This window comes from Eptatretus burgeri, chromosome 2 (genome assembly GCF_056783735.1).
Source record: "Eptatretus burgeri isolate ZD-2024b chromosome 2, Ebu_testis_v1, whole genome shotgun sequence".
Classification (NCBI taxonomy): domain Eukaryota; kingdom Metazoa; phylum Chordata; class Myxini; order Myxiniformes; family Myxinidae; genus Eptatretus; species Eptatretus burgeri.
Window position 1 is genome coordinate 157,576,323 of NC_140962.1, and position 144,179 is coordinate 157,720,501.

General features: G+C 43.6%; 2 protein-coding genes and 1 long non-coding RNA gene across 5 annotated transcripts in view; 2 read left to right on the forward strand and 1 right to left on the reverse strand.

The window, feature by feature from the left end:
• Window positions 1-23,880: 23,880 nt before the first annotated feature.
• LOC147033684 (receptor-interacting serine/threonine-protein kinase 4-like) lies at window positions 23,881-88,589 on the forward strand. Its single transcript, XM_085871775.1, has 11 exons — window positions 23,881-24,019; window positions 27,798-28,182; window positions 28,320-28,351; window positions 28,636-28,814; window positions 34,442-34,736; window positions 38,997-39,142; window positions 49,861-49,910; window positions 54,250-54,399; window positions 57,828-57,910; window positions 77,537-77,685; window positions 86,723-88,589. Exons 2-10 carry the CDS (start codon window positions 27,828-27,830, stop codon window positions 77,642-77,644), a joined length of 1,398 nt encoding a protein of 465 aa, XP_085727901.1. The 5' UTR covers window positions 23,881-24,019; window positions 27,798-27,827; the 3' UTR covers window positions 77,645-77,685; window positions 86,723-88,589.
• A 2,983-nt stretch (window positions 88,590-91,572) lies between these two features.
• LOC147033685 (uncharacterized) lies at window positions 91,573-99,060 on the reverse strand. The gene is made up of 2 exons (XR_015055601.1): window positions 97,524-99,060; window positions 91,573-92,878 (listed from the first exon to the last, which is right to left on the reverse strand). It is a non-coding gene; the product is annotated as an uncharacterized LOC147033685 (long non-coding RNA).
• Window positions 99,061-122,579: 23,519 nt separating this feature from the next.
• Window positions 122,580-144,179, forward strand: part of LOC147033686 (NACHT, LRR and PYD domains-containing protein 12-like) — a 143,868-nt gene continuing 122,268 nt past the window's right edge. For all 3 annotated transcript variants that reach the window (XM_085871805.1, XM_085871806.1, XM_085871807.1), the window contains exon 1: window positions 122,580-122,723. The gene's annotated coding sequence lies outside the window, so the exon portion shown is untranslated. The remainder of the gene's footprint in view (window positions 122,724-144,179) is intronic.

Genomic DNA, 144,179 nt, shown 5'->3' on the forward strand with positions numbered 1-144,179 from the left:
AACAGCTTTCAAGCCCTTGGGAAACAGCTCTTTCCCTTGGGAAAATTCAAACCTTGTGATTAATTAATAATTTGAACAATCAATTCAAACCTTGGGAAAAAACAGCTTTCAAACCTTGGTAAACACTTGGGAAACAGCTGAAACGGATGAAGAACGATATCAAACCTTGAAAAGGCACATACTCAGGTCCCCAGCGCAGATTGTGATGTCATAGCAAAAGAAGAAGAATTGTGATGTCAATCGTGCAAAAAAAAAAATTAAAAAAATGAAAAAAACATTTATTGTGACGTCATTCGTGATGTCATAGCAGCGTGTCTTGTCATTGCTTGACAGATAAATGGCTGTAACTGGGGAACCGCTCGTTCGATTAATATCAAACCTTGAAAAGGCACCTACTCAGGTCCCCAGCGTCTATTGTGACGTCATAGCAAATGAAGAAGAAGAATTGTAACGTCAATCGTGCAAAAATAAATAAATAAATAAACATTAATTGTGACGTCATTCGTGACATCAACTCGAAGAACGACATCAAACCTTGAAAAGGCACATACTCAGATCCCCAGCGTCAATTGTGACGTCATACCAAATGAAGAAGAAGAATTGTGACGTCAATCGTGCAAAAATAATAATAATAATTAATTGTGACATCATTCGTAATGTCATAGCACCGTGTCCTGTCATTGGTTGACAGACGTTATTGATCATTATTGATTGACAGACAATATATGTCGTTATTGTTTGAGACATTGGTCATTGTTTCACGTTATTATTTTTATTACTGCCAATTATTGTGCTATTATTGGCGTCTGGTGTTGGCGCAGTGGTTAAGGCAGCGGCTTGGGATCCAAAAGGTCCTGAGTTCAAGCCCCGTTGGGCCACTGAATTAATACACCAGGGGGTTGACTCAGCCTGTCATCCTTCCAAGGTTGGCGAAATGAGTACCAGTGTACAGGGCTGGTACACTGTTTCGCTGGTACACAGGGTAAAATAAGTTTCGGGTATGCTAAACATTACCTCGACGTGTTTCGACTTATGAGTAACTTACAATTAACGTGTGTCGACGTGTGTCAACGATCGCATAACGTGCCTACAACTTATTCCCAGCGAAGCGGAACGTGTGAGCCATACGGCGAGAATGTCATAAAATTTTCAGCATGCTTGAAATTTCATGACGGATTAGACGTAATACGACATATGACAGCGTACTTCATCGTTTTTCAGCGTGCTCTTCACGTAAACCAAACTTACCCATAACGTATTCGACTTGTGCCAGCGTTTTAGACACATTTTTCATAGGTCGGCATACGCTGGCTAAATCGTCAAGGTGTGACTGCGATGTTGACACTTCCAATTCTCAGGCGGTTATGATTTGAATCGACGAGCGGCAGCTTTTTAACAGGCTACGCCACGTGATCGTCAGTGATACGCTGCCGCGCATTATGTATAAGTTAGACTATAGTTGGGCATAGGTTGTGAACGCCGACAACACGCTCAGCATTCGTTGGTATAAGTTATCTATATGTGATTAAAACGTTCAGTGTACGTTACTAATACGTTATGCATACGTCCAACTCGTTATAAATACGTCCAAAACTTAAAAAAAACATCAAAATTTCAGCGTACGCCAACGTTTTACATACATTTTTATATGTTGCCATTGCTGGCTAAAACGTCAAGGTGTGACTGGGCCTTAAAACTGTTATGAACACAACATGAAAAAAATAAGTACAGTTCCACAGACCCTGACACAAATCTCGATAACAAAATACCCAAAACGCTTTAGGACTGGAAACTTAGCTTTGGAGGGCCTGAAAGGAGAGCTCGCCACCCAGTCATCCTCATGCGCCGATCCCTGAACAGGAAGTTCGGGAGTGATGTACAATCCGGATATAGCATGATATTTCAAAAATATGTTGGGCCAGATATGTCCAGGTTCATCCCCCACCACGTGGCGGAAGTGGGATATTGTTGTCACCTGGGTCGTCCGTCCGGCTGGCTGGGAGTCAACATTTATAGCTGTGAGTGCGATAACTCATAAACTGTTTGCCATATCGATTTGAAATTTGAGTCACACATATACCACCTGAAAAGGAAGAACCCTATTGATTTTGGGCGTGGCCGGATCCAAGATGGCTGACTGGAGCGGCCATCTTGAAAAATTTTTTTGTAATAAATGGAAAACCGCTTATCCGATTTCAATTATTTTTCAATGGCGGGGGATTCCCCATCTCTGCTGGTATATTTCAGTGTTGTCATATTCAATCATTTAAGTGTATGACATTGATTTTATCTCTTGCAAGCCATCCACAATTGAACAGGATCATAAAAATACATTTTGTTTGATGTATGTATGTATAAATAACTTTTGAATGTTTTTTACATGTACAATACTCAAGTTGTTATGAATAACAATCAAATTGTCCATAAAACGATAGTAATAAGCCATTGAGACAAAGTTCATGCTGTAAATTATATTCATTTCATCAGGTTACTGTCTTTAAATGACAGATATATTTTCAGACACTCAACACAACAGCCGAGAAAACATCATCAGGAACATTCTCTTTATTTTCTACCCTGTTAAAACACAGGGCCACAAAGCCAACATTTTTAGATGCAAACATTAGACATGACATTCTTTTGTGCATCAAATTAAAGAAGGCAAAACAATAAAAAAGGTAAACATTATAAGTTCCATGAAGCATGTATGTGGAAATGCATAATTAACAAGGACACTTGGTGGAGATCATACCTCCGCTCGGCTGATTAGTTTCCGTTTTTTATCCCACTGATAGGCTGGATCTGCACTCGGACTTAAACTAAAATTCAAGCAGCTTGTTCTTGCCACCTAACCAAATCATCCACCAAGTTTCATCCGAACTCGTCCACAATTTTTTGATATGTCCTGCTAAATGTAGTTTTAGCCCGATCACTCAATGGTGAAAAATCACTTTAAAAATTCTCTGATCTAGATCAAAATTCGGATCCTCACTAAAATGTACTCATTTTGCCCTTCTTACAGGCCGAAACTCTCCGCCAAATTTCGTCAAAATCCGTCCACAGCATTTTGAAATTTTTTGTTCACAAACAAACAAATTAACAAGAAGAAGATGTTGTGCAGAGCGTTGTGCAAACACTTGCAAAATCAAAAAAAACAAATCTGTCCTCGAAAATAATTGGTAGTTGAATTATATGACCAAATATAAAACTCTTCTTCAAATTTCAACTCAATGGGATGAAAATTGAAAATTTTAGAAATCTGGTATAGGTTGACCTTTTGGCCTATGTTGACCTCAAAAATAATTTGTGGTTGTATTCAGTGACCTGATCTGCAATTCTCTTCAAATTTCAAGTCAATGGGATGAAAATTGAGGATTTTAGAAATATCACCTGAGTTGATGACCTTGGGCCTGTGCTGATGTTTTGGTCTATGTGGCCTCAAAAATAATTTGCTGGTTAAATTAATTGAACTGAAATTTAAATCTTCAAATTCCAAGTCAATCGGATGAAAATTGAGGATTTTAGGAATCTCCCTACAGTTGTTGACCTATTCATTGTTGTTGACCTCAAAAATAATTGGCTAGTTGAATTCAGTGACCTGAAATATAAACCCTCTTCAAAAATGAGTCAATGGGATGAAAATTAAGGATTTTAGAAATCTCACCTAAGTTGTTGGTTCGGAGGAGATTGGGACCATACTCTGTGCAGAGCATTGGTGCTGCTTAAGTTGTTGACTTTGGGCCTATGTTGACCTTTTGGTCGATGTTGACCTCAAAATCAATTGTCTAGTTGAATTCAGTGACCCGAAATATAAATCCTCTTCAAATTTCAAGTCAATCGGATGAAAATTGGGGAATTTAGAAATGTCACTGAAGTTGTTGACCTTTGGCCCATGATGACCTTTTAACGTCAAAAACAACATTCTTCCTTATGACAAACTCTAGCATTTGCTGAAGTTTCGTGAAGATCGGTTTAAAATTGTGACCTGTAGGCGATAGTCAAACAGAATAACAAAATCGTCTGAGCAAATCTTCGATTTTGCAAGTAACAAACATGCAGAAAGGTGTGAAGACATCACCTCCATCCACCGGTAACAAACAAGGAGTGACTATTTTTGTGAATTAAAAGCTAGACAAGGTAAGCTGATAAGAGATACATGTTTATATTTTATCATCCAAGTACAGGATATCAGCTCTGTCTTCACCTCCCCTTGAAAACTCTGTTTCAGATGCTAAATTTTCATTGCTTACACGTGAACATATTTCACTATACGAGAAAAACAGCCTTAAAATTTGATAACAAAATCACATTTGTGTGCTGGATCAAAATATATCGTCTGAAAATATATTTCATTGCTCTGGCCTTGGTTTAGTTGCTTCTTTCGGGCTCTTTCAATCTTCGTTTTGTCGGTGGATCAAAAGTAACATTCACGATGATATCCGATCAATGCAGGAACTTCAGCCAGCACATCTTGCGCATTTACTCGCTGTAAATTGAATATTTCAAAAGCATTCTCTGCAATCTCTCTCACTTGTTCCAAGATCCTTCCACTGATGCACAATTCCTCAAAATATACTCCAGCTTGAGTCTGAATAAACAATTATTTTGTCTCTAGTTCTGTGTACCAAATGTATACAACCAAAATGTATGTGTTCAACAATGAATATGTAGCCGTGCATGCACTTCACCTATCAGTCCGGCATGGTGATTGGCTAATATCATGATGCTCCCGAGTACGGGAGTTAGGATTGGTCTATTAATGTTAGTTATTATGGCGTCATCATTCAGCACAATCGTCTGCTATTTTCAGGCTACTTTAGAATGTAATTGTAAAAAAAAAAACCCAAAAAACTCCATTTTGGGAGTTGGGAAGATTGATAGAATTCATGAGAAAACCTTCCAATTATCAAATATGTTCGAAAGAAGTACTTATCTTAACCACCATCTGAAGTCGGTAAAATCTGATGTTTCGAGTGTTGACCTTTCTTCCAGAGTAAAAGATGGGTGAATGTCTGAAACGGCAGTTTCTCTTTTCTTCTCCCCTAGGAGCATACATAACTCGATCAACCGTCAGGTGATCCCATCCATTTTGATTGCAATATCATTTCGATAAATAAATCAAATCTGTTCATTAATTTCCTTCATTCACACTTTTATGTTATCATTTTATTTTAACCCCTTCTCTTCCTTCGTCAGTGTTCGTGGTAATGATCCAAGCCTCGATGATCTCATAAACGAGTAAAAATGCATCAACCGCAGTGAGTGTGAAGGGAAGGGGTGGTGTATATTCTGTGTAATTTAAACAAGTTGAGTAAGGGATTTCTAACCTGGGAAATTAAAGTAGAGGGTCGAGAGTATGGGCAGGGAGAGATCGGGGTGTGGATGAAATAATTACCCTCGCCGAAGGAAAGGAGATTGAATTTGTTTTGTTTGCTTGTTTGGCCGCACAGAACTTTTATGTTTTTCTCCACAACTGCGTAACGGATTGAGAGAAAATTTTCACCACCGGTATGAATATTCATGCAGAATTCTTAATAATTATGACGTCATAGGTCAGGTGCTGTGGCAACCATGTTGGTAAAATGGAAAAACTGGACCTCTGTATCTCTGAAACCACACCAAGGAAAAAAATTGAAACTTGGCACATGGCAAGTACTCCCCATGTGGAATAAGTGATTTTTTTTATGATGTCATAGGTGCCTTCATTATGATGTCATAATTGCATATGTACAACGCTACATCTGATCAGTATGAAAATTTTTGAGGGTCATCTTGGGATAAAATGGTTCACAGAAGAAAAGAAAACAATGATGATGTCATCGGTCATGTGATGAGGCAGTCATATTTCTTTAAAAACAACTTCAAAAATCTTCTTCTCTGAAGTGACTGAACATATTGAGGCAAATATTTACACATATGACTGACTATCCATGAGGAACAAATGGTTCACACATACGACATCATATGTCACATGGTTTGGCAGCCATGTTAGATTTACCCTAAAAAAACGATAAACATCTTCTCCAGAACGGCTCGACAGATCGAGGGGAAACTTCACACAAATGTTCCCCAAGCTTTGGTTGTATGAGATGTTCAGGAATAAATGATAGGTCACAAGATTTGGCAGCCATATTGAATTGAAGAAAAATATTAAATGTTTTCTCAGGAACCACTTCATCAATCAATGTGAAACTTCACTATTATGATGTAATAGTGATGTGGAATAAAATTTTAAATTTCAACTTAATCAGGCACATGGTCTGGCAGCCAGAATTATTTAATTTTCATTGATGTGGGTTCTTTTTTATTTTTATTTTTTTATTTTTGAACAAAGCTCACTTGGCTGTTCTTGGATGGGTTTGAGGGTAGAGGAGTAAAATCTGAAATGTGAATCATATCCAGGTTCCTCCTGATGGGTTCATCTTTGCTTCTTACTTGTTCCAGTTCCTTCTGATGACTCCAATGCTGGTATCTACCTGTTTGGTCTTCCATTTGATTTTAATTTACGTTAATCCCATTCTAAATTCAATTCAATGATAATAAAAAAAAGCGTCATGGTTCAGGGTCAAGTGTCCAATCAAAGCAGAGTTGCATAAAAGTGGGACGTCTTTGTACCTGGTCATCACTACCAGAAGTTATAAAGTGGCAGTTCTAATTATGTCAATTATTAATTACATCACACACCAGTACACAAACACCACACAAAACGACCCAAACACCACACAAAACAAGTCCTGGCGAGGGTCCGCAATCTCAGATTGCTATTTTTTTAATGTTATTTTAAAAAAATTAATAATAAGAATAAGAATATTGTTGTGTTTGTAATTAATTAATTGTTTCAAATAAATAAAAAGTTTTGTTTTGGGGGAGGCATGTTTTTGTTAATTTATTTTATTGCATTTTTTAAACATAATAAATAATAATAATAATTTTGTTGTGTTTGTAGTTTCTTCATTGTTTGAAATAAATAAAATATTTTGTTTTGGGAGGAGAGATGCTTTTGTTGGGTTTTTAATGTTATTTTTTAAACATCACTAATAAGAATGATAATGTTGGTGTGTTTGTAATTTATTAATTGTTTGAAATACAAAAACTTTTGTTTTTGCAAAAACCATTGAATTGAAAGTGTTCACCATTTCCTTCTCGCATTCAGCATGGACATCTTGGGGGTTAAAACTGACAAAGGAACAAGATTCTTATTCATTTTAAAGGACATTGTGTTCATTTTTTATCCTTTGACTGTTTGGGATTATAACAGTTTGTTTCTACCGTACATTTAATTCCCCAATGATGTTTTGCATTGCTTTAACTTCAATGGCTGATACATGTTGGGGTGTATGTTGAGGATATCTGAAAAAGACACGTATAAAAGTTTGTATGCAGTTTGCAAAAAAGCATCTTAATGAAACTGCAGGTAAGTCGAGAAAAGTTTTGTAATCAGATGAGACCAAAGTTGAACTCTTTGGCCTAAATTCAAAGCATTACATCTGACGCAATCATAACACAGCACATCACCCAGTCAACACCATCCCTACTGTCAAGCATGGTGGTGGTGGCATCATGTTATGGGGCTGCTTTTCATCAGTTGGGACTGTCAAGCTTGTCAGGATACAAGGGTCAATGGACTGTGTAAAGTAGAGGAGCATCTTTGATGAAAACCTGCTTGAGTCAGCCATGAATCTGAAACAGGGAAGGAGTTTCACATTTGAGCAGGACAATAATCCGAAGCACAAAGCTAAAGCCACATTGTAGTGGCTGAATAAGAAGAAAATAAGTGTTATTCAGTGGCCCAGTCAAAGTTTGACTTGAACCCAATTGAACATTAAAGGTGAGACTTGAATATCGCAGTTCGTCAACGATCGCCATCAAACTTGTCAGAACTAGATCAATTTTCACGTGAAGAATGGGCAAAGATTTCACCATCTTACTCTTCAAAGCTGGAGGAAACCTCCCCAAAAATACTCATAGCAGTCATTTCTGTAAAAGGTGCTTCCACCAAGTACCGACTTAAGGGGCTGAATACTTCTACAACCAGTGAATTTTGATTTGTACATGCATTTTGCAGGTTTTCCTGACATTTAACCTCCTTCAACTATAACAATGTTTTGTTTGGTCTCTATTGTTGTGAATAAAAAGTTCATTTGGAAAAACACAATTCGTAATTCATCTCAATGTGGCATTATTGGTCGGGGGTGACTATATTTGTAGCTACGGAACCTCTATTCATTAAATAGATTGTGGATTATGCTGGTGCTTGACTGGAACAGATGCACAGGCAGCATGATCCATTAATGTGTGTGAGACCCTCTCCCCCTCCCCCTTCCTCCCCCCTCCCACCCCTCCCCACCTCATGTTGAAAATACATTCATATTCCAAAGTTGGTCTTCAAATCCGTTTTTAATTGTATTGACGTTTGAAGCTATGTACAAAATTCACGACTGTTGGACGATATATGCTGGACAGTCGAGATAAGCACTGTGTAACTGGATAGTTTCAGTCTCAGAGTAAAAACAATCGAAAAGTACAGTATTTATGGATGTGTGAGTCAGTGCACTACCTAAACTTGGGTTAACGTCGACATCCCTGCCTTGGCAGCTGAAACATGAAAATTTTTCGAAAGTCACTTTTGAGCTCCCCTGGGGGTCCAACCCACCCTCTCCTTGGTGTAGTACCGATTTTCTACCACCAGGTTCTCAGCGAGCAGTGGATGCAATTCAGGAGCTAATTGGCACAAAACTGGAACTTTCCACCAGGGGGCGATGTTTTTGTTTAATTTTTATGAGGTTACCGAAGGGGTTTCCCTGATTTTTGTATTGTTTCCCTTGCCAGAGGAGAGGGTATTACATTTGGGTCCGTTTGTTTTGCTGTTTGAACGCACAGAACGAGAGTATGTGTATTCATTGCATAAGACACTTTGGAACCCTCAAACTCTTTTAGACCATTAAGACAACAAAGACCCTTTGGACTATTAGCAACCATATGACCCATAAGACCCCAAAAACTCTTAAAGAACCCCAAGACCCTCGAGACCCCGAAGGCCCTTTAGAACCCTGTAGACTCTGACCCGATAGATCCCATTACATCCTTTAGAACCCCGAGACCTCAAAGACCCTTCAGATATTCTTCGACCCTTGAGACTCCCTTCTTTCCTTTCGACCTTTACACCTTTTGACTTATTTGACATTTAGACCCTTTTTCGACGTTTTAAGATCCTTTAGTCCCCTTTAGACAATTCTGACCCTTTAGAATTTTGATTCCACCCACTACATACAAAACTAAACTTGGGGTATCTTCTCTAAAAAAGTTGCTTCGACGACAAATGAGAGCCTGAATGGTCTGTTCAGGTGATTGTCTTGGCAGGAATCACTTTTCAGTACTCCAGACCATGGCAAAAGCAAAAAAAAAAATGAAAACACTGATATCAGTCAGAACCAGCAAATCTTCTGCTCGTTAATAATAATAATAATGACAACAATAATAATAATAATAATAATAATAAGTCTTTCGATGACGTGTTTCCAAGCTGCCTATCACAATGGCAATGACACTGGTACCATCCGACACAGTCTAACTTGGTGCAGCATCCTTTGCTATCGCAATTTTAATAGCTTGAAAAACTGCATTCCTTTGGAAAGGAACAGAAAGGTTCAGAGAGATGGGTGGGACTACGACTGTCAATCAGCCTGATGAGGTTGGGGCTGTTAGACACAATTGTCCTCAGGCCATTCAGACCAATATGGGTGTGGTTAATGGGGAAATATTATGAGGAAGTCGGTGACAGAAACGACCCACACACATTTCTATAAAGTACATACTATTTAGGATGTTAGTTCGTCTGCAAAGTACTGTATGTGCAGTAGGGAACCATTGTTCAAAGAAAGACGTAGGGATGGTTTCACATGATCATTTCTTGTGACCAAGTCTTCCCTGTTTACATACGTTTTGGAGTAACATCACCACATCCTTTTGCATGTAAAAAAAAAAAGAAGAAGAAGTTTTTATCCGTTATCTCATTGCATTTTATTTATGACAGCTACTACTCAAAGTATGCGGCAGCAAATGACATGCTGTCCCATTGACAATTATTATTGACCCACGAAACGTGGGATGATTCTCATTGGTTGACTGACATGACATACTCAGTGCAAAACATTCTACCAATGAGAACCACGCCTGTGCTGCATTAGTAGTACGTACCATACATGCACACATGTACACGATATCCTGAGCTGGATGGCCACACACATGTACACGATATCCCGAGCTGGATGGCCACAAACATGTACATTATATCCCGAGCTGGATGGCCACACACCTGCAGGCGATATCACCAACATGGTCAGAAAAGTCACTATGGATGTAAGAACCCAGCTGGGGAAAGGAAAAAAAAAAGGGAAAACGCATCCTCCTTCCAGGTCCTCCTCCTTGATCCTCTTTCCAGATCCTCCTCCATGATCCTCCCTCCTGATCCTCCTCCCAGATCCTCATCCTGATTCTCCTCCCTGATCCTCCTCCATGATTCTCCTCCCAGATCCTCCTCCATGATTCTCCTCCCAGATCCTCCTCCATGATTCTCCTCCCAGACATGCCTCCAACACCCTCCTCCTGGACCTTCTTCCCAGAACCTCCTCCCACCCCTCCTCCCATACCCTCCTCCCAGCTCTCCTTTCCAGATCCTCCTCCCACACCCTCCTCCCAGATCCTCCTCCCACACCCCCTCCCAGATCCTCCTCTCACACCCTCCTCCATCGCTGACTCCCCTCAGACATGCCTCCCAAAGCCTCCTCCCAGACCCTCCTCCCGATCACTTCACTCCGTTTTTATGTACTAGTGCGGGCCCGTAGGTTGACATGAGGTGCGTGCCAGTATGTGCAGCTTCGTCCCTTCGCTCTCGTAAATGACGACTGGATTGGGGCATTTTTTTCAATTAGATCGGACCAACCGTATCATAAATGGCAATAACTTGGGAAACATACTCAGGTCCCCAGCAACAATTGTGACATCATATCAAACGAAGAAGAAGAATTGTGATGCCGCCTCTCTCTCGCCCCCCCTCGTCTTGCCCCCTCTCTCACCCCTCCTCTCTCGAATTGTGACGCCCCCTCTCTCTCTCTCTCTCTCTCTCTCTCCCCCCCCTCGCTCTCCCCCCTAGTCTCGCCCCTCCTCTCTCGCCCCACTCTGTCGCCCACCTCTCTCCCCCCCAAGTCTCGCCCCTCCTCTCTCACCTCTCTCGTCCCCACTCTCACCATCCTCCTCTCCCCCCCTCCTCTCTCTGTAAATGTATTCACAAATGTCTACCAAGCACAACAATTAATTCAAACCTTGGGAAAAAACAGCTTTCAAACCCTTGGGAAACAGCTCTTTCCCTTGGGAAAATCCAAACCTTGGGATTAATTAATAATTTGAACAATTAATTCAAACCTTGAGAAAAAAACAGCTTTCAAACCTTGGGAAACACTTGGAAAACAGCTGAAACGGATGAAGAACAACATCAAACCTTGAAAAGGCACATACTCAGGTCCCCAGCGTCGATTGTGACATCATACCAAATGAAGAAGAAGAAGAATTGACATCAATCGTGCAAAAAAAACAAAAATAAATAAATAAACATCAATTGTGACGTCATAGCAGCGTGTCCTATCATTGGTTGACAGACATTATTGGTCATTATTGGTTGACAGACAATATATAGGTCGTTATTGGTTGACAGACATTGGTCATTGTATCACGTTATTCTATTTATTACTACCAATTCTTCTTCTTTCGGATACTCCCGTGAGGGGTTGCCACAGCGGATCATCCGTATGATCCGCATAGTGATTTGGCACATGTTTTATGCCGGATGCCCTTCCTGATGCAACCCTGGTCCCCTCTTTCGACACAGGGATCTGGTATACCTATTTTAACCAGGGTATACACCGGCCCAGTACACTGGTACTCATTTCGCCGACCTCGGAAGGATGACAGGCTGAGTCAACCCTCTGGTGTATTAATTCAGTGGCCCAACAGGGCTTGAACTCAGGACCTTTTGGATCCCAAGCCACTGCCCTAACCACTACGCCAACACCAGGCTTTATTACTGCCAATTATTGTGCTATGGTTATAATTATTAATATGCTGTTATCATTATTCGGAGATATCTTTGGGAAAAAATGGCACAAAGGTGGAACGACACTTCAGCTGCGATATATACACCTTTCCAACACTGAAAGAAGCAATAAAATGGCCGTAACTAGGGAACCGCTCGTCCGATTAACATCAAACCTTAAAAAGGCACATCCGCGGGTCCCCGGCAATATTCCAGGCAAGTTTCAATCAGATCGGACCGGCGGTCGCAGACACACTCACTTACACATTTCTGGAATTATAAATAGACTAGTGCATGCCCGTAGGTGCAAACAAAACAAAACAAAAAACTTTCAAACCGCATGCCAGAAACAACCACACAGGCCGTTCCTTCGCCTCTCGCGTGCCCGTACGTGCGAAAAAACAACTTTCAAACAAACACACAGGCCGTTCTTTTGCTGTCGTAAACGACGACTGGATTGGGGTATTGCGTTTAAGAAAATCGAAAAAGTACAGAAATCGAGAAAGAAAGAATACAGTGTCGATAAATTGAGAAAAAAAAAATCGGGAAAGAATCCAGTACTCGTCACTATCTGGAAGTCCGGAAGTTAAGTCCTCACTGTTTGGAATTTCGTATATCGCAGTTACGATTATTCGCAATTTAGTTTTAATGGCCAATTATTCAATTAGCGCCAACGTATTTTTCCTTTTTGCAAGGAAAAACACAAAGAGAATAGGGGAAAAAAAAACTTACTTTAAAAATATTTTTACTTCCTGCTTCGGAATATACCAGCTAACTCTGATGTTACTGAAATTTATACACCGTCTAATATGAAAACGATCATAACTTGGGGCATTGTGTTTATCTATACATGCGCATAAGTAATCGAGAAATTATTATAATACACAAAGTCATCATTATCCGGAAGTCCGTACGTTGTAACCCGTAATGGGGACCGCGGTTGAGGTTGTCTCTCCCCCCCATCAGCCACGCCGACGCAGCACCGTGTCCTGTCATTTTTTTTTTTTGTATACCTTGTTGAGGCTCGTATGAGAGCTTACAGTAACACACAATGCACAGCACGGGGCATGAGACAAGAGGGGCGGGAGTGGGAGGGACAAAACAGTGGGGAACAGACACATTAGGAGAACTGTGGAAGGGAGAGGGATGGGACGGGGAACATGTGGGATAGAAGATGGACATTACAGGGACTTTCAGGAAGGAAAGCAGGGAATTTGAAGGAAGTGGGCTTCGGTCGATTATTAGGGGTAGAAAAGATCGAGGATTTGGATAAGAGGTGGTGGTGAACAGCTGTTTTGAAAGCGTGGAGGGAAGAATGGGAAAGAATAGAGTGATGGAGTTTATTCCAAAGGCGGGAAAAAAAGAGGAATGAAAGAGTGAAGATGAGCAGTGATTCGTGATTTTGGTAGTTTTACCAGAAGGGGGTTGTTGGCGGACCTTGAGCGCCCTGTGGAAATGTGGTGGGGACAAATCACAGAGAGAGCAAGGGGGCAAGGGGGCAAGGCTGGAGAGGAGACGGTAGAAGACAGAAAGACCACTGACCAACCTGTGGTGATTGAGTGAGAGGCCCAAAGACTCAGCCTCATTGCAGGAGATGACGATGATCCTAAATGCCCTGGTTTCTACAGCGTGAAGCCGAGAAAGGTGGGAGGCAGGAGCACCAACCAAGAGGGGAGAGCAGTACTCCATAAGGCTACGGACAAAAGCTTTGTAAGTGGTCAGGAGCTCAGGAGGGCCGAGGAAGAACTTTGCATGAGGGAGGATTCCCAGTCGGCGACTGGCTTTGGAGGAGAGGTTTGAAATGTGGCTTTCCCAGGAAAGTTCATGGCAGATAGTGAGACCCAGAAGCTTGAAAGAAAGGACTTCTTCCCGAGGATTGTCGAGAAAGTGGATGGGGGGGGGGGCCTTCCAAACAGTCCTTTTGAAGAGACATCGTGAGAGTGTGAGATTTGTGCGGATTGAAAGACATGTTCCACGTGTTGGACCAGTTTGTGATTTTATCCAGATCTGCAGTGAGCAAAGAAGCTGCTGCTTGCCGGTCTGAGGGATGACCAATGGTACGGCAGAGGGTGGAGTCATCAGCAAAGAGATATAAAGGATTTTGCAAAGAGTCGGAGAGATCATTAATGAAAACCAGAAAAAGGACAGGGCCCAGAATGCTACCTTGAGGAACTCCAGCCTGGACAGGAAGAGGGGATGAAAGAACTCCATTTAGGGCCACACGTTGACGGCGACAGGAGAGGAAGTCTGTGAGCCATGAGTGGAGATGGCCTTGGATACCATGGGAAGAGAGTTTAGTGAGTAGGGCAGGTTGCCAGACTGTGTCAAAAGCAGGTGATATGTCCAGGGATATGGCTCGGATTTCCTGTCTGGCATTGAGGACCTCCAAAAACTGTTGGGAGAGCAGAAGCAGCATATCCAGGGTAGAGAGACTTGGTCTGAATCCAAATTGATGATCGGAAATCAAGCCATTGAAGAAGAGGAAGGATTTAATCTTTGAAGCGATGATGGATTCCATAACCTTGCTGGTGATTGGGAGAAGGCCGATTGGTCTGTAGTTGCAGGGATCTGTTTTTGTACCTTTTTTATGCAGGGCAGTGATGTTTGCAGATTTCCAAACAGAAGGCAGATGACCTTGAGCAAATGAGAGGGTGAATAGAACAGAGAGAGGGTGAGCAAGAACAGAAGAGCTGGCTTTGATGACACGTGGGCTGATGCCGCCTGGACCGGTTGCAGAATCTGAGTCGAGGTTTGACAGCAAGCTGTCCGCCTTGTCAGGAGAAAAGGACACAGAGTCCAAGGAAAGTTGGGTGCGACTGGGGAAGGTGGCTTGAGAAAGTGATGGGTTTTGGACACAAGATTTAGCTGCAAACACCGAGTTTAGGCATTCAGCTTTTTCACGTGTGGTATCAGTAGGGCGGCCATTTGACGTAAGGGAGGGGATGGAGGGGGAACATACACCAGAAACATATTTGATTAGACACCACCAGGATTTTGAGGAGGGAGAGAGAGCTTTAAGAGTTCAGACTTGAGATGAGAAAGATGTTATTTTCTGGCTCTCCTGAGGGTAGATACACACTTGTTCCGAGCTTTGTGGAAGGAACTGAGATTGCCCTCAGTTAGGTTTGCTTTCGATGAGGCAAAGGCAAGGTGTTTCAGGACAACTGCCTCGCCACAAGCTTCAGTAAACCAAGGGCGGGAGGAAGGGAAGGACAACTGAAGATGAGAGGGGATAAATCTGTGCATGAGGGAGAGCAAGTTTCTTTGAAAGAATTCCCAGGATGAGTTGATGTTTGAGAAAGTAGTGATAGGAGACCAGCCTGTAAGTTTGATGGCTGCTTGGAGACCCTGCCAGTCGGCTTGAGTGAAAAGCCAGACTCGACGGCGGTGAGGTGGTTCTCTGATAATAGCCAGAGAGATGTCCACTTTGACAAGGACGTGGTCAGAAGAACCGATTGGAGCAAAGGAAGAGCAGAAGATGTTTTCAGGGAAATTTGTCAAAATCAGATCCAGAAGAGATGGAGTACCATTGGTTGAGATCCGGGTCAGGACGTTGACCGATTGAGTCAGTCCCAATGAGTCGCAGAAAGCTTTTGCTGAGGTACCATGACAGGTGAGATTGGTACCCACACCGAGCCAACTGGCATGATGACAATTGAAGTCGCCACATATGAGGAAGAGAGAGTTTGGATGAGAAGATAGAAGATGGTCCATGTTTTCGGATAGTGAGGTGTAGATGGAGTCATCACTGTTTGGTGGACGCTACAGTACACATATAAACATGAGGTGGGAGTGGAGAGGAAGCCGTAGCCAGAGGTATTCCTGGGGGTGTGGGGGAGTGAGAGCAGTGCATGGAGATTGAGGAATAGAGTCTTTGATGAAGAGAGCAACCCCTCCACCAGAGCGAGGCTCAGGTCAGTCATACCGGAGGAGGGAGTAACCAGGGAGAGATACTTGGGAGTCAGACACGTCTTGGGGGAGGAAAGTTTCTGTTAGGCAGATTATGTCTGGTTTGTCAGTGGCAACCTGTATGGAAAGATCTGTGAGGTTTGAGCGAAGGCCCCGGATATTTGAGGTCCATACTTTTAATGAAGAGGTCGGGGAGGAGACTTTGGGTGCAGGGGGTGGGGGGAGGGGGAGGGTAGGACAAGGGACGAGGGGGGAGGTAAGGATGGTTGTTGAAAGTGTGGGGGATTGCAGAATAGCTCAGGGAGGGGCCGAATGAGGAGAAAAAGTCTGTGGTGCTGGGGGGGGGAGAGGAATAAGAGAGGGGGAAGAAGGCAGTTGAGGATTTGAGGAGGTGGAGTGAAGACATGGAGGTGAGAGGGCAGTGGAAGGAGGCAGCTTTGTGGATGAAAGGGGGTGGGGGACTTTGAGAAGGATGATTGAGGGGATGAAAGGTGGGAGAAAGGTGAGGGCAAATTTTTGAGAGAGATGAGAAGGAGGCTTGGAGGGAGAAGAGTGGGATGGTTGCTTTGAGAGTGAGAGTGAGAGTGAGGAGTGAGAGGGGTGAGTTTGCATTGAAGTTGGAAAAAAAAATGGTTGATGGAAAGTGAACATTCATAGCAAACTGGGTTTTTTAAGATTTAGGTCAGAGATGCGATTTAACACAATTCTTGATGGATGCAATAAAGGCAAATTCAGAGAATGGAGAGAAGAAACGCTGTAATAGTTGGATTTTTTAGGCAGGGAATGAAGGAGAGTCGAAATGAGAGCAGTCTGTTAAAATAGCAGAAGAGTAGTGCATTACGAAACAGTAAAGAGTACCACATGTGTGAGAGAGGAAGATGAAGCATTATAAGATATCATTTTTGTTAGTATTATTAATGTTTGAGAGAGTTTTCAACAGATTCGGTCATGGAAGTGTTGTTGAAAAAAATCGAGGAAGAAGAAGAAGCGATGAAGAAAAAGAAGAAGAAGAATTTGGAGAAGGATAGCGGTTTTTTTTTTGATTTAAGATAAGAAATAGAGAGATTAGTTGGGAGAAATAGGGGATGTTAGGAAAGAGGGGTCGATCGAAATTGAAGGTAATGGGGAGAAAATACAAATAAAACGATCTTTCACCGAGGGGAACCACTAACACTGAAGCCAAGGCCGCAAGCCGAGGCCTCAAACACCCAGTAAGACAACGTCGACAAAAACTCACAAAAATAGCACGATTTTTGAAACAAAACCGAACTCGGAACACACAGCAACATGTACATGAGAAAAATAAAGAGTTAAAACGGGACAAATAACGACCAGAAACTCACCTTTGAGATCGTCAGCAGAGAGCACCGAAGAACTCTCGACGTTCCAAACCCGGAACCGGAAGCCAATAAATGGTTGATAAATAAATCGCCAGAACTTCGGAAGCACTTCTCCGATTAATATCAAACCTTGAAAAGGCACATACTCAGGTCCCCAGCAATTTTCAATTAGATCGGACCAGTGGTTGTCCAGAAACAGCAGTCATACACAGACACACAGACACACAGACACACAGACACACAGACACACACAGTTGGAATTATAGATAGACGAGTGCATGCCCGTAGGTGCGTGCCTGTAGGTGCAAAGAAAACAAAACAAAAAACTTTCAAACCGCATGCCAGAAACAACCACACAGGCCATTCCTTCGCTCTCACGTGCCCGTACGTGCGTGGCCGTACATGCAAAAAAAAAAACTTTCAAACCGCGTGCCAGAAACAACAACCACACAGGCCGTTCCTCCGCTCTCGTCAACGACGACGGGATTGGGGCATTGTGTTTATCTATAAATGCGCATAAGAAATCGAGAAATTATTAGAATACAGTAAGTCATCATTATCCGGAAGTAGTGTGTGCCCATATGGAATGTTCACATGCAATCCACAAATTATCGCTTGCATTGAAGTAACAACTGCTGTGATATTTACACACACAGAGTTACTTAAAATGCAAATTAATATCAAGTTTACATCCCTGTCTTTGCAAGCCATGACATTCGCTGACATTGACCATTGCCACTCCTACGCCACGGTGAGGCGACAGGGTAGGATTTGTAGGAGACTTGAAAGTAGTGTCATGAGGTATTCCATGTTCAAATTGTTTTATTTTTAAAATAGTTTAAAAAAAAATAGTTTGCAAAGCATACCACCAAAATGAGATGTGTTTCCTTGGGATGCATGTTGAGTAGAGCTAAATTTCTTAACACTTCCAAAGGCCAAACCGTTTTGACACTTGGAAACAAAAAAAAGTTGTGCACTTTTTTGATAAATTACTTTTGGTACAATTTTTCTTCAATAAATAAATTACAATAAAAATTGTCTACATGTACACACCTTTATCGCGTTAGCACCTCTTCATAAACAACATTGCTGAGGAAACGGCCCTTCTTCCTTGTTTCCTCGTCCAGAGCAAGAATGCGGAGGCTGCTGGATCTGCCAACCCTACTGGCCGCCACGTAGAACTGACCATGGCTGAAGAAGTCTCTTGTGCAGAAGACCCCAACACGGTGTAGCGACTGCAATTGGGATTTATTCACAGTCATGGCAAAGCATGGTCATACTGGAAACTGCCGACGCCGCAGAGTGAACGGGAAGATATTGTCAGATGGACTCAATGTTATGCGTGGAATGAGCAATGTGTGTCCAGAATTGACACCAATCACAGATTTTGCAACCAACAGATTTGGAAGGATCTGATGGATGATGTACCTTGAGCCATTGCAGTGCCCACTCTGCTGGTCGAAGTTTCGTAGCAGCATGATCACCATACCCACCTTGAGAGTGATCCGATGTGGAGGCATACCAGATGGACAGAGGGTGTTCAGGAACTCAGGCGGATACAAATGATCACCCTCAGATTCTGCTGTGTCGACGCTACAGCAAACATGTTCCTCCCCTGGAAATATGGTTGTCATGTAGTCATTTACCTGATCGACTTCGGAATTGGTCGGACAGAGTATAACACGCTCGCATAGCCACTTGGGGTTTGTAATGTTGTTGTGCAAGTCCTCGTACACCCAAGTGACAATATCCTGAAGTTTTTTTACCTGGAAGAATGGGTGGTTCCCTGAGCTCAATAGCAAATTCACCCTCTTCTGGATTGACAGGAATCTTCCCGTCACCCAGATCCAGCAGGAATTTTGCAAAATCAGATTCGTCCTGTTGTTCTCCAGCACCCTGCATAATCCTCATGTTTACTGTGAGATGAAGTATCTGCACTTTTCTCCACAGGTATGAGCTCTTGAAACACCTTCCAACTCTGTCAATACGGCTACCGTGTGGCACAACGGTAAGGATCTGCCTCCAGTCACCACTGAAAACCATTGTGATGCCGCCAAATGGTTCATCTGAGCTGTTAGCGTTAGGGTTAGGAATGACGCGAGGAATGCGAGACTGGATATGAACTGGTTCAGGCTCAGGAAGGCCAAAGCTCTTACTGAGCGAAAAGCCGTGCCTCTCAATTTTGTCCCTCAGCTCCAGTAGCACTTCACTCACAATGCGTTCATTTGGCTCATTCACACCTGCTGCACGCATGAAGTCCTCGCACAGCGCATACTTGTGCCTTTCCCAGAACTGCACGTGGTTGCCTCTGAGGACGAATATGTGCATGTTGGCAAATACTTTGTGGACTGCAGGGCCAAATGCAATATTTGCATCCTCTTCCATAAGAGAATCCACCTCCTGGTCATTGTCAACGATGCCATATGCAATGCAGGCTGCCAGATAGGTCTCCATGACCCTAGCACCAACACGACGGAGATCCTGAAAGCATGTGGGGCCAGGCACGCGGTACACTAGCATGCGTAGATAGTACAACTCAGCATTATGTGAGTTGACGGAAATAATGGGGAGCCACCCAACCGTATCAGCCTTACGGTTATCCTGGAAACTCAGCCTTCTCTTCCGCAATTGAAACCTTTTCCTAAAGTAGGTGAAGTGTTGGAACACATCTGGATATAGAACATGACGCATGTGTGGATGGAGATTCATGGCTTCGAAAAAGGCGGTGAGCATTGTTGCAGGGGGTCCTGACTCCGCCACGTTCTGTACGGCACCTTCGTCATTGAATGTGATCACCTGCTCATCCTGTAGATGGATTGCCAGCATCTCGACAGGTGGGTACTTGCTTTGAATGGGGAAATCGTATATGCACCAGTATCCCTCAGATGCGGTGATGTAACGCCCTAGTTCGTATCGTGTCACTTCATCATGTCGTAATGCCTCTCGCATCCTCTCATGTGGCTCTAGTCTGACCAGGCACTGGTCCGGGCCCTTTTCAAGGTATTTGTACAGGTACTTCACACTGGTGACAGCACATACGATCTCAAGGTTGCTGTGAGCATCGTACCTGAGGACAATATATGGGTTGTAAGGCACAACCCATGCATTGTTAACCAATACGTTAGCACCGCCTCATATTGTCTTCATGATGGGATCACCAGGTGCTGCTTCTGCCCGTCTTCTGTACAGGGGATAGGAGTCATCAGAGAAGCTTGTCGTTTCTCGTAGGGCTTTGGGATCGTCTTTTGTGCACTTCCGGTCTGCCATGCAAGGGCTCGAGATGTTCCATTCCCCACATGGGCCGTGAATCATGTGTGATGTCACGATACGGTGTAGTTCCGGATTTGTGTGTTTGTCAGGAATCTCAGCAGAGACCACGCGATCGACATCTGCTGGTGTTCTGGGCTTGTCGCGAGGTACCACGGTCAGGAGCATGTGTATACGGGGAAGGTGACGCTTTTGCGTTTCCTTCACCATCACATAAGCGTCCACATGCCCCAAGATGTCATTCTTGAGGAGGTCTGCTTTGAGTGCTTTTACCTTCATATGAAACACCTGGGCGATGATATCAGGTCTTTCATTGGCTGACTGACCCTCAAAAAGTGGTTGTTTAATTTCTGGCCACTTTGGGTTGCAGGTGAATGTAAGGAAAAAGTCAGGTTTTCCCTTGACTCGGACCAAAGCCATTGCATCCTGAATTTCTTAGGCATACCAACGTGGTGACCCATAAATTGACGGCGGCAGAATGGTGAGGCGTCCAGTTAGCACCTCTGCATCACTGTTCAATGCATCAACGATGATCTTATACTTTTCTGCCTTAATTGACTTCTGGTTGCGGCGAATCCAATTGAGACGGTGCGACTCAATTTTTGCCATCATGTCGCATAGGTACTGCTATCAACTTTCCACCACGGAGTAGTAGATTGAAGTGATGAGAAGGTTCCCGTACTTGGAGATGGTAGCGGTAGAAAGATGTTGGTGTTATCCCTGCTAACTCAGTGTGGTACCCCTGGGAGCCACAGGGTAGCAGAAGTATGTATGATAGAGGGTCATACGCTGGATGCATGGCGTCTATTGTCTGTAAACCTCCTCCTCTGACGTGAACACCGACTGCCAGCCTTCCAAACTGCTCTGTTGTCATTGCCCCTGGAGCAACGACAGCCACATCGCTGTCTGGTAAAAAAAAAACGGTTGACGGTACCATGATGAAGGTCTCGGCGCTGTGTGCGACCTGTTAACACAATTTTCAGTTCATTGGCGCTATCATTATGAACCACATACTCAATGGCTGATTTGAATTGCTGGACGTATGGGTTGCATTCATGAATGGCCTGTTGTGCTCTTAGCAAAAAAATGCTCATTCAGGCTACTGTTCGAGGTGTGGGCACGACGATACTCCAGCTCATTGGCTGGATCGTGAAAGTACATCTGAGCAAAGCGTGGGGTACAACCCAGATCGGCAAGAGGAGCACGAATGTAATGGTAAACCTTACCTTGTATACGCATTCCAGGATTGAAGCCAGGCATACCTATCTCTCGGACACCGATACTTGCCATTGGCAGCGCGTTGTTATACTGTTCCGCATGCTTCACAAAGTCCTGGTTAAGGAAAAGGTTTTTAATAGCATCTGGAGGTTGTGATGGAATTGAACTTGGTTTTGGATTCGTAGGATCATGCTTGAGGTCGACCTTGCCATGGTTGCAGCAAAATACTCTTCTCTCCTCGGTCCACACAAAAGCATCGCAATGTGAGCATTTAGTGCATTGAAATAATGAGGTCCTGCTCAATGCATGCCTGTACTCAACATGAAGTTGCTCTCGGACGAAATCTGTATCATCGTATCGAGCAAGGTTGCGATTCTCACGGTGAGCCTGCTCTCGTCTCGCACGGTGTACATCCTGATGGCGCAGGGCATCCCTTACTTGCCGGTCTTCTCGCTGGTGAGGGATTTCTTCTGCACGATGCCTTGCCTCGCGTCCAGTGTTGTCTGCCAAGCGAGCAGCTCGTTCTTCATCCGTTTCTTCTGCACGACGCCTTGCCTCGCGTTCAGTGTTGTCTGCCAAGCAAGCAGTTAGTTCTTCATCCGTTTCAGCTGCACGATGCCTTGTCATGCGCGTTGCGTCGCATGTCAAGCGAGCAGCTCGTGCTTCGTTGGATTCCATTGCGCGTGCACGACGCGCAGCTTCGTTCCTTCACTGTCGTAAATGACGATTGGATTGGGGCATTGTGTTTAAGAAAGTACAGAAATCGAGAAAGAATGAATAGAGTAAGTCGATAAATCAAGAAGAAAATCGATAAAGAATACAGTAATCGTCACTGACTGGATTGGGGTATTGGGTTTAAGAAAATCGAGAAAGAAATCGAGAAAGTACAGAAATCGAGAAAGAAAGAATCGAGAAAGAATACAGTAATCTTCACTCTCCGGAAGTGAAGTCCTCACTCTCCGGAAGTTCACATATGGCAGTTACGATTATTCACAATTTAGTTTTAATGGCCAATTAATTGAATGGCCAATTATTAAATTAGCGCCAACGTATTTTGCCTTTTCCCAATGTCATCGCAAGGAAAAACAAAAACACAAGAGGAAAGAGGAGAAAAAAAAACGTACAAAAAATAATTTACTTCCTGCTTCGGAGCATACCAGCACTCTAATGTTACCCAAATTTATGCACCGTCTAAAATGAAAACGATCATAACTTGGGGCATTGTGTTTATCTATAAATGCGCAAAAGAAATCGAGAAATTATGAGAATACACGAAGTCATCACTCTCCGGAAGCCCGTACGTTGTAACCCGTAATGGGGAACGTGGCTGAGCTTCCCTTCCCCATCGGCCACGCCCACGCAACAACGTGTCTTGTCATTGGTTGGTAAATAAATGGCCATAACTTGGGAAGCACTTGTCCGATTAATATCAAACCTTGAAATGGCACATCCTCAGGGCCCCAGCAATATACCTGGCAAGTTTCAATTAGATCGGACCAGCGGTTGTCGAGCAACAGCGGTCACACACACACACATACACACACACACACACACACACAGACACACACACACACACACACACACACACACACACACACACACACACACACACACACACACACACACACACACATTGCTGGAATTATAGATAGATTATACATCCTTTCCATCCTCCCGCTTTTTCTTCCCTCAATGTTGGCAATTATGCTCAACAGTACGAACGCCACCAATTTCACCACTACCAACATCACAACCACCAGCATGACCAGCACCAAGACCAGCAGAAGTACCACAAGCACTATACCACAACTTCGACAACAAAATCACCACAACCACCACGAACACCTCAACACCACCATTACGAACACCCCATCACCAGTCGGTACAAGCAACACAAACCAGTCAAATTCGACAGCTCTGCTCGTTTCCATTAAACACAAAACAGATTGGACAGCCGGCTTTATAAAGTTCTGCGAAGGATAGCGTTATCCAAGATGCACCCCCCCTCCCCCCTCTCCGCTATAACTTCTCTCGAGGATTGGAACGAACACGAACACGAGATCACGTGACCTCGTGTCCGTGACGTCATGACGATTGACGTCACGACACCTCTCCAAAAAAGGCGTGAAAAGACTCGTCGAGGATCGCACTCGGGACGAGCAGAAGTCAAGTTAAAGGTTTGGAGCGATTATTCCAGGTGAGAAACGAATCAATCGATTATCGATGTGTGCTTATCTATAATCATTGTAACTATAACGCGGTTTTTTGATTATGTTCTCATCATGTGATCAAAATCTGATCATGAATTATGGAATAAAATGAGATTACCATTGTCGTTTCGTTATGACGTTGAACCACACGGAACATGTATTTGTTACACAAACTATCAGTTACAGTACAACATTGTTCTAAGTTTTCATCCTGAGTGACGTTGTGAAGTATAATAGTTATTAAAATGTGGGAATTTAATTCATCTCAATGTGTTTTTCCATAAGAAGCGAAAAATTTCCTTGAAGTTTCTTGGAACCTGTTTAGCACCGAGAGGAGAATGGAGGGGAAAGGGGGAGGGAGTGGGGGAGTTTACACCAGTGTCGGGATATGGAGGAGTGTGGAAGTTTACACCAGTGTGGGGTTGGGGGAGGAGTGGGGGAGTTTACACCAGTGTGGGGATATGGAGGAGTGGGGGAGTTTTCCCCAGTGTGGGGTTGGGGGAGTTTCCACAAGTATGGGGGTATGGAGGAGTGGGTGATTTTACCCCAGTGTGGTGGTTGGGGAGGAGTGGGGGAGTTTCCACAAGTATGGAGGAGTGGGGGAGTTTACCCCAGTGTGGGGTTGGGGGAGGAGTGGGGGAGTTTACACCAGTCTGGGGTTGATAGAGGAGTGGGGAAGTTTACACCAGTCTGGGGTTGGGAGAGGAGTGGGGGAGTTTACACCAGTGTGGGGTTGGGGGAGGAGTGGGGGAGTTTACACCAGTGTGGGGTTGGGGGAGGAGTGGGGGAGTTTACACCAGTCTGGGGTTGTGGGAGGAGTGGGGGAGTTTACACCAGTGTGGGGTTGGGGGAGGAGTGGGGGAGTTTATACCAGTGTGGTGGTTGGGGAGGAGTGGGTGATTTTACCCCATTGTGGTGGTTGGGGAGGAGTGGGGGAGTTTACCCCAGTGTGGGGTTGGGGGAGGAGGAATGCAGGTTCTACCCATCATAAATCACCTAAAGCAACACCAGGTAATTGAAATGCAGATTAAATAAATGAATAAATCATCGAAGGTCGTCGTCGCCCTTGCGAGGTGAATATGGATGCTGACCTGTGTTTTGTGACCCTCAAGGGGTATGTTCAGGTCCCAAACAGATCATTAGCTCTTGCCAAGCCACCCGTTCCTATTCAACAGTTTCAAATGAAGTGGTTGCTTTGTGATTAAAAATCCACAGAATCAGGAAATTTTATTTTATTTTTTTGATGTGATGATATTGTGTTTATGTAATAAACAGACCTGAATGTCGATTTTCTTTCGAATAATTTTTGAGGTGTTACAGTTAAAAAAGCAAACTCGTCCAGTGCAGCCCCTAAAAATTCCAGGTAAACTGCCATGACGTCATCGAGGGAAAATTGTCAACACGCAATGGATAATGTCTGCACAAGTCGCTTCAGACTCAAAAGAAAGTGAATTTGTTTATATTTGAGGAACTGTGACCCAGAAAATAACTAAGTGGTGTTACCTGATAACAGAGGGTTTCTTAGAATACCAGAGCAGTATGTTCAGGGTGCCGGTGATTCGTCAGTCCTTTCTTTATGAAACACATCATGGGATCCTAACGTCCACAAACGACCGACCAATGCTGGCAGGCTCAGGCTTATAGTCCATCGGAAGGACTGAGACCACATTGATGGGTCGCTCGGCACCTGAAACAACAGGATGGCAATTTCTCGCTGAGTCGGAATTCTAACCCAGGTGAGACAGCTTAGTGTGAATACCTTTGTATCGGCTATATCCTATCAGCCTTCTAAGACACCTGGGAAACAATTGATCTGCATTTGGTTGAAAAAAATGATTGATGTTTTTGATCTGGCAAGTTGCCCATGCCCACATACGATACCGTCAGGGTGGGGGTGTCAAAAATGAAAATGGCATCTTCTGTTATCGAGCCGGCAAGCTGGGAGGAACAATTGCCATTTATTGCCATTTCTGATGCAATTTAAATGGTCTAATGGCAGCGAGGTGCTCCACGTGAATCTGTTTGTTGGATATACAGTGACCTGCAAAAGTATTCACCCCCTACCACTAATGCCAAATTTATATGAATTATGAATAATGTGGAAAGTCTTTACAAAACTCAACACTGTTATAGTATAGTTAAAGGAAGTTGCATGTGAAGAATACCTGCGAAAAACATTTCCAAATCAAAATTCACTGGTTGTAAAAGTATTCAGCCCCGAGGTCAGGACTTGGTGGAAGCACCTTTTGCAGCAATGACTGCTCTGAGTAATTTTGTGTCAGTCTCTACCAGCTTTGTACAGTGAGATGGTGAAATATTTACCAATTCTTCACGTGAAAATTGCTCGAGTTCTGCCACGTTTGATGGGATCATCGATGGACTGCAATCTTCAAGTCTTGCCATAAATATTCAATTGTGTTCAAGTCAGGACTTTGACTGGGGCACTGAAGAACATTTATTTTCTTCTTATTCAGCAACTCCAGTGTGGCTTTCTCTTTGTGCTTCGGATTTTTGTCCTGATGAAATGTAAAACTCCTACCCAGTTTTAGATTCATGGCTGACTCGAGCGGGTTTTCATCAAGGATTCTCCTCTACTTTACACCGTCCACTTTCCCTTCTATCCTGACAAGCTTGCCGGTCCCTGATGATGAAAAGCAGCCCCACAACATGATGCTGCCACCACCATGCTTGACAACAGGAATGGTGTTGGTTTGGCTTGCACCAGATGTAACACTTTGAATTTAGACCAAAAAGTTCAATTTCAGTCTCATCTGACCACAAAACTTTTCTCCACTTGCCTGCAGTATAATTAAGATGCTGTTTTGCAAAGTTCATATGAGCTTTTAGATGTGTTTTTTTCAGTAATGGCTTCTTTCTTTTCACCTGAACATAGAGGGCAGTTTTGTGAAGTGAACGCAATATTGTTGATTGATGAACACTGATCCCAGTCTTGGACATCGAGCCTTGAAGACCATTCAAAGTCAATGATGGATTTTCACTAACATCCCAAACCAGTTTGCTGCTTGCCTTGCTGCTGAGTTTGGATGGGAGACCTGATCTGGGTCGAGTGTGGGTTTTATGATATGCCTTCCACTTCCTAATGATGTATTTCACCATACTCAAAGGGGTAATAAGTGACTTTAAAATCTTCTTATAACCCTCTCCTGAACGGTGATTCTCCACCACTTTATGTTTGACTTCTTTGGAATGCTCCTTGGTCTTCATGGTTGCCTTGTTGGTTGACAAAGTGAGTTGCACCTGAAAACTTCTCAGATAAGTGGAGAGCTTAATTTTTAAGTTAATCCACTGATTATATGCAGGTGAAACCTATTATACTTATTTTGTAACCTTTCAAACAAATAATTTGCTCCTGAATTGATTTTGGGTTAATTAGGCTGAGTTTGAATACTTATACAACTGAGAATCATTTGATTTTTCTCTGTTAATCCAAATTATTCAAATTTTATCTGCATTTTTTGTTAGTTTTATCATATTGGAGTAGTTTGTGAAGACTATATATTAAGTGTGATTTGAAAACACCATGAAATAAGCTCCGGTGTCATCGAAATGTGAAAACTTTGGCGGGGGCGAATACTTTTGCAGGTCACTGCGTGTAGCATTTGTTGCCTCAGGTCCATTATAAAAATTGGTATTTGTGTTAAAGCCAGTCACCAATTGAAAATCAATTGCAGGATTGTGATTGTTATTGTCGTCGTTGTTCTCGTTGTTGCTGTTGGAATAATTTACCTTTATTTCACACCACAGAATAATTCCACAATTGGTCTCAAAGTAAATATGGCTGCTGAAGATGAAACAAACAACGATATGAATGTGAACCTGTTGATGGTAAACAGAGCGAACATAATCGACGCATTGATGTACGATCCTTCCAAAGTTTTTGATGACGTGAGAGCAACAGGAGTTCTCAACAGACAAAATTACAGTGACATGAAAGGTGAGAAAACGAATGCAGACAAGGTCCGGATGTGCTTGGATATTGTGGATGGAAAAGGTGAAGAGAGTGCGACGAAGTTTCTGAAAATCCTTTACAAACATCGAAAATCATACCCTCGTTTGGGACTCTGGGTTGCGGGAGGTCCACCAAAGGTGGAAGTGGATGGTCCACAAAGGGAAGTGAAACCTGTTCAAGGTAAGTAACTTGAGTTTACATTTACAGGTGAAACGAAACATTTCAATCCCAGTCATAGCTCGACTTGCTGAACATCATGTGGGATTCTGTTCTGATAAAAAATTTAATTGGAGTTTATTATTTATTTCTCATTGCAGATGGAAAAAAAAATGAAGAACATCCAGACAAGGTGGGCTGTATAAGGTGTGTGTGTGTGTGTGTGTGTGTGTGTGTGTGTGCGTGCGTGCGCGCGCGCGCGCGCGCGCGCGTGCACAAAATCAATTTTGAAATGACTGATTTTTAAACCAATGTGCTATTTTGTAAGTGTTGATTCAATTAATTCACCTTTTTTTTTTTCCCAACAACATCTCATGCACATGAACAAAGCTTAGAATGATTCCTGGGCAGTGATAAGGCTCCTGACAAAGCCACGATGATTATCCCTGATAAAATCTTTTGTTTTATTGCTTCCAGGATTCCAATCCTAAGAATGCAGAAGCTGATGTGGTTGCAGAAAACTTGGGATTGCAGGAAGTGACAAAGGATGATTTGGTTAATTTAACATCTGTTGGAAGAGGTGGTTTTGGTGAAGTGTTCAAAGCGAAGCACAAGAAATGGCATAACATGGTTGCTGTAAAAAGGATGCAGGGAAGGTGAGATTTTGTGTCTGTCACTGTTTGTATATACCAGCAGGGTACCAGTTACTGACGGGCTCATCGATGTCTCACCTAAAATGAGTGTGTATTGGTAGAAAAGGGAATTCAGTGTGCAGATGTCACAGTAGGTGGAGCTGGTAATCTTGTCAAACTCGTTCCATTCCACCAGCAAAGATTTTCAATCCATGCCTGTTGTACCTCTGAAGTACAACATGCGAGTGAGGGTGATAAAATAAAACCTTGACTGGAAAACTAATTTCAGCACGCTTTGGGCCTACCGCCTGCTGTAAGATCAACAATGTTCTTTCCATGTCAACCGACCACCAACAGGCAACTATCCCTCTCCACATCGCTTCTTCATTCTCCAACTTGCCGCCTCTTTTTATATTCCCCATAGTTTTGTTTTCGGCAATTTCCATTCCGTATATCTCACAGCATTTCATTCTGGTTTACAATTTGAGGATCCAAAGATCAGTCATTTCAGTTTCACTTTTCTACATCAGTTTCACTTTGGGATACCAGTTGATTCGTCATCACAACTTGTGATGCAAAGCGAATGGTGCACGAAAAACGTCGTCAAAAATAATTTTCGGGGGAATCTTTTTCGATTTTTCTAAAGGGTGAAGAGTTGTCAAAAGAGGCTTCAGGGTCTTAAAAGGTCAAAAAGGGGTCAAAAGTGTTTCAACGGTCTAAGGGTTTTGAATGGGACTAAATGTCTAAAGGGGTCTAAGAGCAAAAGCAGTCTGAGGTGTCCAAAGGGTCTTAAAAGGTCCATGGGTCTGAAAAGTGCCGAAACGGTCGAAGAGGGGCTGTTGTTTCAAATGGGTCTAAATTGGTATTAAAGGGTCTAAGTGGTGTAAAGGGAATACTGGGGTCTACAGGCCATACAGGGTATAAAGGACTGAAGTTGTAGTAAAGAAATTACTTCATGTTGGTAAATAAATTAACTCGGGAGTGCAACATGGCAATAATGGACCAAATGACCTCATATCTGGTGTTGACCTCAAAACCTATAAAGTTTTGTGATGATTAACCTGAGAAGCTCAAATGAGTAGGGGTCACGAACAAAGAAACAAATGAAATTGGTCGTTGAGCAAGGAATTGCCGGAATAACTTTGCCATATCTCCATGATCTCTGTAAAAACAAAAACCTGGAAATCAATTTGGTTCTTCGAAGTCGATAGTGCTACTGTTTAATGAGTTATAGCACTTAGTTTGGTCATGATCATAACTTGGAAGTCAATTGGACTTGAAATGGCATTTTTATCGCAATTTGAAAGTTTTGACCCGACCCCCCCTGAGATTCGACCCCCGACCGCTAAGAAGGGTGTTAGTGTGACACCCCAATGAGACATATGGTTTGATGCAGAATTGGAAGATGCACATTTTGGATTTGGTTTAAAGTCGATACGACCACTTTAGCAGACATTATTGTGAAAATATGAATTTCGGTTTTTCGGTGACCTTGACCTTTGACCTAAATTCACCAAAAACGACAAGTGTCTAAGTTGGACCATAGCCGAGGTCTGTACCCAGTTTGGTCATGATCGCTGACACAGTGTGGCTGCTACAGTGTAAACAAACAGACAAACAGACAGAATGACACACAGAATGACACACACAACTGACCAACATAATTGCCGAAATCCGAAGGATTCTGGCAATTAACAAACATTTTCCTTCGATATATATATATATATATATATATATATATATATATATATATATATATATATATATATATATTTGCGGACCGGGGGTCAGGTGAGGAGACCACTTGGGGGGAAAGCTATCTCGGCTCCCACCGGACTCCCCGGAATTGTAGGCCGTCGCACACGGATAATTCAGTGATGCGGTGGGTCGCTTAACTGACCGTGGACACCAATAACTCAACCACGTGACTTAGGGTCCTCCGTCTAGCTAATCCGGTTACCTAAAAAAAATCACGTGATTTAATCACCGGGGAACAAGCCTTGTCCAAACCGGATCACTTAACCGGATCAGATGCTGCCGAGTGACACTGCCAAGGACTTACCGGCTAAAAGGAATGGATCATTCGGAATAAAGTCCCGGCTAATCTAGGATTCAGACCATGCTGGATAAATGAAGGAAAATACAAAAACGAGCAGGGAACATTTCTAATAAGTATTTATTTACAAGCAAGCGAGGAAATGTATGCGGTACAGGGAATAGGTTATTGGGGTGTGTTGTGCAGGGATAGGGAAGAAAGGTGTGGTGCAGCAATAAACAAGCAACTTATGAAAGCATATGCAGAGCAGATGTAACAGGAAAATAATAATAACAATAATAATGATAATCTTCTGCAGTCTTACTTGAAAAGACAGGTGCCAGGACGCACACACACAGACACAGAAAACCCGATGAAGAGGAATTGAAGCAAGACAGGAGAGCAGTTGAGGCTACCGTCTCTCCATACCTTTGTATAATTGATTGCCTGAATGCGCCACCAATACGTTTTGGGGAATGCTCCGTGGTGTGGTACCCCCCTTACAGCTGGCGCGTCGTCTCTTGCTTCAGGCAGCTCACGTAGAGACCGTCGGTGTGAAGGAGGGGCTTGAGTTTGGAGGATGGAGTGCAGAACGAGTGTACGGAGTGGTAGTTGGGACCAGGTGGGTGGGTGGACTCAGCGACGTGGTGGCGGAGTCCAGTGATGACGTATGGAGTCGAAGAACAGCGAGAGAGAGAGAGAGAGAGAGAGAGAGAGAGTGAGAGAGAGAGAGAGAGATAGAGAGAGAGAGAGAGAGATAGAGAGAGATAGAGAGAGAGAGATAGAGAGAGATAGAGAGAGATAGAGATCGAGTGCTCGGACCTTTTAGGCCCTGCGGCGCGGGGTGGGGGGGGCACCCTGAAATTCGGTGTTGTCACCCGAATTGGGCGCTCTGATTGCCCCGACCCCTGTGTGGCCCGGCAGCGATGGCCGGAAACGGAAACCGCAACCTTCCATTTCCGGCAAGGTAACCCTGCGGTGTGGACCTGTCTCGCTCTGACCCCACGACATGATATGAATTGCCCACGCCGAACTCTGCGCCATGAATCGCCTTGCACGAACCCCCGGGCCATGTCCTGACGACTGGCCGAGAGTGGTGTTGGTCTTGCATGCTTGCTCGGGTGCCCCGGTCAGCGCTGGTCAATCAATGTTCCTGCTATGTGTGCGCCACGTGGCCCGAGCTTTACAACATGCCTCTGCCCGATCGCAGCTTTGCTGGCCATCGAGGCGAGAAAACGTTCGCCATCCATGGGGAACATCCGTGGCCGCCAGGGAGGACCAAAGGTACGATGTTTTGACGAACCCATGCACAGACAGTAAGATGTTTCCAATGAGGTTTCACGAGCTAAGCGCTGGTCTTCCTTTGAGCACATTCCGTACAAGGAGCTTCAAGCACATTCCGTACAGTGTGCATAGATCCGCTACTACACACGCGGCCAGCGCTCGTGTTCGCCCAATTCTACTATCGTGCATGCGTGGCGAAACTCGATCGATATAATTAGTCCAGAAATGGGTTGAAAAGTACGTGCCGCCCATATCATGCACAATGTGGTGTGTTGTTGCTTTTCTATTATCAGCCTCGATTGAGGGATCGCTTGAGGACGGGAGCTCTGTGCTGTCGATGCTCATGTGGTGTTTGAGCGCCCCTTTCTTAGGTGCTATTTCTTCCTTCTCCTCGGTACGTGTTGCATGCAGCGTGGGCGTCGACCTGGGTGTGTTTCCTGTCCATTGGGTGGAAAGTACCACTGCGCGTGCGTTTGGCAGGCTGTGTTTTCTACGGAGGGGTGGGGGTGTCATGCCTGTTTATCCTTTGCTGAGGACCCATCTCACAGGGAAGGGGCCACGTGGCTCAGATTTACCTCAGGAATAACAGAAAAGAAGAGTAGGAATGAAGTTAGAAATGAAATGATGAAAGCAAACCAAGCTATGAGATCCTCGCAGCGCACGCTTCTGTTGCCCCACGAGACAAAAAGGAAGGGAGTATCTACTTGCATATTCATGGAATAACTGTCTTGGGACCACTTTATGTTGGATGCATGCTGTTCTGAGAACCACAACAATATATATATATATATATATATATATATATATATATATATATATATATATATATATATATATATATATATATATATATATATATATATATATATATATACATCATTCAATCCTTCTCTCACATTCGTTATTGTACTGAATTATTTTATGAACTCCTCTTTTCTCCTGGCAGGTTTCTCCATATTTATATTATTGTTCTTATGCATCTTTCGATTCCTGTTTTTTTTCACAACAGCGAGGCTCTTGGAAGAACAAGGTTAGATTGACAGTGAGGTAGCGGTAATAATTGGGCACAACCAGCAAGGGGTTAACGAGACAAAAAAAAAAGAAAAATAGTAGACTCAGCAAGTAAGAGAGTTGATTTCGGAAACGTTAATGGGGGTAATAAAGGTCACGGGTCAGGATTGGGGGTGACATGAGGTGGTGCATTGGTTCCTTGAAGTCCTGGAGAGAAGAATGAAACAGTGTATCTTCTGCAAGATAGTTCCATAAGGTGCATTATTGTTATTTTTATGCCTCTGCTGATGAAGTCGCCAGAGGCATTGTATTTTTGGGTGTCAGTCCATCCATTCATGATAGGTTTTCATTTCTGTGATAACTTAAGAACGGCTGCAGGGAACGAAGTAAAACTTGATACAAGTATGTATAATGATGTAAATAGAAACTGATTAGATTATGGGGTCAAAGATCAGAGGTCCCATTCAGTAAAAAAATTCTGTTACCGGATGAACTTGTGAACCAGTGATGGGATTTTGACCAAACCTGGTACAAGTATATATCATGAAAAAAGATGAACTAAATGGATTTTGGCATAAAGAGGTCAACGGTCAAAGGTAATATTGGGTAAAATCCTGTTACCATGATAACTTGTGGACTGGTGATGGGATTTTGACCAAACTTGTTTTTATCCCCCCGCCGCGTGGCGGATGGGGGATATTGTTGTTACCCAGGTCGTCAGGCTGTCCGTCCATCCGTCAACATTTATAGCTGTGAGTGCGATAACTCATAAACTGTTCGCCATATCGATTTGAAATTTGGGTCACACATGCACCACCTGAAAAGGAAGAACCCTATTGATTTTGGGCGTGGCCAGATCCAAGATGGCCGACTGGGGTGGCCATCTTGAAAAAAATGTTTTTTGTAATAAATGGAAAACCGCTTATCTGATTTCAATTATTTTTGGTTACAACGTTCCTCACCCTTGGGGAACTTTTTCGAGATGATGACCAAATGGTGTCTTGTTTCCAATTCACCTCCCTCATTATCTGGAATATGTATGACCTTTTTCATTCAATGGCGGGGGATTCCCCATCTCTGATGGTACATTTATAATGTTACAGTTCATCACCTTCACGTTTGGTGTCTTCCATTTGCCATTGTCACCATGTATAACTTTACTAGCTTGCACATCTGGTTTCTTATACATGTAACTCTTCAATGAGGTTAGAGTGAGTATACATAACAATAAATCCGTTTCTAGTCATTGTTCTGGTAACACTTTCAAAACCAATTCTTCCTTTGTGTATCAATAACTGTTTTTGATATGTTTGTATTGCAGTGACTGGAAAAAGGAAGTAAATAATCTGATGAAAGCTCAGTATATCTACACAGTTCAAATTTTGGGTTTGTATAAGGACTCCGGGACAATCTCGGGTCTCGTGCTGGAATGGATGTCTCGTGGCTCGGTGGAGGACTTCAATAAAAATGTCGATGCAGGCTGGGCATTGCGTCTGCGTTTGCTTCATGAAATTGCTCTGGGTATGAACTACCTGCACTCTATGGAGCCCAAGCTCTTGCTGCACCTTGACCTGAAGCCTGCAAATGTACTGCTGAATGAGCATCTCAACACCAAGGTGGGATCATCAGAGAAAGCTTCCCTCTGAAATGTAACATGTTGTGGTATTTTTGCCAGTAATTGGTTGTCTTAGGAAAGATCCATTTACAAGACTGAATGCAACACCAGCAAGTACATCTGCCCAGCAAGACGAGGCTCAGTTCACAGGCCTTGCCTGCTGGACAGCAAAACGAGTTTGTGTTGTCTTCATTTTTTAATGTATTCTTGTGATTGTCTCCTGCTTACAGATGTGTGAGTCGTTTACCAATTGGTGGACTTTTCTCCTCTTTCAGCCAAATTATTTTCTTTTAATTTTATCTGCTATATAAAGTGATTTAATGAAAAGGTAACAAACAAAGCAGGCATAGGGTGATGATGAGAGGAAGAGCAAACATTGAAAATGTTGAAACAATCACATCCACTTATGGAACCCCAAAACGATAGAACAATGGAAGTGGTGTAACATGAGGATCAATCGGCAGCAGCTACATGACCTTTAGCATTCTTGTACACTGGTCACCAATTAAACTGCTTTTGTAAAGGAAACGAGGTACATGCACAGGTTGGGAGTGAGGACTGAGGAAACCTTTGGTTTGTGGATGAAATTTAGTCTGAGATGAGGTCTGCTCTCTCCTTTGTGACGTAATGGAAGAAGGAAAATGGGGATTCTGAGACATGAATTTAAAATTGAAGTCAATGAGGAAGATATTTTATTGACATTTTCATGAAAATAAAAGGAGTAACCTATCTAGTCCCCCTTCTCCTTTTTCATTTTTATACAGAAAGTTTAAATCCAATCGACATGGAGGACTTTTTTCTTACCATGGTTGGGGGGGGGGGAGGGGAGGAGGTGTGAGAAAGTTAGCAAAGGTAAAGCAAGTTTTCCTCCTTAGTGCGATTAGCTTGGTTTATTTTCAAATTGGTGAGAACAGTGCACGAGACGAGAGAGAGACACCATGGTGCAATAAGTGATTAACGGATGGAGGTAGAGTGTGTGTTTGTGGGGTTGGGTGGGGGGGAGGGAGAGATAGAGTGTGGTATGTGAGGAGAGGTCGACATGTGTGGAGTGGGAAAGAGAGTGCGGTGTGTGTGTGTGTGTGTGGAGATATTGAGCATGCCTGTGAGGGGAGGACAAATAGAGTATGTGAGGTGGGAGGGGTGTGGGGGAGGGGTGTGGGGGAGGGGTGCGAAATAGAGCATGGGGGGAGGGAAGGGGGAGAGAGAGCCCATTAATGTTAGGGAGGAGAGAGAGAGAGCACATGTGTGATTAAGATAGAAATACAAGTGAGTATATTATTGGAAGAAATGAATATACACAACACTCAGACATATTCGAGGAAGAAAGGTTTAATAACCCGTTATCTAATGTTATTTGGATCAATTAGACCAGCTTAATTCATCAAATTGGTTGGTCTAATTGAACTAGTTTTTACGGTTGTGGAAAGCTTTCCGGTGGTGTTGAAGGGTACAAAGGCCTGTGTCAATGCTGCAAAGAAACGTATTCAGGAGTTCATGAAGGATGTGTCCATGGATGTTCCCTCTCTCAGATGGTGGAATGGGCCTGAACATGGCCCTGCCTACAGGCAGCAGGTGGCCAATAACCTGACTTGGCATGCATGGGGGTGGTCCCAGAGATCGCAAGGGTCATGGCCACAGCCTGTGTGGCAGTTGAGCCTTCACACAACGACATTAACATCTTGCTCTCTTTGCTTCACCCTCCGAGGAAGAGTGGTTCCTTTCCCATTGCCTCCCTCATCACCATTTCCTTAGGTCCATCTCTCCCTGAGCTGCACTTCATCTGTACAGCGTCGACCCATACAACCCGACCGTTGTGGCAGCCACAAGCCCTCACACTTCCCCATTATTCATCGTGTATGAGTATGCTATATGGCACTAAAGTGGGGGGGGGGGTGAAGCTTTATTTATTTCTTACGAGCAAATACCACTGGTCTCTTCATTGACAGAAATACTAAGGGCGAGAGAGGGGGTTTGGAGGGAGGGGTGAGCAAGAGAGGGGTATTCCCATCAGATTAATTAATTCCTCTCAGGTATAGACTTATTTCATTGGCAAAAGGGTCGGGGTGTTTCTGGCACACTTTTCTCTTCAGGAAGACTTTGCAGGGCAATGCGATCCTTGACAGAATGGCATGACTATTGTTGACCAATACTGAAAACCAAACACCTTCTCATGCGGGGTCACATTGGTCACAGTAGACAGGAAGGATCACACAGAGCAAATGACATCAGGACAGCTTCCCATTGTGCAGTAGAAAGGCTTCTGGACTTATGATCAAGGTCTACGGCCTTCCAGGCAAAGCCATTATATCGTTTGACCTGGCCATTCCCCAGCGAATTGTAGGCCATAGTTCAGCTGGTATATATTGTATATCGCATCCATGAAGAAATTCTTTGAGATCAATGGACATGAATGAAGAGCCATGATTGGAGTGCACATATGCCGACATGCCAAAGATTGAGAACATTCAGAAAAAAAGACTCGTTGATCATGAATTTGTTGATGTCGGGACAAGATAAAGGAAAATAAAACCTTGAGAACTCATAGACGATGGTAAACAGGTATTTGTTGGAGGTGTCTGATGGTGAAGACCCCTTAAAAACGATGTCTCTCAAAAGGCTGCAATGCTTTTATCAAGTCACCTGGTGGGGGTTTGTAGAATTGAGTCTTTAGTCAGCGCAGACAAGACATGTAACCCTCATCTTTTTGTGTCATCAGTGAGTATGGAAAGTTGCAATATCAAACAAAGTGTATCATTATCATAATATCTGGGTGGCATTGTGAGTGGTGGATCTCATAATAGTCACTATTAGCCACAGAGCAGTAGATACATTGTGTCTGCAGCAGCATTGTCCTTAGCTGGCTAATACATGATATGGCAGCTGTAGCATGAAAGTTCCATATGCCTCCTCATTGTCTTTTCATTCATTATTTTGCCACCTCTTTGTTGTTGAACATTAAGGCAAAAATATTTTTGTCTGTAATCAGCTGAAAATGATGCCCCAAAATATAGTGCCTCCATTTTCGCAAAGCTTTGACAATGGTGTATACTTCTTGCTCCACAACAGAGTGGCGTTGCTATGATTTTGAAAGAGTTCCAGAAAAAAGGGACAGGACGACCTAACTTATTGAATGTGGTTGAGCATTTTCTGCAGCATTTTTCAACGCAACCCACTCCAACGATACTTACGAGTTTACTGTATGTACAAACATAGTGTCTTAACTGGAATGGTGACTATGAACACATGTGCAACACAAACACTTGCTTGAAGGATCCTGTCAATAGGAGATATCCATCACACATCCACCATGTTTAAGTACCAATTTTGTGAGTGTTTTGTTGGAATTGTAACCAGGAAACTTTCAGGGTTTATTTATTTATTTATTTATACAATATACCAGACTTCGTGGTGTTGTTGTTATAGCATTTGCTCTGAGTTTGGGAGGTCACTGGTACAAAACCCAGCCAAGTCATACCAAAGACTTTAAAAAAATGATATGTGCTACTTCCTTGCTTGATGTTCAGCATTTAAAAGGTTAAGAGCATGGACAATCCCCCGAAGTGGGAATCCATCGGGAGGATGAAATTTCTCCTTCAGAAATGCCCTGCTGAGTTTTTTTAATTTTATTTTATCTTAATATTATCATTGAAATTCACCAGAAACAAGGCTGAGAGCCAGGACAGTAAGTGTGAAGGGCTACAGAGAAAAAACAAAAGCAAACATTCACCTTGTTCTGAAACAAGGAAACCTCTTCACAGGATCACTGTGCAGGAAGTGGTAACTCGGCAAGGCAAAAAAACAACAAATTTTCCCACCCCGATTGGGTGTTTTTGGGAGACACCATCTCCCCTACTGGATGGCCGTTGGCTCCCAAAGGGAGCTCATCCGCTCATTGTCAGATGTTGTTTACAGTCCTGGCAAAGTGTTACAGTCACCCTCTCCACTAGCAAAGCCAGTGAGGGGTGTCGGTTTAGTCACCGACAACCGGACCATGTGGCAAGTAGCACTGGGTTACATGTTACCAGTGGCAGTCCCAAAAGATTGACCTGATTACAAAAGACTGACTTATGTGTCGTGAGAATGTGGCACCATTGTTGTGATATCACCAGTACTCAGAGTACCCTCAATAAATTACGGAACTTCCCCCAAACTCAGTGACTGTGTTTGTCTTTTCTCTGTTGAAGGAACAAAAGTTTTGAGATGATCGCAGTAACCTATGAGCTTATGGTCGGTCCTGTTCTGCTTGTCATGCTGTTTGCAGATTGCTGACTTTGGTCTGTGTGAAGTACATCATACAACCGCTGCAGTTACCCTGGAGGAGAGTGACCCAATTGGAACTTTACCGTACATGGCACCAGAACGGCTTGACTTTAATGCAAAACAAAGCAGGAAGTGGGATGTATACAGGTCAGAATCTCCATCTTTTATGCCAAGTTGCTTCTTTAGGTGGTAATCCAGGTGTGAACAAGGACATGGTAATGAACAAGCAGTAACAAGAGAGGGAGAGGGAGAGGGAAGGAGTGAGAGGGAGAGAGAATGGGAGGAAATACAGAAACTTGTAGGTCATGGGTTGGGTTAAGGATGGATAATGGAGGTAAGGAATATAACAGATGGTCGTTGTTTCGAATACAGCTTGCGCCTGCTGGTTGCATCATTTTCTGGAAGGACGGCTGTGCTGCTGAGGAAGTGCCCTTGTTACCAGTAAGTTGGTGCTCATTTTGTCAACCTCAGAAGGACGACAGGCTGAGCCAACCCACCTGGTGTTATTTCAATGAAAAAAAAAAAAAACAGGGGCTCAAACTTAAGACCCTGAAATCTCAAGCCAACTACCTTAACCAAAAAGCCAACACCAGTCTTAAGATCGTAGGTATGGATGGGGGATGACATGGCATGGTATTGTACTGCCAATTTTAAGTCCCGAAGGAAAAAGGGGGATTGAACCACCTTGGGAAAGTAGAGGAGAAACAAAAGAGTGGAGGTGTATGATATGGCTGGATTTTGGGAATTTAACCAGGTGGGAGTGATTGGAAGAACAGTTACATCCCGGAGGAGTGGTGTCAGGGTTAGGCAGATATCTTGGAGGAGCGGTGGAACTGAGCAAGTCCTGTATCCTTCACATCTTGTGCATACGCTTTGCAATACATGATAGACTTCTTCTCCTCTGTACTCCAGCTCACTTATTTTAACTTCCATTCATCTGCAGCATTTTTTTCGGAGCATATTTCTGATAGGTGGCTCTTCCTCAGCCTTTTTCTTCATTGTGGAGCTCTGTCTCATCATAATGTTGATTTTTTTTTGCTTGATGAGAAGGTGCAGCCTATGTTCATAACTAGCAAAGATAATGCTGGGTCTTTCCTTCCACCCCTTCCTCTCCCTCATCCCACTCCTTGCCCTTCCTCCACCCACCCTCCCCTTCCCTCTGGAATCTCATCCCTTCCCCTCCCTCCTTCCACCCACCCCCTCTGTACTCCCACCAAACCCCTTCCTCTCTTCTCCCACCCCTTCCCCTCCAGACTCTCACCCCAACCCTACCCCTCCATCCTCCCACACCACCCCCTCCTTCACCCACCCTATCCCCTGCTCCTCTGACCACACACAACCTCCCTCCCTCCAGAGTCTCACACCACCACTGCCCCTCCCACTCCACCCACTCCCCTCCCTCATCCGACCCCTCCCCTGCCTCCTCTCACCCCACCCACTCCCTCTGGACTTTCACCCCTTCCCCTCAACAGGTGATGACTTGTGTGTTTATGAATTGTGAATTGTGAGATGACTGTTTTATAGAAAATCGAGTTATCCACTTCTACTCACCACTAACGGTTGATGTCTTTGGCTCGTCGGACCAGTGTCCCATAAACTGTCACACTTGAGTGTGGGTGAATACAATCACAGGTTCAATAAGAAGCAAGAAATGGCATATCACCAGTGGGACAATGCGGTGTCGTATCCACGAAATAATATGATTCACTCGATGACGTGGGTGTCATTAATGGCAGGTACCCGTGGGAATAAGCTGCTCCCCAAAATTGGTTCAATGTTCGATGTTCGATGTCCTGCGTTTGAAAGGAGTGAAAACCCACTGAAGATCGCGAGCCGTGACGGGGCAATTGGTACGAAGCTCAATGAGTCAAGAAAGGAATTCCTTCGCTGAAGATAAGGCTGTGAATGCGGTTTAACTCCAACCAAACTCCCGTGAACTCCAGTGAGTTCTTTCCACAATGGTGTTAAGAGTGAGCTGCCAGGCAGGAAAAGTGTTGTCACACTTCCATTCAAACCTTCCTCAATGCTCTCCATTGAAGTGAGTTGGGGGAAGGGGGTCCATGAGCCCAATATTAGTGTGGGGCAAGATGATTGGTCAGAAACCAGATTGAAAAACCATGCCTACACCACTGAGATTGAATGGACAAGTAAATGGAACAAAGTTGATGATGTAAAAGTACCAACACATTAGCACCGATGAAAAGTACACCATAGTTTAAAACCCCTGGTAAGGTGTATGGTGGGTAAAAATGTGATCTTGTGAATTTTCTTGGCGGTTAACTTTGGAAGCTCGGAGGATTAGCGTACAAACAAAAAACATGTTGTTCGCTGTAATAGAGAAGATAACCACTCCGAGCTAGCAATGAAATGAAATAACATCCTAAATGAAAGGAGATCACACAAAAAGGTGAAACAAGTCAAACCCAGGCGAGACAGCTCAGAGTGAGTGTGTATACCTATCAGCCATCTTGCCGTGGTGACGGGATTGGGGCAAAGCCTTCGCGACCTCCATGGCTTGATGATGGAAGGAAAAGCATGGGGTAAACACACCACCACAATCTGGATCAGATTGTGGTGGTGTGTGGTAGAGTGGCGCTGAGGGGTCATCCACCAGACAGCAGTTTCCTTGGGTTAACCTGAGGTGGTCCCTTTAAGTGGGTGAACAGAATGTCCTACTCCAAACAGAGGATGATCACCTGTCTCTGTTATCATCTGAGCTCATGCGTTTGGACATCAGCATTGCAGCACTCTCTGAGGTTCGGAGACCGGATTGTGGTGAGATCATGGCAGGTGGTTACACATACTATTGGTCTGATCGCTCTGATGGTTACCATGCCCAAGGATCTGCTGTAGCTGTGTCCAATAAGCTGATTATTGATAATTGAGGTAACACCGGTCAACGAGCATATTATGATATGAAGGATTCATCACTCCTTGGGTGTCATTTCCATGGTCTCTGTATTTGCTCTGACTGAGGCGAGTGATCCCACCGTGAAGGACGCATTCTATGCCAGGCTTGAGTCTGTGGTTGATCAGTGTTCCAGGCATGATAGTGTTCTAGTCTTGGGGAATTTCAATGCATCGACTGGCACTGATAGGGATGGTTATGTGACACGGGTTGGTCCCCATGGGTCTGGAACTGTGAACGAGAAGAGCACTAAGTTTCTTGACTTTGCAAGAAGTCGTGGACTTAGGGTGGCTGGATCATGGTTTCAGCACCCATAGGTTCTTCACTGGACTTGGTATTCCAATACCGGTGGTGTTGCAAAGGAGACTGACCATGTGCTCATTGATGGTCGCTGGAGGATGATCCAGAACTGCACGGTTTACTGGAGTGCTAAGTTCCTCAATACCGACCACAAGGTTGTTGGCGCAACTCTGAAGTTGCAGCTAAAATCTGGGAGAATTTTCCCAGCTGAGTCTGTATATTGGCAAGCGAAAGGATGAGAGGGTAGCTGAGCAGTTTGTGAACAGACTGAGTTGGGATTTGGGGGTCTGGGTGCTTTGGGAAATCCTGAAGAGTTGTGGAGTGCCTTCAAGATCACCATCCTTGATGTTGCCGGTGGATGTCATTGAACTCACCAAAGGGCGAAGAAGAATTTTGTGTCTCAAGGGATGCTGGATAAAATTGACCAGAGTTCCAGGGCCAGGCTTAATGGCAGAGATAAGTTGTTCAAGGAGTTGAGGCGTAAAACTGTACAAGTGATGAGGGTGGACAACGAGGCCATTGTGCGAGGATCTATTTTCGAATAATTCTTCATAGGGTTTGCCACCAGCTGCTTGAGCTCTCGTGCCCAGAGCAGACAGGGTTTACAGCAAAGAGGTCAACAATTGACCGTATCCTTGCTCTTTGGGTCTTCAGTCAACGCAGATGAGAGTTTTGGCAGGGGCTACTTGCAGCCTATGTTGATCTCCGTGAAGCATTTGATTCAGTGAATCGAGATGCCCACTGGAGGATTATTGGTCTTCGTGGGGTGCCACCAAAACTGATCAATCTGATGTCTGAACTATACGCTGATACTGAGAGTGCTGTGAGATGTGGTGATACAATCTGACTTATTTCCAGTTGTTACTGGAGTTTGACAGGTGTGTCTTGGCCCCACAATTTTCAGAACTTGTGTGGACTGCATTTTGGGTAGAATGTTGGAGAGAACCAGTTTCTGTGCATAGTTTTGAATGTCAAGATCTCTGACCTTGAATTCAAAGATGATGCAGTTATCTTTGCAGAGATTCTGGATATCCTTATGGGGGCCCTTGAGGTGCTGAACGAGGAGTCGAAGACACTGGGATTATGGGTTTCATTGGTCAAAACCATGATCCAGGCTTTCAATGACATCTTGGATGCTGATATCTTTTTTGTTTGTTGGATACATTGTCAAGGCTCGTATGAGAGCTAACACACAATGCACAGCAATGGGGGCATGAGAAAAGAGGGGCAGGAGAGGGAAGGACAAAACAGTGGGAAACAGAGACATTAGGAGATCTGTGGAAGGGAGAGGGTCGGGGCCGGGAACACGGGGTATACAAGATGGACCTATTACACGGACTTTCAGGAATGAAAGCAGGGAATTTGAAGGAGGTAGGTTTGGGGTGGATTAACAGGGGTAGAAAAGCTCGTGGTTTTTGGATGGGGTAAGATAAGAGGTGGTGGTGAATGGCTGTTTTGAAGGCCTTGAGGGAAGAATGGGATTGAAGAGAGTGTGGTAGTTTATTGCAATGGTGGGCAAAAAGAGGAATAAAAGAGTGAAGGTGATCAGTGATTCGTGATTTTGGGAATTTTACCAAAAGGGGATTGCTGGTGGACCTAGAGCGCCTGACATAAACATGGGAGGGGGGAAGGACATATCGCAGACAGAGCGGGGGGGGGGGCGAGACCGGAGAAGGGATGGTAGAAGACAGAAAGACTACCGACCTGCCTGCGGTGAGAGAGTGAGAGGCCCAAAGACTCAGCCTCACCGCGGGAGACACCAGTGATCCGAAAAGCCTTGGTTTCCACGGCGTGAAGCTGAGAAAGGTGAGAGGCATTGAAACCAGACCAGAGTGGAGAGCAGTACTCCATGAGGCTGTGGACGAAAGCTTTATATGTGGTCAGGAGCTCAGGTGGGCCGAGGAAGGACTTTGCACGATGGAGGATTCCCAGTCGGCGACTGACTTTGTAGGCCCGGTTGGAAATGTGGCTTTACCAGGAAAGATCATGGCAGAGAGTGAGACCCAGAAGCTTGAATGAAAGTACTTCTTCCAGCAGTTTGTTGAGAAAGTAGATGTGTGGGGGGATTCTAAATGGTCCTTTCTGAGAGACATAGTGAGAGTGTGAGATTTGTCAGGATTGAAAAACATTTCCATATGTTGGACCAGCTTGTGATTTTATCCAGATCTGGAGTGAGCGAAGAAGCTGCTGCTTGCCAGTCTGAGGGATGACAGATGGTACGGCAGAGGGTGGAGTTGTCAGCAAAGTGATAAAGAGGATTTTCTTGAGAGTCGGAGAGATCATTGATGAAAACCAGAAAAACCACAGGGCCCAGAATGCTGCCTTGAGGAACTCCAGCCTGGACAGGAACAGGGGATGAGAGAACTCCATTTAGGGCTGCATGTTTTCTGCGACCAGAGAGGAAGTCCATGAGCCATGAGTGGAGATGGCCTTGGATACCATCAGAAGAGGGTTTGGTGAGCAAGGCAGGGTGCCAGACCATGCCAAAAGCACGGGATATGTCGAGGGATATGGCTCTGATTTCATGTCTGGCATTGAGGACCTCCATCCATTGTTGGGAGAGCAGAAGCAACATGTCCAGGGTAGAGTGACCTGGTCTGAAACCAAATTGATGACAAGAAATCAATCCATTGGAGACGAGTAAGGATTTAATGTCTGAAGCGATGATGGATTCCATAACCTTGCTGGTGATTGGGAGAAGGATGATTGGTCTGTAGTTGCAGGGATCTGTTTTTGCACCTTTTTATGCAGGGCAGTAATGTTTGCTGATTTCCAAGCAGATGGCAGATGACCTTGAGCAAATGACGTGGTGAATCGAACAGAGAGAGGGGGTGAGCAAGATCAGAGGAGGTCTTTTTTAGGACATGTGGGCTGATAGCGTCTGGACCGGTTGTAGAATCTGAGTCGAGGTTTGACAGCAAGCTCTCCACTTTGTCAAAAGAAAAGGATACAGAGTCCAGGGACAGTTGGGTGTGACTGGGTAAGGTGGGTGGAGAAAGCAATGAGTTTCGGACACAAGATTCAGCTGCAAACACCGAGTTTAGGCATTCAGCCTTTTCACCTGTGGTATCAGCAGTGCAGCCATTTGAGGAAAGGGAGGGATTGAGAGGGAACATACACCAGAAACAGATTTGATTAGATGCCACCAGGATTAAAGGAGGTAGAGAGGTTTGAGAGTTCAGACTTGAGATGAGAAAGATGTTGTTTTCTGGCTCTCCTGAGGGTAGATACACACTTGTTCTGAGGTTTTTGTAAGAAACTGAGATTACCCTCAGTTGGGTTTGCTTTCCATGAAACAAAGGCAAGTTGTTTCAGGACAACTGCCTCGCCACAAGCCACAGTGAACAATGGGCAGGAGGAAGGGTAGGACAACTGAAGACTAGAGGGGATATGTCTGTGCATGAAAGAGAGAGCAAGTTTCTTTGAAAGAATTCCCAGGATGAGTTGATGTTGGAGAAAGTAGTTTTGGGATACCAGTCTAGAAGTTGATGGCTGCTTGAAGACCCTGCCAGTCGGCTTGAGTGAAATTCCAGACTCGACGGCACTGAGTTGGTTCTCTGATAACAGCCAGAGCGATGTCCACTTTGACCAGGACATGGTCAGAAGAACCGATTGGACCGGAGGAAGAACAGCAGATATTTTCAGGAAAATTTGTCAAAATCAGATCCAGAAGAGATGGAGGAGATGAAGAGATCTAAAGGAGATTGGGATGGGCCAGGCATCTGTCTGTACCTGTTTGTGGTGAGGATGTTGAGGTCATGGTGAGATTCCCTTACCTTGGCAGTGATATTTATTTCTTCGCTGGCTGTGAGCCAGAGGTCAAAAGACATCTGTGTCGGGCTTGGGGAGTCAGGGATTCACTGGATCATGGGATGTGGCACTGTCGGTACTTGTGCAGGACGACGAAAGTCCGAGTCTTCAGGTCCTTGTTGCTTCCAATCTTGCTGTGCGGATGTGAGACTTGGACTCTGACCACGGATTTGAGACAGAGACAATTACTTTGGTTCCAGGACTCTTCGCAGAATCCTTGGCTATCGCTGGGAGGCCTTTGTGTCCAACGAGCAGTTGTTGAGAGGGATTCAAATGAGATTTTTTTACCTGCATAGTCCGTTAGCATCAGCTGCGGCTGTATGGACATGTGCCTCATTTTCCTGATCCTGATCCTACTCACCAGATTCTCTTAGCAAGGGAGCCTCGTGAGTGGATGAGGCCAGTGGTCTGATCACTTGCCTCATGGTTGCAGCAGGTTGATCAGCATCTAAAGGAGATGAGGATGGGCCAGGCTTCTGCCTGGGAGATGGCCAAACAGAGGCCCCTGGAGTACCAGCAGAATGTGAATGCAGCGATGTACTGTTCCGGCACATGCTCCCATACCTGACCTGACCTGATCACAGAGAAACGATTTACGGTCACCATACGCACTGTTCAAGCTGTGGGAGCCTTCACCTGTTTAATTATTTTAGTTGCATTCAATGAAGTTATGCTTTTAGAAAAACTGTATATGAGCAGAACAGTCCAAAAAGTTAAGTTTTATGCTTTGGCAATTTCATATTTTCTTATGGAGAAGGATGGTCCATAGGCTTGCATCAAACTTATAAGATACAGTACATGCTGAGTTAAAATTATCACTGATTTCAAAAAAAATTCAGATTTCTCTCCAGATTTCTGCACTTATTTAGTCCACAAGATCCAATCCTCAAATCCAATATCATATTTTGATGATATACTTAAAGTAGTCTCTGAGAGTATATCGCTTTTCGAAGGTAATTCATATTTAGTCGGCTGAATCAAAATGGTGGCTAAGACCCTTGCTTGCTGAAGTTTGGCTGACCAAGGATAAGCCTTTCATGAAGGTATGCTGTGAATTGTATTCAAAAGGGATGTTTAAATTTACCCAAATACCAAGTTTTCAGTCATGCAGTCCTTTGGTATGCCTGGTGTTGGCTTCATGGTTGGGGTGTCGGGCTTTGGATCCAAGGGTCCTGAGTTGAAATCCCGCTCAGCTGTTGAATTAATACCAGGTGGGGTTAACTCAGCCTGCCATCCTTCCGAGGTCGACAAAATGAGTGCCAGCATGCTGGTATACTGCGTCGGAGTAGCGACCCCATCTAGGATTGTTCCCAATAGCTAAGGAGACTGCTTCAGCAGCTCCAACGCTCTGTTAAGAGTATGGTCCCAATGGATGGATCGATGGACTCCCTTGATCCCTTCGTGTGCATGCAAAGTTGGGAATTGCTAGGTTTCATGGTTTTACAGTTATGGAGGAGATTGACTGAATGACACACTGACACACTGACATTTATTATTACAGACGAGTATAAAAGCCTGTCAAAAATGATGGGTGAGAATAATTTCATTTGAAATATTCAAGGAGATTGGAAAATACTCTGTGATGTTTCAGAGCAACAAAAATAATTTTTTTTAATGCTGCATGTCCAAATGTGACCCTATTTTCTTTATCTTATGGGACGTTTCGTTTCGATGGTACAGCCTTGTTTGCATGCCAAAGTCTGAAGCCTCGGCCTAGTTTCAGGTGTGTTTTTATCTTCTTTATTTATTTGACATCCTATGGATGGAAATCAAACTCAGTTCTCTCTTCGCAAGTTGCTCATCATGTGCAGCAAATGTCACCGCCCTACACCTTGTATTTATTGTTATTTTGAAAAACGTTTCTGTACACCACGCTTGAGAGTTGGTTTTAAGGCACCGTTTACAATTCCAACAGAAGAGACATAAGTACTCTTTTATAAAAAATGTTTTTCGAGTTTTTTTATCCTGAAAATGGACCATAGTGAACACACAGTCGTGTTCAAAGATTGGCCTTTAAACCTCAACTCAAAACGTCCTTATGAAGGGGGCCAGACAAATACACACTGTGTTTTATATCGGTAGATAGTACACATTCTGGCTGCTCGGTGTTGTTGGCATACTTGGGTATCTCAGCCTCTGAGAGGCATTTGTCGATTACCCTTGCCAGAGGAGATGGCATTGCATTTGGGTTTGTTTGTTAGGCCTGTCACATTTGCTCTACGGCGAGGATACGGCGGCCGTACGCCCTCTGAATTGACAGAAACGTGCGGCGGCCGCAGAGTTTCTGAGGTGGCCTCAGGGTGGCCCTACGCTGTATGGCTATATTTTACAGACCGTAGGGTCGCTGTGGAATTATAGCACGGAGTTATAACTTTTTTTCATTTCTATGTTCGCCGTAGCAATTCGACAAGCCAAAACAAAAGAACTGGTTAAAAAAACCCTACTCGTTACCGTCCTTCTGGCCGCACATTCGCCTTAGGGCCCCCCTGCGGTCCCCCTGCGGTCGCCTTGCGGTTGGTTTGCAGGCACCTTGAGGCTACCTTGTGTCTGCCTTGAAAATTCTATGGCCGCCGCAAGGACGCCCTCAGGTCACCGTGCGACATCAAATCAAAGACCGTACAGCACCCCCACGTTTTCGGTCACCACAATTTATAAATACGCCGTGCGGCTCCCCGAAAAATAAAAACATATGTGACTACTACATTGTGTGACCGTGGAAATACTGCGACCGCCCTATAATTGCTAGTGGCCGTAGATTTTGGACACCCCACGGCCGTCGTGGCAAATGTGACCGAGGCCTTACTTGCAAAAATGAAGATTTTCAATTATGTTAGTTGGTCTGGTCTGTATGTCTGTATGTTTGTCTTTCTGTATGTCATTCGACAAAAGGTCGCAATTCTTAACCACCATAAAACTTAAGCACCTGTTAATGCTAGTCAAAAGCTTGAAGCCTATTGTTTTTGAAGTCAAAAGGGAAAGGGTCATGGTCACATAAAATCTTCCTTCATCTGATTAACTTGAAATTTTACAGGGTTTGCATTTTGGGTCCCTTTTTGGGTCCATTGCTTGATGTTACAAGGTCAAAGATCAAGATCACAAAATTGTCCTTTTCCATCCTATTGACTTGAAATGTGAACAAAATTTGCAATTTGGGTCACTGAATTGGTTCAAAAAAAATCAGAATGATCATTTTAGCCATTTTGTCAATGGTTTCCCAGATAATTTGCTCCCTCCTCCTCCATTATAATCAAATGAGACGATGTGGATTTATTATTACCATACTTAAATAATTTTTCAATATATCAAATTGAAACTTACATAGCATATTAATTTGTACGTATGTGTATTCTTTGTTTCTAAAATGTGGTCAAAAATTGTCACAGGTCATGACCATCTTAAGCAGGTAAAAAAAACCTATTATGCCACAATTAGAAAATTATCATCCAAATATGTTATGTATTGAGTAAAACACTTAATAGGTCAAGCCTTAGAAATTGCCAAATTGCTGTTTCCATAACAACTATTGTTTATTTGGATTTCACAAGTATCGTGCTATGCACACCATCTTTCTTGTTTGTCACTTGGTATGGAGAAATCTTTGATTTTGCCAAATATTTTGATTTGTTTGTGTGTTTGGCTGTCTGTCGGTCCACACAGAATGTGCGTATGTCTATTAATTATGGACTATTGAAATGTAATTATGTCTGTTAATTACATAGCATTGGAACTGAGTGCATCCACTCATTAAGTACTTTTGGAGTGTGAGTACGTTTATTAATTCCGTTATATTGGAACATGAGTACATCTTTTAATTACAAATATGTGTTTCTCCTGTGCGCTGATACAGCTATGCCATGGTGATATGGGCAGTTATGGCTCGTGCTGAACCGTATGAAGGTAAAAACATTATTTAATTTTGGATAAAAGTTTAAATTATAAGGATGCACGTCCTCATCAAGGACACAGCCACCAACCAAGTATATATAAATAATTCAAGGTGTTCTATCGGGTGTAGAGATGGTAAAGTGTATATAAATAAATAAAGAAATCGAAGTTGTGTGTTGGTCATGGGAATGGTAAAGTGCACACAAATATATATATATATATATATATATATATATATATATATATATATATATATATATATCAAGGTAACTTCACTTCTTGTTGGTTCATCAGTTCATGTGTTTAGGAGAGTCAACATCTCTATGATCAGCTTCAGCGAGTCTGGCATTTCACTCAAAAAGGCAGATTGGCAGAGACTACAAGCCACCATTTCATTTCAGGACTGGTCTCCAACATTTGCCACCCCTGATGTCAATTAATCCGAGTAATTCTTCCACAGATGCATGCTCTGTGTTACGCACACTCATCCGATCACATCTTCAGTCATCATACCCTTACTTCTGACCATGGTGCACTGAAACCTGTGATGAGGCAGTTGCCTTGAAACAACTTGCTTTCTCTTCATGGAAAGGAAATCAGAGACCAAAGGCAATCACAGTGCATTCCAGAAAGCCCAAAACAAGTGTGTCCACTTTTAGGAGAGCCAGAAAACAACATCTGACCAACGTCAAAGATGGAACTTTCACACTAGTCTCTCTCCTCTTGAACCTGGTGGCGTCTTGTTAAGTCTGTCCCTGGAATATGCTCCCTCTCTATCCCTTCCCTCACTTCAAAAGGAATGACAGCCGACTACTCATGAGAAGGCCAAATGCCTCAATTCTGTGTTTGCATCCTAATATTGTGCCCCCAAACCCTTGCTGTCTGTACCTTCCTTACCCAGTCACATCTTACTGCTCCTGGACTATGCATCTTTTGCACGTGAGACAGGGAAGAGGTTTGCAGCAACACTAGACTCTGATTCTGCAATGGAATCGGATGGCATCATCTCACATGTCCTAAAAACCTGCTCTGCTGGTCTTGCACATCCTTTCTCTGCCCTTTAAATCCTACATTTTGCCCTAAGTATTCTTCCTTTGGCTTGGAAAATAGCCAACATCACTCCACTACAAAAAAGGTGAAAAATCTGATAGCCAATAGGTCTGCAGTTATGGGTAACTTCCAATCATAAGCAAGGTTATGGAATCCATCAGAGCAGTCAACATCAAATCCTTATTTTTCTCCAATATCCTGACCTCAGAAATCAGTTCATATTCAATCTCAGTCACTCCACCTTGTGCATGCTGCTTCTGCTCTCGCAATGATGGAATGGAGGCTCTCAATGTCAGACATGATATCAGAGCAGTCTCTCCAGACATATTTTGAGCATGTGATACAATCCTGAACGTTGCCTTGCTCTCCAAACTCACTGCCTGTGGGCCTATGATATTGAAAGCCAATTCCATACATGGCTTTCTGAATCCCTTTACCACCATCGACATCGCATGGCTCTCAATAGGATCCTCTGATCTTCCCTCCATGTCATGGCTGGAATGCCCACAAAGCAGTGTTCTGGCCCAGTCCTATTCCTAATATTCATCAGCAATCTCTCTGATTCTCTGAAAAATCCTCTTCATCTAGTTTCTGATGACTCCACCCTCTGCCATAACATCCATCGTCCTTCAGATAGCCAGGCAGCAGCCTCTTCCTTTCTTGAGACCATGATATAATCATAATCTGGTCAAACACTTGGAATACTGTATACAGTGGCCTGCAAAACCATTCACATCCCTCCAAAGTTTTCACATTTTGATACCACCTAAGCTTTTTTCACGATGCTTTCACATCAAACTTAATATATTGACTCTTCAAAAACTACTACAAAGTGATAAAATGTGAATAAGTTACATTAACAGAGAAAATCAGATGATTCTCAGTTGTATAAGTATTCAAACCCTTTGCCTAATTAACCCAAAATCACTTCAGGAGCAAATTAATTGTTTGAAAGGTTACAACATCAGTGTAATAGGTTTCAGCTGCATATAATCAGTGGTTTAACTTAAAAACTTAAGCTCTCCACTTATCTATGGAGTTTGAAGGTGCAACTCACTTGGTTAACCAACAAGGCAAACATGAAGACCATGGAGCTTTCCAAAGAAGTCAAACATAAAATGGTGGAGAAGTACAATTCAGGAGAGGGTTACAAGAAGATTTCAAAGACACCCATTATCCCTTTGAGTACGGTGAAATCATTAAGAAGTGAAAGACATATCACACCACCCAGACTCGACCCAGATCAGGTTGCCCATCCAAACTCAACACCCGGGCAAGCAGGAAACTGGTTCGGGATATCACTGTGAATCCACCAATGAGATTGAAACATCTGCAAAGCTCTTAATTTAAGACGGGAGCCAGTGTTCTTCAATCAATGACCTCCCATTCTCCTCAAAATGCTGGCCTCTATGGACAGGTGGCAAAAAATAAGCCATTATTGAAAAAAAAAACACATCTAAAAGCTCATATGGAGTTTGCAAAAAAGCATCTTCATGATACTGCAGGCATGTGGAGAAACGTTTTGTGATCAGAAGAGACTGAAATTGAACTTTGTGGATTAAATTCAAAGCGTTACGTCTGGCACAATCCGAACACTGCACATCACCCAGTCAACACCATCTGTACGTTCAAGCATGGTGGTGGCAGTATCGTGTTATGGGGCTGCTTTTCATCATCAGGGACTGGCAAGCTTGTCATGAGAGAAGGGACAATGGACGGTGCAAAGTCAGGAGAATCCTTGACGAAAACCTGCTTGAGTCAGCCATAAATCTGAAACTGGGTAGGAGATTCACATTTCATCAGGACAATGATCCAAAGCACAAAGCTACAGCCACACTGGAGTTTCTGAATAATAAGAAAATAAATGTTCTTGAGTGGCCCAGTCAAAGTCCTGTCTTGAACACGTTTGAATATTTATGGCGAGACTTGAAGATTGCACTCCATCGAGGATCCCCATCAAACTTGGCAGAAAGAGAGCAATTTTCACATTAATAATGGGCAAATATTTTACCATCTCACTGTGCAAAGCTGGTAGAGACCAACACAAATTGGCTCATAGCAGTCATTGCTGCAAAAGGTGTTTCCACCAAGTACTGACCAAAGGGGCTGAATACTTTTACAACCAGTGAATTTTGATTTGTAAGTGTTTTTTGCAGGTATTCCTGAGATGTAACCTTCAACGACAACAATGTTGAGTGTTATCTCTGCAATTATGAATGAAAAAGTTCATTTGGAAAAATTGTTTCTGCATAAGTTTTTAATTCATCTAAATATGACATTGGTAGGGGGTGAATACTTTTGCAGGCCAGTGTGTCTTTCAAACCTGACAAATCTCACACTCTCTCTGAATGTGTGTGCCAAACCTTCTATATACATTCTCAACAATCCTCTTGAAGAGATTCAGTCACACTTTTGGGCCTCACCATCAGCCATGATCTTTCATGGCCAAACCACATTTCAAAGTCAGCCCCACCAAAGCCAATCGTGCAAAGTTCTTCTTTGGCACACCTGATCTCTTATTCACATACAAGGCCTTCATCCATACCTTAATGGAGTACTGCTCTCTCCTCTGGGCTGGTGCCCCAGCCTCACATCTTTCTCAGCGTGATGCCGTGAAAACCAAGGCCTTAAAGATCATTGCAATTTCCCATTGAGTCTACGTACCTATCACGTTGATATTGCAAACAGGTCATTGATTTCTCTGCCTTATATCTCCTCCTTTGAAGTCTTCGACTCTCTGTTCTTTCCATGCTTTGTCCGCCCCCCCTGCCCCCCTATTTCTGCAGTGCGCACACGGTGTACCATCAACACCTTTCTGGCGAAACCCCCAAAATCCCAAATCAAGACTCACCTCCACTCATTTTTTTCCTTTTTTTCCCCAACTGTGCAACCAACTTCCACGTTTTCTTCAATTTTGATCTCCCCTCGACGTCATCAAACCATCCATCATCTCCCATCGAAAACCATTATCTTCTCCCCATGATAACCCTCCCCCGAGCTCAACTGTTTCCAAGGTTCCAGTTAGTGCTGCACATTGTACTTCACAGATAATTTTGTTAAGTAATGAACTTGTAAAATGAATCCTGAGAGTGTCGAAGTGTACACATTGACGTATGGCGGAATTTTGATTTTTAACTTTACCTTCACAACGATTGATTTTTTTTTTAGCAATAAATTGGAGATCTTTTGAAGAAAAAAACAAACAGAAAAACGATATCTTTCTGGAATGTGTGAGGTGGTCAGGATGGTAACACGGGAATCTAAACAACTTCACATTGCTTTGGTATGTTCATTTTACAAGGTGTGGAAAGTTGGAGGATCAAGTTTTTGATCAAAGCGCCGAAACATCAGAGGCCAACGATTCCAAAGGAGGCAACACCTTATCCTGACCTCAGCGCACTCATGGAGGAATGCTGGGATAGAGATCCGGAAGTGAGACCATGTTTTGATGGTAAGTGATGCTTTACAGAATCATTATCAAGTCAAGTGTTTATCACTGCAAGTTTGATTGCTGTTAACATTTGTTCCAAGTTTCAAAACTAAAGTGAATGAAACGTACAACGGTTTGTTGCAGCATTTATAAGAGGATGAAATGAAACAGAACGTTTTCCCAGAAAGCATTTTTGGAAGAAGGTGAGGGGTGAGAAACCAAATTATTTCCAGTATCTGATACGAACAAGAACTTCGGTATAGTGGTGTTGTGATTGATCAATGTCACCAACTGAGGTCTTCACAAAGACCTCACCGATATATTCAAGAGTTTTTGTTATTCAGCCTTAGAAACTATCTTTGTAGGTATTCTTCACAGATGCATCAACCACAGCAAATCCAGGACAAATTGATGATCAACTGGAATATTTTTTTAAAGCTTAAAAAAATGCTCAATCAGCTTAAGATTTATTTTCCTTCACCACGTTGGGGCTCCTGGAGGAGTGAGGTGATGGAGGTCAAAAAGGCAATGAACTGAAAATAAGAAAATAGAGCAACAGACGGATGCTAAAGAAGGGACTAAACGAAGAGGAAAAGGAGAGAGAGAGAGACAGAGAGAGAGACAGAGAGACAGAGAGACAGAGAGACAGAGAGACAGAGACAGAGACAGAGACAGAGACAGAGACAGAGACAGAGACAGAGACAGAGACAGACATGGTAACTGGCAAGAGGGTTGTGTTAGGTGAGATTAATGAGGATAGAGAAGATAATTGGTGGTGATTGGGGATGACCTGAGATGGTGTACTGCTTGATTGAAGTCCTGGAGGAAATAGTGGGATTGAATAACCACAGCCAGCTGGTTCCCGAGACTCGATCAGCAAGGAAGAAAAGAGTTGAATTGTGCAGTCACCGTGCATTTCAGAATACTAACGAGGAGGGGCTTATTGGAAGAGCCCATTATCAAAGAACATATATATATATATATATATATATATATATATACATATATATATGTACACACACACACACACACACACACACACACACACACACACACACACACACATTTCCGCACGGTTGATCGGCCCAAGTTAACCCCCCCCCCGATACAAATTTGTCAGAGCCAGGCGGTTCACACCGACAGCTACCAGATGGCTGAGCGGTTCCTCATTAAAAGGAGGCAGACACAATGATCGATGGAGATTTTAACACGTGCTCATAGGGCATGGCGGGGGGTATGGAGTACGGCACAGGAGCAATGCACCAGGACAGCACAAGGAGGTTTATCCACGAACTCACCACAAATGGACAAATACAATATCTTCAAAATAAACACATATAATGAACATACATTTTTACAAAGACAATAGTTCAAAATGAAATCATAGAAATAATAAATAAATCCCACCGAATCCTCACAAACGGACTCAAACACAGATAAAGGGTGACCAAAATAACAAGAAAAACCCTCCTTTACAAGTATACTGGTACTCAACTTGGGCCAGAGCGGATCCCCATCGAACCCGGAATGGAGGCGCCTCCACCATCCAAGTCACAAGCGAGCAAAATGGCGCCATCACTCGTCACCAGGCAGGAGTATGCCAGGCAATCCACAAGCAGTGTTTCACACAAAGGCTGAAAAACGTGCCATCCTTACTCTTCCAAAGGTGCCACCTGCCTCGTGTGGTCCTCACACTGACCTCGTGTGTGTGCTCTGCCGAACTCCTGTCCTTTCCAGACAGAAGCCTGCCACAATCCACACATGCCTTGCGCCAGCCTCTCCCGATTGCTCCATCTCCTTATTCTCACTCTGTCTCCTCAACCTCCGAGGCATGGCCTGCTCACCACAAACCCGGGAAGGTGGGGCTCTCTGCCCGTTTGTTGTCGTTTCAGGGACGCTTTTCCCAGCTTTACTGCCTGACATGAAATATGAAAAACATGGAAAATCACAGAGGGAAATCATGTACTGGGGAACTTATTTATACTCACGAGGCTAATTTACACCACAACACCCCTTGAGTGGTGACCGTAACACTTAAGCTTACAGATTCCCTAACTTGGTTCCATAGAGATGCTCTCTACTCATCCACAGACCAAGCACCTCCACACAATGATACATTCCCCATTAAATCCTTCCATATACCCCCACAACTGTAACAGTATATATATATATATATATATATATATATATATATATATATATATATATATATATATATATATATATATATATATATATATATATATATATATATATATATATATATATATATATATATATATATATATATATATATATATATGAGACAGGGAAAAAAGAAAGACCCACTCACATCTCTCACCTGTGAATGGAAGGAATAGTCAACCAACTCTCACCTAATCAAGTAAACCCAGGTGGTTGGGATTATATAAATAATTGACCCCTCCCACACTCCTATAGCTAAGGAAGCTGCGTAAGCAACCCAAGATGACTGACACAATGCAAGTACGACGAAGTTTCAAACCCTTCCCAGAGTTCCTCAAGAACTATAAAGACGTTCACAATAGTGCACACATGAGAATCCAAATGCTATACACCCCTCAGCTACCAGACCAGTTTCGGCACTTTCGTCTGGGTAAAAGGCCAGAGAAAGGATGTTCAATGACAGTGGAGCAGGCTTTTTAAGACACACAAGCTGATCTCGCCCAGTGCAGTTGCAGAATCTGAGTCCAGGTTTGCTGGAATCTTCTCCACTTCTCAGGTACAAAAGACATAAATCCAGGAGCAGTTGGGTGCAGAGTGAGAGGAGTTGGGGACCCATCATTTTGAAGCAAACACCAAATTGAGCCAATCATCCTTTAAAATGAGCAGTCAGCTGTGGTGCCATTTGAAAAGATGGAAGGGATGGAGGGGGAGCATACACCAGGAAGAGCCATAACAAGGTACCACCAGGTTTTAGAGGAGGGAAAGAAGTTTGAAATTTTATTCTTGAGGTTGGACAAATGTTTTCTGGCTCTCCTGAAATGGACACGAACTTAGTGCGGGCTTTGAGGAATGATCTGAGATATCTTTCGGTCGAATTTGCTTTCTGGGAAGAGATGTTAAGTTGTTTCAGGGCAACTGCCTCACAACATGATTCAGTGTCACATTGGTTGGAAGAAGGTGAGGGAAACTGAAGACAAGATAGGATGGATATGTGCAGAAGAGAGAGAGCAGGTTTCTTTGGAAGATTTCCCATGCTGAGTTAATATCAGCTGTGATCCGAGAATCATAAAATGACATTTAAACCTGGGATCCCAACATCATGGGTTAAGCGTTCACAGGGGAACTCCATTCAGGCCAACTGAATTGTCCCCATCCCATTGTTGCCTGGATTCCCATTTCCCCCCTTACTGTGCTGCATCAGTCCAGCATGCTGTGTTAATGTCTGCATTTCGACACAATCACATTGAGTGTGCTGTGTCTTGTAGAGTGTGCAAAGAGGATGGAGATGATGCAGAAAGGAGAGGATGAAATTAAGCAAGATGTCGATAAGGCACTTTCAGACTTGCACGTGAGTCTCAGTTTACTGAACAATCGATGAATTTTGATTTATGTTTAAATCTCCTTTTGTTATAACATTTTGGATTTGCAATGCACACATGGTTGGTAAAACAAACTTCCCATGCGAGACTTCATCAAGTCTATATACACAATGGAACATAATGAAACAAAAGCAAAGCAGACATCCATTTGGCCCATATGCCCAAAGAGGCTTGTGCTATCCACAGAAGGTGAAAAACAATAGAAATGAAAACAAAACGTCTGAATACTCATTTTACAAAAACATGAATGGGTAAGGTCTCATATATGAAGCAGATCAGAGCTGGAGGATGGAAGGGTGACTTTTCCTTTCCTGGGAGACACCTGCACACCCTGATATGACAAGGAAACAGAAACTTTTCCATGGATAATCTGCACTCTTGTTGAACATTTAAGATATTTTTCAAAATCAACACATTTTAAATCTCTATAATCTGATTTTTATAATCTTTACACACAATTGATACATTTTAATCTCCATTAACTACTTTTTATTCGACACATTTAAAATCTCCATTAAAATTGATACAATTAAAATTTCTGTTATCTCATTTTTATAATCTTTATAAACTGGGTCAGGATGACAGTGGGAGTGAAGACGATGGATAGGAGGAGGGTGGATGAACTGAGGAGGGAAGTTTGTGTGCAGATGAGCTTGCCCGGGAGATTGTAAAAAAGCTGGCTGAAGTGGGCTGGACACTTGATGCGGCTGGAGGAAGAGAGAATGGAAAAGAGAGCGGTTAGGTTGAGGGAGCAAGGTAGGAGGAAAAGAGGTAGACTGTGGTTGAGAGGGTAAGATTGTGTGAGTAGATATATCAACAAGGTGTGGGTGGTTGGAGAGTGGAGAGAGTTGGCTGAGGACAGATAGAAGTAGAGGAGTATCGTGGTTGAGGAAGCTCAGAAGCTTGGTGCCGTTGGTCCTCACCCCTTGTAAAGGGAAGTGAAGGATAAGAAGATACAACATTGACACATATGAATCTCCATCAACTACTTTTCATTAACTTTATCGAAAATTGATGCATTTAAAATTTCTATAATCTACTTTTTATAATCTTTCCACAAAATTGATACATTCGAATCTCTTTACACTCCTTTTTATTATATCGATACAAAATCGATACATTTTAAATCTCTATTACACGATTTTTATATTGTTTACACAAAATCGATACATTTGAATCTCGATAAACTACTTTACATTATATTTATACAAAATCAGTCCATTTAAATCTCTATAATCTGCTTTTAATTAGCTTTTTCAAAATCTGTACATTAAAATATTTAGAAACTACTTTTTATGATGTTTATACAAAATCAATACATTTTAAATTTCTTCAATCTGCTTTTTATAAACTTTATACAAAATTTTTCTACTTTATGCCCTAACAGCTTGATTTTGCAGAGTCAGTGAGGTCATTGATGAAAATTAGGAATATAATGGGGCCGAGAACACTGCTTTGAGGTACTCCAGCCTCGACAGGGAGAGTCGAAGAAAGGGTTCCATTGAGAGCCACATCTGTTGACTACGAGAGGGGAGGAAGTTAGTAATCCATGAGTGGAGTTGGCCTTGGATTCCATAGGCAGATAGATTGGAGAGCAAGGCAGGATGCCATACTGTATCAAAACCTCGAGATATGTCCAGAGACGGCCCTGATCTCATGCCTGATATTGAGGGCCTCCATCCATTCTTTTCGAGAGAAGAAGCAGCACGTCCAAGGTAGAGTGATCACGTCTGAATCTGAAATGATGATCAGAGATGAGGCTGTTGGAGGAAAGCGATGATGTTATGTCAAATGCAATGATGGATTCCATGACCTTGCTGATGATAGAAAGTAAGGCAATTGGTCTGAAGTTAAGGGGGTCTGTTTTTGCACGTTTTTGACCTATGGTAAATGACAGGGTGAAAAGGGCAGACAGCGGAACTGCAAGAGCAATCAGAGCAGGTTTTTTTTAAACATGTGAGCTGATGCCGTCCAGTCCAGTTATATAATCAGAGTCGAGGGTTGCCAGAAACTTTTCCACCTTCTCAGGTGCAAAAGACCTTCTCAAATACCAACTCCAAAAACAAATTGCTGATGGTTTCTCTTTCCAGTTGGCTGTTATCTCCATTTGCAAATTTCAGGAGGTGGGAGGCCCAGAACTCAAAATCTCCACCTCCTATTTTTTTTTTTTAGCAAAGGATGATGATTCATGAACCAAACTGTGAAGTTTCGTTCTCAGAGCCTTGTTCCAAGGGCTCTCTCAGAATCTTCGTTGAACCTCCAACAGCCTCCACTTGTAACTCGTTTGGAGTGATATTCCCCAGAATGATTTTTATATATCCATTAAGAGTTTTCTTTATCATTCCTGTACCTCGTTCTCAGGTCAGGTCAGGCCAGATCAGATCTGTGAGTTGCTGCAGGTAACATGTAAATCTGTACTCACCTGTACCATGGTCGGGTTGTCTGCGAATAAACCATCTCCCCCCACCAGGTTTCCTGGTGAGGAGGGTGTTTGGATATGGACACCCAGCAGGATTAAAAACAAAACTTGTCAAATGGTGGAGGAGCTCCTTGTGAGCCAATTGCCATCCATATCTAGTACCCAACTGTGTCTTCAGATGTCCTCCTGCAGTTGGGTTACTTTTTCTTAGGATGTTGGTGGCAGGATTTGCACTCTGGCCACCATAAAACCATTAATTCCACAAAACATTCTCGAAGTATAAAAAAAATCTTAAAACCTACCCCGTGGTTGTACTTCCTGTGCAGTTTCCCTTTGCTGGGCAGCTCACCGGATGACGGGATTGAGGCAATGCCTTCAGGGCCCCCAATCTTTGATGATAGGAGGGAAACCACGGGGTAACATTTCCGGGTCAGATTCCAAGAGAGTGTGTCAGGGTGGTGCTGAGGTGAGTCCACCAGATGGCAGTCTCCTTGGGTTATTCTGAGGCGGTCTCTTCGGGTAGGTGCCTTGAATGTCCTATCCCCACGAGGATGATCACCTGTCTCTGTTATCATTTTATCTAAAGCGTGTGAACATCGGTATTGCAGCACTCTCTGATGTTCGGAGACAGGATTGCGGTGAGATCATGGCGGGAGGTTACACCTACCATTGATCTGGTCGCTCTGATGGTTACCATGCACAAGGAGTTTCTGTAGCTGTGTCCAACAAGCTGACTCCAATGATAATTGAGGTCACACCGGTCAACGAGCGTATTATGAGACGAAAGATTCATCACTCCTTGGGTGTCATTTCCCTGGTCTCTGTTTATGCTCTGACTGAGGCGAGTGACCTCACCGTGAAGGACACATTCTATGCCACGCTCGAGAATGTGGTTAATCAGTGCCCCAGGTGAGATACACTTCTCGTCTTGGGGGATTTCAATGCATCAACTGGAACTGAAAGGGATGGCTATGAGATGTGTGTTGGTCCCCATGGGTCTTTAACTGTGAACCTGAATCACAAAAAGTTCCTTGACTTTGCAAAAAGTCATGGACTTAGGGTGGCCGGTTCATGGTTTCAGCGCCCACAAGCTCATTACTGGACTTGGTATTCCAACGCTTGTGGTGTGGCAAAGGAGATTGAACATATGCTCGTTGATGGTCGCTGGAGGATGATCCAGAACTGCAGGGTCTACCGGAGTGCTCAGTTCCTCAATATTGACCACAGGCTTGTTTTAGCAACTCTTAAGTTGCACCTCAAATCCAGGAGAATGTTACCATCCCAGCCTAAGCTGGAAGTTGGCAAGCTCAACGATGAGAGGGTAGCTGAGGAGTTTGCAAACAGGCTAAGCAGAGATTTGGGGGTTCTGGGTGTTTTGGGAGATCCTGAAGAGTTGTGGAGTGCCTTCAAGACCACCGTCCTTGATGTTGCCAGAAGATGTCTTGGAACTCTTGGGTGAAGAAGAATTTTGTCTCTCAAGAGACACTGGATACCATTGACCAGAGTTGTAGGGCCAGGCTGAATGGCAGAACTGAGCTGTTCAGGGAGCTGAGGCATAAAACTGTGTGTGTGCTAAGGGTGGACAAGGAGGCCTATGTTCAAGGAATCTATGATGGGGTAGAGCATAACCTGTGGTCAAGTGATTCTCGTCCTGCTAACAGGGGAATTCACGCATGTGTTCGTCCAAGCCCATCCCTCGGTGTACTGCAGTTTTAGTAGAGGGTGGTCGGCTCTTGACAGAGGAGTCCGAAGTGAAATTCCGCTGGGCCGTTTACTTTGAGCGGTGCCAGGCTGATCCACCAGCTGTCAAGTTGGACATCAGGGGTGTTACAATCCCTGTTGCTGACCTTCCAATCAACTCTGGTACATCTTCATTTGTGGAAACGCAGGCTGCTGTGAACCGGTTGAAATGGGGTAAAGCTCCAGGGAGCTGTGGCATCCATGCTGAACTTCTCAAGGCTGGTGGAAATTCTGCACTCGTGTTGTTGCATGCAGTTGTGTGCTCTGCCTGGAACACAGGCATCATCCCAACTGACTGGAAGATGGGTCTTGTTGTCCCTCTCTGGAAAGGGAAGGGTGATCGCCAAGACTGCAACAACTACCGAAGGGTGACGCTGCTTTCAGTGCCAGGCAAGGTCTATGCTTGGATAATTAAATTCTTGATAGGGTTCGCCACCATCTGCTTGAGCACCAGCGTCCAGAGCAGTCAGGCTTTACACCAACGATTTCAATGATTGACCATATCCTTGCTCTTCGGGTCCTCATCGAACACAGACGAGAGTTTCATCAGGGGCTGCTTGCAGCCCATGTTGTTCTTTTTAAAGTGTTTGATTTAGTTAATCGGGATACCCTCTTGAGGATTATTGGTCTTCGTGGGGTGCCACCAAAATTGATCGATCTGATGTCTGAACTATACTCTGGTACTGAGAGTGCTGTGAAATGTGGTGGTACCATCTCTGACTTATTTCCAGTCGTTTTTGCAGTTCATCAGGTGTGTGTACTGGCCCCCACACTTTTCAGCACTTGTATGCACTGGATTCTGGGGAGGATGTTGGAGAGATCAAGCTGCAGTGCATCGTTTGGGAATGTCAAGTTCTCTGGCCTTTATTTCGCAGATGATGCAGTCATCTTTGCAGAGACTTTAGATATCCTTTTGGGGGCCCTCGAGGTGCTGAATGAGGAGTTGGATCCACTCAGATTATGGGTTTCCTGATTCAAAACTAAGATCCATGCTTTCAATGACATCTTGGATGCTGCTGTCCTGTCTGTGCCTGTTTGTGGTGAGGATGTTGAGGTCGTGGAAAGATTCACTTACCTTGGCAGTGATATTCATGTCTCTGCTATCTGTGAGCCAGAGGTCAACGGACGTCTGGGTCAGGCCTGGGGAGTCATGGATTCACTGGATAATGGAGGGTGGCGCTGCCGGTACCTGTGCAGGAGGACGAATGTCTGAGTCTTCAGGTCCTTGGTTTTTCCAATCTTACTCTACGGATGTAAGACTTGCACTCTGAGTAGGGATCTGAGATGGAGATTTAATTCCTTTGGTACCAGGTCTCTTCGGAGAATCCTTGGCTATCGCTGGTCGGACTTTGTGTCCAACGAGTGGTTGCTGAGAGAGACTCGGATGATATTTGTTACCTGCATAGTCCGTGAGCATCAGCTGCGGCTGTATGGACATGTGGCTCGTTTTCCTGACACCGATCCTGCTCACCAGATTCTCTTAGCGAGGGTGTCTCGTGAGTGGAGGAGGCCAATGGACCGACCACGTGCCTCGTGATTGCAGCAGGTTGATCGGCATCTCAAGGAGATGGGGGATGGGCCAGGCATCTTCCTGGGGGATGGCCAGACGGAGGCCCCTGGAGTACCGGCGGAAAGTGGACGCAGTGACGCGCTGCTCTGACGCATGCTCCCATACCTGACCTGACCTGTACCTCCAACTATCACTGGTATAATTTCAGCTTTCTTTAATTTCCGAATCCTCTTGATGTCATTTTTCAGATCCTGGTATTTGGTCATTTTCCTGGTTTCTGTTGCATTTAGTCTAAAGTCATTCGGAACTGAAACCTTGATCAACAAGGCTGACTTTTCCTTTTTGTGTTTGAGCACCATGTCCAGAAGCAATGCTTTGTTTGCATTGTCCACACTTGAGATAGTCTTGTCATGCGTGAGCATTACTTGTTCAGTTTCAAGGATCAGATTTGGTTTGTGTTTCCATGATTGTTCTGGGACTGGGATGTTGAAATGTTTACAGATGTGCCAGTGGATTACTCTGCAGATGCTGTCATGTATTTCTGTGTACAGCTGTTCCAACATGAGTTTTTTTTTTACTTCCCAAAAGGAGGTGACTGGTACTTTGTTTCTTCTCCACAAAACCAACATTTGTCCGATTGGCTCAATCCCACCATTTTCTTAAAGGCCTTGTTCAAATGTCCTTGTTGCTGTGCATTGTTGATGACTGACTCGTTCTCCATCCCAACTAATTTGACCTCGTATTATAGCCAATCCAGAGAGCCTTCCTGTCAATCCCTGTCCTATCAAGCTCTTTCATAAAAAAAAAATCTTCCTGCTCTTTTGTCATTCTCCCATTTGTCAGAGTATATCTGCTGATGTTTATTTTTTATAGTTTTCCTTTTTTTTTTCTTTACAATCATTGAGGCTGTGTTTGTTTATGTTTTGTTTTCCTGTGTTGTTTCCATCAATTGCACCTGTTTTTGGAAATTTGTTGCTAAATGGATTAAGGATCCATTTTCTGGTTTGTTGTTTTATTGCTCCTCAACAAATCTCATCCGATAGTCTGTTGAGTTTTTCACATACTCTGCGAGTCCAACACAGTGTTCTGTGCACTTGGTTAAGCTCCATCAAATCACCTCCTCCTCCTCGTCTCAGTCAGTACAACCTCGGTATACATTGGATTTTTGCAGAACATTTTGTGACTCGTTTGAAGTTTCCTCGTTTTGCTGTCTAGATTGTTGCTCTCCAATTTTGGCCAGTTTAAAATTGCACAGCTATATTGGAATACCGGCACTGCAAGTTGGTTTATAGCTTTGGTTTTGTTTGTTGAAGAGATAGACGACTTCAGAATTGGTGTTATTCTGTATAGGTACTCTTTGCTGATTATTTTACGTATTATTTTTGTGTTGTACCTGAGGGCCTTCTTCTATCCCGAGGTATTTGTGGGATGCTTCGTTTTCTCCTTCCTGTATTGTTGTACTTTGATCGATTGAGATGTTGTCTGTTATTTTTATTTTTCCTTGTACCAAGCCTGCATTTGTCACATTTGTCAAGACCAAACTCCATTCGGATGTCCTCTGTGTACTGCTTTACTCGTTTCAGTTGATCTGCCAATTTCTTATAAATTGGTGCGATGAGCTTTATATCATCCATGTACAGTCGGTGTGCCACCTTTCTTGTTTCTTTGATCATTTTTCTGTTGTATATCAGATTGTATCCATGTCCTGTTTTATTGATGAGGTTACTCAGTGAGTCCAGAGCCAGAAAAAACTGTTACCTTGGAAGACACCACATCGGATCTTTACTCCTAGGATTTCAATCTTCCCTTCCGGGGTTGTGGATGCACCATTTGGAGAGGTTCTGGTCTGAAATGATCGAAACCTCGATGAAAAGCGGTGCCCAGCTGATGATCTGGAAGGTTGGGAAATCATTCAATTGTCCATACGTTAAGGTTACAACTTAAGATAAAATAGTACTTTACTTTTGTAAGTACTTGACAGTACATTGTGTGTGTGTGTGTGTGTGAGTGTGTGTGTGTGTGTGTGTGTGTGTGTGTGTGTGTGGTGTGTTCATATATATTGAGACAAACAAACACGACATAATAGTGACCGAAGATTTTCGTGCTGTACTCTTCAGGGTAAAATTCGCAGCAAGTGAAGGAGGAAGTGAAGGCGTGTGCTTCATACACAGGTCTCAATAAGCTAGACGCTGATTTGTTCAACCGTACTGACGTCACGGTTAATTGGAATTATTGATTGGCTGATCGGATCAAACAACACGTCCCCTTGGCGATTCGAAGAAAGATTGTGAGGGTGAGAACACAACCAGCGCGAGCATGTAGAAATATCCAGCAACCACCGGCCACTGCACCTGCTTCATCTGTCATTGCACAGCACCTGGTTGCCAACCCTATCTGTGCAGACCGGTACAATGCAGATATGTTCAGGATATTGAGCCGAGGTCTGAGCTTGTTTCATTTACATATGTTGGAAGCGACCTTCATCCTTACTACCGATCCCATATTATGTCGTCAAAAGGAATTTGTACGATCTGTGTCTCTTTCAGTATGGAAAGATCAAGGGAAGTACGGTAACAAATGGTGAATGGACCTTCGGGGAAACCCATCCCCCCTCTCTCCAGGATGTGGTTGCAAACGTCAATCATCAACGAACTCTACTCCAGCCAATGGGAGCTCGAGGTGAAGATGATGAGCCGACCAATAGGCGTTTGGATTAAACATGACGTCATTACAGTTGAACCAATCAGCATCTACCTTATTGAGACCTGCGTATAAAGCACGCACCTTCACTTCCTTCTTCACTTGCTGTGATTTTTACCCTGAAGAGTGCAGCACGAAAAGCTTCGTTTACGATTATGTCGAGGCATGGTCAAGCATGACCCAGCCAAACAGTCAATGGCTCGTGGCGTGCTCCATCATGCGAGCAACTTCACCTGAGCATGAACATCAGACATGTGCAGCCTTCTTTACCATGTCGAGGGGAAGCCAGAAAAATGAGACCTCCATCTCCAAGCGCGTACCTCACAAAAACTCCCTTCACGTTCCTGTTTTTTCCCGACTGACCACCGATCCTGACTTAATCCTCCTCTCCTCCTTCTGAGGCCACCCCATCCATCATCGACCCCAGGGGCATGGTCTTGCTAGTTGTCATTCCTTGAGGTGGGGTTTTCGCCTGCTTGGAAAAGTCAGGCTCTGTTGTTGTTCTAAGTACGTGATTCCTTTTTACCGGCAGTCTTGAAATGCAAAAACTAAGGAAAATGTCACGGGGGCAATCACATACTGGGAGAAATTTGTCTTAATTCTGACCGAATTAACACAGCACCACCCCCCTGTGTGGTGACATGTAACACTTAAGCTGACTGTCTCCCTTCTTAAATTACATAGAAGAGTCTCCTACCCATCCACGGATCATGTTACCCTATGCAATATACATTACTACCTTTGCTATGAAATTCCTCCAGCTACCCCACAAACACAAGTATGTGTGTGTGTGTGTGTGTGTGTGTGTGTGTGTGTGTGTGTGTGTGTGTGTGTGTGTGTGTGTGTGTGTGTGTGTGTGTGTGTGTGTGTGTGTGTGTGTGTGTGTGTGTGTGTGTGTGTGTATATAGTTATGACTGGCTTTCTTCTTGGGACGACGGTGCAGTAATTGGTCTATATATTGATATTGTTGCGGATTCGCGCCCGCCGGCGTGCGGACGGCCACGTAACTCGAATCGCGGCACGTCGCCCACCGGACGGACAATCCAGTCGTGACCCTCTCGGACTAACGCCGGGAACCAGTCACGGGTGGACCTTTTGGTCTCACCACGATCGTGCCAATCGGCCCCCGCGTGGGATAGGGTTGCTCGCCAAATTCGACCTACCTAAGTACCCACACGGAGGGTAGACCGGGCGATCGCACCTCGCCGCAGGTCGACTTCGGACACGGGCCACTTTAAGCGACCCGTTCCGTACTATCGGGATAACCGAGCGGTGTTATTCGTCGGCCTCGACGGTTCGATTAATTATTGGGCGTTTTAGCCCACGACCAACCCTTTACGTGAAGCAAGATGGAGATTCAATGAAAGAAAAGACGAAGCGAAGCGGGAAAACAGTTCAACAATAAGCACATTTATTTCGCGATGAACGGAAAGCACACATATACAATTACACCAAAAGCACATGTAAAAGAAGAAGACAATGCAATATTACACAAAAAGCAAATGCAACAATGCAGATCTAACCGACTACCGGGCACACGGCAACACTTATACAATTTTACTTCACAGACGGCGCCGACAACACATATTCCCAAAGCAAAAGAAAAGAGAACCACCCTCCAGGATGAGGGGGTAGACGGGCCTGGGGCCGAGACTGGGTCGGGCCTACCCGTCTGATGAAGAGACGCGAAGTGGCGGTGGTGCCTCAACTCCGCGGGCCTCGCGGACAGTGTCTGGTAGGGGGTGGGAAAGGGGCCCCCTTTGTCGCACTATCTCAGCGCGGGGGGAAACAGGAGGGGGTTGCTGATGCTCGGGGGAAGGAGGATATCACCCTGTCTCGGGTCCCGCGGCGAGCGTCTCCTCCTCGACCTCGGTCGCGTTATTGGCCTCTCCCTGTGCAGCTCCCGGCACCGACGCGAGCACCCCCTCATCCGCCTTCGCCGCCGTCACCTCTCCACAGCTCCATCTACTCGCCCTCTCCGTCTCCTCTCTTGGCTCGTCCCAACTCTTCACTCTTGACTTCTCCCACTTCTTTCCAGCTCCACCGACGACTCTCTTGAACTCTGCACAACTGCCCTTTACTGACGAACGCAGCCGTTTATATAAGCCCCGTGGCTTCGCTCTTTCACCCTTGACCCTTTGCCTCCGACCCTTCACCTCTAACTGGCTCCCCATTGGACCGAGGAAAAGTGGGCGTGAATGCTTTTTGATCCATGAATTTGCATATCGCGACCTCACTTCAACGCCCTGGAGGCGGGGCCAAATCGCCCACGCTCTCCGATTGGACGGAACAAAAGTGGGCGTGAGTCGTTTTTGATCCGTTTTCTGCGGAAAGTCCGTGATGTTTTGGAATACGCTGCTCGGTGCGCGCCCTGCACGAGTCCAGTATCGGTGCCCACGAGTGGCGCGAGATGGTGTGGATGCGATGGTGGCGAGTTGTGATGGTAGAGGTCGTGGCGGTTGTGGTGAAGCGGCGTTGTGGTTGGTGGTTGTTGTTGTGAAGCGGCGTTGTGGTTGGTGGTTGTTGTTGTGAAGCGGCGTTATGGTTGGTGGTTGTTGTTGTGAAGCGGCGTTGTGGTTGGTGGTTGTTGTTGTGAAGCGGCGTTGTGGTTGGTGGTTGTTGTGTGATGGCTGTTGAGACGTGGTTGGTGGTGGTAATAATGGCGGCTGGTCCAAAATAAAGATAGTAAAAGAAAAACGGCTATCCTGAAGAGTCGCAGCCCGCATGAATGACATTTAATCCTCTAGACAACGGGTTTGGGCCTAACTACACATATACTTACCGAGATATCTCACCTAAGGGACCTGAATGGTGGTTTGTGAATTTCGTCAACCACAACACTACCCCCTCCCCTTTTTACAGACTCGTCCCGAGTCGTCAAATTTTCGTGTGCCATCATGTGTAGTTTTCCCCTAGTACATTTTACCTACGGATCCCTGAGTGCGACATTCATGGTATTCGTGTCCCCAAAATAAATAACCTAAGGGCTGAGTAACTACCTAAACAAACTCACTCACACGGACGACTTAAATAAAATTGCCGGCGCTAAGACAAACATGCCGGGGGCGCACTCATATTTACAGTACATCTTAACCTTAACTTACAAATTTTACACTAAACCATGGCCCAGGATCAATTAACTCTGCAAAAAGAAAGCAGTTAGCAGGGAGCCAGGCTGCTCGCATGCAGTCTCTGGCTCAAACAATGCAGGTGACAGGGAACGTGGCCGGCTGCTCACACGCAGTCCAAGGCCTTCCCTTTTGAACTGAACGCAGTGAACCACAACGGTGCATGGGCTGCACAAACGCAGTCTCCGTGCCAGCTCAAGTGGCACACGCAATGAACACAACAAATGGATGGATGAATGGATGGACGCAAACACGGTGCACAGGCCGCCACTGCAGGCCCGTGTTGTAGCTGCCAACAGGGCAGTTCTTGCAGCTTGCAAACTGTTGCCTTGCGGATCCTGGCGCACATGGAAATGAACAGGGAGGGGGGCAAAGCAAAATTGAACGGGGCTGGTGAACGTGGGCAGTGGGCATGGCATGGCAAAGGCAGCAGGCAGACACAGCCCGCAGAAGAAGGCCGCTGCAGGCAAACACAGCCGGCAGACGAACTGGCCGGCACAGGCCTTGAAGTACCACAGCTGCAGATGATCCGGCCGGCACAGGCCTTGCAGCAACACAACAGCTGCCGATGAAGTGGGCCGGCACAGGCCTTGAAGAAAAACAGCCAGCAGATGAAGCTGGCCAGCCTTTGCCGTTCAGTGGAGGTTGGTGGAGGGAGTGCGGTGGTGCTGGCCACTCGGAAGGCGGGCTCGGACCTACCCTACGGTCTCCCTCCCAACCTATCGCCTTTGCCTGTCACTGTACATACCCACTCCCTTAATTTGTCCAAAACCAATTTAGCCCCCACTTATTTTTTTTTTATTTTTACTTCCCCACTATAAATCGTCCCCTAACCCCCTTTACTGTCCTTGTTCGGCTAACCTATCGTCTACTAGCCTACTCCCAACCCCTACGTTCCTTTCCCAGAGGGAACAAGGGAGAGTTAGCGTCCTGTGTCGAGGCCCAATCTAAGCCTCAGGATGGCCTCCCCAGAGTTCAGCGATCTAACCCAAAGTGGGTCCAGCGGCCCACAACGAGAGCGAGGGGATGGATGGTGCGGAGGGGTACACTTCCTAATCTACCCTCACCATTTTACTGTTAAACTACCCCGGGGCTTTCAACAAGCGCCTCTCGCTTAAACTATTGGTTCTAACAACCCAGATTCCCGTCGCCTGTGTTGGTGTCCTCACAATTTCGGGCCTCGCCCCCCAATTTTCTCTCCGTGCCCTCACACGGTCTCATGGCTGGGACACGTGGCTCCCTTTGGCAGGCACGACCCTCTGCCGAATCTCCCGCTATGGCACCCCCGGGCACTACCCTGCCTCCGAGCCTACCAGCTCCCTAACACCGGGGAGTGCCCCCCATGGCACCTCCCCTGAAACGCACACGTGGCAGGCTGGCTTCCCGGGCCCCTTTCCGAGGGTCACCCGTGCCCACAACACTGCCCACGCGGCTAATGGCGCCCCGGGCACCTGCACCAAGCAGGCGCACCCGTGCCCACTACGCTATCCCGGCCCCCCCATGGGCCCTTGGCCTACCACGGCCGACTAGCCTGGTGCCCGGGGTACCCACTCAGCGATACTCACCTTTCGCAGCCACGCTCCCAGCCCGTCAACAGGGCTCCTGCACCCCTCCAAACGGGTTTCGAGCCTACTTCCCCACCAACAACAAAACGACCTCCATTTTGTAAATTTTACTAACCCCCTAACTCACTCTACACTGACCCCGGGGTCCCTTGGGCGGGAGTCACTCCTCCCCCCAATCACTCATCGCACCATGCAGTCCCCATTCGCTCCACTCACACAGACCCGCTGGCCTTACTCACTCACCAAGTCACAACACATGCTTCCACTTCACTCACCAACTCTCTTCAACACACTCACCGCTGAACTCTGCCATCCTTCTAACTACCTCCCCGAACTAACTCGTGCTCCCACGTCGTCCCTTATACTATAGCACGTTCCATTTAACACTACGTAGCTAAACTACGTCCCCTCTACACATTCACAAGTCTGTCACTGTCTCCAAAATAATCCCATAAATCCAGTTACCCAACCTAAATCTCGCTACAACCCCTCTAACTAATCCATTCCACGGGCCCCATGAGGACTTACCCCTGCCCCATGGAGCCGGTCTAACTAAGCTAACTCTTCCCCCTAACTAGTTTCCATCCTGTGCCCTTGGTCAAGGGGGTCTTCCACCCCTTGCCCAGGAATCCTGTGAGAAAGTGAGGCTTGCTTTTTTTTTTTTTTTTTTTTTTTTTTTTCCTTTACATGCGCAGCGCCAGCGCGGCAACTCACAGCTTGCGCACTTTGCACCTGCCCGTGACGTCATGCAGCTGCACGTGTTCCTCGTCCCTCCTTGGACGGTACTATCCGGCAGGGATACCCCTCCTGCCGGATTCCAACCCCACGTGCAGCCATGGCGTCACCGTGCGCATAAAAAAAACACAAGCCCCACGTCTCGAGGGGTTCCCCACGCGAACACATGTGCTTTGCCCGTTGGAGCTTAACACACACGATCGCGTGGAGAACCCGTCCGGTCCAAATCCGTAATCCTGCCTAAACTTTGTCCGTCCGTGGGATCGGCAAATCCACCGCTGGCGTTTCCGGACCGGGACTTCACTCTCGCAAGCGAGCACGTGGGGGCCTCGTGCGTTGCACAGCACGGACCTCGTGCTCACTGCTGGGTGAACCCGGCACGGTCCCCGAAACAACTACAGCCGCTACTCGGCTTTCTTTCTTCACATGTCGCCGTCGTCGCCTCCATTCCACAAACGCACTCCCGCGTGTTACGACGCTTACACTCCATTCCATTACATTCACACCGGGAGACGCGGCTGCGTGCTCCCTAATGCCAACCGACATCTCCCTCACATACCGCTCTATCACACACACGGTCTCCCTTGCATTCGGCCGTTCACCCACGCATGCCATTACCCTCACACAAACCACACCACTCACACACGCGGGGGCACTCACCTGCGGTGCCTCATCCACACACCGTCCCTCACTCACACACGCGGGGGCACTCACCCGCGGTTCCTCATCCACACTCCGTACCTCACTCACACACGCGGGGGAACTCACCCGCGGTGCCTCACTCATACACCGTGCCTCACTCACACACCGTGCCTCACTCACCCGCGGTTCCCCTTTTACACACGGCGTGCTGGGAAGCACGTACTCCGGCACAACCGCCACCACACCACTCACACACGGGGTCGCTTCCACATACGGGGACGCACTCACACCTTGCACCACACACACAGGAACAACCACACTGGGGATTCGTGTCCCCACAAGGGTCTCCGGGGCCTCTATACCCCCCAAGCTCGGCGTGCACCCGTTCGCAGCACTCCCCCCCTCAACCTCGCAAAGCACGACCGAACTCACCTGGTCGTGACTCGCCTCAAGGGGGCGTACTCCCTCCCCTCGTTCCTGGAGGAGGCTATCCCGCTGCTCGCACTGGGTCCCTGCACGGTCCGCCAGCTCACCCCCATTGTCCTCCACTACCTCCGTGTGTGTGTGTGTGCGTCACTTACCCCGTCTTCATCGTGCAGTCTTCCCTCTGTCATTCCCATCTCCCGTGTCTCTGCCCACTCAGTCACCTCTTCACCCTTTACCTCCCTTGTCTCTACTATTTTTATTTCCTTTGTCGTCACCTCGTGTCTCGTCTCGCACGTTTTGGTCTCCCCATTTAATTTTTCCCTTTTGGTCATCGTCACGACCCTCGCCCAACACGCCCCCCGAATTATTTTTTCGCCCGCCTCCACCGCGGGCCTGTCAGCCGTTGCACCCCCACCCAGCTCGTTCGTTCCTCCATGTGGAGTCGCCATTTTAAGCTCCCTGCTGACGGCCTTCATGCCCGCCTGCAGGCTTCGGCCCATGTTCTGCGTCTCACCCCGCAGCTTTTTCGTTTCTTCCTTCATGTTTGCTTCCATTCCGTTTATTTGCTTGTTCGTTTGCTGTGTATTCGCATCCATCGTCGTTTTCACTTTGTCCATTTGCTTGTTCATTCCTTTCATTTCGTTTTTCATTTCATTTGTATTTGTATCCATCTTTTCGTTTATTTGTTTGTTCATGCCTTTCATTTCGTTTTTCATTTCATTTGTCATTGCCGCCAGCATGGCGCATAGCTGGGCCATGTCGGGTGCGCTTGGGTGAGCCGTTTCGGCAAGGGTCGGGGGGTTTTGGTGGAGAGGGGGAGGGGAGGTGTCATACACCGCGGCCGCTGCCGCACCCATTTCGGGCTCTGGGTTCAGTTGGGCGAGTTCGTTTTCCTGTACAACCAACATTTCCTGCACGGGGATTTCATCCTGAGCCATGGATTCTACACATTCTACATCCATTTCTAATACCCCCGGCTCCCGCTCGCCTTGAGACGCCATCTTGCTTCTCTTAAAGGGTTAATTTAGCTCGCTCATAATTTGGAGGGAATCGGGGGTCGCTCCTCTCACCCCTGGACCGATTCCCGTGAATTTAATTGGAGACAGGAGAGCCCGTTTTCCCGTTCTCCGATACCAGTGCCGCGAGGAGGGCGATGAGTTTGTATCGCACAACCTGACACCAGTGTTGCGGATTCGCGCCCGCCGGCGTGCGGACGGCCACGTAACTCGAATCGCGGCACGTCGCCCACCGGACGGACAATCCAGTCGTGACCCTCTCGGACTAACGCCGGGAACCATTCACGGGTGGACCTTTCGGTCTCACCACGATCTTGCCAATCGGCCCCCGCGTGGGATAGGGTTGCTCGCCAAATTCGACCTACCTAAGTACCCACACGGAGGGTAGACCGGGCGATCGCACCTCGCCTCAGGTCGACTTCGGACACGGGCCACTTTAAGCGACCCGTTCCGTACTATCGGGATAACCGAGCGGTGTTATTCGTCGGCCTCGACGGTTCGATTAATTATTGGGCGTTTTAGCCCATGACCAACCCTTTACGTGAAGCAAGATGGAGATTCAATGAAAGAAAAGACGAAGCGAAGCGGGAAAACAGTTCAACAATAAGCACATTAATTTCGCGATGAACGGAAAGCACACATATACAATTACACCAAAAGCACATGTAAAAGAAGAAGACAATGCAATATTACACAAAAAGCAAATGCAACAATGCAGATCTAACCGACTACCGGGCACACGGCAACACTTATACAATTTTACTTCACAGACGGCGCCGACAACACATATTCCCAAAGCAAAAGAAAAGAGAACCACCCTCCAGGATGAGGGGGGTAGACGGGCCTGGGGCCGAGACCGGGTCGGGCCTACCCGACTGATGATGAGACGCGAAGTGGCGGTGTTGCCTCAACTCCGCGGGCCTCGCGGACAGTGTCTGGTAGGGGGTGGGAAAGGAGCCCCCTTTGTCGCACTATCTCAGCGCGGGGGGGGGGGGAAACAGGAGGGGGTTGCTGATGCTCGGGGGAAGGAGGATATCACCCTGTCTCGGGTCCCGCGGCGAGCGTCTCCTCCTCGACCTCGGTCGCGTTACTGGCCTCTCCCTGTGCAGCTCCCGGCACCGACGCGAGCACCCCCTCGTCCGCCTTCGCCGCCGTCACCTCTCCACAGCTCCGTCTACTCGCCCTCTCCGTCTCCTCTCTTGGCTCGTCCCAACTCTTCACTCTTGACTTCTCCCACTTCTTTCCAGCTCCACCGACAACTCTCTTGAACTCCGCACAACTGCCCTTTACTGACGAACGCAGCCGTTTATATAAGCCCCGTGGCTTCGTTCTTTCACCCTTGACCCTTTGCCTCCGACCCTTCACCTCTAACTGGCTCCCCATTGGACCGAGGAAAAGTGGGCGTGAATGCTTTTTGATCCATGAATTTGCATATCGCGACCTCACTCCAACGCCCTGGAGGCGGGGCCAAATCGCCCACGCTCTCCGATTGGACGGAACAAAAGTGGGCGTGAGTCGTTTTTGATCTGTTTTCTGCGGAAAGTCCGTGATGTTTTTGAATACGCTGCTCGGTGCACGCCCTGCACGAGTCCAGTATCGGTGCCCACGAATGGCGCGAGATGGTGTGGATGCGATGGTGGCGAGTTGTGACGGTAAAGGTTGTGGCGGTTGTGGTGAAGCGGAGTTGTGGTTGGTGGTTGTTGTGAAGCGGAGTTGTGGTTGGTAGTTGTTGTTGTGAAGCGGCGTTGTGGTTGGTGGTTGTTGTTGTGAAGCGGCGTTGAGGTTGGTGGTTGTTGTTGTGAAGCGGCGTTGTGGTTGGTGGTTGTTGTGTGATGGCTGTTGAGACGTGGTTGGTGGTGGTAATAATGGCGGCTGGTCCAAAATAAAGATAGTAAAAGAAAAACGGCTATCCTGAAGAGTCGCAGCCCGCATGAATGACATTAATTCCCTCTAGACAACGGGTTTGGGCCTAACTACACATATACTTACCGAGATATGTCACCTAAGGGACCTGAATGGTGGTTTGTGAATTTCGTCAACCACAACAATATACTTCCATGTGAAGTATAATCGGAGTTGTGTTCCAGAGCATCATTGCTTTTTCAATGAGTGTGATTATCTGGGGATCAATTTTATACACTTGCATGCATTTTATAATCCATGGATGTAGGACACTATTAAAGGCTTTTTTGTAATCTATTCAGGCTGTGGATACGTTAGTTTGTCAGAGCTTGCAGTTTTCGAGTTTGGTTTTATTTCACAATAAATGGTTTATTGTTCCATAGCATCCTCTCTTACATCCGTTTTGCTCTGCCTCTAAAGATCCTTGTTGAGTGAGGTGAGCGTAAACTGCATCGGTGGTTATACCTGTTAAAAGTTTGTATGTTGGCGGGAAGCATGTTATTGGTCCATATTTGTTGGGTTGATGGGTTTCTTCAGATTTCCGGATTTAAAGAGGGTTTCCTTCTGTGAACCATTCATCCATTGGCTGTTTCCCTCAGATGAGTTCGTTATATGCTCGAGATTAGCGAGGGTGGAGAACATGTAGTTGTTTTTGCCAGAAGTTCAGAATTCTATCCAGGCCTGGGAATTTGAAGTTCTGTGCTTTTGCGATCTGTTTTCTTATTTTTTTTCTTCGTCAATTGTCATTGGGTATATTTTCTGCAGCCGTTGCTTCTTATTTTCCAAGTGTCGTATCCAATCCAGCTTTTCAGCTATATGAACTCTCCTGGTGCAAGTTATTTGTAATACATTATCCTTTGTTTTAGCATATGAGCAGCCATCCTCAGGGCATCCATGCAGAATCATAATGTTAGTCGTTCTTGGTCCTTATTTGCTCCCTCCCTGTTGGTGTGAATCACAGCCGCATTCCTGACCTTGTTCACTTCTAGACAACAAACGTGGAGATGAGCAAGCTCACACTAAGTTTATGCTACATGTCGACTCGTTATTGCGAAATATATGTATTATAAGTATATATATATATATATATATAGATATTGCGAGTAAGGAAGTTTACAGATGTTCAAGGTTTGGTATCGTGTAAAGGTCTTCCTTCCAATAATCTCAAATCTGCATGTTGCACCTTATAAAGTTTTTATTGAATGGATGATGTCTTTCTCACATCATTTTTTTTTGCCAAATTCTTCTCCTTCCTCGTTGCCACTTCCCCTCCCAGCATCAAAGGTATTCAGAGAAAGAGGTTGTCGTAGAATTGTGTGGTTAACGTTTTAACCGACTCGATGTAAATCCTGTGACTCAAATGAAAGCAACAATTAATTCACTGTCCACAACGGAAAGTACATTACATCAGATAATTTTATTACGAACTTGGTACCAAGGAGTACAACCCACTGACATGGTAAACATCTCCAATGATTTGCACTAAACTAAGATTACGTTTTCTGGCATTTATAAACTTTGAAGGGAGTGGAGGGGGCTGATAAGCATATCGGCAAAATAATTCAAAATACAATACGTGTCTCCAAGGTGAAAAGCGAATGATGTAATCATGGCAAAAGTTGGTGTTATCAACCAGGTCACTTTGTTCCATAGCAAGACATTCCTTTTATCAACATTTAGGTCAAAAGACTCTTGGGTAAAGGAAAGCATTACTGACATCCAATTTGACTTGTAGCATAAAAATTAAATTTATAAAGCACCAGCAACAATTATAATTGAGAGTGCATTAATGTAATTATTTTCTCCCACAAGGTGAAGAAACCCATTCAGGAACAAGGGAGGAATGATGATCACGGTGTCGCTATTGCTACCCCTAAACCGAAACAAGAAATGGGGGGTAAAGAAACACCCGAGCAGTAAACCACTCCCTTGAAAACAAAACAAAACATCATCATCAGCAGGTGAGGATGAAGCATTTGCTGTGTTTGTCTATAATGAAACATTTTGAATTTATCAAACTCAGGAACTTTCACGAATAATACGGCTAAGAAGTTTCAAGTGACACTGTGTAGATTGTTTTCATTTCCATTAATGTTTTAAAAAATTAATTTGTAATAATTGCAACAAGTGATAAATATTGTTGAGTGTTCTGCAAACTTCTCTCAGACAGCCTGTAAATGAGAATGTGATGCAAGGATACTCATCCCATCGTTATAACAATGCATGTATTGTGTAAAGCGAGGTTAAGCAATTGGTTCACTTTGTCAGTCTGTCTACAGACATCAGTTTATGATCGAGAAATAACTTGATGTCATTCAGTATTATATTTTTGACATTGTAGAATGTAGAATATGAAAACTTTTATTTTATTTCAACTGAATTATACACTTGAACACGAGAACACAAATAACCCTCTTGCAACTTCCACAAACCTTCAGTATTGCAGTACTTGGCAAAATATTATGCCATGTTTCTCCATCTTGACCAATCAAATGTGCTGATCACGCTCTCAGCATTGAGGAATATCTAATTTTCGAGAAAATGTCGTCTTGTAGGAAATATAGATCATGCTTGAAAAGAGTTTAAAAGAACCTTCCCATGTCCTTTTTCTCAAGATTGCATGGGGAAACGTGTTCGATGAACTCTCCAGTTACATGTGCCACCGAAGGTGGACGGAAGTTATGTATTCACCACTCTTTGTTTGTGAGCAGCATATCTCAAAAAAGTAGTTACAGATTTGGACTAAGCTTGGTGAAGAGTTTGCGTGTGTGACAAGGACGAATTGATTCGATTTTGGTGAAGATACAGATAATGGACAGTTATTAGTGACTAGCAAATACCACCCATCGCTTCACTGATGGGAATACTAAGAGAGGTGGCAGAAAGAGAAATGGGGAGAATGGCGGGAGAGAGGAATGGAGGGAGAAAGACAAGGGGGGGGACAGAGAGGGATAGAGGGGAAAGGGAGGGGATAGAGAGGGAAAGGGAGGGAGCAGAGAGGAACAGGTGGGAAGAAAGAGAAAGAGAGACAGTGGGAGACAGCAAAGAAGACCAAGGTTTACCTTACCGTGAATAACCCGCCCCCCAGGGATCTTTGACTGATCGAGGGTTAAATATGGCCACCGATGCACCTCAACACAAAGCACCATTTACTGTGTGTTTCGTATTTTATGGCGATAGCCCCGCTTCACACAAGGGCGGCAAAGGTTTCATAGGCTTGAACCCTGTCCTGCTGAACTAGATAGTACGGACAACCGACTGAATTACAACACAATGACTGGGAGATCACAGGTATGGCAGGACAGAATGCAGTCCTTGTTGCTGTGTTTGCTTCTGATCTTGCTTAGCTATTGAGAAGTTTCAGTTGCTCTGGATTTTTTTTATTCCTTGTTTCTTATCATATTTGTGTCCTGCCTTTTTTCTTCTTGTATCTTTCTTCTTCTATCAGCCTCTCCTTCCTTTGTTGTCTTTTCATTATTCTTCTGTCTTCCTACTTCTTCTGCCTTCCCCCTTCTTCTGTGTTTCTCTTTCCCCTTTCTGCCCTTCTTCTTTCTCCACTTTCTGCCTTTCTTCTCCAGGATTGTTTCTTATTCTTCAGAACTGAGGATTCCACGTCACGTTTTATCACAGCGTTTGACTTTTTTTTGTATCCTTGTCGAGCTTCAGGATAGACAATGTTGCATGTTTTTCCATGTGGAGCCAAGATGAAAAGGTTTTTGCCATTGCCAACTCTGGAACAACAAATGTAGAGTTGGCCATGAGAAAAGCATGGGCTTTGCAGGTTGAGACCAACAACATGAGCGATTGTCCTTGTGCCGTGTTGATGCTCATGGCAAAACTGAGGCAGACAAGGAAATGGAGCCTTCTAAATTGAAATGGCAAGTCAGAGGAGATGATTGGAATGTGTGGAATGAAGACCTCCTGTCCTGCTGCATGGCCAGTCAAGATTGTGGCTTCAATGACATGTGGCATAAGCTTCTCGACAGCCAAATGTGTTCCATTGCAGGGTGTTGGTGGGTCCAGATTCCTGAGAAGCAAAATGGTTGCACCAATCTTGAGCTCTAAATTATGAGGAGGCACATCTGGAGGTTCCAGAGAGTTAAGAAATTCTGTGGGGTCGTGGACTGCTTCATTTATGTCTGGTACAGTGTCAACTGACTTGTACATTTGCATTGTGCCAGGTAACTGTGTAAGAAGGCCTCTGTTTGTGGAATTGGTGGCATCATTTTTGGTGCTAAGATGGCTCTTTGGCAGAGCCACTTGTGGTCATGGAAATTATGTGCAACATTTGAAAATACTGCATCTTGTAGTTGTTGAAGTGTTGCATCTGTTTTCCCAATGTTGTTCATTGAGATAGTTCCATCTTGATTTGCATTTGCCATGGCTCCATTTCCCAGTTTGAGCAGGCTTGCAGAAAACTCCACAACAGATGAATCACCTGTTAGGAGCACTCACATGTTGGTCATTAGGCTGAGTCGCTGAATGTTGTTCCAAATGGATGAGGCTTTGAGGCAGGCATGCAGTTCATCAGCTTTGGTTCCATGTGGAATGACGGAAGTGTCTGTCGAAAATCCCCAGCTAATACCAGTCACTCCACCAATTCTTCTCTCATTGTTTCGAAGATCTTGCGTGATGTGCTCAAGAGCCTCTGAGGCAGCCATTGCACACTCATCCCAGACAATGAGACGGCACTCCTGCATGAGCTTTGCTTTGCCAGTGCCCCTGCCAATCTTACAGGTTGGTTCCTCCATACTTGCCACATTTAAAGGTAACTTGAAGACTGAGTGAGCTATTCTTCCTCCTGTCAACAATGTGGCAGCAATGCCTGATGATGACACAACAAAGACAATCATATTTCTTTGCCGGATTTTGGCCAAAATAATATTGAGAAGAAAAGTTTTGCCATTTCCACCGGGAGCATCCAGAAAGAATGTGCCACCACTCCCATTGAAAACTGCTTGTGTAACCTTATTGAAGGCTTCTCTTTGGTCTGGAACCAGATATGGCTCATTCTCCTGAATGTATTCAGCAAGGTGTTCCATGTTGTAGTTGGTCTCTCTCAAAACTTCATTTGTGAGGTCATTGTCATTGTATCATTGAGGGTCAGGAAGGCCAAACGTTTTGAGGTCAGAGCCACCCAATGCCTTGATCTTGTCTACACTGATAATTATCAGTTCCAAATTTAACCCTCGTCGTCTTCTCATTATAATGAGAGCTTGATTGAAGATGGCATCACTGGAATCTAGTTCCAAGTTAGGATTTTGAATTTGTGGGTGATGCAAAATGTCCTCTGCCAGATTCTCCTTGTGGTTGTCCCATAGTTGTTGAGGATTTGTCATTGCACATGTCTACAACATGATGGTAAAAAGGTTTCGTAGCATCCATTGTGATTGAGTTGCAGCTGCCTCCTCCAATGTGCTGTTCCAGTGTGTATCATCCTCCAGGAGTCCTCTCAGCTGGCAAGGCTGTTTGTAAGTTTCACAGATTGTGGCATCCACTGTTCGCAAGTCTTCAAAAGATGTTGGACCTTTGACCTCATCCAGAAGCAGTCTCAGGAAAAGCATTCAAAATCATGAGAATGGATATGGACAGTGTAAGCACCGCCAAGTGCATCATTGGCTTTGATGTCTGGCTGGTCTGGTACAGTTTGTCCTGCTCTGTGGCGAGCTCACTTCTTGCTGCCAACATGCTACATGTAGTACTTGGGTATCTGATGATTCAACAGTGTCTGAGCAAGTTCATTATCCTGGCAGCAGAGATTGAAGAATGCAGTGAGAGTTGTATTTTGTGGGGACTTGGGTGTGCTCACATACATTCACCTCAGTGAAGTACACTCTCTGGCCATTCTTCATATGTTCCACTGAAATGAACCACAGTGTGATGTCGCTCATGAATCAGGAAGTTCAGGATCCTAGAGATGGCTTCATCGCTGCTGATGTATCTTCCCATTTCATATTGCCGAACCTCATCTTGCACAGTACCATCCATTGTCAGGCCAAACACAACCATATCAGTTCCTTTGTTGACATACTTGCCCACATCTGTACTTGATGGTTTTGATATTGTGGCAGTACTCAACATTGATGTGTGCATTGAATAGCCATGTGAGGAGTGGACAATGTGGAACAATCCACCTATTGTCAACTTCACCTCACAACCACGAACTCTGATGGTTGTTGTGAATCCACCATCTTTATGGTTTTCTCTGACGATACAGTGGGTATCTATATTGTCCAATCTGTGTCTCTTTCAGAAGATATCATGGGAACCTTTTTGTGCATTTGTTATCTTTCATGCATGGTGAGTTTGGATTGATGCTTCCACAGGGACTATGCACCTTCTGTGTTTTGACAGTGCTGAACAGAAGTGGATCAATTATTGGGTCTGCAAGTTCAGTACTGATGAAATCATCTATTCTGTGCACATGAAGTTCATCTTGAAGCCAAGTCAGAATGTGGGCATGTGGCAGGCCACACTTTTGCCACTCAGTTGTATACATGTTGCACATAATGGCTCAAAAAATCTTTCCATTGGTGATGACCGTCATCAATGCCTTCATTTTTTGTTGGAATACTCTTGCCAGCAAATAATGGCGATGCTGTGGTTTTTGCCCTGGCATCAGTTCATTGACCACTTCCTCCAAAGTTGGAGTGCAGGTGAAGGTGATGAAGAGATCACAATTGCCAGAGTTTCGCACATATGTCATGGCATCCTGAGTGCACTTATGCATGCAGCAGGGACCACCTGTGAAAATGGAATGCAACATGACCAATTGGCCAACATTGGCAGCATTTCCATTATTGTTCATGGCATCCCTGAGATGAATGGCATACATGTCCACAACAAATTGGTGGAAGAGATCTTTGCAATGCAAGATGTGATTGAAATTACCAGCTCTCAGAATAATCCTGTCGGCATAAAAGTCCGTGGCAGAAATGTTCTTCTTGGCAGTCCTGTTGCTGGGTCTGTTTGTTGCAGTTTAATATCGTATCCATCGTCCTCCTGCCAGAAAATTGTTGGATACTGAAGTGCATCATATGATGGGTGTGTTATAGCAATTCTCCGGAGGGAGTTGTTTCTGAGTTGCAGTAAAAACAATGTCTCGATCGTCATGTTGTTCACCAGCTAGGATGACAGCCACTTCTGATGTAGAGGATGCATTGAAGCACCGCTCATGCTCCCCAGCTGGATTTTCGTCTGAATCGATGACGATTTTGTACTCTGGTAGTCTGCTGTCATCTCCTTCCTGGCACACTTGAGACTCTGAACACTGTGGTTTTCCTTGTGGAGCATATCTTGCAACTGCAGCACAACTTCCAGCTTGGTTTGAATGACATTGTTGCAGTGCTGTTCAGCCTGCTTTGTATTGTCACCAATGAAGTCGATCTGCAGGAATTTTGGCTCTTCATTTGATCATGGATGTAGACTGCCAATCTGATGATAAACCTGTCCCTGCATTTTTAATCTGGGCATGTCGCCAGATTCTCTGATCTCTTGTTGTACCAAAATATGTCATGTAGAAGCACGAGTTGTATCTTCTGATGGTAATTGAGAAATGACTTGCATTTTGAGTGTGGACTGTCAATAATGAATGAAGAGGTTCAGGAGGATCATAAATTTGATTTAGACTAAACTTGCCAGTATTACAGCACATCCCTGGAGCTTCTCCTGTCCATTTCATCACATCATTGTGCCTGCAAGTACTTGACATTGAGCCAATAGCAAATATTGGATCAGAAGCATAATCCAAGGCTGGATTGTAGGAGAATGTAGACTTTTCCTTTACCCTCCAGGGCTGTTTCCTGGATGTAGCCATTCTTGTTGCATTTGCCTCTCGTCGTCTTTCTTGCTCTTGAGGAGTTAGGGCTGCTCTGGATGCAGCTTTTGTAGTGGTATTTTCCTTTCGTTTTCTTTCTTTCTGTTGAGTTTTAGCTGCTCTCGATGCAGCTTTCGCAAGTTGTTTTTTGTCAAGTTTGCTTCTTGTACATTTTCTTCTTTTGGTGGGAGCCATCTTTTTTCAAAATAAAGGAGGGAGACAGAGGGAAGGGGAAAGCGAGGAAGTGGGGAGAAGAGCGACGCCTTACCACACGTTGCAATACACTCCGGGAGGGAGGGGGTGTGAGGGGGTGGAGAGAGAGAGAGAGATTGAGAGAGATTGAGAGAGATTGAGAGAGATTGAGAGAGATAGAGAGAGATAGAGAGAGAGAGATAGAGAGAGATAGAGAGAGATAGAGAGAGATAGAGAGAGATAGAGAGAGATAGAGATATATATATATATATATATATATATATATATATATATATATATATATATATATATATATATATATATATATATATATATATATATATATATATATATATGACATCGCTTCATGTCCTTGTTATTTTTGTAATTTGATCAAGTTTTTTTATTTAAATTTGCTTGTACTCCTGACAAACAAATTTGAGTAAGCTCCTTCATGAATGATAAACTTCATGTTTTTAAAATTAGGGTGTGTGGGACACTTCCCATTGTCTTCATTTGAAAACTTCTCCATTCAATAAAATGGACACAGGCCAACTGGAATGACATCTTCTCAATGGGTGGTGTGCTCCGTAATGCAACGCCACTTGCTGGCATGGCACCATACCTGATCAGCGGTTTTTGATTTGCATTGGACCTCATAATTGATCATGTGGATTGTTTCAGAGGGGAACTCAACACCAACAATGGTGGCCCATCACCCTACACACACACACACACACACACACACACACACACACACACACACACACGCACACACACACATACACACACACACACACACACACACACACACACACACACACACACACACACACACACACACACACACACACACACACACACACACTCTTTCCATTGTGCTTAATATCTGAATTCTGTCATAATTGGTTCCAATATTGCGAGACTTGTGTTTACAAGTGACCTTTGAACTCACCCATGATCATGTTACATTGCAGGATAAATATCAACTCGCAATCCACATGGCAAGGGCTCCACATGTCTCATCATTGTTCCAACACAGTGACGTCATTCAGTCACGTGTCTCGGCTGGCTCATTGTCCTGTCACTCGGTCACATGACTTTCCGGCTCGTCTCACAGCAACAATCGAATGCACTGATGGAGTCTGATCACAAAGTATGGCTTCATGTGGAATGCCGTTAAGCTGGGTGTCCTGTCTGCTAGTATGAGCATGTGGATGTGGACGATCCAATTAAATAGTGTGTCGAGTGGAGAAGGTGAATTATTCCTGTTACCCTGAACCAACGAGAAAATCCTGCCCGAATCAACTTCATTCGTCGGTGACAGTCAAGACAACCATGTTCCTCTCATTGGTGCTACTGTTTCCAGAAGAGGTGTTTAAGATCCGACAATTTTAATGTTGGTGTTTTTATCCTCCTATTTTGATCTTTCCTGGTCTGGATTCAAACCTGGAAATATCATGCACTGACCATGAGACACGTGCAATGTCCACACCTGTTGCACCCACCTCACCTCCTACTCCAGGTATGCCATGCATTTTGTGTCGATCATTGGTCGGTGATCTGTATTCCGATGACTCACCATTTCCCATCCAAAAGGTCTCGATTTCTGGCCCTGTCAAAGAGCAATGAAATTGTCCCTGTGGATGAGACTTCTAAACACCACAGATTGGACCATATTCTCTCCATTCCTCATTGGGATTTGACACCACATTCGAGGACAGGCCGAACAAGGAATGGTGTGAAAGGTTGATAAATGTTCATGGAGATCATGATGAACCCACTTGGTACCATGAACACCACTCTATCCTATAGAGATCATGATGAACCCACTTGGTACCACGAACACCACTCTACCCTACTGTGGGAACGTACATCGTGGGGGATTATGTCCTTTCCTTTAACTTTTCTGGTCTTGGGTTGGATTCCTGACTGCGACAAATGTAACCAAACCCTTCTGTGAAGACAGGGAGCTGCTCATAGAAGGATCGGCAATAAGCTGGATATCCTGCACACGAGCACGTCGGTTTTTTTTTATAGAAAATGGGGAATCATTCCCATTTGATCATTTGTCCCAACCACGAGGTGAAATGCAGAAAAATCAAATTAAATATGAATGTGATGAAGACCTGAAGTGAGTTAACTACATCTATAAATCATGTGAAATGGACAAACAGAATAAAAGTATGAAATTAAATATATTAATGAGGAAGGACATGCACCATTAAAGGGACAACTGGAGGTATGATGGACCATTTAGTACTAGCTTTTGGGGGTCTTTGATTCGCTGTTAAGCATCACATGATCATTTACCATCACCCTGAGGGCTCCAAGCGAAGCGAGCGAGACCTACCGGAGTCCACGAGTCGTGCCCGCTTGGACATCTTGGGAAACCTGCAGTTGCTATGGAGTGTGAGATCAAAACTAGACCTCATTGGGGCTTTCAGTTAACACTGAGCTTCTGCTGCAAGAGTTTGTAATGAAACATTCTTCTTTTTATCCAATCACGAGGATCTAAGAGACGTTTCTGGAAAACTCAAGATTTGTCCTCCATGATATTTATTCCATTTTTGTTTCACCTTCATTTGCATGTTTACCTGTCCCTGCAGTGTTTCTTTCCCTCTGATGACCTCAACCTCAGGACACATTGAGCCTTTATAATATATTTCAGACACGTTGATGTACAAAATGGAAATATGGACCCCTGTTACCCTTCCTCCATAAGTTACCCTTCCTTCCTCACTATTTGGTCTTCAACCTCCTTTCCTAACCTCTTATTTTGCCACTTTATGTGGTTCTTCTCAACGAAGATGCCGCACACACTTTGTGTACATACTTTGTAGATGAAACACTTTTAAGTAGATTTATCTGCTGGAAAAGTTCACTGTCACTTTCACTCCTGTTTGCACGAAATGAAAACTCATTCCCACATCATGTGACTTGAATGTTTTCCACAAAAATGTTCTTGAACACTATTTATTCGGTTGCAGAACTTTGTGGGGATCACAATGGGGGAAATCGATGCATCCACTGCATCGTCCATCCATCGCCCCCTCAAACACAACATCCATTCATCGACCTTTCCATCACATCCTCCATCCATGGCCCGTTCCGCCAGATCATCCGTCCATCAACCGCATCATCCGTCCACTGAACCGTGCAATGCATACCGAACCTTCCACCACATCTTCCATCCACTGACTTGTCTGTGGCATCACCTGTTCACCACATGATCCCTCCACTGCCCCGTCCATAACATCAGTGGCCGGCCAGTTTACCACACCATTGTCCACTGTATCATCCATCCATCTGTCCATCGACTCCTTCACTTGACCATCAACTCCTCCATGGGATCGTAAGTCCATACACTGGATAAGTGACACATCCACCGGACGATTGACCCACTCATCAGATGAGCGACCCACCCACAATATCGTCGACACATTCACCAAATTGTTGACTCATCCACTATCATTGCCCCATCCACCGTGTGATCAGCCTGTGCCATCAATCAATGGATCTTGTATGTAACAAACTTTGGGAGTTGTTTTTCGAGAGAAAAAAAACTTCACAGTTCTGTGACGTGCCACTCCCTGTCACTGATGGAGGGTCTCCTCCTTCTCCTCGGCCATGCTGGTTATGGTGCAGATTTGGTTATTCTGCATCCTAGGGGACCATTGAGTACTCATGGAACTCTTCACTCTCATTTCCGCCCTCCATACTCTTCTTTTGCCTTGTTCATTCCTCATTTCCCTCTCATCGTTTTCTCTAGTCTTCTCACCATCCAGATTAAGTGGTTGTTACACCACATGCAAATCGAAAAGCAGGGTTTATTAACATAATGCAAATTGGAACACGAACCTGCAGTTTAGCAGTACTCTGGCTCTGAATTTGGAAAATTTATGGAATCTCGGTCCGAATGTGCATAGAGAAGAGATAACTTTGTTTTTTTTTTTACTATCTCCTTGTCTGGCAGCCAAACAAAATTGAAAATCATTCCAAACAGGAAATATTGTTTTTAAGGATGCAATAAAGGACACAAACAGGCACAAATAACCAATTTCACATCTTAAATTAGGTGGTGTAAAAGACGGTGCATCAATGATGGTAAAACTTCCCAAAAAAATTTTCTCCAACCATTAAAACTTTAATTATTTTGTTGGAATTTAATTACTGTATATACCTGAACATAAATCGCCTTCATGGCACTTTCAAAAACCTTCCATTTACCAGTACTTGGACAAAATATGCACAAGAAAAAAAATGATGCCATTTTACGTCGTCTTGACCAATCAAATTTACCGCTTCACTCTACGTGTTGGGGAATATCGAGATTCAGACAAAATGGTGGCTCGTAGGAATGTAGATAGTGCTCGGAAACACAATAAGCATGGGTTGAAAAGACACTTCCCACGTCCTTTTTTTCTAAAAACTGCTCGGGTTAAGGTGTTCTATGAACTCTCTCGTGAGTTTAATATTTCTTTTCCCTTTTCATGATTTTGTTTATGTTTATAATTTCCTTTTTTTCTGCTCATAAATCTCAGCACCTTTTATAATAATTTGGTTATTTTGCTGTTCGGGTCTACGATATATATATATATATATATATATATATATATATATATATATATATATATATATATATATATATATATATATATGAACAAATAATTAAACTTTCATCCCATGAAACCAATAAACAAAACATCACACAAAGATATACAGAGATAATGCCTCTCCAATAATGATAAAGATAGAAATCCATGTTATGAAAATGGTATTTTTGTGTTTATGAATTCTTTTCCCCAATTATTTCTTTTAAAGATTCTCATTTTGAATAAAAAGTTAAGACTGAAACATTTTGGATTTTTTTTTGTCATGATTATCACATTGAGTTCAGCACATTGTCCTCCAGAGACAGATTGGGAACTCAGAATGACCCTGGAACATGTTCTGTAACTGTCCCATGTCACCCATCCAATAATTTTAATCTACCCTCATAATACGCTTGTTCGTTCGTCCGTGCATTAGTGCATCCTGGCTGTGTGGAACAGAATGTTCCACACATTTGTTGGACAGTTCACCTGACACCACTCGCAAGATCCACTTGGGAAAAATAAAATAATCTTAGGGTCAGCATGTTGGTGCTTGCTGCTATGCAAAGTCAAAGACATCTTCGGGGATGTCACATTCACAATCGCCATGCCCTCCATATAAGTTTTACCTTCATTATAAAATGGCGAAAGTGGCAGTCAACAGGAATTTGAACCGATAGGCATCACAGGCATTGTGACAATCGACCTTAGCAATCACGACAGCGGTATGTCATCTATACACTGCCCAAATAACTGTCACATTCTCCCAAGCAGGGCTTTTACCGTGGTGGTTACATAAGAAAACTACTTGAATTTTTTGCTACAATCTTTACATTCTTTATTTTGGTTCAATCTATTGATATGCTTGAACACTGGAGAATACAATTCGCCTTATTGACACTTCTTTATACATGGTCAAGGCTCGTGTAAGAGCTGGGATACAGAACAGATCAAAACACAACATAACAAAGGGAACAGCAGGAGAAAGGGGAAATGCCAACAGCAGGGCAGAGGGAGAAAGTAGAAAGAGATGGACAAACAAGGGATGCAGGGGAGAACACAAGGGGTGGACAATATGGGAGGGGTGGACATAAGCAATATTTTGAGAGTGGTGGAGGGTGGTATAATGGGTGCAGAAAATATTTTGGTTTGGGATGGGGGATGACTTGAGATGGTGGTGAACAGCTTTCTTGACGACCTGGAGGGAATCATTTCATTGAAGAGATTGTGGAAGGTTGTTCCACGGGTGGGAAAAAGAGGAATATATGAGTGGAGGTGACTAGTGGTTCTGGATTTAGGCAGCTTTACGAGGAGGGGTTTGCTGGTGGACCATGTTCGGCCTGAAGATAGCTGAGGGGAGAGTGGGTGGGGAGGGGGACAAAGCATGGAGATGGCAGAGCGTGCAAGACCAGAAATGAGGTGGAAGAAGACAGAGACCACCAAACTGTTGGCAATGGCAAAGTGATAGGCCCATAGGCTCAGCTTCATTGTGAGTGATTCCAATGATCTTGAAAGCCTTGGTTTCCAAGGAGTTAAGCTGAGCAAGGTGTGGTGCAGGGGTGTCAGCTGAGAGGGGAGAGCAGTACTTCATAAAGCTACAGATGAAAGCCTTGTTGGTAAAGAAGAGCTCAGCTGTGCCAAGGAAGGACTTGGTACAATACAGGATGCTTATTCAGCATCTGGCATTGGAGACCAACTTTGAGGCTTGCCCAAGAGAGATCATGGCTGAGAGTGAGACCCAATACTTTGAGTGATTGAACCTCTTCGACGGGGTTGTTGAGAAAGTAGATGGGAGGTTTGTGGTAAGATCCTTTTGAAGAGAGTGAGTGTGTGGGATTTATCAGGAATGAAATACATGTTCCAAGTGTTTGACAAGTTCGGGATTTTGTTTTGATCTGAGGAGAGAGAAGAGGCTGCTGTCCATCTTTTGGAAGGATGAGTGATGTGTAAGAGAATGGAGTCATCAACAAAGAGAGAAAGTCAGTGAGATCATTGCTGAAGATTAGGAATAAGACGAGGTCTCAAACACTGCCTTGGGGGTACTCCAGCCTTGACATGGTGAGGAGAAGAAAGAGATCTGTTGAGAGCCAAACGTGGGCTATGAGAGTGGAGGAAGTCAGTAATGTAAGAGTGGAGTTGGCTTTGGATTCCATAGGCAGATAGTTTGGAGTGTAATGCAGAAAGCCAGACTATCAAAAGCTCAAGATATGTCCAGTGAGATGGCCCTGATCTCAACCTTGATATAAAGGGCCCACATCCATTGTTGGGAGAGGAGATTCAGCATGTCAAATGTAGAGTGACCAGGTCTGAACCCGAATTGGTAATCTGAGATGAGGCTGTTGTGACAGCCAGTTTGATCCATTTGTCCAGTGTTGATATTATGAGACTAAACGCAACAATATTGTCACAACTGAGTCTCACAAACGTGTTATGCTTCAGCATTGAAGGTCTTATGAATGCTTCTGTTGATTTATGAAACTGTTTTATGTGCAGTACTGTGTTCAGTTATTTTAACTTTTGGTTATGGTTCCCTGAGCGTCTTCAATAAAGACCGAGTCACATGACAGATTGAGCACAAGAGGCAACAAACAGGCAGGAAGATGTCGGTTTAATTGAAATATTTTTTTTAACACTAGTGCATGCCCATACGTGCGTTCCCGTATGTGTGTGGCTGTACGTGCGTGGCCGTACATGCCCAAAAAAAAAATTCAAACTGCGTGCCAGAAACAACCACACAAGCCGTTCCTTCGCTCTCGCGTGCCCGTTTGCGCCAACATATTTTGCCTTTTCGCAATGTCATCGCAAGGAAAAACACAAAGAGAAGAGAAGAGAGAAAAAAAAAACGTAGTGGAAAAAAAAAAACACTTTCAACAACCATACAGGCCGTTCCTTCGCTCTCGTAAACAATATGTGACGCCATTTTCTGGGTGGAGGGGGGGGGGTACCAAAACAGCAACAAAAAACATCTAAAGGTACCAAAAAATACCTGTTTAAATTTTGTCTCCTACTTGCTTATTTTCGATCATAAGTTATCGCGTGTTTGAAATTTACTTCCTTTTTCGGAGCATACCAGCTCACTCTGATGTTACCTGTCGTGTTCAAGAACCAGGCCGACACAGGAGCCAGAAGCAACTCTGCTTTATTGCGCAGCACGAGCGTACAAGACGAACTGCCTAGCGGACGGGACATAATATATGTGATGAAGACCCTCACTAATCCTGGCCAAGAATTGAGAGGAGTCAACAGAAGATTCTCGAATATGCGGTTTATTGAAGTTGCACAGCACTTGCAAGCAGAGGTGGCACAGGGACCAACTACAGCAGTCAGACCCTGTACCACACTAAAGGTTACACTCCAAAAGTTTCATATATAAAACCTATTCCTAGGTGGAGAAAGCAAGCAAAGAAAGAAACAAAGATGCAAGTGGGCTTTTTCCCCCCTCCCTGCAGCCCTCGGGGAGAATTAGCAGTAAACAACTTCTTTCTCACGCTTCAAACAGCGAGAGAGTGCTGGCACATATTCATAAACAAGGAGCAAATCCTTTGTAGTTCTCCAAGATTGTTGACACTCCACTGAAATTCATAACAGCCGACAGAAGCAAGGCTGGCACGGACACAGGCTGGCTTGTTGGTAATACGTCGTGTAAAACGAAGACAAAGGCTTGGAAACACAATTTGAAGCAGCCAGGACAAGGGTTTGAATCCAGACACCTGATTAATGCAATTGATGAATGTTTAAATAAGTCAAATGTACAAATATAAGCCAATGGGGCCATCATCTAATATGTCATAACAGTTTTCCCTCCTTGGCCACATTTTGACATCAAATGACAATTTAAATATTCTTGAGCAAGGGAAAAACATCTCTGACAGCCAATTCGATTTTACAGTCAACAATTAAATTTATAAAACCCCAAATGATTATATTAACCATGATCACCATACCCTGTTCCTAGAGGAGAAAGATATGCATTGCACCAGTCCAATTAACAATGGCAGTGAACGCTCAGAAAATACAGTCAAGGCACACCCGTTGACCTGAGGGGAAGGTAGATTGTGGCAGGCAAGAACTTGGGCTCGTTGCTGGGTTGAAGGTGATGAAAAGGATCAGAGAGGTGACCCAGAGTCCCAGCCGAGTTCGGCCCCTTGTCAAAAGAGCTGTGCATGTTGGATGCAGTCATGGTGGCTGCACGAGCCCCCAGCCGCACCACTGAACACATGTTTCAGGGGACTCACCGAGTGGCTGTCAGGGCCTTCGTTGTGCATTGAGGCAGCCACAGCAAGTGCACGATGTATTTGCAGAGCAGCAATCCGTGGTTCCACACTTGCCTGCTTGGCCTGGTGACGCAGGACTTGCCCAACCTTCTCCTCAGTGCGTTTTCTTTCTCACATGTTCATCTTATCTCCTCAGGAAGGGGGTAGTTTCATGATCACGTGTTGAATGCCCAATCACCCAAATCTGGGTTCTCCCCATCGTCCAATCTTTCGGTTGAAGTTCTCTCAAAGCTCCACTCGACGAAATCGTACAGTGCATCAAAGACTGCTTTCAACACTCCAAAACAAATAACACATCAATTAAACACCAATCAACAAACTTCGTGGGTATTTCCACAAGACTGAGAAAAATATTTCTTGTATTTCCACAAGACTGAGAAAGGTTCTTACAAAATGCATTCAACTTGCATTATTTGTCATATCAATATTTTATCCCTTTCCTTGTTATTTTTCTTTCCCTTTCCAAAACATGCTAAAATATACAGAAATCTCAGTTGTACGTATACTCAAAACATTAATCTCATTTGCTATGTCCATGTAAAAGCAAAGACTCTTTATCAGGGTTCCAATTTGCAATCAATAATTCTTTTCACCAAAAAATATTCCATTATCTGTACAAAAATATGAAAGTTAGCTACTTCTTTCAAGTACCGAATCCAACGTGATTCGATTTTTCACAGTTACCATTTTAACATTTGCAATCATTATCTGCTAAACAATCCACAGTTTCATTCACAAGCAGTTCTAGAGCAACTGCCATTATTTATTTATTTTTCCAGTTAACTTGGCAATTTTGTGCTGATGAAAGATGGTCAAGTCAGTGTTAGAAATACCTCAACTTACTTATGTAAACGTACAAGAAGTACAACTTAATAAAAATCATGTACTTGTCAAATTAATCAGAAGACAGATAACATAGGTAATATTTAAATTGGCTTGTAGGATCATTGCACTCTTTTCAATAATATAATTCTTTTATTTTGACCGATTTAAAATTTATTTCATGGTCATGTTTTCTGTACTCCGCACAATTCTCGTTTATTCTTTTGTTTGTCTTTTCACAAATTGTAGAGTCATTTTATTTAAATTACAGTCAGGTCAGTTGCAGCTCCTAATCAGTGAGAGCAATACAGTTACAATACATGGGACAATTTATAATTCCATTTCATTGATTTCATGATTGCTGTTGGTCTCGCCATTCTTTCAGTCATTCTGCATTATGGTTATGTAAATACCATGTTTTTTCTTATAAATTGATTTCTAATATGTAGTGTTGACCAATTTGTCGATCATTTTAATACCAGAGACCCTTTTTCAATATTATGTAAGTACCTTAACTTAATATATTATTATCTTGATTCAATTCTCAGTAACTTTTTCCTATTCTCAATTAACAGATTATCAAAGTCCTTAGGTAAAGGATTCTCAATTTGTAATCTCAAAACATATCAAAGTCCTTCGGTAAAGCATTCTCAATTTGCAATCTCAAAACAAAAGTTCATATTAATTATGACCAAAAGAAATATCATGGTTCGTTCCCAATGAGTTCTTTTCCCCCAATTTTCCTATTTTATGAGCTTAGTCTGAAAGTAGCTAACTCGGTTTCCATTCACTATCTCCATTTTTTATGGATTTGACAACCAATCTGGTAAAAGGTGTGTGAAAATCACTTTTCTGATTAATATCACATACAAACATTATCATGAGTATCACTTGTTGGTCCCATTGATCCTAAGATTATCCCCATCACCACCATTACAGGTCAAAACACACAGGCATACCATGTCTAGGTATGTGCAAAACATTGTGCAGAACACACTTGTGTGTTCGGTTATCATAATTCACAAAATAGATTCCCAAATAATTCAAAGATAAGTTATTCACAGGAGTAATTAAAGATGAGTAATTCACAGCAATATCATTGTCGTCACAGAGTGATTCCATCCATCCATCAAACCCTTTCTGCTGTCCATCTTTTAAAAAAAAAGTCTTTGCACTTGCCACAGCAAAACGCTGCACATTCCATCCAATTTACTCTGACTATCTCGGCATTTGCGTAAATCCACTTTAAATACAAATCAATTCCTTTCTCAAAACAAACAAAGCATTTAAATCCCCCTTAACATCCAATCTTACTTAAACAGCCCCACGGTCTACCATTCTGACAATAAATAAAATTATCCGATTAAATCTAATGAATTTACCCTGACAGGTAGAGGCCCATATAAACACAACAGACATGTTTTTTTTTTCTGTCCGTTTCCCGCACAGAAAGCTATGCAATGAATCTCAACGTATGAGGATGCAATTAGGCCCATCAATCCTGTGTAATCATGGCCTGTGGTGTAAGTCCTTCTCTATGCTTCATTAGGTCACGCTATCTGGCGGCTTGTTTCACCTCCACCGCTGCTCCTTCCTTCCCGATCCATAAGTTGGTTGTCATCAGAGTGTGTTTGGCGGTGTAATCTCCATGCGCCTTGGCCACGTATTCATAATCCTGCCCTGTTTCATCATAGTAGACAGTACAGTGCAAAGCCAATTCCATTCCTTCCAGATCGATGTCGTTGCTAAGCAACCATTCCTCTACATCCCATAATCCTCCGCGCCTCGGTCTCGCGTCGCTCACCATCCAAAACTGTTGGACAAATCCATCCCCCATCTCATCCCCGAGCTAAACCAAGACCCAAACACACTCAGTGGAATCCTCCACCTCCACGCTCGGAATGCATTAACATGACCACAAAACCTCCCAACAGCAACCAACACCAGGAGCTTCACAACCAATACCCCTCCAGTTCGCCAACCAGCATGGCGACCGAAGCAAAACCACTCCACATTCAACCGTGTTATTTTAAAACACCTTCCATAAAACTCCCTTCTGTGCATCCCTCCTTCAGTCAGGTATGTAAATCCACTGGGGGCAAGAACGAACAACCCCACGAATTACACGGTTCTCTTGGCACAGCCCAGACGTTACACATGTGAAAACAGCAGACACTTTGAAACACCCACCAAACAACAACAGACCGCTCCACTCCGGCGCCAACCGGCACACGAAGCACCCACCAAACACAGGCCGGCAAGTCATCGCTGTATAGATTTTGAGAAGCTCAATGTTTGGCCAGGCCGGAAGTGACGTTTCTTTTCCCCGGTACCAACCAACAACAACAACCGCGCAAAACATTTATTACCGCCTTGTGTTAAAGGATTGTCGTTCTCTATGTCCGAGAACGCGTGCCCTCGTTCCCGAATGATAAAAATTGAGCAAACCATTGGTTTCAATATTTTCATCATATATTTCTTATAATCAATCTCATATCCTGAATGTAATTCGATTCGGCCGCGTGATGACGTCATCACGCACTCACACGGGCATCGCGTCTCAATACGAATACAAATATTTTTACATGTTAAAACGTTCGTTTTTTATGGGAATTTTTTACACAACCCTATAAAGGGCGTCCCCAAACCGTGTAAAATGTGCTAATTCATCTCGTAAACCCTCACAATAAGCTGTCCTTCGACGGGACAATTCCGTGCTTTCGTCGCACCTGTTAAATCCTACGGCACGTCACGTGACTAGCGAAAACCCCATAAATCTCAGTTTTTTCCCCCTCCAGATTTACGAAAATCAAGCATTGAACATGCTTAATGACCACAAAAAAATGAAAACAGAATTGAAACTGACTTTAAAACGAACCCGTAACGTCAATCAGCCTTATGAAACATGCAAGGTGGAAACAGAACTGAATTTGAATTTAAAAATCAAAATGATGCTCTGAAGAAACCATCCATTTATCACGTATGCGACGTACAGTGTTCAAAGCCAAAACAACATACAGGGTTTCTCGAACAATGAGAAAACCCGAGCCTTGGTCCATTTGACTCCCACAGCTTAACCACAGCACGAGTACTGTAGGGAATTCTCGCACATAATCTCCAAACTGTCTGCTGAAGTGGTTAATTCACACACACACACACACACACACACACACACACACACACACACACACACACACACACACACACACACGCACACACACACACACACACACACACACACACCTCAGTAAAACGCTCTCAAATGACATTCACCCATCACTATGAATTAGCAGCACGTGCAGAATCGGTTATCATCATCCTTCCTCCGGATTTGGTGTGCGCAATTCACCTCGTCCAAAGTCTTCACATTTAAGATGACGACCAATCATTATCTCTATACAAACATACAAGTTGTTCCACACATACAAGTTCCAGGTTGGAACACTCAACTTATGTCGAACACAAACTCACCCTTCCCACTCACATTGTATTCGCCTCCTCGCTCGTTTACCTTGTGTTTTCCTGTCTCAGCTTGTGACCCCGTTAGCCAAGCTGCTAACGCCCTCCAGGGTGTTTCATTCTGTCTCGAGCATCCCACTCTGCCCTCCGTCAACACAGAGCTGACAGTGTGTAATATCCTTGGATCTAAGGATCCGGTCAGCGAGAAGGGATCCTGTCTTCCCGCTGTCCATGTTATTCAGCCCTGTACTCCCTTACAACATGTTCCTTTGGGTAACTCTATGTTCTTTGGAGAGTTATTCCCCATTGTATGTTCTTAACTTGTCACTAGCCTAAAGCTTTAGTCTTTTCTCGTTTTATAGTGCAGGCTCAAAGACCCGCTCTTCTCGATTACCTTAAAGCTTTTCTCTCCTCTGAGGGACTCTGGACCCTCCCAACTATTACCCCAGGACTCTCACCTGCGATCACAGGACTCGAACCTACACACCCTGTTTCATTCGGACGTTCCTTGTCCTCTGACCCAAATCCAGTCACCTGAATCTGGCCTAATAGCCCCTATGCTCCTCCAACAAACCGGATTCGACTTTCCTCGTTTACCGTTACCAGTTCGAAACCCGCGCAGACCCCGAGGCTGCGCTCACCGGAGATCCCTCCAGATCGCGGCGTCAGCTGCGCTCAACAGAGATCCCTCCAGATCGCGGCGTTCAGGACCTGAAAGTGTCCCATCTGGGGTGCCAGCTGTGATGAAGACCCTCACCAATCCTGGCCAAGAATTGAGGGGAGTCAACAGAAGATTCTCGAATATACGGTTTATTGAAGTTGCACAGCACTTGCAAGCGGAGGTGGCACAAGGACCAACCACAGCAGTCAGACCCTGTACCACACTAAAGGTTACACTCCAAAAGTTTCATATATAAAACCTATTCCAAGGCGGAGAAAGCAAGCAAATAAAGAAACAAAGATGCAAGTGGGCTTCCCCCCCCCTCCCTGCAGCCCTCGGGGCGAATTAACAGTAAACAGCTTCTTTCTCACGCTTCAAACAGCGAGAGAGTGCTGGCACATATTCATAAACACGAGCAAATCCTTTGTGGTTCTCCAAGATTTTTGACACCACTGAAATTCATAACAGCCGACAGAAGCAAGGCTGGCACGGACACAGGCTGGCTTGTTGGTAATACATCGTGTAAAACGAAGACAAAGGCTTGGAAACACAATTTGAAGCAGCCAGGACAAGGGTTTGAATCCAGACACCTGGTTAATGCAATTGATGAATGTTTAAATAAGTCAAATGTACAAATATGGGCCAACGGGGCCATCACCTAATATGTCATAACAGTATTAACCCCAATCACATGACCACAAGCATCCAATCTACATACAGCACATTTCCTCCCCCTCTAAATGGCAGAGATTAACAGACAAAATCCTCCAAATACCGTCCAGGACGGACGGGCAGCGAGGTGACACAGGCTCAGATTGCTCCCGACTCGGTAGGGGTGACGTACCAGTAGGACTCGTCCCGTTATTAACATCAAGAGCACCAGGTAGACAAGCTTGTTCGTTTTCCTTGGGCAGGACTGATTCAGGTAAACACCAGTCGGTACCGGCATGTCTGACATTGGCGATTCAACAGAAATCAGAGGTGGGGGTCCCACTTGTCCTGCCCCCATGGCACTCGGTATGGGTGGTGATGCTGAACAGCGATCATGAATTTGGTTGGCGTGCCATTTCCACACTTTCCCATCATCAGTTTTAGCCATGCAGTTGGCTGGCCCGAGTATCACGGAGACCACTGCCGGCACCTATTTCCAATCGTGGCAATAATCACGTACAATTACACACTGCCCTACTTCAAAAGTGCGCACTCGCGTTGGACACGATACCGCCCCAGGCACCGACCTCCAGGCCTCAGCAAATCCAGTCTAGATCTCAATACACGCCCATACAGACGTATAGCAGGTGTATCACTGGTGGTTGGATGAACAGCATTTCTATAATGCAACAAAAACACATCAACCAACGCTTGCATAGATGACCCCTCCCCTCTCCGCAATGCACGCTTCAACATATTAACAAACGATTCAGCCTGGCCATTCGTTGCCGGGTGGTATGGTGCTGACTTTAGATGCTTGACACCATTCCGAACCATTAAACTATTAAAAACACCAGAAACAAATTGCGGATCTTTATCAGAAACCAACACTTCGGGTATCGCTTTGTTTGCAGAGATTGATCGTAGCTTTTCAACCGTGATTTCCGCCGTCGTGCATTGCATGACCACAACCTCCGGCCATTTGGAGAACGCATCAACAACAACCAAAAACATCTTGCCCTTAAAAGGACCAGCAAAATCTCCATGAATTCTTTGCCATGGTCTGTCTGGGATAGGCCATAAGCATGACACCCACCGTGGATTGTCGGCGTCTGACTGGCATGTAGTGCAATGCTTAATCCTCTGCTCAATGTCCTTGTCCAGACCCGGCCACCACAAGAGACTACGGGCTTAACTTTTGGTTTTAACGATGCCGAGGTGACTGGCATGCAGCTCCTCAAGACAACGTTGCCTGAACTTTGGGGGAATCACCGCTCTCATACCCCACATAAGAAAACTTTGAGTTAAAGACAGCTCTGTTGATTTAGACGCAAACGGTTGATATTCAGGTGTCGAAGGCAGGTCGTTCCAATTTCCAGTGGAGATCGCCTGTATGACACAGGCGAGTGCAGGATCATGGGCCGATTCAACAGCCACCTGCTTAGCCGTGATCGGCCCACACTTGATTTGGCTCAGTGTAAACACATCGACATGATCGGATGATTCAGACGAAGGTGGGTCCCCCTTGCAAGGCAAGCGAGAGAGACCATCGCAGTTGGCATGCTTCTCCATGCTCCAGAACTGGATATCATAGCTCCAGGCGGCAAGGAACAAACACCATCGTTGTATTCGCGCTGCCGCCGCCACTGGGACACCTCGCTTTGGTTCCAAGATGAATTGGAGTGGTTTGTGATCAGTCTGCAAGGTGAAATGATGACAAAGCAGGTGTTGATGAAACTTCCGCACTCCCCAGACGAGGCTGAGAGCCTCCCGCTCGATTTGGGCATATTTCTGCTCTGCTGCCGACAGGGTGTGAGATGTAAAACAAACAGGTCGCTCAGACCCATCGTCCATCTTGTGTGATAGCACTGCTCCGATGCCGTAGGCGGAGCTGTCACATGCTAACAAGAGCGGACGTGTAGGCTCGTAGTGCGCGAGAACCGTATCCTCTGTGAGTAGCAGCTTGACACGATCAAAAGCTGCCTGGTGGTCGGATCTCTATGCCCAGCGTTCCTCCTTCCTGAGCAGTCGTGTTAACAGGGCCAACTCAGAGCTCAGATTGCTCACGAATCTCTGGTAGTACTGTGCCATACCAATAAATGAGCGAAGCTGAGTCTTGTCCCGTGGTAGTGGCATGTGCTGGATCGCCTCTACCTTCCGTGGGCCTTTCAACAGCCCCTCCGGTGTGATGACGTGCCCAAGGTATTCCAACCATTGTTTGAAGAACGCAAACTTGTCCCTGTTCAAGCGTAGCCCACAAGCCTCCAACTTCGTCAGCACTTTGTCAATGTTGTTGAGGTGCTCTTCAGCCGTTTTTCCTGCAATGAGTACGTCATCCAGGTAGGTTTGAGCGGGCAGGCCCACACAAACCTGATCCATCACTTTCTGCCACAGGGCGGGGGCCGAAGCAATCCCAAAACAGAGCCGGGTGTATCGATAGAGTCCTTGACATGTGTTGATCGTCAGAAGGTCACTACTCCCGGGGTCCATTTCCAGATGAAAATATGCATCTCGCAGATCGAGTTTCGTAAAGAATTTACTCCCTGCCAACTGTGCATATATCTCATCGATTGATGGAAGTGGGTACTGCTTGATACTAAGACCTGGGATGACCGTGGCCTTGAAGTCCCTGCATAATCGAACATCACCATTCCGTTTCAGCACCGTGATGACTGGAGTGCCCCAGTCCGAGTATGGCACCTGTTTGATAACTCCACAGGCCTCAAGTCTGTCCAACTCAACTCTCACCTTGACCCGCAGGGCATATGGAACTGGCCTTGGCTTACAAAACGGTGGCGCCATGCCGTCCTTCATGAAAAGCTTGGCTTGCGTGCCCTTGAGTGTCCCAAGCTCTTTGAAAAACAGGCCTTGATGCCTTTGAAGAATCTCCTCTAACTGCTTCTCCAATCGGCTTGGTATGGTTTGTACAAGGTGAATGGCTGCCCAATCTAGCCTGATGCGGGTCAGCCAGTCCCGACCGAGGAGAGATGGCCCCCTTCCTCGAACCACATACAACTTGAGAGCGGCGTCCTGGCCTTGATAGGCCACAGACACGTCTGCCATTCCAATCGGCTTTATCTTCTCGCTGGTGTAGGTGTACAGCATGAGGTCTGACCTGATAAGCTTCAGACCGTTCAGCTTACGCGCGGTCTGCTCGCTTATGATGGAAACCGCCGCCCCCATATCAACTTGGAATGTGATCGGCATCCTGTTAACCTCCACTTCCACCATCATCGGTCGTGTTCTCGCAGGACCAACCGAATAAAGACTCATTATTGGTTGCAGGTCTTGCCCTGGGTCGTCGGGGTCATCCCGTACATCACCGTCCATGACTTGAACGGTGGTCGATGCTGCTCGACACACGCGTTTCAGGTGGCCCACCTTGTTACAATGCAAACACATGCTGTTCTTATAAGGACACACACGACGGAGGTGTCGACCCCCACACCCCCAACATGCCTGCGTGTTTACTTCGCCACCCGATCGGACATGCTGCGAAGGCCGGCCGCGGTTCGTACCAAAGGTTGCTCGTGGGGTCCGAGGTGAACGGGACATCTCGTTGATCCCCAAGTCACCTCCCATGGTCTGACCGGCGATGGCTCGTACATCCCTGAGGGTCTGTTCGACAGCCGACGCAGTTTTGACCGCACTGACAAACGTGATGTCCTCGAACTCCGTGCGCAGTATCGCCCAAACCATCTTTTGGTCTTGTAAACCGGCAACAAATCGATCTTTGAGCCAGGCTGAGCTTCATCCGGCGTGAATTTGCAGGCAACGGACAGATGTTTTAATCTTGCTACGAAAGCCGCGACGCACTCTCCAGGGCTCCTCGCCAGATGATCGAATTCATACCGCGATAGTTGTGGCGATTTTTCCGGCTTCGTGTGTTCTTTCATCTTCCGAACGATCGCGCGAAATGTCAGCATGTCGTCTTTCGGCTTGGCAGGTGCGACCAAGTCACATAACAGCCGGTAGTTGTCCGACGACAGCGAAGAAAGAAGGATAGCTTTCTTCGTGACTTCCTCGGCCATGCCATTCGCGATGAAATAAAACTCCAATTGATCCGCAAATGGTTCAAATTCGTCGCCAGTGAATACCGGAACTTTGCCGTGAACACTGACTCGATTGCCATCAATCCCATCCATCGTCGCCAAACTCTAGTGTTCACGAAGCAGGCGGACATAGGAGCCAGAAGCAACTCTGCTTTATCGCGCGGCATGAGCGTACAAGACGAACCGCCTAGCAGACGGGACATAATATAAACCCCAATCACGTGAGTACAAGCATCCAATCTACATACAGCATATTACCTAAATTTATGCACCGTCTAATATGAAAACGATCATAACTTGGTGCATTGTGTTCATCTATAAATGCGCATAAGAAATCGAGAAATTATTAGAATACATGAAGTCATAACTATCCGGAAGTCCATACGTTGTAACCCGTAATGGGGAACGTGGCTGAGGTTCTCTTCCCCATAGGCCACGCCTACGCAGCAACATGTCCTGTCATTGTTTGGTAAATAAATGGCCATAACTTGGGAAGCACTTGTCCGATTAATATCAAACCTTGAAAAGGAACGTCCACAGGTCCCCAGCAATATAACTGGCAAGTTTCAATTAGATCGGACCAGTGGTTGTCGAGAAACAGCGGTCACAGACACACACACAGACACACACATTGCTGGAATTATAGATAATAAAAAAGTAAAAGGAAGAGTGCAGACAAGACATTATCATAAATGGTATGGACCAAGCAATCAACAGACATCGACAGGAATGAAGGAGCACGCAAACTTATGCACAATGAACAATATAAACACCCCACTAAGGTGCCAACAATACCAATTCACACGAAAAAATAGGGGCAAGCAAGGTCTTGGATGGCACTAAGCTAATTGTATGTGCAGGACGCTGCCACACAGGCAAAGATCTGCTCGGTACAAGCAGTATCAGAGGAAGATGCGGTGGAGGACAGCAGAAAAATTAAATGTGGTGGAAGACTAGAAGAGAAATGATGGCAGCCAAGCAGAGGTAAGGCGAGGGATGCTTATTGTTTTAGGATTCAGCTCCAACTCTGTGTGCATGTGCAGCTCCAGCCCCCGTGACTCTCCATACATCGTCTAGCCTTGGAGATTCTCTGCCACCCCAGGTCTGCTGGCCTGCACTTTTACAATGAAACCACTGTTTAACTCCTGCCGGTCCTATGATTGGCCATGCACTCCTTGAGGGAGCAACTTATCGCCATTGTAACACCCAGTATGCTGCCTTTCCTTTCATTTCCCTCCCACTCCCTTTTCCTTCCCTCATGCTGCCTTCCTCTCCCCTTATGTTACCTTCCCTTCCCCTTCCCTCATGCTAACCTCCTGCCAAACTCTCTCCACCAACATACAACTCTCCAGAGGTCGAGAAGAGGAATAACATGACAAACTAGAAGGGCAATCGGAAAAGCGCATTCCGCCGCCACGCAATGCCTGATCCAATAGAACATGTCAGGCCCAATAAACATATCATTTTAAACTCCATCTATCAATAGTGAATAATCACTTTAAATTAAACAAATCTCGTATCTGGATCCGGATTCAGATCTTCACCAAAATCGAATCAATTCATCCTTGCCACACACCTAACCTATTCAAGTTTCCTCCGAATCGGTCCACAACATTTTGAGATATTGTGCTATATATCGGTTTAGCCCTTTTCCTCAATGGTGAAGAATCAAAAAAATTATCAGATCCGGATACGGATTCGGATGGTCACCAAAATTGAATCATGTGTCATGGTCACAAACCCAATATAAGTTTCGTCCGAATCCGTCCACAACTTTTTGAGATATCGTGCGAAAGACATTTTTAGCCCAATATCTCAATGGTGAAGAATCACTTTTAAAATTCTAGGAGTCGGATCCGGATCTTCACCCAAATGGAAACAATTTGTTGTTGTCACACACTCAACCTGCCCACCAAGTTTCATCTGAATCCGTCCACAACTTTTTTGAAATGTCATGCTAAATATAGTTTTTGGCTCTGTCTCTCAATTCTGAAGAATCAGTAAAAAAGAAAATTTAATTTTCGATTCCAGATCCAGATCTTCACCATAATGGAATCATTTTGTCCTTGTCACAACTGAATCTGTCCACCAAAGTTTGCCCCAATCCGTCCATAACTTTTTGAGATATCGTGCTCACAAACAAACATACAGATACCAAAACAAGCCAACAGGGGTGAAAACATAAACAACCTTCACCCTCATCGTGGGGCAGATAACCAATTTTTGAGAGGAATCGTGCAAATGATGATTCAAGCATCAAATTTGGCACATTTGTTCTCCAGGGGATTCTAATCAAATCTGCCTGATTGGCCATTTGAAAATCCAAATTTTGAAAAATTTGAAGAAAAAAAAAAACTTCAAAAAAGTCAAGATCACGAATCAATGTTGGATGCTGTCTGAGATTGGTGAATGTTTCAGAAACATCATCAAAAGACGTTCCAAGTCCGCCGTGCAGTTTTCTTCCCTTTACCTTGGAGGGCAGACACGACGTCACATGCAGTGAACGCATGGAAGTATGGGATCCCTCGAGCTTTCTCAGGCCCTATTGCAGAAACTACCTCATGGACTGGAATCCATCGTGCCTTAGCTCCTTGGCCAAAGGCAATCTACATGTTCTCAAGACCTAGTTCCTGTAAGGATGGCAGTACAGACATTGCTATGACTAGTACGTCCATATCATGAGCCTTGATGATAATGGACTTGCTACCATCCGTCGTTGCATCCCTGGCGTGTACAAATATTCGAGTGTCAGTTTCTTCATGACAACTTGGAGACACAGCATCCAGTGACTTCCTTGTGTTGCTAATGGCATCTTCTCCTTTTGTGACAATGACTGTGCTTGTCGTCTGTGATTCACACATCTTTTCCGCAAGGAAGTGAAACAGCTCAAACAGAAAGCTTCTCCAGTTACTTGGGGTCTTACTGGTTCCTGTCACTCTTCTTCTGATTCCTTGCCACCTTTTCGACCTTGCCTCGGACTTCAGACTTAACTTCTTGTACACATCAAACACTACGTCCACCCTCTCGTACCTGGCACCATAGGATTCCACCTTTGGGATGATGTCTTCTTTAGCACAGTCATCAAATATCTTTGAAGTGCGTGGAGGTAGGGCATTGATAAGTGCTGAGCCATCAATGATGACTGCATCTCCCCTTGGTTCTCTGTCTGGGATGTTCACTTGCGCTCCAAGAATTTCAGCCAGCTGTGACTTCAAATTTTTTTGAAGTTTTTTTTTTTTTCAAATTTTTCAAAATTTGGATTTTCAAATGGCCAATCGGGCAGATTTGATCAGAAAGCCCTGCAGAACAGAAATGCCAAATTTGATGCTTGTATCATAATTTGCACGATTTTTCTACTATCTACTACACGACAGTGGTCCTTCACCCTTTCACCCCTTCACCTAATTATGTTTAAAAAGCATAGTTCCACACTTATACCCAAAAGTGTCTCTACATGTTTCTTTTTTCTAAAAATCCGACTGGTCTGCACTTGACGATCACAAGGGATCATGTTGATGGAACGACCGACCTCCTGAAATGCGGATAAAATTGTACAAGAAAAACACATTCTTGATTGTGTAAAAACTGGTGTTATACCGGAGGTGTTGTAAACAGGAAGTATTTCCTGATATAGAGAAAGTAAGAACACTAAACCTATTTATAAACTTCTACAATGTCATGGTTTATATCTAAACAAATGATGAGAGATATCAAATCCGTGCAAACACATCAACTTGTGGTGTGGGTGGGCAGCTGCATGGGAGGTACTCCCATGGAGTGGGTTTTGAATTTTCCTTGCGCTTTTCTTGTGTTTTGCGGAAAGAAGGGTTTTATTGTGCCCGGAGTGCAAATCCTGCCAACAACCTCCTAAAAAACAAAAGTTACCCAACTGCAGGAGGACATCCCCAGACACAGTTGGACGCTGGATATGGATGGCCGTTGGCTCTCAAGGAGCTCCTCCGCTCTATGACAGGTTTTGTTCTTAATCCTGCTGGGTGTCCATATCATACACCCTCCTCACCAGGAAACCTGATGGGGAAGACGGTTTAGTCACCAACAACCCGACCATGAAATAGGATGGTACAGGTTTACATAGTACCTGTAGCAAGTCACATATCTAATCTGGCCTGACATGACAATAAAGTTCGTTCATTCATCTGTGGGAAGGTGAGAAAAGGATGGATTGTTGGAACATTGGGAACAATCTTTTATCATAGCTTCAGTCCCGATATTAACGCTGAGGGTGAACCACAAGATCAATTAAAAACAAATAATTATTTGTACAGTGATTGTGTCTGCAAAACAAGATGATGGACATGATAATATTAATGATGGACACTTACTGTGCCGTGTGTCCCCAGATAACAATAATTATAATGAAGTACCTTTACTGAAAGTACCTGTCCTTGCTCGATTGTACAATACAGTATATCACCTGATGGTAATTCTACAGTTGAAGACAGCAAACTGGTTTCTGCAAACCGCATCCACAATGCCTTGAAACAAAGAGTACCAGAAACTTGATGCTGTCTGTTTTTTTTTTAAAATGAGGCACAAAATGGACAATTTTACAAACTGCACTTGGTTGGATAATGATAATAAGTCTTGTATGGGATACGTAGATTGTATGGATAAATTATCAGTGGAATGTGCCCAACAAACTCGAGGAGTTGATTTACCCAAAAACTTCACAACAGTTCCATGAACCGCATCGCTTGGAGACTTGTGGTGTGGGTGGATTTGCATGTCACGTGATTCAAGCCCTCAAAGATATAACAATACCGTTTGGAATGTTGTCGAGCGACCCTGGGGTGGAGATCTTTTGGATTTTTTCCCCTCTTTTATTCACCATTCTCAGCACATTTCAGTATTAAATGTTTGTTTTATGTTGATCGACCATATGCTTGGTGTGGGCTTCATGAATAGAGTGGTGGCCTTGGGATCCCAGGGTCCTGAGTTCAAATCTTGCTTGGCTGTTCAATTAATACCAGGTGGGGTTGATTCAGCCTGTCATCCTTCTAAGGTTGGCGAAATGAGTACCATCTTGCTGGTATTCTGTGTTGGAGTGGTGACCTGTACAGGGTCGTTCCTAATAGCCAAGGAGACTGCTTCGGCAGCACCAACGCTCTGCACAGAGTATGGTCCTGATGGATGGATTGATTATGTCTTAATCTCTGGAAAAACCAATAAATAAATAAATGAAGAAAATAAACACTTTCACTTTCATCCCACAAGGATAGACAGAGATAATGACTACTTCCCCACATTAATAAAATGGTATTTTAGTGTTTTTGATTGTATTCCCGAATAACATGTTTTAATAAGACTAGTAGAGCCCGTAGGGTCGGGCCCGTAGGTGCGTAAACGATGACTGGATTGGGGCATTATTTCAATTAGATCGGACCAACCGTATCATAAATGGCCATAACTTGGGAAACACCTGGGAAACATATTCAGGTCTCCAGCGTCAATTGTGACGTCATATCAAATGAAGAAGAATTGTGACGCCCATCTCTCTCGCCCACCTCGCTCCCCCTAGTCTCGCCCCTCCTCTCTCCCCCCTACTCTCTCGCCCCCTCCTCTCTCCCCCTCTCTTGAATTGTGATGCCCCTCTTTCTCACCCCCTCTTTCCCCCCTCTCTCCCTCCCCTCTCTCACCCCCCACTCTTTCCCCCTCTCTCTCCCCCTCTCTCCCCTCTCTCTCACCCTCTCTCCCCCTCTCTCACCCCTAGTCTCACCCCTCCTCTATTCCTCCTCTCTCTCCCCCTCTTTCTCTCCCCCTCTCTCTCCCCCTCTCTCACCCCTAGTCTCGCCCCTCCTCTCTCCCTCCTCCTCTCTCGCCCCTCTCTCTCGCCCTTCTCCCTCGCCCCTCTCTCTCGCCCCACTCCCACCCCCTCTCTCACACCCCCTTACACCCCCTCTCCCGTCCCCCTCTCTCGCTCTCTCTCTCTCTCGTCCCCACTCCCACCCCCTCTCTCTCCCCCTAGTCTCGCAATTCCTCTCTCCCCCTCCTCTCTCGCCCCTCTCTCTCGCCCCCACTCTCATTCCCCCCTCTCCCGCCCCCCTCTCTCGCAGATATTGGTCGACAGAAAAATGGCTGTAACTTGGAAACTGCTCGTCTGATTAATATCAAACCTCGAAAAGGCACATCCGCGGGTCCCCAGCAATATTCCTGGCAAGTTTCAATCAGATCGGACCGTCAATCGTGCAAAAAAAAATATATTAAATACATAAATAAACATTAATTGTGACGTCATTCGTGACGTCATAGCACCGTGTCTTGTCATTGGTCGACAGATAAATGGCCGTAACTTGGGAACTGCTTATCCAATTAATATCAAATCTTGAAAAGGCACACCCACGGGTCCCCAGCAATATTCCTGGCAAGTTTCAATCAGATCGGACCGTTAATCGTGCAAAAAAATGTAATAAATAATAAATAAATAAATAAATAAATGAATAAACATTAATTGTGACGTCATTACTGATTCATAGCAACGTGTCCTGTCATTGGTCGACAGATAAATGGCCATAACTTGGGAACCACTTGTCCGATCGATATCAAACCTCGAAAAGGCACATCCGCGGGTCCCCGGTAATATTCCTGGCAAGTTTCAATCCCATCGGACCGGTGGTCGTCCGGTTATTAATAATTTGGGAAAAAAATTGGCATGCTAAGGTGAGAAGGTGGAACGACATCGTCAGCTGCAATATATACACCTTTTCAACACTGAAAAAGCAGTAAAATGGCCGTAACTTGGGAACTGCTCGTCCAATCGATATCAAACCTCGAGAAGGCACATCCGCGGGTCTCCGGCAATATTCCTGGCAAGTTTCAATGAGATCGGACCAGCGGTCGTCGAGAAACGGTGGTCACAGACAGACAGACAGACAGACACACAGAGATTGCTGGAATTATAGATAGATGATTCTCATTTTGAATAAAAAGCTGATTCCAACTGAAACATTTTCGTTTTTTTTTTCCTCATGATAATAACATCAAGTTCATCACATCATCCTCTGTGGACCACAGATGTGGAGAGTTCTTCAGTGAGAGCTGCCATGTTGAAGTATTTGAGGGATAAGTTGGATGAGATGTTTCTGGATTTTACAGGTGTTAGAAAAAGGGTCTAAAGGTGTACAGAATGGTCGGACCTGGTCATGATGATCATCGTTGGTTTGGTGGATGAACGTGGGTGACCCGGTGGTTCTGGAGATCGAGGGGAACATCACTCATGATTTGATACAAAGATCAATGAAATGATAAATATTTGTAGATCCAGGGACAACCACCCATGGAGTTGGTGCAACAATCACGTGGTAGTGTAAAATGATCCATCAGCTGGAATATCTATCAGCATTATATATTCTGTGATAAAAGAAAAATAAAAAACACAAAACAATGTCGAACAATACCATGAACAACAGGATGACACATCAATGCTTGATCATGATAATAAGTCTTGTAAGGGATAATGAGATTGTACATGTAGATTGTCAGTATCTCAGTGAAACAAATGATGAATTGTTTTTCCCAAAAACTTCAAAACATTTCTGCGAACCATGTGGCCTGGGGACTTTTGGTGTGGTTGGATCTGGATGGTATATGATTGCAACCCTCCGATGTGTCAACATTCGGTTTGGAATGTTGTCAAACTACCCTGGGGTGGAGATCCTTTGGATCTTTTCTTCTTTCAATCACTATTATAAGCACGTTGACATGAAATGTTTATTTATGCTCATCGACTTTGAGCCTTTGCTTATGTGCTAACCAATAAATAAACAAAAGATATGTCATGCATTGGACGATACTTGTGAAATACATGAAACAAATTTGACCTCAAAAATAATTGGTGGTGGAATTCAATGACCAAACGTACAACTCCTTTTCAAATCCCAAGTCAATCTAATGAAAATTGACAATTTTAGAAATTCGGCCTATGTTGACCTCAAAAATAATTGGTGGTTGAATTCAGTGACCTGTAATAAATATCTTCTTCAAATTTCAAATCATTCGGATGAAAATTGAGGGTTTTAGAAATCTCAACCAAGTTTATGATCTTTGGCCTATGTTGACCTTTAAAATAACAGGTAGTTTAATTAAATAACCAAATAGAAATCCTCAAATTTCAAGTCAATCGGATAAAAATTGACAATTTTCGGAATTCGGCCTACGTTGACCCGTTGGCCGAGGTTGACCTCAAAAACAATTCGCTGTTTGAATTCAGTGACATGAAATATAAATCTTCTTCTACTTTCAAGTCAATCAGATGAAATTTGAGGATTTTAGAAATACCACCGAAGTTGTTGACCTTGGGCCAATTTTGACATTTTGGTCGATGTTGACCTCAGAAAAGCACGCTTCTTCCTAATTACAAACTCTACCACGCGGTGAATTTTCGTGAATATCGGTTTAAAATTGTGACCTATCGGCGACAAACAGACAGACAAACAGACAGAATAACAAAATCGACTGACTAATATACGTGAAAAATCTTAGATTTTACAAGTACCAAACAGACAGAGTAACACACACAACCAACCAATATACTTGAAAACTCTTGAATTTTCGTAAGTAATAATTTCACTTTTATCCCACAAATCATCACAGAAATAGACACAAATAATGACTAATTAGCGATATTAATAAAATGGAATTTTTGTGTTTATAATTCTATTCCTGAATAATATCTTTTCATCAGATGATTCTCATTTGAAGAAAAAATTACAACATTTTAGTTTTTTCTCGTGATAATAACATCGAGTTCAGTACATCCTCCTTTGTGTTCCGCAACCAGATGTGGGGAGATCTTCGGTGAGAGCTGCGTTGTTTAAATATTTGAGGGATAAATTGGATGAGATGGACACAGATTTTACAGGTGTTAGAAAAAGGGTCTAAAAGGTGTACAGAATGGTCGGACCTGGTCATGATGATCATCGTTGGTTTGGAGGATTAACGTTGGTGACTTGGTGATTCTGGAGATTGAGGGGAACATCACTAAGGATTTGATACAAAGATCGATGAAATGGCAAAAATATCTTTGTAGATCCAGGGACAACCATCCATGGGGTTGGTGCAGCAATTGTGTGGTTTTGCATAATGAACAATCAGTTCGATCATGGCCACAAAATATTTGGTTTTTCTTTGTTTCACACAAAATTTATATTGTTTCTTTTGTTTCACACAAAATTAAATTATTTATTTATTTTAAAATAAAAAATTAAATGCAAGATTGAACAACACCATGAACCACACTTGGTACATCAATGCTTGATCATGATAAGTCTTGTCTGGGATAATTAGATTGTACACGATTGTGGAATGCTTGTGTGAAAGAAACTTCAGGAATTGTTTTTCTCAAAAACTTCACAACAGTACCATGAATTGCCTGGCCTTATGACATGTGTGGATGGGTGTGGAGGCGAGTGACCCTGGGGCGTCAATCTTTTGGATCTTTTCCCTCTTATGCTCGCCATTTTCGGCACGTTTTATATGAAATGTTAATTTCTGCTGATCACCTTTGAATTTTAATCTCTGTAAAAACAGATAATAAATAAAAGTAAATAAATAATTTAATTTTCATCACACATCGAGAACGGCATTTTTTTTTTTGGAGTACATAAGGCCAGGCTGAACAGTTGACGTTTTGTATCTCACTGAAATGCCAGATCTAAATTCCTTGCTCTTGTCATCGAACCAACTCATCCACCTAGTTTTGTAATAATCTGTCCACAACTTTTTTTAAGAAAGCATGCTATTTGTAGTTTTCAGTCGTCTCAATTATAGAAATTAGGCCTGTGTTGACCTTTTGACCTCATAAACATTGGGCTACTTACTTATGACAAACTCTACCATGTGAAGCAGTTTTATGAAGATTGGTTTAAAATTGTGACCTATAGGCGATTGACAAACAAACAGACAGAATAACCAAATCGACTGACCAATATATTTGAAAAATCTTCGATTTTGCAAGTGACGAACAAGAAAGATGTTTGGACAACACGAACATCCGTCGCTTCACTCCACCCACCATTGGCACCCAGACAAAATATGGCCACCATCTTGGTTTTCTGGTGGGCAAAACACATTGGGCCTTTTGGTTTGTTGCATCAGATTTCCATTGGATTTGTTTGAGTTGAGTGTTATTCACGATGAGGGACCGCAAAAAATATAATTATATGTCGAATAATAGGCTTAGTCATTCCATCAGAATGGTACATCAGAATGCATGGCAAGTCATGGTCATTACTTTATGTAAATTACTGAAAAAATAACGTTAAGTCGTTTTTGAACGGCCTCATATTGGGGTTAAATAATCAGTGACTGTGTGACTCATCGGCTCGTTCTGATATAACCGTGGAGGAGGTTGTCATGGATTAGAGTTGTTGAGTTCATCTTGTCATGGCGCAGTAAATTTGTGTTTCACAATCGAGCTCTTCATCTTTTAAGAGTGTTTTAAATGCTCATTTCCCAATCGGCCCGTAACCGGATTTTGTTGCAGGTTGTGACAACAGTGCGATCATTCTTGTTTTAGTCATGAACGGAGATTCGTTCTGCAGATAACATGTCGAGGAACATGTATATGTGAGACAAAGACCCCAAATAAATTCCAAAATGACAACAAAATTATGAACAATATGATCTAACTCTGAACTCCACAGTGTTTGGAAATCGTGTTGCCTAATCATGTCACCATCACAATGACATCATCCTGCAACATCGTCAAGTACCATCAGGTCAGATGTTCGAGAGATTCCGTGGCCACAGAGCCGATGACTACCGGATTGACAGTGACAATGACGGGGTTGGCAATGATGTCAATCAGCAAAGAACAAATGATAATCTCCATAGAAGACAACCATTTTCTCATGATCATGGAGGATGGATTCATCAGAAATGATAATGGCAATTGGGTGGCTCCATTACCCTTCGGAGACGATGTACAACTTAAAGACAATCGACCTCTTGCAATCAACTGCTTAATGTCCTTTTGCAAGCTTCTGGATAAGAAACCAGCCCTTAAACAGCAGTACGTGGACTTCATGGCTAAACTCTTTTCCAAAGGACATGCTGAGCCTCTTTAATCAGGAACAGGGGGCAAAACAACGATTGTATCATCCTCATTTTGCTATATAACGTCCATGCAAACCGGAAAATATTTGTGTGGTGTTCGGTTATATAAACAGTGAATATCATCTGTTCTATGTTGTTGTGGCCAACTGTGTTGAAAGGATCCATAAAAGTACATCACCCTCTCAACAACAGGCACGGAGAACGAATGTAAGTATGCAACGTTAATTGTCTCAATGTTATGACATGGTAAATGACATTAACCCGACAGACCTGGACACTCGCTCCATAAAAGGCTATGACCTGTAGGAGTCATTATGGCTGTCTGGGCCAAGATTTCTCTGGGATTCTGAACTACCCCTTTAACCCACCTTGTGTGCTGTAGAGTTGGTAAACAATCCAGAGTTTTGTTCCATTGCCATATTAGCTACCAAGCATGAACCTTCACTGGGAATACAATGTTTCAAACCTTTCTTGAAGTGGAAGTTCAAACTCCACATGCATCTCATATGGTTGGTGTGAGAGCGAATGATCAGTGTCTGTCGTAGAATCCGAGACGCAAGTTTCTCTTACTCAAGAACTCCTTACTACGTTCCTGGTGGAGGTGTGCACTATTGTCAATGCTCGTCCCCTTGTCCCGGTATCTGCAGATCCAGACGTGCCAGAAATCTTCCACACCAGCGGCACTACTTTCCATAAAGATAACACCTCTTCATGCACCACTAGGCGATTTTGGTCATCCTCCAGACATCTTCAGCTATCAGTGGCGACGTGTACAGCATTTGGGAAATAGCTTCTGGATACGATGGTACAAAGAATTTCTCCCAACCCTGCAACCCCATATGTGGTGGCAAGTCACGAAACGCAACCATTGATTGTGTCGGTTACATCATTCTGCTGAAGGTGGATGCACACAGGAATGACTGGCCCTATGGACGTGTGATTTAAACATTGCCCATCGCAGATGGTCGGGTTTGAAAAGTGCGAATCCACACCGTGTAGGATGGCAAACCCCATATCTGCCTGTGACCCGTAACTGAGGTCGTCCTGCTTTATACCAGCGGGAGAAGAGTGAATTCCTTCATTGTGTTCTACTGATTGTGAAATTCATATTCTCGTGTTATTTTCCACAATGTCCATTTCCATTACCAATAGTCTGGTCGATGAATTTAGTGACTGTATATGATGTATTCCAGATCGTTTGGCCTGTTGTTGGCTTGGTGGTTCATTAAGGTGGCTTGTTTGTGATTTTTGAGTCCTGAGTTTGATCCCTTGTTTACTGTTGAATTAACACCAGGTGGGTTGACTCAGTCTGTCACCTTTCTGAGGTCTGGAAAATGAGCCTCAGTGTACTGGGATAATAACCATTTGGGGTAACCTGCGTCAGAGTGGTGACCTGTCCACGACCGCACTCTTGGCCAATGAAACTGTCTCAGCAGTCCTATGTGCCTTTATGGCACAAAAGGAATGGTATTATATGATGTACTGTGTCGTCAGTTTATTTCATTTTTGACAAATGTTCAACATTTTGATAATGTTCAATAACAATTTGACAATGTTGCGGGCTAAGGTAAGCCAGATTTTGCTCTCACACCTCGCACCCTGGTTCTCGTTTCCCATAATTCTCTTTTCTCAATCAATTGCTGGTGTGGTTTATGTAAAAACCAGGTGAGGAGTGCGATGTAACCATGCTTGAATGTAAAAAGTATATTTTTGCTCCGCCCATGTGTTGCATCATCTTCGCTGGGAGGGGGCAAGGGCGGCTCTTCCCCATCTGGTGAAATTGTTATTTTTCTGGAGAAAGTACAGTTTTTACCGTCTCACTTGGAGTGATTTTAAATAAAGTAAAAGTGATTTAAAACTCTAAGTGTTGGTAAGCTGCCTGGAACATTCTTTATTCAAAGAATAGGGGCACGTAGGCCATTCCAGGATACTGCCTACTCCTCTATCCTCTCCCAGCATCTTGGCACCATTTGTTTCCCTCTGGTATCGTACTGCTTCAGACTTATCTTTCTTCTCTGTATCTGCCTTATGAGAGCTTCAACTTTCATCACAAGTAACCACCTGTAGGTCCACATAATGCATCTGATATGCAACCATTTAGAGCCTTGCTTGTTGCTCCTTTGCTCCCGATGGAGCTCTCCAGTCCCAGTATAATAAAAGTATAAAAGAAAAGAAAAGCAAGAATTATAAAGAATAAAGATAACTGTGAAAAGGTAGAAAGAAGTGTGAAGGGAACAAAGAACAATGATGTCAGGAAGAACCCGGATAGAGAGATTTCATGAGTTACTCCCCTGGCTCAAACACAGCAACAGGTACAAGCTACCAGAGGTCTTTCAGCAGAGAAGCACAGTGCTTACTTACTTTAGGAGTTAACAAAGCTGATGTCGCACAATTTCTGTCAAAGGAAGTTCTCGTAAAAAGAAAAAAACTTCGACCTGAAAAAAGACAGAAGCTGGTGGTCTCAGATAAGGCCCCTCTCCACATAAACAGGAGCAGTTCCACGCCTGACATGCAATCATGAAGAGACAGATACCAGATTCATCCAACATTGTAAGGATGATATTGAAGAACGGGCCACACACCTCATTGTTCACTTCTGTCGCACTTTTTTGGCAATAGCATGAATGCAGAAATCTTAATGATGAGTGGTGTATCCTGTACATATGTACAAAGGTGTGTCCTGCATGTACAATAACCCAAGGCCGACCAGTTATGGTTTTGCAAAACATCTTGGGAGTCCATGTGTCAATTTGCCATTAGTGGGAAATACAGCTTCATTATATGATATATTTTCGTTTTCTTTGTACTACAACTGGTAATGTTAAATTTAATCATCAACTGGTATCGTGATTTATTTCTGATGCAATGATCAACTGGCCGTACAGTACAGTGTTCTTGGCAAGGACCGCATTACAACTCATTAAGTTTGTGTACATACGTAATCAGGAAAGAGTGATGTCTATTTCCGCTGATTTGTGTCAATATACTTCGGTTTGAACACCCTGTTACCACAAGATGTGTTTCTTAAGACCAGAGTCGTGCATTGAAATACCTTCTAATGTACATGTCTAATGTAAGGAGACTGCTTAAGCAGCACCAACGCTCTGCAAAGAGTATGGTCCCAATTTCCTCCTCTCCTCCTAATGTACATGTGTGATGATTTGGACCATGTTTAAAGTAGGTCTAAGCAGTTTTTATTAATTTGCCAAACGTCTTTGAATGGAAGAACAGTCGCGTAATCTAATCATGGCAACTCCTCTTTAGAGCCCAACAGGAAGAGGAAACAAGGTATTTCTTCATTATAAGTCATTGCATACGTATGTCGGGCATCCATGGAACAAAGTATTATGTGGTTTCAAATGTCTTTTTTAATGTCAAGCTTTCATCTTATTTAGTTTCGGTTCTCTCTTCAACGCTCATGTTTCTGGGCCCAAGCCATGTGTTTTTGAGTTCATGTGTCATCCTATGTCTCTGTGAATAGGAAAGTTGAACTATTGAGGTATATCAGATAAAGTGACATTGTTCTAACTGTTGATATTTTGTTTGTACTGTAATAGATTATACGGTGTCAGTGGGAATTCGCAACTTCATTATGGTGTGCAAGCGCTGCACTGGAAGAAGAATAAACTTCAAGACACCTGTATTGAGATCTTTGCTCGTGATTATGCTGAGGCATCCACACCATGCTCTTACCAGTAGTGATACCACTTCCTCGTTTGCTGGGCAGAGGAAAAAAAAACCTGTTGGAAATTATTCATGCAATATACACAATTACTGTCCCACCTCAATGTTTCAATCAACATGTCTGACATCGAGAAGTTGGTGTGCCTGCTCTATGGTGCACCAAATCCAATAGGAGTTAATATGGCATAGTATAACCTTTATGGGAAAGGAATAATGTGCTTAATTACCTCCTACTTACAATGGATGCATTAGAATTGCATAGTGAAGGAGTAAACTTTCAAGCTTCCATATCATCACAAGCACTGCACAGAGACAACTCAAGAAACACACCATTGGAAACTGGGGGCTGGAGCAAAAACTGCAATGCCCTTGAAATAGTGTGTAAGAGGCTTGCACCGGTTCCAGAGTCATGTGTAGAGGTCGTTACATGCGGTTGTAAAACCAAGTGCAGGTGCACACATTTTAAATGTGTCAAACTGAAACAAAGGTGTGTATCTGCTTGTGGATGTGATGATGAAGATTTCGGCAATCCTGCAGGACAACAGTCAGCACACTTTTGATGTTGGGATGTACAAGCAAAGTAAGGATACCGATCGTACACATTTACTCGCATATGTTGAAATAGGCTTTGTAATAATTTGTTTTTCTCTTTTTAGAAAGAAAAATAAGAATTTTTTTCCTGAATTTACCACTGTACTTATTTACATCTGTAATTTACATTTACCACTGTGAAAACATCCAACTTATTGCAAATCTTAAATGTTGCTGATAGTGCGATGAAATGTGAAATGTAATGTTTGCATAACGTTCATCCATTCATTTTCTGTTCTCTAAATTTGTTCATTCACATTTTCTATTCTTATATAGTTTAACATTTACACATTGTTTGTGTATATTAATAATTGTTCCAATCATAATGTCTCTTGCCATATTTACCATGCACAGAAAAGTAAATTTGAAAATTATTACATTCCACTTTTAGATTGAAAATGAATAATCATGAGAAAAACGATTATTTGTTTTCGAAACTAACAATTTATTTTAAAGAGATAAATTATAAGTCTGCCATTCAGACCAAAATAATGATTGGTTGTTGTTCTGTATGATTTTACAGGAAAGTGTAGAAGTTACTTGTTTAAAATCAACAATTACGTAATTTTACCTTATTTAACTCAAATGTGATGAATTCCTTATTTGCGAAAATTGATCCCCTATTTGAGTTATATATCTATCAGGGTTACACTTCTACGTTTTATGTTATATGTTATAATTAATTGTGTTTCACATTATGTTTCTGTTCACACGTTCAGAAAATTTGGTTCGTTTGTCATAACTTCTCATTTTAAATTGTTGGTTTTGAGAAAAACGATGATTTGTTTTGTAATTTCTTACTACTTGTATTAAAGAAAAATAATTATAAACGAATCATTGATACCTAAATAAGAGTTTTAGCTTGTCCAATTTAATTTCATGTGAAAGTATACGTGTTACTTTTTCAAAATCACAGATAATTATTTATTTTATTTTCACTATATTTGGTCATAAATGTGCTACAATTCCTTATTTGGGCATATCTGAGTCTGGCCTCCACCTCAATATTGAAGAATACCCTAATCCGAGTTGTTTAAGAAGAAATTCTGAGTTTTAACAAAAAGTGCCAACACCTCAGAATATAAAGTAAGCATAATTTATAACAATAGCCATCCTACTATGTATGAAGTTGAAAAAAAGTGAGAGCCTTGGCTGACGTTCCACAACATGGTGAAGGATGATTGTGGACACCAATTAATAGTAATAATCTGTGATATTAATAAGGATAATAACATGGTTGATAAGATCATGACCCTAATTTGATGGAGTTTGACAGCACAGTGATCAGCAAATAGTCACTCACGGTTCACTGGAACAAAGACTTTTATAAGGTCAATCAAGATCATGTATTCGTCCTGATGTTGTTCATAGCACATTATTTGGATGCAGATTCAAAGCTCGTGGAAGATATAGTGCACTGAACGAATCAGCACATAAAAGATTATGGTTATGGATTGCATTGGGGATGATCTCAGATGGTGGTGAACAGCCCTCTTGAAGACTTGGAGGGAAGAATGAAAGTGAAGAGAATGTAAAAGTTTGTTCTACAGGTGAGAAAAAAAGGAGGAACAAATGAGTGAGGTGAGCATTGATCCTGAATTTAGGTAGTTTCAACAGAAGGGGGTAGATGGACCTTGTGCACCCTGCATAAACCATGTTGATCATGTAAGATTATGGTTATCGATCTCCGTCCCAAAGTGTGGATAAAATTGTACAAAAAAATACATTCTATCAGTGAGGAAATTCCAATGAAAAAATTCAAATCACAGGTAAATCATTTGGAGTAAAATGTAGAAACGATTGTGTAAAAGCAGGTGTTACACCGGAGGTTTAATTAACAGGATATTTCCTGATATACAAAAAGTAAGAAAACTAAAGCGATTTATGATCTACCACAGTGTCATGGTTTATATCTAAACGAATGATAATCAATATCAAATTCATGCAAACACATCAATACTCATCATCATGTATCTAATGTGTGTGCATAAGGTATCAATTTTCAAAATTTCTTGATCAGTGAATGAAAATACATGAAAGGTTAGTTGAAAAGGAAAGTGACAAAAGGATGGATTGTTGGAATATTGGGACAAACTTTAATCATTGCTTCACTCATGATAATTACTCATTTCATCAAACAAGAGCTGAGTGTGAACCACGAGATCAATTAAAACCAAATAAGTATTTGTATTCTGATTGTCATGCTGATTGTATTTACAAAGAAGAATTTGTACATGATAATATTGTGGAGACTCACTACAGTGAGTCCCCAGATTAGAACTATGACGATGATGATAAAGTACCTGTACTGAAAATACCTGCACTTGCTCCATTGTACAATAACTCATCTGATGTTAATTGTACAGGTGAAGTTAGGAAGCTGGTAATACAAACTGCATATCCAATGCCTTGTTGTACATATTCTATAATAACTTATTTGTAAAATGAGACACAAAATGGACATTTTCATCATTGTACTTGGTTGGATAGTGATACTAAGTCTTGTATGGGATAAGTAGATTGTACAGATAAACAATAACGAGCTTGTGTGAAAAAACTCGATCAATTGTTTTTCTCACAAACTTCATAACAGTTCCACGAACTGCATGGCCTGGGGACTTGTGGTGTGGCTGGATGTTGATTTCATGGAATTCAAACCCTCCGTCACCATTGTCACCTCTTGGGGCTGTTGGATTGCTGTCGAGTGATCCTGGGGGTGGAGATTCTTTAAATAGTTTCCTCTTTTAATCGCCATTCTCAGCAAGATTTGTATTAAACGTTTATTTCTGCTCATCGACTATGAGCTTTAATACCTGGAAAAATAAACAAATATAAAAAATAAATAAACGTAAATAAATAATTCCACTTTCATCCCACAAGGATAGACAGATATATCTAATGACCCATATCAATAAAATGGTATTTCTGTGTTTATAATTCTTTTCCCAAATAACATTTTAATAAGATGATTCTCATTTTAAACATAAAAAGTTAAAACTGAAACATTTTGTTTTATTCTCGTGGTGATAACATCGAGTTCAGCACATCGTCCTCTGTGGTCCACAAACAGACGTGGAGAGATCTTCAGTGAGAGCTGCCATGTTGGAGTATTTGAGGCATAAGTTGCATGACATGGACACGGATTTTACAGGTGTTAGAAAAAGGGTTTAAAGGTGTACAGAATGGTCGGACCTGGTCATGATGATCATCGGTGGTTCAGTGGTTGAACGTGGGTGACCCGGTGGTTCTGGAGATCGAGGAGAACATCACTCAGGATTTGACACAAAGATCAATGATATGATAAAAAGATTTTTTGTAGATCAAAGGGACAACCACCCATGGGGTTGGTGGAGCAATCGTGTTGTTGTGCATCATGATCTATCAGCACGAACATAGGACAACGTTGTTTCACACAAAATTAAATTATATATTTTATGGAAAAATAAAAAAATTCGTTAAAAACTCGAACAACACCATGAACCACACCTGGTACCTCAATGGACATGTTTGTAAAAGGTACGTTCCAAGGTACAAGTCTGAAGATCATATTAAACACCAAAGGTGGTAAATACTTCGAGATTCTTTCATTTGTACCTTTCTTTAAATGTACCCGAGAGAATAAACTTGTGTAAACATTAAACAAATATGTTCGAGTCACGAACAAAACCCTCCAAACCTGGTTTGTCATCCTTTCCACGACGGTACTCAAACGAGTGTTTTGTTTTCTTTACTCACAGAGTGCTTGGAATGTGGATTCGAACTCCAGCAAGAGCCAAGTAAGGACCTGGAACCGGATTAAAAGGGGGAAACAGGTTTTTACACAAACATGACTTTTCACCATGTGGGGAAGATTGCGTACCTGTCCAGTTACCTTTATACACCTTACACAAGTGGGACTTACACACGTAACCTCCACGTAAAAACTACCAACGCAACCACCACCTCACCAACACCAGCACAACAACCACCAGGAGCACAGCTACCCAATCACAATCATTGCTACCAGTATTACCATTACCAATGCAACCACCAGCACAACAAGCATCACCACGAGCACAACAACAACAACAAAAAAACAAGCACCACTTGCACAACCACCAGCATCAGCATCAGCATCACAACACCACCAGCACAAGCCTGGTGTTGGATTAATGGTTAAGGTGGCTGGCTTAAGATCTGAAGGTCTCGAGTTTGAGCCCCTGTTTCATGACGTTGAAGTAACATCAGGTGGGTTGACTCAGCCTGTCATCCTTCTGAGGTCGGCAAAATGAGTATCAGCATGCTGGTAACAGGGGGCACTCCATCAGCGGAAAAGCCACGCCTCCCCCCAAAAAACGCAACCAAGCAACCACAAGCTGCATACGAATAAATACATAAATCCACCGCCACCTGTGTTTTAAAGATTCCACATTAACTTAATTAACTTACTCACCAATATCAACCACATTGGCACCAGCACCAGCACCAGCACCAGCACCAACACCAGCACATATTAAACAGATTAGAGAGCTTGGTTCAGGTATAAAAAGTGCAGCTTTTGGGTGTTATTGGGTTTTGTTGGGTTTTTGGTTTTGGGAGTTATTGAGTTTGGTAGTTTCGGGGTTTGGGTTCAGATTGGCATGAAAAGGCGATTTGTGCATGTTTGATGGGTTGAATGATTTTTCCTCTGTTTCTTTCATTGTGGAATTGTTAACAAAGTTTTAAAAATAAATATTTTCATAACATGTCACATTTACACTGCAAAGTAATTTTAACCTTTGCATTACCGGCACACAATGGCCTTCACCTTGTGAGATACCGTAGGATCATTAAAAACCACCACCTGAATGCAGTCTGGACAGCCGGCTTTATATGATGATCAGAAGTAAAATGTGATCCAAATTCCAGCCCCACCCTTCCTCCCCTCGTGTATCTTCTCCAAAGGATTTGTATGAGCACAAACAGATCACGTGTCCTCACGTCATGACATATGATGTCACACCTGCCTCTCCTTAAGTGTGGAGTCAGGGGGGGTCGGGGACCCACTTGACACGAGCAGGTGTTCAAGGTTGGAGCGATTATTATCAAACGAGGCTAAAACCCATTGATTGTGGATATAACAGGCGAGGAGTGGACGTGAGTTTTACCAGGTAAGCACCTGTATTCCAGGGACAGGGGTGGATCCAGGATTTTAGGTTTGGTGGGGGGAATGCACAAAAATTTATATTGGATTTAAAAATATAATTTCACTGAGCAGAGCGAGGGGAACATTTTTGTGGGTGTTTCTTTTTGGTGTTTTCTTCCCTTTCACACAAGTTTGACAACACAAAGAAAGTCAAGTTTGGATATTTTTTTATAATGTGCTCAGTGGATAATATGGATTTTCATGAGTTATTTAATTGTTTATCATTTCAGAATGTTTATGATTCATGAACAGATTTTGATTAAAAATAAATAATTAAACGGTCGTAGGATGGGATGAGAGCTTGGGATCACTTCTATACTAAGTAACAGTTAAAATTACGTTACAACACCCAGTGTGCTCTCTTTCTTCAATGGATAGTTAAACAATTAAGATGCATAAAAGGACCAAATTATTCTTCTTATTCTTATTCTTCTTCTTTTTCTTGTGTATGGCAGCTTGGTTGCCGGTAGCTATCATTTCTCGGAAGCACGGCTGTGCCTCTGATGCTGTGCCCGTATACCAGTAGACTGGTGCTCATTTCACCGACTTCAGAAACATGACAGGCTGAGTCAACCCCACCTGGTGTTAATTCAGCAGCCAACGTGGCTTGAACTCAGGACCCTAAGTTCCCACGCAATGCTACTAATAACAAGACATCACTCATAATCATTATAACAAAATATTACAGCATGGAAGAAGATGTCTGGAAGAACATGGAGAAAAATTCAAATTTGTGCAGAGAATGGAGAGAAGGGAAACACAGATAAATTCGAACTGCGTGCATCGGGACTTTGTGGCCACTCTGCAGATAGACTTTCCCGCCAGAAGAGTTAGCTTACACAATGTCCTTCTCAAGACTGTGTGGGGTAAGTATTCCATAAATCTAGTTTCATGTGCAGCCTGTGGCTGCTGGTTGCATCATTGCTGGGAGCGTGGCTGTGCCACTGATGCAGTGGCCCCTCTTTCCAGCAGGCTGGTACTCGTTTTGCAAACCTTGGAAGGATGACAGGTTTAATCAACCCCAAATCAACCCCAAATCAACTGTTATTTAAGGGCATGACGGACTCAAACCTCGGACCCTAAAATCTGAAGTCAGCCACCTTAACCGTTAAGCCAACACAGTCTTGTTAATAAAAAAATGTCTCGTCAAGACAAATGTGAATATGGTATGGGTTTGGCTAAAAAGTATTAAATATAATAACAAGGTATAATTAAAAAAAAAAAAAAATATATATATATATATATATATATATATATATATATATATATATATATATATATATATATATATATGGGGTATAGAACAGGTTAAGAGAAGTGTGGGCCCCGATGAGGAAGGGTCCAGTGAGATTGGTTCGAGACAGAGTATTATTGTATAGTGGAGGATGCAAGTAAAGGGATACCTCGGGGATCAGTACTGGCAGTATTATATATAATTCATATTAACGATTTGAATAGTCATTTTAAGAATCGGTTTTCTAAATATTCAGATGATACAAAGCTTGGAGGTAAGGTAGATAACAGAGAGAGTGGTGATCAGATTCAGGAAAGTGTGGAAACTTGCATAGATTGTGCAAAGTATCAGGTTCAGTAAAGTCGAGATAATTTAAGATTGAATAAAATATTAGTGGATGTAGTTCAACAGAAATAAATAAACGAGAGATTTTGGGGATGGATAACAATAACTAAATAGACGACATGGCCAAAAGTATGTGGACAACTGCTCGTCCAACTTCTCATTCCAAAATCATGGGGATTAATATGGAGTTTGTGCACCCCCTCCTCCTCCCCCCCAACCCCCCCCCCTAGCTGCTATGACAGCCTCCACTCTCTGGGAAGGCTTTCCACGAGATGATGGAACATTACTGCGGGTATTTGCTTCCATTCAGTCACAAGAGCATGAGTGAGGTTGGGCAGTGATGATGGGCGATTAGGTCTGGCTCGCAGTCGTCGTTACAATTCATCCCAATGGTGTTCGATGGGGTTGATGTCAGGGCTCTGTTCAGGCCAGTCAAGTTCTTCTACACCGATCTCGACAAACTATTTCTGTTTGGACCTCGCCTTGTGCACGGGGGCATTGCCATGCTGAAACAGGATAGGGCCTTCCCCAAACTGTTGCCACAAAGTTGGAAACACAGAATCGTCTAGAATGTCATTGTATGCTGCAGCGTTAAGATTTCCCTTCACTTGAACTAAGGGGCCAAGCCCAAACCATGAACACCAGCCCCAGACCATTATTCCTCCTCCACCCAACTTTACAGTTGGCACTATGCATTCAGGCCGGTAGCATTCTCCTGGCATTCACCAAACCCAGACTCGTCCGTGGGACTGCCAGATGGTGAAGCGTGATTCATCACTCCAGAGAACGCATTTCCACTGCTCCAGAGTCCAATACGGTGAGCTTTACAACACTCCAGCCAACGCTTGGTATTGCACATGGTGACCTTAGAGTTGTGTGCGGCTGCTCAGCCATGGAAACCCATTTTATGAAGCTCTCGACGAACATTGCCTGTGTTGACATTGCGTCCAGAGTCAGTTTGTAACTCAGTAGTGAGGATTGCAACGGATGACGGACGTTTTTTTCTGCACTACACGCTTCAGCACTCGGCGGTTGATTTTTGCACCTTCTGCGAGCTTGCGTGGCCTACCACTTCATTGCTGAGCAGTTGTTTCTCCTAGACATTTCTACTTCACAATAACAGCACTTACAGTTAAACGGGGCAGCTCCAGCAGAGCAAAAATTTGATGAATGACTTGTTGGAAAGGTGGCATCCTATGATGGTGCCACGTTGAAAGTCACCGAGCCCTTCAGTACAGCCCATTATACAGCCATTGTTTGTCTTGGGAGACTTCTTGGCTGGGTGCTTCATTTTTAGCTCGCCTATTCAAAGAACAGAGAGCTATTGCGATACCCCCGGTGTGAACGTAAGTGTGAGCGTGAAAATGTTAAATTTTTTGGTGCAAGTTATTTCCTTTCTCATGTTTTTATCTACCACACTTTTTTACTGATTACAATATACATATATTGCTTTAAAATTATTTGGATCAGACTTCACTGCAATGCTTTATCTATATTAATATTTCGGCACTCCCCTTTCTTTGTTCCACCATCAGATTTTTGTTACTGCATGAAATGAAACAAGATTTGGCACATATACTAATGACATTATTGTCTTCCTTAAGAGGCCCCTCAAAATTCGTTTTGATGCATTTTCACAAACCAACGGATTCCATTCAAATTTGGTACGATTATGGCTTTTGGTCCAACTTAGGTCATTGGCTATAGATTTTTTTCCATAACACTTCCGATATTTGAAAAAATCGATAAATCGATATCCCTTATGGGATTTTCCATTCAAATCCACTCAAGTTTAAGGCCTACGGGGGACGCAAATTTCCACTTTTCCCCGGGCGCTGTTTACCTCCGCTACGCCAAGCTGTTAGGGTTAGGGTTAGGGTTTGGGTTAGTGTTAGGGTTAGCTGCCCTAACACTAACCCTAACCCTAACAGCTAACCCTAACCCTAACCCTAACAGCTAACCCTAACCGCTAACCCCTATTCAGGAAATTTGCAAGAAAGCCCGGGCAACACCGGGCTTCATTGCTGGCCCGAGCAATGCCGGGCATCTTCTTCTTCTTCTTCTTCTTTCCGCTGCTCCCATTCGGGGTCGCCACAGCGGATTATCCATATGATCCGCATAGTGATTTGGCACATTTTTTACACCGGATGCCCTTCCTGACGCAACCCTGGTCGCCTCTTGTGACACAGGGATCTGGTACACCTTTTTTAACCGGGGTATACACCGGCCCAGTACACTGGTACTCATTTCGCCGACCTCGGAAGGATGACAGGCTGAGTCAACCCCCTGGTGTATTAATTCAGTGGCTCAACAGGGCTTGAACTTAGGACCTTTTGGATCCCAAGCCGCTGCCCTAACCACTGCGCCAACACCAGGCTTAATGCCGGGCATTACTACGAGTAAATAATATTATTCAACTAATCTTTTAAAAACGATAACTGTATAAACAGGGGAGGATTGGGTGGCTTTGACACCAACTCTCTGGTTCAGACTGCAAGACGACCTTGATGATCAACATTTGGGGATAGTGTGTAAATTACGAAAATGTGTCCCCATCTACAATGTATCAAAATAAAACTCAACACCATGAAAATCGGACGAAAATTGTTCAAGTTGTGATAAAAAGGTGTTTTTAGTTAATTGGATCATAATTTGAAAAAGATAGGTCAAGGACACAAATCAAATATCAGGTGCACAACTTCCCTGCAGGTACACTATGGTGATGCAATAACATATTGGAAGGCCAAGTGGTCTTTCAGATTTCACTTCGGCTGATTTTAGTGATGGCAAAAATCGCGTTGTGTGTTTTTTTCAGACCATCAATTCTCCTTGACCTTTAACCCATGGAGAGGTATCATGTAAATTAAGCGTAAATGCCACTCTTGGCGAGCTCTCCTACCAGTTCTTCGAAAGCTAAGTTTCCCGGACCATTTACGTTGTTTTGCTGTTTCGTTTTAGTTTTAGTTTGGTTAAGGTACCCCGTCCATTTGACTGTTTATTTCTTCTGTTTATTTTTCTTCTGTTTATTTCTTATTTTCTTCCGCTGGCAATTTGCGGAATTGCTTTAAAAATTTCGCTCTTTCGCTTTAAAAATCATTTTCTCAGGAACGCTAAGTCCGATCGACAGGAAATTTTCACCATAGTATTATCTTTTTTTGTTAATTGTGATGTCATAGGTCACGTGGTGCGGGCGCCATCTTGAAAAAAATTTGGACTACCTGTGATTTTTGGACAAGATTTCATGCCAATCTCGACATGATAAACTTTGGACCTCTGTATCTCTGAAACCGCACAATGTAAATTGTTTTCGATTCATACATTTTAATAAGCTCACCATGGGGAATACGGATGATTTTTTTCTTGACGTCATCAGTGAAGCGGTATCCCGGTGAAAAGTCATTAACTAGAACGCTGCACAGGAAAAATCTGAAATTTATTGAGCGTCATCTTCACAACAAATCACCATAGAAAAAAAATATTATGACGTCATAGGTGACTTGGTTCGGCAGCCATATTGTTTTGAAAAAAATAATTAAAAACACCTCCAGAACGGTTGAACTGATTGAGCTGAAACTTTACAGCCATATTCCCCATGACATCCTTTTCCAAGTCTGTTAATTTCTTCTTGATAGGTCACATGGTTTTGAGGCAATCTTGAATTTACCCTAAAACCATGAAACATCTTCTTCTCCAGAACGGCTGGTCAGATCAAGTGGGAACTTCACACAAGTATTGCATACGAGTAGAGAATATAAGTTTGTTCATTTCTTATTGATAGGTCACATGGTTTGGCAGCCATGTTGGATTCAAGAATAATATTAAATAATGTTTTCTCTGGAACTGCTAAATCTATCAAAGCGAAAATTTGCAACTATCATCGACCCTCATGTATGCACGCATGGTAAAAATTATTACATCACAAGTCACATGGTTTGGCGGCCATCTTGGATAGAAAACGCACCTTACCCAATTAACACGAAACTTCACACACCTATTCCACTACAGGATTCGAGGCAGAATTTAAATTTATGATGTCATAGGTCAGATGATTCATCAGCCATCTTGGATTGAAATTTAAAAATATTTTAAAATCTTCTTCTCCAGAACGCTGGACAGATTGAGGAAAAATTTCACACACACTTTCCCCAAGACACCCTTTCACAAGTTTGTTAATTTCTAATTGATAATTCTCATGGTTTGGAGGCCATATTTAATTTACCCTAAAACCTTCAAACATCTTCTTCTCCAGAACAGCTGGTCAGATCAAGTGGAAACTTCACAAACATATTGCACACGAGTAGTGAATATAATTTTGGTAATTTCTAATTGATAGGTCGCATGGTTTGGCAGCCATGTTGGATTCAACAATTATATTAAATAATGCTTTCTCTGGAACCACATAACCTATCAAAGTGAAACTCTGCAAATGTAATCTACCCCCATGCCTGCATATAGGTAAAAATTATGACATCACATGTTACATGGTTTGGCGGCTGTCTTGGATTAAAAAAACCGTACCATGTCCGATAAACATGAAACTTCACAAACCTGTTCCACTACACGATTGGAGCAGAATCTAAATTTATGATGTCATAGATCACATGGTTCGTCAGCCATCTTGGATTGAAAATTAATAAATTTTTAAAATCTTCTTATCCAGAACGACTGGACAGATTGAGGCAAAAATTCACACACACTTTCCCCAAGACATCCTTTCACAAGATTGTTAATTTCTAATTGATAGGTCACATGGTTTGGTGGCCATAATGAATTTACCCTAAAACCTTCAAACATCTCCAGAACGGCTGGACAGATCAAGGGGAAACTTTACAAACGTATTGCACATGAGCATTGAATATAAGTTTTTTAATTTCTAATTTATAGATCACATCGTTTGGCAGCCATGTTGGATTGAAGGATAAATATTAATTCATGTTCACTCTGGAACTGCTGTTTCTATATATGCCAAACTTCACATTTATAATCTAGCCAACATGTGAAACGTAGGTTTAAAATTTCAACCAGATCAGCCACTCTGTTTGGCAGCCAGAATTATTTAATTATTTGAATCTGAGAACTTTTAGATTTTTGTTTTTCTTCCAGAAGGCTCACTTGGCTGCACCTGAATGCGTTTGATGGTACAGGAATCTTATATATTATTTCCAAGTTTGTGGTTTCGTGTCGCGTTATCTTCGACTTTGTTCTGCGCTCGAGTAACATGATATTCGGCTTACATTATCTCAAAGACCATATGAGGTGCATGGTACAAAAAAAAAGTAAATAAAATGGTTCGGAAACAGTGAAATCGTATTCCACTTACTGCATTAAAGTAAAATTACTACTGATACTCTGCATCAGTTCCTTTCTCAAACACACCCACCCCAACAATTCGCGAAGAGCGCGGGTTATGCTGGTAGCAATTAAATTGATACCGACAATGTCCCCAGGAAAAAGGGCTAACTGCATACATAATAACTAGATTGAACACTTTGTGCGACCCGGTTCGTAACTCATCAGTCCCGCACTGTCTCGAAGCAGGCCTGTATTTGTATCACTATTAAATAATGTTTTCTCTGGAACCACTTTTCCTATCGAAGTGAAACTTTGCAACTATCATCTCCAGAAAGTCTCACATTGTATCAAAGGTGGACGTCTGGGTACCTGCCACCAGTGCCACCAGTTATAAAGTGGCAGTTCTAGTTATTCGTGTTTTCCGTAAACTTTTCTGTGCCGAATCGTGTCCTGTTGTGTTGAATCGTTTGGTGTGTTTATCGATCTCAGTCGGGCCTACCAGTGATAGTCTAGTGTACATGCCCTCCTGGCTTCTGGTTCATTCTCGCTTCCTTGTTCTAGTTGTTACTTCTGGACTGTCAGCTTAATCCTTTTTTTCTCTGCCCTAAAGAAATTAAACCAAGGTGTATCTTCTCCTCCCCCCCCCCCCCAGCAAATATAATATATAATATAATATAATAGCGAACGTAGTGAGCGTCATACTTAACGTGTGCACATGAGAAAATAGGAAACAACAACAAAAACAACAACACAATACCCTGGAAATTTGGAATCCGTGTCGTTGGCTATGACCCTTTTGCTTCCGTTTTTTTTTTTTTTTTTTGCTTCCGGTTGTTTTTTGCTTCCGGTTTTTGGCATGGGGAATGATGCATGCCGGGAGATAAAGGCATCGTCGGAGACATGAAAGACCCAAATATCAGACATGGTGTATATTTCCTCCACTGATTTTAATAAAGATATCTCCTGCATCATCAAAAAATATTTTTTAATCGTGATTTACATTATTTGATCGCTGCTACCGAATCCAGGCCGAAGTAACAGGAAATTGCGTATACAGTTGTGAACAAGTTATAGGTAAAGTCAGAAGCGAATATAAGAAGAATGCTACGTTCGCTTCTAGTATTTATTTTTTTAGATGAGATCCTGTTCTAGGCGGTGTAGTTGGCGTTGTGAAGGTAATGTTGAGGAATTATTTTTTTCAGATGAGATCCTGTTCTAGGTGGTGTCGTTGTTGTGAAGGTAATGTTGAGGTATAATGTTGAGGAAATATTAATTTTTTTAGATGAGATCCTGTTCTAGGCGGTGCAGTTGTCACTGTGAAGGTTATGTTGAGGATTTTTTTTTCAGATGAGATCCTGTTCTCGTGGTGTAGTTGTTGTGAAGGTAATGTTGAGGTAATATTTAATTTTTTTAGATGAGATCCTGTTCTTGGCGGTCTAGTTGTCGTTGTGAAGGTAATGTTTAGGTAATATTAATTTTTTTAGTTGAGATCCTGTTCTAGGCGGTCTAGTTGTCGTTGTGAAGGTAATGTTAAGGTAATATTAATTTTTTTCGATGAGATCCTATTCTAGGTGGTGTAGTTGTTGTGAAGGTAATGTTAAGGTAATATTAATTTTTTTAGATGAGATCCTGTTCTAGGCGGTGTAGTTGTCGTTGTGAAGGTAATGTTGAGGTCATATTTATTTTTTTAGATGAGATCCTGTTCTAGGCGGTGTAGTTGTTGTGAAGGTAATGTTGAGGTATAATGTTGAGGTAATATTTATTTTTGCAGACGAGATCCTGTTCTAGGCGGTGTAGTTGTTGTTGTGAAGGTGATGTTGAGGGAATATTTATTTTTGCAGATGAGATCCTATTCTTGGCGGTGTAGTTGTTGTTGTGAAGGTAATGTTGAGGTAATATTAATTTTTTCATAGCAAAAATACTTTAATTTGATATATTTAAGAAGCGAATGTCAGAAGAATTCTACGTTCGCTTCTTGGCTTTGCCTATTCCATATTATAAATGAATTACTAATATTAACAACTGTTGACATCACTTCCTGCAGTTTGCAAGAGGGTAAGCTCGATTGGAACAAATACAGTGGTTTTTGTGTATTTTGTTCTCGTGATTTGTGTCAGGGGCTGTGTAACTATATTTATTAAGCTATATTTGTGTTCATAACAGTTTTATCAGCGATTTGTGTTAGTTTATTGAAGAAGCAGGGGGAGGCCTCGGTTTAAGTTTAGCTTTAAGTTAGTGGGAACCTTGGGAGTATGGGGATAAAAAGGGATATAAATAGAGACCGAAGGAGAAAGGAAAAGTTCATAAAATGTGGTAGTTTCTCAATGTGGGCCGTATCAACAGAAGAGGAAGCAAAGGGTTCTTATTGTTGCAGGAAGTGTGAGGAAATGGCCCACTTGAGGATAGTTTTTAAGGAACGCCTCGATAATTTGCAGCAAGAAGTAGAATGTGAGAAATTTGTAGATAATAGTTGGTTACATTTGTGAAGTGAGGTTATTGGAAGTGGTGACAGTGTAGCTGTGGTGGAGGTGTAGCGTGGGCAGTCAGTGATGGAGGTGCAACGTTGGCAGACAGTGGCAGTGGTGGGGGAACAGCGTGGACAGGCAGTGGTGGAGGTGCGGCGGGGACAGGTAGTGCTGGAGGTGCGGCGGGGACAGGCAGTGCTGGAGGTGCAGCAGGGACAGGCAGTGGTGGAGGTGCGGCAGGGACAGGCAGTGGTGGAGGTGCGGCAGGGACAGGCAGTGGTGGAGGTGCGGCAGGGACAGGCAGTGGTGGAGGTGTGGCAGGGACAGGCAGTGGTGGAGGTGCGGCAGGGACAGGCAGTGGTGGAGGTGCGGCAGGGACAGGCAGTGGTGGAGGTGCGGCAGGGACAGGCAGTGGTGGAGGTGCGGCAGGGACAGGCAGTGGTGGAGGTGCGGCAGGGACAGGAAGTGGTGGAGGTGCGGCAGGGACAGGAAGTGGTGGAGGTGCGGCGGGGACAGGCAGTGGTGGAGGTGCGGCGGGGACAGGCAGTGGTGGAGGTGCGGCAGGGACAGGCAGTGGTGGAGGTGCGGCGGGGACAGGCAGTGGTAGTGGTGCAGCGGGGACATTTAGTGGGTACAGGCAGTGGTGGAGGTGCAGTGTGGCCAGGCAGTGGTGGAGGTGCAGTGTGGACAGGCAGTGGTGGAGGTGCAGTGGGGACAGGCAGTGGTGGATTTGCAGAGGGGACAGGCAGTGGTGGATTTGCAGCGGGGACAGGCAGTGGTGGATTTGCAGCGGGGACAGGCAGTGGTGGATTTGCAGCGGCGACAGGCAGTGGTGGATTTGCAGCGGGGACAGGCAGTGGTGCGTTTGCAGCGGGGACAGGCAGTGGTGCGTTTGCAGCGGGGACAGGCAGTGGTGAGTTTGCAGCGGGGACAGGCAGTGGTGGGTTTGCAGCGGGGACAGGCAGTGGTGGGTTTGCAGCGGGGACAGGCAGTGGTGGGTTTGCAGCGGGGACAGGCAGTGGTGGATTTGCAGCGGGGACAGGCAGTGGTGGATTTGCAGCGGGGACAGGCAGTGGTGGATTTGCAGCGGGGACAGGCAGTGGTGGATTTGCAGCGGGGACAGGCAGTGGTGGATTTGCAGCGGGGACAGGCAGTGGTGGATTTGCAGCGGGGACAGGCAGTGGTGGATTTGCAGCGGGGACAGGCAGTGGTGGATTTGCAGCGGGGACAGGCAGTGGTGGATTTGCAGCGGGGACAGGCAGTGGTGGATTTGCAGCGGGGACAGGCAGTGGTGGATTTGCAGCAGGGACAGGCAGTGGTGGATTTGCAGCGGGGACAGGCAGTGGTGGATTTGCAGCGGGGACAGGCAGTGGTGGATTTGCAGCGCGGACAGGCAGTGGTGGATTTGCAGCGCGGACAGGCAGTGGTGGATTTGCAGCGGGGACAGGCAGTGGTGGATTTGCAGCGGGACAGGCAGTGGTGGATTTGCAGCGGGACAGGAAGTGGTGGATTTGCAGCGGAGTAGGCAGTGGTGGAGGTACAGTGTTGGAAGGCAGTAGTGGAGGTGCAGTGGGGGCAGGCAGTGTTGGATGTGCACCTGGTGCAGGCATTGGTGGAGGTGCAACAGTTGCATGCAGTGGTGTTACAGTGGTTGCATGTAGTGGTGGAGGTGCAGCAATATAAATTTGTAGACATGAGGTGTGCGAGCCAGTTTTTGTGAGTGATGAGACAATTAAATATGTGGATTCTTCATTATGCAGGAAGGATCGTAGACATAGAATTCTATGTAATTTTGAAGGAGCGAGAGTTCGGGACATTGAAGGAAGGGTAAACCATATTATATCGGGTCATGGCAGGAAGAAGTTGGTTGTAGTACACCGAGGTGTAAATGATGTTCGGAAAGTTTACTCAGAGGTTTTGAAAAATCTATACAGGATATTGGGTAAGCACCTGAAGGCAAAGGGTGATGAGGTCATGTTTTCTGGGATTCTTCCACGATTTTCTAACAATATTGAAATTATGAGCAGAGCAAAATATATCATCCAATGGCTGGTGCAATGGTGGAGGGAGGAAGGTTTTACATTGAAGAAGCAGTGAGAATCATTTCGGGGACAAAGGGAGTGTTTCTGGAATGATGGCCATGTGTTCAATAGATTGGGGGCAGCAAGGTTTGCAGTGGGAATTGAGGAAGGAATTCAGGATTTTTTAGGTCAGTGTAGGGTGGGGAAGGTGGGAAGGAAAGAACGGATGATGTAATTGTGATGAGTCTGGCGAGGCAAGAAAATATAATTTAAGGAACGGAAAAGTTAAACATATTCTATACCATTGCCAGAAGTTTAAATAATAAGATTTAAGAGCTTGGAGCCAAAGTGGATAGTGAGGAGAATGATATGGTTTCAGGAGGAGAGTAACTGGAGAACAGGATTCAAATGCTACAAGGTGTATCCATCCATTGTGACCATACTCTGTGCAGAGCGTTGGTGCTTCCTTAGCAGTCTCCTTGGCTATTGGGCAAAATCCTGAACGGGTCACCACTCCGAAGGTATATTGGTGTGATATGAAGGAGGGAATAGGAGAAGTAGCAATCTGGGTAAAGGACAGGCATTGTATTAAGATATAGGGGTGACATTAAGGAAGGAATAAATGTTGAGGATTCTGTGTGGCTAGAGATTGTAAAAACAGTTAGATACTGCTAGTATTGGTGTAATTTCTTGCCACATTAAGACAAAAAAATCTTTAGTTGAATACAAACTGTTTCTTCAGGAAAATACAAGACACTCCTGTGCACAGATGGAAGGCCCCAACTTGCTACATAGTTGCAAGCTGAAGTCTTAATTGTACATAGAATATTGAGTGTAGAGATACAGTTTTTACCAAAGTATCAGAAGGAACTTTGTGGACTTCAAATTTTCCACATAGATGGGTTTTGCTTTGTTTTGGAGTTTGTTTACATCCTCGGAAGGGGTGTTAGGGGGGTGAGGAGGGGGAAAAAGGAGAGAGTCAGGTTTGCCCTGCTGATTCAGATAATCACCAGATAGATAAAGTTTTACAAGGTTGTTTACAACTGAATCAAAGAAGTGTTTGTACTCTGCTCTTTACGAGCTTTCTCAGCATGTATATTTATTAAATTATTTATCAAAAGCACTAAACTAAGTTAATTTAACATTTTTACATTTTTTTATAAATTCAATGAATTATTCAGTTTCCACAGTTCCCCCTTTGTTCATACAGAAGAACCTAAGGGTTTGTTCTGTAAGGATAAACCTACTGAAAATCTAAATTTATCATTGGCTAGCAGCAGGCTCGTTTCCACCACATCACCTTGACTTGCGCTCTGTGGTGGGTGAACACCCAAGCAAGTGGATGCAACCCTTGGGGGCCACCACCTCCCCATACCCACAGAGTTGGGGTGCCCAGGTGATTTGGAAGGAAAGAACCCTGTGCACACCAAATGTACACATCCAATAGGCAATCGCCTTTTCCAGTAATACTAATCCGATTTAATTTGAGCAAGCCGCTCAAATTCTTTTTCCCCTGAAATCTTAAAGATATCTCTCTTATTCCACATCTCTTCATTGCAATCATCTATCTGTTTTTGGTTCTTTAGAAACAATTGTTGAATTATTTCAAAAGGGTTTTTGTCGGACCCAAAGACACGAGTGTCTGCACTTTCGTATTTTCTATAAAATATCACTGACATGGTGACTTGACTAAATATTATACTAGGTTCTTCATTAACTGGGTCTTCTGGATCTTCTGGATCTTCGTAGTTTCTCAGATGGTCGGTCAAGGGAAACTTCATGCACCACCATCGACGTCACTGTGGCAAATGTTCTCTCACGCACACCAATCATTACTCTTATGCATGCTATGATGACAACAATAGCAATGAATATCATAAGCCCAACTAACAATATGTGGAGTATCCATGTTCCCCATCCACCAAACATCTTTTCCAACCATGACCCGAAGTCCCATTCCTTATTATAATCATGATACTTAGAAGCTACCTTCCTTGCGTGTTGTACCACGTCATGGATATGTACCGTTTAATGATGCCTGGGGTTCCACGAGATTATTCATTTGTATCCTTGTATCCATCCTTGTCCCAGTAATTTGTCCCTCAATGGTTACTTTTTCTTCCCCATGGTATTGGCATGTTGAGTTACCCAAGTAAGGTCCATTATTCTTTTTCTACTTACTTGGCAAACTATTCCTACTTCTCCATTTATCACCTCAAATGCGGTTGGTATTTCTCAAATCCTTTTCCTGAGATAGTGAATCAAAATTTTTTCCGATATCAGGGAGTATGGCCATCTTTTTCCATTGTACATAGGAAGTCACATTTCACCTGATACTTAAGATAGTACCAGTGCCAATAGTCAGTACATTTGTACCCCCCCCCCTTTTTCCTAGTTACTTGTTATCTCTTGTACTCTCGCCCTTTCTTCCCCTACTTCCCCTTCTATTCTAGATAGGACTGGGTTAGCCTGTTTATGAACCAGGTACCCACATATATCTTCCCCTGAAAATGGGACTGCCAAGAGGGGCAGTCCATGCATGGATAAGTGCGGTAGCTGTGAGCAAACCCAACACTTGCACCTGCTCATACTTTTGTAAAGATATTGCTAAAAAGGTGTTCAGTGTATGTCCAGTTATCCCTTAATGTAACACTATGCCTCATTTCAGGTGTACATTGTCTATGTCCCCTGCATCCCATGTGGCACGGGTGCATAATTATGTGGAAGGGTCATATAAGTGTTTGTCCCAGTGATACCTTTCTCATGCAATTGGTCCTGATGTTTACTTTCTCCTGCCCTGCGTTCCCAGTCACGATCCTTTGCTTGTTTCCCCTGCTCTCGACTAAACATTCTGCTCTCCATAGCATTTCCATAATGCACTCACTGTCTGTTATCATCCATATTATCACAATTATGTATGTGCTAATCAAGAGCACTGCTACATGTCATGAACCCCCGGTAACGTTCTTCCCACTTGCAGATTTCCTTTCTTTCTCTTTACGACTTCCTGAATGCTTTTTTCAGTGAGATGCGTGAATCCATGATTGGCTTACCTTTGTACTTGCCAGCTGTATTGGTGACCAATAATAATTGATGGGGTCCGGTCCAACGTGCCTTCAGTGCGTTTTTCCGCTTGAACACCTTGATGTACATCCAGTCGCTGGGCTGGATGCTGTGGTGTTCCTCTGCAGCTGTTCTGGTAGTGCTTGTTTGACCTGCGAGTCAAATTCTTTGACAACCTTTGTTAAGGCAACACAAAGTTAATCGTTGTCTTGTCCATCATGTGTATGTCCATATGTTTTATAGACACTTTACCAACATTATAACCTCGTGATGGCTTCGTGGTTAGAGTGGTGGCTTGGGATCCTAGAGTCCTGAGCTCAAGTTCCGTTGACCACCGAACCAACACCAGGGGCTGACTCAGCCTGTCACTCCTCCGAGGTTGACAAAATGAACAGCAGTACACTAGCAATAGGGGCACCACATCAGCGGCACAGCCACACCCCAACCAATGATGCAACCAACAGCCAAAAAGGCAGCACACCCTACCAACATTATGGTGTTGACAATACACACAAAAAAAAATTTCCTGGCACAGCTGCAAATCCTGGAGCATGCCATGTTCATAGCACCTCCTTCAACATCCCCATTTTGCTCGTGTGGCTACTTCCGTGAGCCAAACGAGCAAACCATGATAAAAGTGCCTTTGGGGCAACCACTTTCACCCTCCTTTGAAATCAAAGTTTTTTTTTCTGTGTTATAACAGCAATCTATTTTCTCCCACTTGGCTCTTTCACTTGCCTCAGTTGCCTCGTGTAGTGCTGCAATGTCATCAGTAGTTGGTGCCCTTTCCCCATTTTCTCTTTGACTAGCATATTTGCTATATGTTGTGATTTTGCTGCTTGTTTTGCTGCTAAATCAGCGAAAGCATTTCCTTTTGAGACCATATCTCTGCTTTGTATGTGCTCAGCATTTCACTATCGCTATTTGTTTTGGTAAGTGAATAGCTTCTGGCAGTTACACTATCAATTTATCATTTTTGACTGGTGTACCTTGCGATGTTATGTACCCCCTTATTTTCCAAAGTGCCCCTACATCGTGTGCCATCCCGTACACATATCAAGGAATCCGCATATATTGTTATGCTTCTATCCTCGGTGAGATTGCATGCTGCAATTAGCGCACATAGTTCTGCCTGTTGTGCGGAATAATATCGAGGTGGCTTATCACTTTCACTTTCAGAGCACACTGCATATCCTGACAGTTATGACCCATCTGCTGCTTTTGTTGATGAGCCATCCACAAAGACTATCATTTTAGGGTTTTGCAGCGGGATGTTCTTTTCCTAGTTCCATACTGTAATATGCTAATGGATGCATTTTGTCACCATGCTGCTGCGTTGGTACTGCTTGTGCAAATCCATCTCTCTCATGGGTATATCGATAAAACGTCTTGTCATAATCAGGTAAACCTAAGGCCTGTGTCATTGTCAGAGCTGTTTTGACCTTGCCAAAGTATTCTTCTGCCTGTTGTGTCCACTCCATCGGCTCCGGTGCTTTGTCCAGCATCATGTCTAACAGAAGTCTTACCAGTACTGCATAATCAGGTACCATCCATCCATCCATTGGGACCATACTTTATGCAGAGCATTTGGTGCTGCCTAAGCAGTCTCCTTGGCTAACGGACACAATCCTGGACGTGCCGCCACTCAGACACAGATCAGGTACCCATTGTCTACAATATCTAGCCATCCCCAAGAAACATCTCATTTCTTTCTTTGTTCTGGGTTTCGGAACATTCAGAATAGCCTGCACCCTGTAATTTGACAATCTTCTCGAGGTTTCACTCAATACATGCCCTAGGTAAGTTGCCTGGGTTTTGCACAGTTGTAATTTGGCCTTTGGTATTTTATGGCCTTTGGCAGCTATCACTCTTAAAAAGGTTAATGTGTCCTTTTTGCAATTATCCTCTGATATTGAGCAAATCAGAAAGTCATCTACATACTGTACCAAGGTAGACCCCTTCAGTCTTCACAGGCAAGATTTGGGTGTTGTACTTGCTGACAGTCTCTCCAATTACCCCTGCTCAAGTGGTGCTGCGATTACTGGAGCGATTTCTTTTCTGGCCTTTTCATGTATAGAATATTGTTTGATACAGGGTCGGGGCTTGGTTTTATCCACCACAATATGCACTGTCTCTGCATCTTTTATCCTCCTTATTTCATTTTGGTGTGTAGTCCATAATTCCTTGGGTACTTGTGCCAACAAGTTCTCTTTCTCCACCATCGATAACATTTCTCGACATGGTAACTTATTTATCTGCTCAAAAACGACCATAGAATCCACTCGAGGCTGTTCCCACACGTACCCTTTGTTTCCTTACATGCGATACAAATTTCTGCCCCATACCTGACAAACATAATATCTTGACAAACCCTTCAATTGTGTGATCAGCCCAATCTCCTTCGCTCTGTGTCCTTCTGCGATAATTAATGTAATATGTGGTGTTATGTTCACCGTTTGGTACATCAAGTCATGTTGTTGTGTAAATTTCTACCTCCAACCGAATCTTACCCTTCTAAAGATCAACAGTTTTGATATAGAATTCCATACCGAGTGCATTTTGTACTTCATTTGCAGAATAAACATCATAGTATGCTGTACAGTGTAGGGGTTTAACTAATTCTACCATATTTTCCCCCATATTTTCATCGTGAGGTTCCAACCAAAGTTTTATATCGGGAATTGTTTTGAACTCTGCCAAATTCTGCTCAGTTATCTCTCGGACATTTCCTTCATGTATTTGCCACCAGTACATGACAGGCCCGACTGATCGTGATAGCATTTCTAAGGTTTCGGTTTCTTCGTTCTCTGGAATATTTATACCAAACGAAAACTATACATTCTCTTTAAATAAGATCTTACAATTCCAACAATCTCTCCACTGCATTCAGCACGATGATCTCACCCGTTCATGCTTCATCTGAAGGTCAATCATCCCAGCAGCCTATTTTGCATAGCCAGGCAAAAGATCGCGCGTGCATCTTCGCTCCGCACTCGAGCTTCGTGGAGATTTCATTTTAATTCTCTTACATTTATAACCACAATACAACTGCATATGTGTTCAACACATACATACTCGCATGCATTGAAACGTTGTACGCAAATTATTTCAGAACAGTGACTCAATATAAACACCTCACAAGAAATCGCTTTTGTTCCATACGCGATGAATTAAATAATTCTGATGTTAATTCGATACTGGTTTTCACATCCTTTGTTCATTCATTGGACACGCTCTCAGCTTCCATCTCAGCTGGTTTATTTTCTTCAATTATTTTTCACATCTCCATTTCTACTGTATGGATTGCAGTGGCCTTCAAGGTCGCATTCACTTTCATACCTCCATTCTCTCTCTCTGCTGGTGTTGTTATCTGAATATTTTTTTCCCATATTTCCTGTGGTGGGTGGAGAGATGTTGCTGGTAACATTTTCTTTACTTCTTTAAGGGTAGCTTGTGCATCTTTTTGAACTCCCATTTATGCTCACACACTTCACCTGCTCCTCTCTTTTAAGGCTCTCTTCGGCCCACCATTAAAGATTTTCCTATCGACTGGTTTTCGAGTCATTTGTTTTTTTCTCTCTCTTTCTCTCTGTTTTTCTCTCCCTTCTCAAGTTTTCAATTCTGTCTTGCTGAAATATTTGCTTTTTCTGTTCGGTCTGTCCACAACCTCACATCTTTTGAAGTTCTCGACCCAAATGTCTCATTCATATATTCGGCATTTGACCCACGAGGAGCGGGCACATTGCCACCCCATGCTTTTTGATGCTGATTTCCATAACTGTACTTCTAAATCGCTTTGAGCACTCGGCAGCGCTCTTCTTTCTTTTCAGCGATTTCTTTCCTTGCACCTATCCACCCTCTTGACTTGGCGACTCTAATCCAATACGCAGTGCCTCTACGCTGTTTAACACAACTTGGCAAACTCATCTGCGCAACGCCTCCACCCTCCAACTTATGACTTGGATGTAAATAGAGGATGTAAAGGGTAATTTTGGAGCATGTCACATGGGAGAAGGATCTGGGGGTGGTAATATATATGGGAGGTAAGCAGGCAGCACAGTTCCAGGCTGCTCTATCTAATGCAAATGGGGTTTTAGGTTGTATTTGGAGGGGCTCATTGATAAATCAAAAGAGATGGTGTTAACATTGTACAGCAATTTAGTGAGGGACACATCGAGAATATTGTGTGCCGTTTTGGTCACCACAACTCAGGAAAGACGCCGATACCACAGAGCGGGTTCTGCACAGGGCTCCTAGATTGATTCAGGGCCTCGCTAGACTTAGCTATGAGGAGCGGCTGAAAGAGACAGGGCTTTATTCACTAGAAAGGAGGTAGTTACGAGGAGATACAATTGAGATGTTTAAGATGTTGAATAATTCATCTGCATTTATTTTATCTATACCTTTCATTAGAATACACAGTGATAGGACCAGGGGCAATAGCCTGAGAGTAAAGTAGAGGAGGGTTAAGACTGTACTAAGGCAGGGGACTTTTACTCAGAGAGTAGTTAATGCATGGAATGGCCTCCCTGGAAAGGTAGTGGCAGCAGAAACAGTCGATAAGTTTAAATTAGAATTACATAGGTACCTGGAAGTTATGGAGATAGAGGGGTATAGGGATGTTGACCGGACTTTTAGGTAATTTGAGCATTGATGCGTGATTGTGTGCATGTGCACAAAGTCCTGTTGGTGGGGGGTCTCAAGGGGTGTTGTGTGGTTGATGTGTGTTATTAACCAAGCCTGTGCCCCTCCCCTGAGGAGGAAAAAAACAACAAAAAAACACAAACTACAAATATTTAACAACGAAAAAAATTACATGCACACAAAAACCCACACAAACACTATTAAAAAAATAATAGATTTTGCATTTTCTTTGGATGTGGTGTTTATGTCGTGCGTGCATGATGAGCTGAATGGCCTCAACTTGTGTCTGATTTCCTTGCATCTAACTAGGGATGGCAATTTCGTTATGATGAGACAAATCTTCGTCGAGTTTTGGTGAAAATGTTGAAATGTCTACAATTAGGTCATGACTAAATGGGTCAAGGAAAAAAATGGTGTCATCCTCTCACACTTTGTATTCCCATGATTGAGGTAAAATTCCATTCCGAAAGTCCTCGGACATTGCCAGTAAAAAGGGAGAAAACAATAAATGGTAGTTTACTACTCTAAGGGAAGCAATACCTTGACCTTTAACCCAGAGGGGTATGGTGTAAATTAATTTCACATGTGACTTGCTCTCGCCTATCTATGGAGGACAATTTATTTCCAATCTGACAAACCTTTGTCAAGTTTTGGAGAAAAATATTTTTTTCTTCTGTAGTTAACCTTAAAATTAGGTTGAGGTCAAAATTTGTTATTTCAAACCCACATACAGTACTTTTTGTTCCCATTATTAGCTCCCATCGAACTTAGTCCAAAACGGGCTTATGGATTTGGTCTCAATTCTCGCCTCCGTGCATCTGTAACCATATCTCTGACATGTAATGAACATATTTTATTTGTACTTGGCAAAAAGAAAACATGATTGTATACATATGCACTTCATTTTGTTTCACGATGCAATCAAAGATGGCTGTGTGGCAGCCATTTTAGTTGTAAAAAAAAAAAAAAAAAACCCCGAAGTTGAACACATCCTCAACCATTTCTCGGACATGAATTTACCAATATTTTTCAAACTTGGCAAAAAGATAAGGAATGATGACTTACGTAAGCACATTATTTTATTTTCTAAATCAGATCCAAGATGACCAACTGGCGGCCATTTCCTTACTTAAATGTGTCCCCAACCATTTCTCAGACATGCATGGTCCGATTTTGTTCAAACTTGGCATAATCATAGTACATGATGGCATACACGTGCAACTCACTTTATTTTGCAATCTGATCAAAGATGGAAAACTGGTAGACTGGCAGACATTTTAATTGTACATAAATATGGGAGAGCCCTTTAACTCCATACAGCAAAATTATTAAAACAACGGGGGCTATGACATTTTATGTCTTTTTACTTGTTGAATTAAAATTTAATTCTGAAAGTCCCTTCTGGATCGAGATACAATTCGGAAATTGGTTGTAAAGGAAGAAAAAATAACCTAAATGGTGGATTAGTATTCCAAGGGGTTTAGGAAACTCTGAGGTCAATATTTGAGCATGTTATACAGAAGGATCTGGGGGTGATATATATATGGGGTGGGGGGGGGTGAGGGAAGGATAAATAGGTGTAAGGTGCTAAACCTTGGATAGAGATGTTGAGGAGAATGAAGGGTGGAGAGAAAGCAAGTGCTGGAGAGTGGTTCAGCAGAATAGACACTGGCAGGACACGATTCCACAGTTTAAGAGTGAAGAAGAGGAGATGCGATACTAGTAAGGTAGGGTCTTTCACTCAAAGAGTATTTAATGCATTGCATGGTTGCCTGGAAAGGTACTGATCGTAGAAACAGTAGATAGATTTATACTTGAGTTTTATAGGCACCCATGAGTGTTGGGGATGGAAGGGTACGTGGACATTGCCAGGTATGGTGAGTATCTGAGGTACAGATAAGTGATTGGATACCTGTGTAGTGATTGCGATGTCTGTGAGAGGGTTATGTCAAAAGGTGAATGTGATGTGACGTATTTGTTCATTCCTCACATACAACCCTCTTCATCTGGTGTCCCCACCGTTCAAAAAATTAAATATGTATTACCTTCGAATATCTGGGCTTGCCCCATGGTTTTCACCCCACTCCTCCACCCTCTCCCTCCCTCCATTATGTTATGTTTATAAATATTACATTGAATTAATGTGATGTAGATGTAACACAAGCAATCCTCTGAGCCAGATGCAAAAAACTCCCATGAATGCATTCAATGGGGCTTTTAGACCTGGGATTTGTAAGCCGGTTATTGTTGTAAAAATCAAGTTGTTGTTTTTTTTTTTTTTTTTTTTTTTTTTTTTTTTTTTTGTATTAATTTACACGTGCTATTTTTAATTAAATTCACTGGAAAAAAATTTTGCA

Coding starts and splice junctions, on each gene's coding strand:
- LOC147033684 (XM_085871775.1), top strand. CDS start 27,828: ATGGCTGCTGAAGATGAAACAAACAACGATATGAATGTGAACCTGTTG. Junction 28,183..28,319: donor GGAAGTGAAACCTGTTCAAG/GTAAGTAACTTG, acceptor TTCTCATTGCAG/ATGGAAAAAAAAATGAAGAA. Junction 57,911..77,536: donor AGGCACTTTCAGACTTGCAC/GTGAGTCTCAGT, acceptor TTCTCCCACAAG/GTGAAGAAACCCATTCAGGA.